At 42.7% G+C, this 121,895-nt stretch overlaps 14 protein-coding genes and 3 long non-coding RNA genes across 21 annotated transcripts; 8 read left to right on the forward strand and 9 right to left on the reverse strand.

Moving 5' to 3' along the window:
* Window positions 1-5,192: 5,192 nt before the first annotated feature.
* On the reverse strand, window positions 5,193-10,828 carry LOC129584447 (plasma membrane calcium-transporting ATPase 2-like). Its single transcript, XM_055476609.1, has 16 exons — window positions 10,438-10,828; window positions 10,063-10,254; window positions 9,658-9,888; window positions 9,418-9,489; window positions 9,041-9,094; window positions 8,569-8,868; window positions 8,302-8,504; window positions 8,091-8,226; window positions 7,610-7,952; window positions 7,073-7,529; window positions 6,868-6,990; window positions 6,767-6,800; window positions 6,664-6,701; window positions 6,280-6,471; window positions 6,013-6,226; window positions 5,193-5,823 (listed from the first exon to the last, which is right to left on the reverse strand). The coding sequence occupies exons 1-16, from the start codon at window positions 10,685-10,687 to the stop codon at window positions 5,444-5,446; spliced, it is 3,219 nt and encodes a 1,072-aa protein (XP_055332584.1). The 5' UTR covers window positions 10,688-10,828; the 3' UTR covers window positions 5,193-5,443.
* Window positions 10,829-14,260: 3,432 nt separating this feature from the next.
* On the forward strand, window positions 14,261-17,172 carry LOC129584283 (uncharacterized). 3 transcript variants are annotated; one of them, XM_055476417.1, is made up of 6 exons: window positions 14,261-15,716; window positions 15,940-15,995; window positions 16,063-16,272; window positions 16,349-16,602; window positions 16,719-16,764; window positions 16,847-17,172. In XM_055476417.1, exons 1-6 carry the CDS (start codon window positions 14,537-14,539, stop codon window positions 17,069-17,071), a joined length of 1,971 nt encoding a protein of 656 aa, XP_055332392.1. In that variant the 5' UTR covers window positions 14,261-14,536; the 3' UTR covers window positions 17,072-17,172. The 3 variants fall into 3 exon arrangements, 2 of the variants coding, with proteins under 2 accessions (XP_055332392.1, XP_055332393.1); XM_055476418.1 differs by having other exon boundaries at window positions 16,349-16,501; window positions 16,847-17,047; XR_008689866.1 differs by lacking the exons at window positions 16,719-16,764; window positions 16,847-17,172 and having other exon boundaries at window positions 14,261-15,739; window positions 16,349-16,488.
* A 1,733-nt stretch (window positions 17,173-18,905) lies between these two features.
* LOC129584318 (uncharacterized) lies at window positions 18,906-20,845 on the reverse strand. The gene is made up of 2 exons (XM_055476465.1): window positions 20,720-20,845; window positions 18,906-20,454 (listed from the first exon to the last, which is right to left on the reverse strand). Exon 2 carries the CDS (start codon window positions 20,434-20,436, stop codon window positions 19,216-19,218), a length of 1,221 nt encoding a protein of 406 aa, XP_055332440.1. The 5' UTR covers window positions 20,437-20,454; window positions 20,720-20,845; the 3' UTR covers window positions 18,906-19,215.
* Window positions 20,846-21,100: 255 nt separating this feature from the next.
* Window positions 21,101-23,008, forward strand: LOC129584375 (methionine adenosyltransferase 2 subunit beta-like). Its single transcript, XM_055476533.1, has 6 exons — window positions 21,101-21,458; window positions 21,593-21,707; window positions 21,782-21,934; window positions 22,154-22,347; window positions 22,469-22,622; window positions 22,801-23,008. The coding sequence occupies exons 1-6, from the start codon at window positions 21,273-21,275 to the stop codon at window positions 22,932-22,934; spliced, it is 936 nt and encodes a 311-aa protein (XP_055332508.1). The 5' UTR covers window positions 21,101-21,272; the 3' UTR covers window positions 22,935-23,008.
* A 9,211-nt stretch (window positions 23,009-32,219) lies between these two features.
* On the reverse strand, window positions 32,220-32,733 carry LOC129584223 (histamine H3 receptor-like). The gene is made up of 2 exons (XM_055476342.1): window positions 32,356-32,733; window positions 32,220-32,243 (listed from the first exon to the last, which is right to left on the reverse strand). Exons 1-2 carry the CDS (start codon window positions 32,731-32,733, stop codon window positions 32,220-32,222), a joined length of 402 nt encoding a protein of 133 aa, XP_055332317.1.
* A 12,036-nt stretch (window positions 32,734-44,769) lies between these two features.
* Window positions 44,770-46,290, forward strand: LOC129584224 (serpin B10-like). Its single transcript, XM_055476343.1, has 4 exons — window positions 44,770-45,126; window positions 45,195-45,335; window positions 45,560-46,040; window positions 46,133-46,290. Exons 1-4 carry the CDS (start codon window positions 44,770-44,772, stop codon window positions 46,288-46,290), a joined length of 1,137 nt encoding a protein of 378 aa, XP_055332318.1.
* A 767-nt stretch (window positions 46,291-47,057) lies between these two features.
* On the reverse strand, window positions 47,058-50,197 carry LOC129584260 (heat shock protein 70 B2-like). The gene is made up of 2 exons (XM_055476380.1): window positions 49,676-50,197; window positions 47,058-48,622 (listed from the first exon to the last, which is right to left on the reverse strand). Exons 1-2 carry the CDS (start codon window positions 49,982-49,984, stop codon window positions 47,375-47,377), a joined length of 1,557 nt encoding a protein of 518 aa, XP_055332355.1. The 5' UTR covers window positions 49,985-50,197; the 3' UTR covers window positions 47,058-47,374.
* A 276-nt stretch (window positions 50,198-50,473) lies between these two features.
* On the forward strand, window positions 50,474-53,523 carry LOC129584267 (uncharacterized). The gene is made up of 3 exons (XM_055476392.1): window positions 50,474-50,744; window positions 50,836-52,502; window positions 52,945-53,523. Exons 2-3 carry the CDS (start codon window positions 50,840-50,842, stop codon window positions 53,301-53,303), a joined length of 2,022 nt encoding a protein of 673 aa, XP_055332367.1. The 5' UTR covers window positions 50,474-50,744; window positions 50,836-50,839; the 3' UTR covers window positions 53,304-53,523.
* A 6,142-nt stretch (window positions 53,524-59,665) lies between these two features.
* Window positions 59,666-60,662, reverse strand: LOC129584426 (uncharacterized). Its single transcript, XR_008689890.1, has 3 exons — window positions 60,522-60,662; window positions 60,242-60,338; window positions 59,666-60,158 (listed from the first exon to the last, which is right to left on the reverse strand). It is a non-coding gene; the product is annotated as an uncharacterized LOC129584426 (long non-coding RNA).
* A 637-nt stretch (window positions 60,663-61,299) lies between these two features.
* LOC129584427 (uncharacterized) lies at window positions 61,300-64,410 on the forward strand. Its single transcript, XM_055476586.1, has 10 exons — window positions 61,300-61,430; window positions 61,753-61,932; window positions 62,165-62,215; window positions 62,276-62,503; window positions 62,572-62,953; window positions 63,023-63,103; window positions 63,168-63,372; window positions 63,431-63,547; window positions 63,666-63,869; window positions 64,033-64,410. Exons 2-10 carry the CDS (start codon window positions 61,837-61,839, stop codon window positions 64,367-64,369), a joined length of 1,701 nt encoding a protein of 566 aa, XP_055332561.1. The 5' UTR covers window positions 61,300-61,430; window positions 61,753-61,836; the 3' UTR covers window positions 64,370-64,410.
* Window positions 64,411-65,435: 1,025 nt separating this feature from the next.
* LOC129584257 (serpin B10-like) lies at window positions 65,436-67,453 on the forward strand. The gene is made up of 3 exons (XM_055476377.1): window positions 65,436-66,221; window positions 66,431-66,911; window positions 67,008-67,453. Exons 1-3 carry the CDS (start codon window positions 65,652-65,654, stop codon window positions 67,163-67,165), a joined length of 1,209 nt encoding a protein of 402 aa, XP_055332352.1. The 5' UTR covers window positions 65,436-65,651; the 3' UTR covers window positions 67,166-67,453.
* Window positions 67,454-70,524: 3,071 nt separating this feature from the next.
* LOC129584315 (serine/threonine-protein kinase Nek6-like) lies at window positions 70,525-73,158 on the forward strand. Its single transcript, XM_055476459.1, has 2 exons — window positions 70,525-71,038; window positions 71,329-73,158. Exons 1-2 carry the CDS (start codon window positions 70,750-70,752, stop codon window positions 72,267-72,269), a joined length of 1,230 nt encoding a protein of 409 aa, XP_055332434.1. The 5' UTR covers window positions 70,525-70,749; the 3' UTR covers window positions 72,270-73,158.
* A 543-nt stretch (window positions 73,159-73,701) lies between these two features.
* On the reverse strand, window positions 73,702-74,619 carry LOC129584425 (uncharacterized). Its single transcript, XR_008689889.1, has 3 exons — window positions 74,460-74,619; window positions 74,180-74,276; window positions 73,702-74,096 (listed from the first exon to the last, which is right to left on the reverse strand). It is a non-coding gene; the product is annotated as an uncharacterized LOC129584425 (long non-coding RNA).
* A 1,031-nt stretch (window positions 74,620-75,650) lies between these two features.
* Window positions 75,651-77,206, reverse strand: LOC129584392 (uncharacterized). The gene is made up of 2 exons (XM_055476552.1): window positions 76,988-77,206; window positions 75,651-76,714 (listed from the first exon to the last, which is right to left on the reverse strand). The coding sequence occupies exons 1-2, from the start codon at window positions 77,045-77,047 to the stop codon at window positions 76,100-76,102; spliced, it is 675 nt and encodes a 224-aa protein (XP_055332527.1). The 5' UTR covers window positions 77,048-77,206; the 3' UTR covers window positions 75,651-76,099.
* An 809-nt stretch (window positions 77,207-78,015) lies between these two features.
* LOC129584322 (uncharacterized) lies at window positions 78,016-80,281 on the reverse strand. Its single transcript, XM_055476469.1, has 6 exons — window positions 80,152-80,281; window positions 80,035-80,079; window positions 79,693-79,873; window positions 79,350-79,600; window positions 79,082-79,277; window positions 78,016-78,924 (listed from the first exon to the last, which is right to left on the reverse strand). The coding sequence occupies exons 1-6, from the start codon at window positions 80,234-80,236 to the stop codon at window positions 78,255-78,257; spliced, it is 1,428 nt and encodes a 475-aa protein (XP_055332444.1). The 5' UTR covers window positions 80,237-80,281; the 3' UTR covers window positions 78,016-78,254.
* A 413-nt stretch (window positions 80,282-80,694) lies between these two features.
* Window positions 80,695-85,277, forward strand: LOC129584269 (uncharacterized). The gene is made up of 3 exons (XR_008689861.1): window positions 80,695-81,603; window positions 81,863-82,167; window positions 84,474-85,277. It is a non-coding gene; the product is annotated as an uncharacterized LOC129584269 (long non-coding RNA).
* Window positions 85,278-110,976: 25,699 nt separating this feature from the next.
* LOC129584275 (voltage-dependent calcium channel subunit alpha-2/delta-2-like) lies at window positions 110,977-119,019 on the reverse strand. 3 transcript variants are annotated; one of them, XR_008689863.1, is made up of 22 exons: window positions 118,352-119,019; window positions 118,103-118,190; window positions 117,877-118,002; window positions 117,472-117,567; window positions 117,219-117,363; window positions 116,798-116,929; window positions 116,655-116,730; window positions 116,536-116,586; window positions 116,155-116,380; window positions 115,859-116,092; window positions 115,629-115,757; window positions 115,466-115,549; window positions 115,160-115,210; window positions 114,873-115,100; window positions 114,423-114,804; window positions 114,274-114,354; window positions 114,005-114,209; window positions 113,829-113,945; window positions 113,509-113,712; window positions 113,110-113,338; window positions 111,739-111,872; window positions 110,977-111,346 (listed from the first exon to the last, which is right to left on the reverse strand). XR_008689863.1 is itself a non-coding variant. In XM_055476400.1 (21 exons), the coding sequence occupies exons 1-21, from the start codon at window positions 118,414-118,416 to the stop codon at window positions 113,002-113,004; spliced, it is 3,000 nt and encodes a 999-aa protein (XP_055332375.1). In that variant the 5' UTR covers window positions 118,417-119,019; the 3' UTR covers window positions 112,888-113,001. The 3 variants fall into 3 exon arrangements, 2 of the variants coding, with proteins under 2 accessions (XP_055332375.1, XP_055332374.1); XM_055476400.1 differs by lacking the exons at window positions 110,977-111,346; window positions 111,739-111,872 and having other exon boundaries at window positions 112,888-113,338; window positions 116,155-116,223; window positions 116,281-116,380; XM_055476399.1 differs by lacking the exons at window positions 110,977-111,346; window positions 111,739-111,872 and having other exon boundaries at window positions 112,888-113,338.
* Window positions 119,020-121,895: the final 2,876 nt, after the last annotated feature.

A 121,895-nucleotide genomic window follows, 5' to 3' on the forward strand; every position in this document is an offset into this window, starting at 1 on the left:
TCTGGCCTCTGCTTGTTAGAAATCTCAGGATAGTATACCTGTGCACTGTGTATTATGTACTGTAGGTATGTTCTGTGTATTATGTGTGTTGAATTAGTGTATCTGAAGTGTATATGAATTAGTATATCAAGTCAGTAACTTTTCCCCTACGTTCTTTAATGAAACAATCATCTGTTACTTCTTCTGTCATAAGCAAAAAAGAAATTTTAACTGGTGGGTACAAGGAGAGTGTAACCTAAAAAAAGAGAAAACTGTTTATACTTCCACTCTATTCCGGAACAGTCGACTGTTCTCCATCGCCGATACGCAAGATTTGATTACACAGCAACTAGGCAAACCCAAAGCTTACAAACTACACACTGGAGAGAAATCACATCCGAGCATGAAATAAAAATTAAAAAATGCATAAAAGCTGTACGAAATTAGGATGCACAATTGAATGCGTTTCCGGCATGAAGGCAGCAAACCCCAAAATGAGCCAGTGACACACGATCGTGTTTTGCATTGCTAAAACCTGATTGAAACCCGTCTTCCATTCACAATGTTGATCTGCATTTTGACTGCACTCGAGGCGTGGCATAGATTTAGGGAATCACGCTAAGATACACTTCTTGCATTATCCACTCTTGAAAAAGGTCATCAGTCCTGAACCAGCACTGATAACTGCCGGCATGGTTTGCTTTGACCTTATGGATAGTCAAAGTCGAATTACAGTTGCAAAATCCATCAGCTGCCGTCCACACAGACACCCCCGAGTTATCCTTCATTGATAAACCGAGCCTATACTCAGTTATTCCTGGAGCGTATATCACATGATCTTTATTTCTCCAGATAAAACGACTGGCTAAGCGGCCCACAACTACTCGCAGTTGAACGACACAGACCAGTTTCACAACGGCACCTACTCTTGCTGTTACGTTGAGCATCGGCGGTCTAAAAACCTGCGACGGAATTATTTGCGGACTGACTAGGAACGTCTGGGTCACTACAAACTGGCTGCCGTTATACTGGACACATTCATACTGTCCGGCATGCATATGGGTCAACTCGACTAATTCGACCGTCAAGGATCCCCTATGCGGATTTGTGTCGCTCAGCACGATTTCACGCGAAACGGTGGAATCAGTAACAGTGCCATGACAGCTGCATCGGTTGACTTCGCTTCCGAATGGCCGAGGTACATTAGCGTACGTGAAATTGCGTGGTGTGCCGTTCAGCCATAACTGTGATGGAGGATTTTCACCGTTCCTGAAAGCCGACGTGTTGCTGCCGTTGCAGTGAAGCTGCACTGTTTCGCCTTCTACCGCTCTTATAATGTTTTCTCATGGCAGAGTTTTCGTTAAATTGTTCACTGTTGCTGAGGGTCCTTGTAAATGAAGCGGGATTATGCCGTTTTGACTCTTCCGGATGCCTTCGTCCAACTGCTGTATAACTAAGTGAAAAGATTATCCTGGAAACATTTCCCACGGTTGAAAATATTTTATAGTGCAAGTTTATTAAAGAACAGCGGAATGGTGTAGTGTGATAATAATTCTCTGCAATGCGCTCTTAGGGGCGCAATATGTAAAAGAATCTTGACTGCCTTTATTTCTGTCTGTTAGGGAGTGGTCCTTGACTCCTTGGTCAGCGAAAAACATTCGCGCGCCAAGACTGGTCCAAAATGAAATTCCACTTTTTATTGGTCAAATCAAAATCGCGATGCATAAGCAAGAAAAGGAACACATTAGACTATAACAGAAAAATTTCGTTTAGTTTATCTAGCCCTTCCATCGTGCCCAGCACTGAAGCCGCATTTCCCCGCTGAATTTCGATGGACAAACGCTGTCGCAGAAATTCGTGCGAGCGTGCTTCCCCGGTGTGCTGCTGCAGTCTTTTTTCCCAGCTCTTTGATGATGGCGATCGCCGAAGGTCCCCACGGGCCTAGTGTTTCGAAAGCGATCGGGACGAATAGGTAGCGGCCGGTCAGATAGAAATATAGCCCTGCTTTCTTTCCTTCTGCCTGGGCAGCGGCCGCTCCCGCTGTGGTGGAAGTGGCTTTAAGATGCGATAGCGCAACCGTGTCTACACATGTCACGTCCCATGCAAGACACAATCCGCGCTTCCAGGCGAATGTCGTGCAGCCATCCGGGCGGCGTTCGTTTGTGTGAGATGTGCCGCGCGGCTCTAGTTTTGCAGGCACACCAGCGGATACAAAGGCCCTACAAATGATGCTGTTTAACCCGCCGTGGCGCGGATGCCGTCCGGCGGAGAAAACACACGATAACCCGTGGTGCCCGTAACCACCAACGGGTTTGTGGCATTTGACGCAGTCGTGCGGTTCACAGATCGTGGCGCCGAGTCGGAGGCCGATGCTGATCTTCAGTTCGTCGTCCCCCAGTAGATTGCCGATGTGAGCGGACGGCAAGGCGTTCAACCAAATTCCGGCTTCTGGTCTAGACTGGGCAAGCAGGCGCGCAGTGTTGATTTCGTCTCCTTGAAATACCTCCAGGAGGGCCGCAAGAGACACGTTGCATAACGGCAAGTCCCAGGCCTTTTGGGACTTTCGAAAAAGAGTTTCCGGGAGTTGGGGTTGACGGGCTTTCAATTTCCAAGACTCCGAGGCACCAGTAGCGTCAACAGCGGCGTGGTTAGGCAGAAGTGTAGCAAGTAAGCCGGATACGGAATGAATCGAAGCCAAGAAGGCTGGAAGGGATAATTCTTCCGACCGGCGGATGCCAATTCCACCTCTGCTAACCGGTAGTGTTGCTTGACGCCAAGGCGGGTAGTCGTTGTGATTGGTCCGTACATTCGACAGATTTTGGAAGCAGGAGCGCATCGCTTCATCCAGCTGGTATAGTAATGCGGGATATTTCCATGCATTACAGCACCGCAACATATAGATAATTTTCGGCGCTCCGAGACAGTTTTTAAGGAGGAACAACGCTTGATGACTAGGTAGTAACTGAAGTCGTTCACACATCAACTTCAAGGTACTAGCCTTCTCGTTGAGAAGAGGCCCGATCGCGTCATCCAGTACGGGAGCTCCGAGCAGAGACATGGTGGATTCCGTCAAAATGCGTAGTCGTGGGTAACGTTCGAGGAATTCCTCAGTGACGACACGCCGCGAATCAGGTGTTCCCCCAAACACCAGCAGTTCGCACTTAGCCTCGTTAACTTGCAAGCCGATGGCGAGTGCGCCTTCAATAATGCGACGGAAACAATCAGCTACCACCGTTGGCGCTCCGCCCAGGGTTCCGTCGTCTAAGAACCAGGCATTGAGTTCCGCGTTCAGCAGGGCCACCAATGGGTGCAGCGCAAGACTGAACAGCAATGGACCGAGCGGATCACCCTGTTGAACGCCTGACTCCGAAGACAGCGACACGTCATCCACATATAGCGTAGAATGATGGCCGTATGCACAGAAGAGAAAATCGCTGTACTCCGGAAAATGCTTCATCACAGCGGCTAGGACGGCTTCACGGGACAAAGTGTTGAAAGCGTTTCTGAAATCCACCTTCAGAACAACCTTGGTAGTGTCTCCAGGCGATTCAATAAACGTCCTGGTCGCGTGTACTATTGCCTCTGCGCCACCGCAAACATTCACTCCTAACTGCTGTGGAGATAAAATGGCTGCTGAACGGTCTTTCAAACGGGCGCATATTATCTTGGCTAACAATCGGCGTAGTGTCATCCCGACTGCTATGGGACGGAGACCGCCATCTTTCTTCCTTAGCGCGATGAGTTTTCCGCCAAAAAACACTGGGCGCACATCAGTGGGAACCTTTCCGTCGACTGCGATGTTCAGCACTGCCACCAGTGCGTCACATAAGGGGGCGGAGTGGTCGTCCAACTTGGGACCGACCATATCTGCAAGATGCTGGGGCCTTAAGCCGTCCGGTCCCGCGGCCGATCCTTTGGGGAAGCTCTGGATGGCTGCGAAGACCTCCTCACGTGTTATTCGAGCAGGTACTGGTGGAGGCGGGTCGAGGCGAACTACCCCAGGAGGGGCGCTCTGGGGGTGCTTTTCGCGCAATTCCGCTAAAACCTCCGGGGTTGGTCGAAGAACGGCATCTGTCGACAGGACAACCCGCATTGCTCCCGAAATCGACCCGTCGTCGATTTTCTGGCCGACCCTGCGGACAAGATCGTCCTGGTCCGTACGTGTTTTCCTAGAGGGTGGCGGGGATGTGGGGGCAGTCGCAGTGCCGCTGTCAAAAGTCCCGATGTTCTGCTTGACCGTGGATGCTAGGGACCCAGAGTGTGGGGACTTGCTTTTGACAGGTAGGCGAAGGGCCGTGGGCGCAAACGACAACAACTTCCACCACGAGTTGTTGTCGTTATTAGTGGCGACCTGTTGGAGAGCTTTCACCAAGGAAGCCCTTGCGGCGGGTCTTGCTCCGTGGGGGATGCGGCGCATGATACGCACTTTTGATGGACGGAAAGTCACCGCTGGTGGAGGCGTAGGTGCGGGTGCGGCGGAATTATCGCTTGTGGCTGGGGTTAGTGGGATAGGCTCCAGGGTCGAGGACAGCGTTTTTGGGCACGCGTTCCTGTGGTTCCCCCATGCCCGTAGCTGCTTGCCACATCCGGAGCAGGAAAACGGTTGGAGTGGCATGAAAAGCTAGAAATTGAGGCAGAGAGGCAGAAAACGAGCTCTACGAGACTTAAGAACGCGACGCGTCATGATGGAAACGACGTACCCACATTACTTGGGGTTCATGTAAATTTCCCCCCAAGTAACTTCGTTGAAGACCCAAGCAGTTTCACATGGCGGCGCGATGAATCCAGCACAAGTTTTGAATCCAGCACAATCAAATTGGGATTCCAAATACGAATTCAAAAATCAAAATTGTATTCCAAATCAAAATTGTATTGCGGTATTATTCGTGTTCCACTGGAAATTATTCTCAAAATCTGTTCCTTTCTGGAGCCTCAGGACATTAACACGGAATGTTGCGCCATAGTTAGTTGCATTGGTTGCAGCGCCATAGTTGGTTGCACTAACAGACAACCGCAAAGGTTGCACCGCGCAATCATCGTGCAGCCAATAATTAAGGGAAAAACGGGAATTGTTTCAGGTACGAGTATGTATGTCTTAACAACCGTGCCGATGGCTGTTCTTTTGCTACACAAGCAACGAAGGCTTGAACTGAGCTAATAACTTGCTAGGATGCCTCGCTATCGCCGTTCCGCATAAACGAATTGAATGCTTGTTTTATTTAGCAAACGCATCAGTTTACTCTAAAAGCAATAAATTTTCAAAAAAAGCGCGGGCATGTGTCTAGTACATTTTGTGATGAAGACGTACTATAGGCTGTTCGAGTACTATTAATGCATGAATTCTGTTAAGAAATTAGGTTAATCTGGGAAAGCTTGTAGACCATATCGGTGGTATGGTTTGCATTATTTCATACTGCGTAACTGCCGCATTAATTGCAGGTCACTTAATTTTGTCTATTATATCTCAAAACAATCGGCTGTTCTTTGTCTGCTTCCATTGAACCGGGACAAAACGCAGCAGCTGATAACAAAGCAGCGAGCCGAATCCAAAGAATAAACAGATCATCCAGGCATCGGCTTCCAGTGGTTGTGTAGCGAATGCGTAGCCGCCAAACTGTACCACGATTGCCTGCGTCGCCACCATCACGGCCCACAATATAACAAAGTACAGATTCCGATGGATCCCGGCAAAAACGTTGACTTCATTATGGATCCAACGCGCGTTAATTAAGTTGAACGACGTCATCATGACTAAGGTATTGAAGATCATCGTGTAGATGAAGCTCGGCTCTCCAACAACGTGACCGATTTCCCGGTCTTCGTAGATCTCGAAGTAACGAGGCCCTGCAAAACGTATTAAAGAAATACACATCATGTGTTGAACTAGATGGGAACAGAGGTAAGTTATGTAAAATTATTAAGAAGTATTTTGTCACAATGTTTTGAATTCCAGTAGGTGTTTTGAAAACAGGATTTGGCAAACGCGCTAAATTGCGGCTGTTCCTTATGTAACAAAAAAAGTTTCAGATGTACCATAGAACAAAATGAGAAGCAAAACGCCGGCTTGGTACAATCCTTGACCGAGGATATTGCGTGCCATCATCCTGGATATGATACGCTTTTTTCTGCCGTACGGTTTCCGTTGTAAAAGTGCCTCGCCAGGCGGTTCTGTGGCTAGCGCCAGTGACCCCAGCGTATCTTGGATCATATTTATCCATAGCATAGGAACGGCTTTTAAGGGAGTATCCTGTAAAATAAATTTACTGCAGAAGAAATCGCAAGTCAGTAAGAGCGGTGTACCCCAATAACACAAGCCGCTACGATGGCGACACTGAGGGCAGCAACATTAACCGTCAGCTGGAACTGCAGGAATTTCGCCACGTTGTCATAGATATTCCGTCCCCACATGCACGCTTTGACAATACTGATAAAGTTGTCATCGGTGATGATAATGTCCGACGCTTCTTTGGCCACATCTGTACCAGCGATCCCCTGCAAAGCATTCATGATGACTTTGTCGGTACTTCGGTAGCTGGATCATTGATCCCATTAAATTTGGCAGACAATTATCAGTAAAGCTTGAAAAAAAACGTAGAAGTGCTGCAAGCGTGTCCATCCAAAAGCACGAATTTCAAAAGGTCACGTCGAATTTAATTAAGGCTAGACCCTGATTCGCCATCTTACCATTGCAAAGCCCACATCAGCTTTTCGCAGAGCAGGAGCTGCAAACAACAAAGTAAACCGAGGAGCTTTCTCACGCTTGTCACTGTGGGACATGTACACTCACCATCATTGGTCCCGTCACCCGTGACCGCCACAACCTACGAAATTCAAATAGAAATACCAGATGCTGCTTAAAAATATCAATCGGTTTCTATCTAAACTTACTTCGCGGTGTTTGGAAATTTTGCTGTTTATTATTCCATCCACTAGCGTAAACTTGTCTTCGGGTGTCGAGCGGGCTAAAACGCGCAGTTGTGGCCATACATTATTGAATCGCACCGAATCCACCTAGGTTATTTGAATGTGCCGTAAAAAACGGTCAAAATCACCACATATCCCGTGTTTCGAATTTTTGTAAGGACAAGCATACCTGGCCGTTAGAATCACGAATCATCTGATTAAACTCTTTCCCTTCCAAAACCAGACTCCCATCGCCGGGTCGAATAATTCCGCACTTCAGAGCAATAGATCGCGCTGTCTGCACATTATCCCCGCTGACCATTCGCACGGTAACCCCGGCGCGTTGGCAGCGCCGAATGGCCCGCGGCACTTCAGGTCGCACTGGGTCCTCGATACCCACAATGCACAAGCAGGTGAGATCGGAGACGATGGCGTTCTCGTCATTGAAATCCGGTCGAGATCGGCATGCCTGCGCATTGGAAGGAATACTATTTTGGGCACTGTCGAGAAGGTAATCCTTGTACGCTATACAGATGCTGCGGAGGGCGTTACTGGCCATGGGAGAGATCACGGTGTCGGCGATGCTTTGAGAGGTTTCGGGTGAAAGAGGCACTGGAGATCCGGATTGAGTCAAAATAAAGCTACATCTGTAATTGGGAAAACTTCGTAAAATTTATTATCCTATTTCAGTTTACTCCTACAACAATCACTGCATGGTTTGGCTTACTTGGAAAGCACTATCTCAGCAGCGCCCTTGACGTACACGCGCCAGCCACCGGGAATTTCCACAACGGTTGACATTGACTTCCGTGTGGAGTTGAATGTGAATACCTTGAGAAAGGACGCTTCTGGATGGGCTTGCCTTATCTGGTGACAGTCCACTCCCAGCGAAGAAGCGAAACTGAGTAGAGCACACTCGGTCTTGTTACCGCGCTGCTCCGGTGGTCCGCCTTCCTTGTTGGCAACAACCTCGGATGTGTAGTTGGAGTTGATAGCGACGGCACTGCTGATGAGTTCCAGGATCTTCTGACTTACAGACGACGGACTGGGTATTGGATGGTGGATTTGACCTTTATACGAGTAATAAAACCATTATGGCGCCAGGCGTATATACATACATACGTACTATCTGTACGTATACATTAAGTATGGGCTTTTGAAAATTCTAAAATTAATATAAATTAAAAAATTTCTTCGTAACTACCCACCTCCAATCCATGACTCGGTAACCGTCATCCGGTTTGTAGTCAATGTCCCGGTTTTATCGGAGCAGATGGTTGTGGCGCATCCCATTGTTTCACAGGCGTACAAGTGTCGCACGAGATTATTATCCTGCATCATTTTCTGTAATAACGGAATGTTGAAACGTGTGCGATCGGTGTTTGCTAACAGATACAATGCATCAGTTTGAAGACTGACTTTTGCTGAAAATGCCAACGTTAAAGTCACGGCCAACGGGAGACCTTCTGGGATGGCTGCCACCAGAATAGTAATACCGACAATAATACTGTCCAAAATGGTAGTGGCATCGTGCGTTTTCCAGCCGTTTTTTTGCACTGCATAGTTCTCCACACAGAAACGGATTATTATCACAATGGAGGTGCCGGCAGAAAATACCAAACCTGCAAAAATAACACCTTGCGATGCGCAAAAACGTATGTCTTATGGCGCTTAGGCAAATGTTACCCAGAATTCCAATTTTATACGCCAGAATGTTTAGTTTAGACTGGAAGACGGAATGATTGGTCTGTTTCCGTTGTTCATCAACCGATTTTTTTGCGCTACTGGATTCACCAGGTGTGCCATCGAGGCTTCCGTCGGTCGAATTGGATTCGCTATCTGGCACGGTAATACCGCTGGGGGCTTGCTTTTTGGATTTAGATTTCTCCTGAACGGCGCCGAGCAGTTTGTAAATGGAACCGCTTTGAGAATTCACGCCGACCGCTAAAATCAGAATACGCCCGGAGCCTTCGATCACGTGGGTGCCTGTAATGAAAGGCTCTGTAGATCGCAGGGCGTATAGAAATAGTTAGTGACAGTGGAAAATTATTTTGCCGCTTTTGATAAATATTGAAACAGTAAAGCGTTTGGCTCAGTACGTACCGAAACTTCCAATGAAGAGCATAATAAAAAAAGCAGATGGCTTTAATTCACCTACCTGACAAAACCTGACAGTCGGTGTCGGAATCTTTTTTCACAGGATCGGATTCGCCTGCAAAAAATCATTTAAATGTTCTGCGTGCCACGTGCTTGCCAGGCATCATGCTAAGATGATCCTCGCCACCTTGAAAAGTCTAGCACGTGTACCTATCAACTAATTACCATCGGGGCACGATTGCTGGAAGGCGTTTATGCAGCCACTGCTACTTTTCGCGGTGACTGACATGCAGACGTTTTGATACACTACCCGAGTAGTACTGCAGTACGAGTACAGCGAGAAATTATACATGAAACTCATATAAATTATTACTGCTTGTAATATGAAAAAGACCGCTTCGATTGCGCTAAATTATGAAATCCTTTTTGACGCTTAACCTGTTTGAGAGCTTTCATCTAGTCTCAATTCCTGACCCTGTAGGACCACACCATCAGCGGGAATTAAATCACCTGAAAATAATAAAACGTAATATCCGAACCAAAAACGTAAATTGCTAATGAGTTGTTGCAACTGCGGCAAGATAACCCAAAAAAGTTCCCGTTAGATCGGCTTATGCTCTTTTATGAATGTATCGAATGATTGACAAAAAGTGATGGGCACTCATTAGTCATTATTACCGTATTTCACTTGACAGATATCCCCCACCAGAAGTTCTTGTACCGGAATGAGAATAATCTGGCCTTTGCGAATGACGGTGACTTTGTGCTCCTCCCGCACCTTAGCTTGTAAAACACGGAACTGCTGCTCCTTCCCGTAATCGTTAGTGGCACTGACCAGCACTATGACCATCACACCCACCACAATAGCCACGCCTTCAATCCACTCGTACGACTGCGCATCTTTCTCCGCTGCAAGGCGTTACAAAACTAGAGTAGACTTCTAGTCTTCAAACCATGAAATAAATATTACCGAAGCTAAATTGGCAAGCGGCACTTATTCCCTTTGTATATCGAAAATTTAATTGGGTAACTGGAAGACCGCCTTTCGGGTATATACGACAAAGGCCTCGGTGCTTTGCTTACCATCCGGACGGACGATGTTCCACACAGCCAGTGCCAACGACACAACCGCCGCCACCTCCAGAATAATCAGTGTCGGCTCTTTTAGCGTATGCAGCATCAAGTGCAAGAATGATTTCGGTTCTTTCATTGGGATAACATTTTTGCCAAATTTCTGCTGCCGTTTGTCCAAGTCATGTGGCGATTCGTCCAGACCTGGTTTTCATTATTGATGAAACGATTTCAATAATCTTATTTGCAAATCTAAGAACCCGGACCTAGAGCAGTAATTGTTAGCGGGCTTTTTTATATACTTTATGCATTATGTGCAGGCTCTAATCGTTGATGTATTTACTCGGCGGAAAATATAAAAACGATAGATGTTATGAATTTGATTACCTTTGGTGGGTGATGTTAGCATCTGCATTGCCAGTCCCTCTAAATCCCCATACTGATCGTTAATGTGTTGCCGCACACTGATTCCCCGCAACTGCATCAGTCGGCACAGTTCGTCCACGGACACACCGAATTCCTGTGCCTTTCGTATGATGACAGCTTCATCTTTACTGAAGAGGCTGTCCCTGCGGGAATATTTTTGCATACGGAAAGCATCTTCCACCGCATCCCGGCGCGGTTCAAAAGGGCACATTGTCAAAATTAACCGGCAATGGATACCAAGTAATTACAGTACATGCTACGCTATACGATGCTCACATACCGGCAACCCGTAGACTATAAAAATCGTTTAACACATGCAGGTTTAACGTTAAGTTACTGTAATAGAAAGCAGCTGGTTATGACTGGTCATGCAGAAATGTAGCAGCACGCTTCCGACAACACTTGCTGTTTTGTTCCACTGCCTGCGGGCAGAAATATGGAAAATCATGGTGCACTGCGGAAAAATGACGGGTAGTGCGTGAACAGAACGATACTTACGACCGCTGGAGGGTGAAAATGCATGTGGAGCGTCTTGAGATTTCGAGAAATTTATTTTGCTGTCTCATGCTATAAATATTTTAACTATTATCAGTAAGTGTATGGCATTTGGGCGAATTCCATAATTTGCCTTGAGTTTCAACGACCAACATACGTAAATAACATCGATTGTCATGATTATATTAGCGTCCAAATTTGATTACAAATTATAGTAGATTTCTACTGGAGTACAAGTACGAATATTTTTCTGCCGCGTTTCTATAATTCATTAAAAATTTAAAACGATATGTACGACTAGTAGTCGTGCTATTAGTAAACAAGCACCTACTGTATAGTATTCTGTACACTGACAATGAAACCGAGCATCGTCTAACCGAAAAAGGATGGCAGCCTGGCATCAGCAGATGGCATCAGGCTATCAGGTAACAGGTTGCACAAACATAATCACCTGCATCGTATTTTTATCGCGGTATTAAATTTTCCGGTGTTGTTATCGCATGTTGCACTCATTGGCCGATAAATGTATTACACCGTTATTTTTTTGACACCATGCAGTTAGTGCCTGTATCCCGCACAGTTATAGAGTCAGACGTATCCCAGCTGTTTCCTCATTAACTCTGGGCTGCATGGTTTTGACTTTCGTTCAGCGAGGCCAGCCCTTTGCCGTTCGTGCACCCTATTCTTAGCTCTTCCCGATTCGTCAATTCGTGGATAACAATCAGATATGTGAGGAAAATTCCGAATACCTTTTTTTGAATAAAAACAACAGTAAATTGAGGAGTAGACATTGTATACTGTCCACAATAATACCGTCAATAGGAATTTTGTGTCGATATTGGCCAGTCCACACGCTATGAAACACACCGGATAATCTCGCAGCCGCTCATTGACCGATTTTGTGATTTTTGTAACTTCGCTCCGACGATCATGCTTCGCAACTTCACATGCTTCGTAGTACAGACGGCCAATGCTGTGAGCCTGCAAGTACCAATAGACAGGTATACCGAGATGGTTTGGAGTTTGGACAACCTCCTTTCGATTAAATCTTACCATATGCATGTAGCTGCATAAAAAAATTCGTTACTTCTATGCTGCCTTGACTTCCAAATAAACGGTTTTATATGCACGGCACTGTTATTATGGATCTTCCCCACAATTACGCCAATCGGAAGAGGTAATCTCACGCAAAACACAAGAACTATGAAGAAAACTCTGAACCAGGACCAGTGATCGATGTTGTGAACCGTATTGTCAAAGTGGTCTTTAAGGCACAACTGAAGCACACTCGTATGATACTTGTGTTATGGGCTCTGGCGCTATATAAACCGGAAAACTCCTAACATGTACCTGGCATTTTACATAGGCGGCAGCGATAGTCCAATGAAGAAGCAGTAATAAATTCCACAGGCCACTGCCAATCACGTACCCGACATTATTTAAGCCGGTTATCACAGATACACCCAGCGGGACTCGCGGTCGTCCACCCATAGCCAGTCCCACAACAACTGCTTTCCTCCAGCATCCATTACCGCCTCGACAAGCAGAATGGGACCGAAAACATTGTCCAGCTTCTCGGTAATTTTTGACAATGTCCAGTGATTTTCTCACGACTTTGACAGTACCATCACCTCATCATTTTTCTTTCCCATACCGTTCAACATCGCTTTGACTGAGTCGCTGTTCTGTTTAAACAAATCCTAGCACAAAGCTGTCGTATGCCAACGTAAAAGCAAACGCTGTTTGTGTCATGCTGCTGCAGAATAACGGAACCAGTTGAAACACCGCAATGAAGACCTTAGGGTGCAAGCTGAGACCAAGAAAAACAACATTCTCATAGGTCGGAAAATCGTCCCCCTCGCGTGCATAGCAAATGATAGCAGCAAGTATGAGCATCGCTATTGCGTAGGTCCCAATGAAAAGGTGCACGTTTTTCCGGCGAGCAGCCGAAAGTTCGCATTTCTGCAGAAACGTCTCTAGGTCTTTAATGGCTTCAGTCAACGCCTTTGCAGTAATGGGAAATACCGGTATACGAAACAGTGCGCTGGCATAATACAACGACGTCCAGACAGATATCATGACAATTGATGTTTTATTTTCCTCGGACATTAAATTTATTGATTGGAAAATGACGCTACATAGCGCTGCGATGCCGGTAAATTGCGTTAGGCTCAGGCAAGGGCCATAGATCACCAGGAGACCCGAACAGCACTGGTCGGCTCCGTTCGTTATCCACGGAAATAATCCGTGGACGCGATGAAGTGGAACATAAACCCTCCAAGGCTCCACCAGTCTCTCCAGAACCAAGTAGTTCTGACCGCGGCTTCTCGTTCCATAACCTCGTTTTCCACGATTACTACAAAATGTGCGTTTTTCTACACTGCAGAAATACACCCCTTTTTCTGAAGCAAATGCAACACAACGAGCTACCAAAAGAAAGGAATTACGTACGTACGTTTTTTAGCTGTAGTGCTCACATGTAAGTGACTGAACACACGGGTTACGTCGAGTCAAACACAAGCGACATGTCGGGTAGGTTAATACGCAGTGCTATCATAATTTGCGCTCGCCAACACCTGTATGCTGCCTTTTCAGAAACGACATTTAATCGGTTTGCTAAGCTGCACTAAATTGTAGATTAAATTGCATTGTGCCTCTGTATCTTGTATTTTGTTGTAGGAATGGTGGTACAAGGTGGGTAGAATTCTTTCACTAACCGAAGGAGCAGGTTAAGAACTTAACACTACTGTATATCCCATCTCCGGGGAATTTGGGTAAAGGGCACTGTAATAATTCTGACGGAAATGTTTCTACCGGAATTCATAAATTATTTAATAGTCGTTGCCACCATTGTTAGAAGATGCGATTATTCTGCGGAAGTGCAGAGCTTAGAGCAAAAGCCTTGAAATGCAGCAGACCATCAGGGCAAGGCTTTATTCCGCGTTATTCTGCCTAGCTGTTTGCTAACGTGAAACCGGTGTGTTACGCATCTGTCGGTGCGCAGTCCTTTTAGTTTTGTTTACAGTCGTACATAGAGTTTGTATCGTAGCTTACTAATGATTTTATTTTGTTTTGATGCCGGGATTTTGATGTTGAGTGGCTACTGTCTTAGTCATCGCGAAGCGGTTATAATGTTATCGCGCTCGCTTTTCTGAGAACCAAGTACATGTAGTAGCTATGTTCATAAGTGTGTTGATAAATTTGTTTAGCTTATCACTATGTGCACTATCGGATGCCAGACGAGGCAGTGACTACTGCGGACTTTGAAATAAACAGCCGAATAGCCATGTCAAACATTTCTGCTTGGTTATGGAGCGCGTGTTGATTGAGTCTGTGCCGGTGACATACGTAAAGGTTTTTGTGCATGTACTAGGTATTGTGCCTGGTAAAAGTGTGCAACTTGACATGAAAACTTCAGAATTTACTAGTAGGGCCCTTGTTTTAGAGCGTTTCTAAGTTCTCACACAGCCGGTTGCACCAGACATTTGCCGTATTAGGAAACTGGTTCGCGTTACTCTTTGGCAGTTATTACGTGTTCTCCGAAAACTTCAGTTATCTGTTCATAATGGATGCCTTGCGAGCAATGGGTATTGCAGTCAGTGTAGGACCCAGAATCCATCAAACCCTTACAGATTTATCGGAAATTCTGGAAGGGAGAAATGCTTTCGGACGGGTTCGGGTCAGGAATACCGATGCCATCCGGATGTCACATGAAACAGCCATGGCTGATATGGAACGGAGACTCGAAGCCAGCTCAGCCCGCAATCGACGGGAGCACGAAATGGAAATGAATGGACTACGTCATTCTGCATCAGCTGATCGGGAGCGCCTAGAACGGAAATTTCAGCGCGACCAGGAAGTAATGCAGCGGAAATGGGCGGCTGAGCGACAGCGTTACGACGAACGTGTCAACAATCTGATAAAAAATATACAGCAGGCTGAGCAACGAGCGCAAACAATAGCCGCGCAAATCGAGAGGCCCGCGCGGGATCGTGCACGAAAAGTGGCTTTCGTTAACGGGCTGAACTTGTGTATTCGGCAAACGGACTCGCTTTTGCTGGTGGGAGCCAAAGGAACCGGAAAGAGCACGTTCTTGTGGTTGCTTAATAAAGGCGACCAACCAAAACGGACAACAAGTGACGGCACCGGCGAGATTATTCATTTAGAAGGATATGTTGATTCCATTGGGCTGCGTGGTTGGACGCCGGAAGAACTGTGGAAACTGTTTGTTCTTCTGATTTATCACGGGATGCCGAAAGATATCATTGTCTTCAGCAACGACCGCGTTGATTTGCCGGTCACCACCCTCGGTCTGCTGGGCATCACCAATCCCATGTTTGTCATCATGTCCAGTGATTTTTGGAGAAATCACCAGTCACCCGTGGGTGGGCGCCCAAGAATCGAATTAGTCGAAGACTGCCGCGGTGTGCGCCGAGTCTTTCCTGAGTCCGATCTGGAACACGTTTACAATTTGCCGGTCTACCGTGACATCGAAGAGTATCATCTAGGGACTCCGATTACACACCATACTGATATCGAGGAGCTGGTTCGGAAGCGGGCGGATATTGGAGTTCAGCCGTTCCGATTCCTAATGGACAAACTGGGAAGTCGCTTTCACTTGGATAATGAGAATGATCACCACTTGGAAGCCATATTTCGCTTCATCTGGATATACGAGAAACAGTACCAACGAGATGCGCTCGGCTTCATGAATAATGCATCGCTTCAAGATTTCGCCGATGAAGGTGTGATCTGCGTACGAATAATTGTATGTATACGTATCAAAGCTAGATTTTCAGAATGGTTATAAATTAAAAAAAATTAATTTTGAGCTCAAGAAATAACTTTACATGCTTCACAGTTCTGTAGTTACTGTAGCTGATTTGGTATATCCTAGTGAGTGTGCTTCGCTCGGAAGTGCTGCTTTCAAAATGTTCGGGTTACATCCAATTATTGCCAAATTTTTAGCTGACTTCGACGCACCCTCCAGCGAAACCCACATCACTCACGAGAGAATCGCGTCAGTAAGTCTTTTTTCATTTTCTTGGTAATTTTTTCGCATCGGTAAAGAAGGTCTCGCACCTTCTGCAGGTCCGTCACAGCAACGCAGACATCTCAACGCACGGACAAAATGTCACAGTTCATCGGCAAGTTACCTGCGATGTCTGTCGAAGCACCCCGATTACCGGTATCCGTTTCAAATGTCTGACGTGTCCTGACTATGATTTGTGTGAGACGTGCCTAGCTAGAAACCATCGCCAACATGACTTCTTTGCTATTCGTAAACCCCGAGCCGCACTGGTAAGAGAGAACTGCTAGATGTTTTTTTTTGCATTCCGCACTGCTGATTCGTAGCCAATAACAGGCGTTTTTGCAGTCCGCCAAATGCCGGATGGTGTACGCAAAATTCCGTGCTAACGGATCAGTGGGACTGTTGGAGCCGGTACGGATGGAGATGACCAGTCATCCGTCCGTTCGCTGCGACGTCTGCGACGAAAATCCCATTGTGGGCATGCGTTTCAAATGCCTTGTATGCCACAACTACGATTTATGCGCAACTTGTTTTACCAATCACCAGCATCCTGAACACGACTTTTTGGTCATCCAGTCACCACACCGAGAGAGGAAACTGTTAAGATAATATTTTATTAATAACATTTTATGGAGTTGTAAAACTGTCGGATGCCGGAGTTTTTCTCTTGAAAACGCAATCGTAAAGCTCACTGACGCATGTCTTTTTATGACAGATCAACCTCTGGAGGAAGGTGTACGCATTCGAGATTTCAGAACCAGGCACGGCCAATGCATTATGATTTTTCGATAGCACGGACCATAATTTATAATCTTCCGTGTCCAATAATTGTTTTAACTCCAGGCTCGCGTGACGAAAACGGCACGGACACTAGTGATGACGATGACACTGACTAAGGCGAAGGGATTATCAGCATTTTGTCGCTCGCGCAACTACGTCTGCTGTAACACTTTTCGCAATAAACGTAAAGGAAAAGGATTTACCGTAAATGCACAGCAGCAACATTCCAGCGATTTTTTTGGAAGTTATGCATCTGAGTTCTGGTTTGATCAAGAAAATTATCTGTAGTGTACAGTTAGTGTCACTCGAAAATGGTAAGATGTATGTACCCCATGTCTGTTTCCCTGTCTTAGCTAAAAGAAGGCGCTGCCTCGTAGCGAAGGACAATAAACCAGTTATTAGTATTATTATTAAGATAAAAATAAATATGGTCCCGATCAGATCGCAGTATTGTGTTGGCTTCCGGTGCGTATATGTATTGCAGAAATCAAGCTGGCTTACGTATGATAGAGCATATTTATCGCACTGGAGACCAGGCAGGCTTGTTTCATAAAAATGCAGTTTAAAAACCGTAGCTCGTAAGCGAGCGAACATGTAGAAAGATTGTTGAAAGTGATTAGATCCGTGCCTTAAATGCCAGATTTACAGCGAAGGGAAACCAGTCAATTGTTGTGATACATAGTGTTACTCATCATTTGCTGACTGTTTGCTACAGTAAAGCAAAATAAAACGATATACTAGCAGAGTAGCTTTTCGCAAGCAGACGTACTGTACACAATAAATATGCGATAGTTGTAAAATTTCAGATACCGCAGTGCGGTTAATAAAGTCTTGGTATAAAAGTCATATAGTTCGAAGCTTGAATTATTAAACAATCATCAACCATAATGGGCGGAAATTCGGAAGGACTGCAGAAACTACGGTGTGCCTCCATTATCGAAAGTGGCTTTGGAGTAGTACTGCTCACCGTGCTCTGCCTACAGTAGTACCGTAAGTGTTCCGGAACTGTTCACAATAGCAAAATCAACGAACTTTGTGTACTGGTTTCGGAACTGCTAACTAAGCGGTATCAAAACAGCCCAAAGTATCAACAAACAATTTTAAGGTATCGGAAATTTTTAGATTAATGCGTGCGCACGGTCAGTAAAACGTATCCGTACAATTACAGAGTATGTGCACCGCATATTGTATAAGGGAAGTTATCGAACCATGTTTTCGGTAAAAAAAAGGTCTACTTTCTTCAGAAAACCCTTCGGGCGAAGAATGTTTACGCAACCTTCCCCTATTATTTGGAGGACCACTGCTGTTCGTTACGGGTTTATATGGACTGCAAGTCAGTGACAAAGGGGAAAAACAGACAGCGTCCATTCGAATGTTCTACACGTTATTTGCGCTGAACATCATAGTCTGCATTCTTTCTTACTTGGCGGCACTGGGAGGCATGGTATTTGCAGTGTTCTTGTTCATCCTGGACACAACAATCGAGGGCGTGATTTCCCTAATTGCATCTGCCATTGCGATTCTTCTGGCTTCGACAGCTGTCATGGCTACACAAATCTGTAAGCGGAACGTCCACATAATGTTGTCGGACAAGCCGGTTGTGTCTGCACACGACGAGAAGGTTTCTTATCTCAACATAATTGTCCTGGCAGACTGACCGAACAGTGGGAATGTAGCGGCGCAGTTTCGGAAAAACGCAGCGCAGTTCCTTTGTGGGCTGTACATCTGGCGTGTATACATTGCTTACGATAGTTATTAGATACGTAATACCAGGTATTTGTTTGCTCAATAATTAAATTACGGGTTTTCGTTGCCATGCTGTCATTTCCTTACAAGCGTTTCTATGGCTCTGGCACTCCCTTCTTTTTTTATGTATTCAGAATAGAAACATCGACGAAAATCGTGGAAAGCAATCGAAAATAAATGTTAAGGCTCTGTAATACGTAAACCTTCAGTAGAATTTAAAAATTACCACTGCATTCAGTATTTTATTAGTAACTGTAAGTACTTGCAGTTACTACGAATAGTAATTGCCTCTTAATCATTTAAAGACTAGAATCGACTGTACGCCCGAGAAACAATGGTATACCTATTTTCAAGCGCGAAGAAGATGTTTGTTTGTTTTTATTTCCTCAACTCATGCGATTACATACACAGCCTATGACACTTATACATGGCACACATGTCGAACATTTTGCCATGCAGAAAGGTAATTTAAGGACGAAATAACATTGAAAGACAATAAACTTTAACGAATGTTCCAGCACAAATAATATTATTTATCAATATATACAACAATGAAATCTTCGATTATTAAGCAATGTACTACAGGTTAAATTCACAGAATTTTTGTGGCCGAGTGCTCCTGAATTCTTGATAAAATAATTATATTTGGCACACGAATCAGCGCAACAAAACGTTACCCTATAACCTTATCCGAAATTGCTATTTACGCGTCGGACCAGCTGGCGTGATTTTTCGGTTATCTCGATGCTGTTAGAACCAACTGACGTCAGTACTTTCCTCTGGATCTTTATCGGTTCCACATCCCGCTCAATGACATGTACACAGGTATCCGGCACATCGATCCTCGTGGCGAAGACGCCATTCTGGTGAATGCCCAGATGTTTCAATTTCTTGGATAAAAATCCTAAACCACGATCAACCAGCGGATCCTCTACATAATGATGAGGCAACACCACCACCGCTCGTCCAATTAGGTCGCTCTGCTGCTGGTTTCCAACCTGCTCAACCACGCCAATGCCTTCGTGACCGAGAACTGTTCCTCGGTTAAACCCGCAGCAGGCTTTGGTCCCGCTTAATACGCGGCGATCGGTCTGGCAGATACAGGCACGCAGTATCCGTACGCGAACCATTCCGCTCGAGAGGTCTCCCAAAACCAGTTCTCGAACCGTTGCTTTGCTAAGGTCATCGTTGGGGAACACCGCCAAATTTTTTTCTTGCTTTGGAACACGGAACACAAACTTCAGGTGCTTTTCGTAAACTTCCGGTGTATTTAGCATACTTTCGATAACGTACTGGTTGTTCTTCTTGGAGTCGAGAGCATCGACAATTCCGGTCTGCACACGTGAATAAAGATGTGGATATTTCAAGAGAGCCTGTACCGAATTTTCGATATCAGATTCGTGGTATCCGGACGATCCAACAAGCCGAATCGCTCTGTCGGTTACTCTCACTTCCTCATTCCGATGTACAGCTTCCAGGTCAATACCTTCCAGCAGCGGTAATTCTTCTTTCGTTTTATGATTAATCCCGGAGAACAGGACAACGAACCCAGCGTCTGAAGCCTTAATTACAGCGTCCACGCTGGCTTGTGGCGCACTCGTCGCCACAACAGTCAGATCACCTTGGAGATTTTCGGGACGGAATGATAAGACAGCAATTTCCGGGAATATTCGGCGCAGAAGTTGACGTCGCTGTTTGTTGGGCTCGATAACGTAACGTTGGGCCTTCGGGAAGCGACGACCAATCTCGATGAGGTGCAAGGCGCCGATAGGTCCACCACCGTATACAATGGCGGTTTGGAGGTGGATGTATGATGGGAATTTGGTGTACGCGTGCATAACACAGGCTAAAGGTTCCGCGAGGACCAAAAGGTCAAGCTCCGTTTCGGTAAACGATTCCAACAGCATTTTATGTTTTTAAACGAACTACAAAAACAAATAAAATTACTATTTATTAATTATTCGAAATAAATTGTACGAATTCTTTACAACGAAAAAAACGGAATGGTAGACGGAAAAACGCAGCACGATATATAAAACTTAGCACACGTTACTCAGTGCTCTGTCAATCAATGTTCAGTAAGTAGGCCTTCTAGTATAAAAGGCAACACAACTTCACGGTATAGTTAGAATCAGTATCCTCGGTATCATAATTACTAAGATGCTTGGATGCAAACGCATTATATATTACTTTGTTGCTAAAATAGGTGCCCTTCCTTAATCTTAATCCATTCCGGCATCTTCATCTGATGAGTATGTTATTTTCCGTTGAGGGTTGTAACGATAAGATACATTTACGCGCATTCACAATATCAAGCGGATCTGTTGCAAGCATTTTACATACAGTCTCGTAGATTACGATGAAGTGTAGCAAACGCTTCCGACTGTATTCCGCTACTGCCGTATACGATACCGGCAAAACATGTTTGCGTTAGTGCTGCGCGCCGCTTGCGCGCTTCCATGCGCCTGCTGAGTCAGTAGTTGTGATGCGATCGATGTAATCTGGTTTGTTATGGTCTTCGAGTGTACCTGTGTACAATACTGTACCAGCAATAGTATGTGTAATGTACAATGTACTCTATCTGTTCGTGCTGTACTCGAATACTTACGTTAGTAGTCGTATTAAAGCAGTAGCTGGCAGCGTAATTTCAAGTTGGAAAGTGTTTGCAGAATATAAAAATAAACTTTTGGATCAGTGCTGTGCAAACTCGAAGGCCAAAACTTTTTATTACTGTAATTGAAACATGGATAAAGTCGCTCTTATAACGGGAGCTTCGGGTCTTCTTGGTCGAGCTATTTTGCGGATTTTTGAGGAGGCAGGATGGCAGGCTTTTGGTTTGGCTTTTTCAAGAGCCTCGAAGAATCCTAAGCTAATCAGAGTGGACTTGCGAGATTTCGCGGCTGTAAATGACGTCGTTAGTGATAAAAAGGTATGCACGTAAACAAGTACTGCTACCTTTGCTGCGCGCGATATCCAGCTTGATAAAAAATAATAACCTAACACGTTTGTGTTACCTTTATTTTAAAAACTGATTTTTTAAAATTAATTTTCATGACGTTGCAGCCTTCTGTCATCGTGCACTGTGCGGCGGAAAAAAATCCGGATGCTGCGGAAGAACAGCAGCTCGCAACCGACGAGATTAACGTGAAAGCCACGGAGAACTTAGCCAAAGTTGCAGGTACGTTGCAGCTCAACCAACTCAATTATACGTAATGTTAGTCTGGTTATAATCAAATTAGTTTCTTTCTGCAGCTGCCAACAAAGCGCTCCTTATTTACATCAGCACAGACTCGGTATTTGATGGTTCTCACCCTCCTTATGAAGAGAATTCCCCAGATACCAATCCTGTAAATTACTATGGAAAGACGAAGTTGGCTGGAGAACATGTGACGCTTTCCCATAACGGTAATCTACCAAACCAGCAGTCACGCATTCGTCCTATCCGAGCTAAGCTTTGAGAAAACTCAGTTGATAATTTTTTTTACACTTTGGATGGCTTGTGTGAGTGTTGTAACGTACATAGTGTTGTTCATGTGTAAGATATAATGAGTATAATGTACTGCACTGTAATGTAGGAAATATAATATTACGGCTAGATCTTCAGTAATGCAATGCTGTATTTAGGTATTGTTTTGCGGATACCTTTTTTGTACGGACCCGTGGACGAGGTTGCAGAGAGTTCAATGTTAACCTTATTCCGTCAGCTGGAAGAGTCCCATACACCTGCCGTCTTATCGGATTACGACCTCCGTTATCCCACGCATGTCGACGATGTAGCACGCGCAGCCTTAACACTTGCCGAATCATTCCTACTGAACGTACGTTCATCAGCATGACCACACGAAAATTCGAATAGTCTTGAGATATTTTTGACAACGGTGTAATGAATTGTTCTTTGTTATGGTTTGTGCGTTAATGAGCATTTGCTTTTTTATGCAGAATGCCTCGGTTAAGGGTGCATACCATTATGCCGGACAAGAAGGATACACAAAGTACCAAATGGCGGTGTTTCTATCAATGCTATTCCAATTACAACACGGCCATCTCACAGCGGATCCCCATCCGCCGAGTTCTGGAGCAAATCGCCCCCGAGGTAGATAACAACACCGGTACTCGTCCACGTTGCCTTTTGTAACCGTCCCAAACGTTCGGACGTGTTGAACGGTTAAAGACGTTAAATATGTTTCGTAGTTTCCCTGTTTTCTCCCTGTTTTCTAAACCGAATGCATGGCGATTTGTTGCTATGTTTATTGGTTTTATCGTCCATTTAGATCCTCGGCTTCTCTGCAGCCGATTAGCCAGCCTGGGGACTACAGAGCCGCGGCCCTTCGCCGAGGGTGTGAGGCAGGTTATTCAGGAGTTCAGCCAGAAAACGGACACCGGAATAAATACTGATTTGAAATAACAGCGGACGTACTAAGTTTCTGAATAGCGCTCTTGAGTTTTCCGATGTTAGATTCGAGTCATTTGATTCTGTTGTTCGATCAGTTTCCACTTCGTGCTATTGTCAACGGTCCGGTATGCGATATGGTTTGACACTATAGGAAACTGCTTATCGTCGGTAATCAGAGTGTTTGCAGCGGAAACGGTATACAATATGGTCGAATTTTCTTCTCAAAAAGGAATATGCACAGCTTTGCTCAACATTACTCTTTTATGTGTAATAGATCACCTGTGGAACGTTTCGTACCAAAGAAAAAAAGTGAGCCGTTTTTTCTCTCCTTGTAGTTACAGTAGACTTCTGTACACATGCTGCAGACACCCAGTAGACCTATCGGTAGTCACCTGGTTTCTTAGGATGCATACAGCGTGTCTACAACGGTGTCTACAGGTTGTCTACGGATGTCTACCGTTGTATACAGGCAGCCCTTCTTAGGTTCAGCTCGATATTCTGCCTGTATACACCGGTAGTCATCTATAGACAGCCCGTAGACACCACTGTAGACATAATGTGGTCACCTGGTTTCTTAGGCTTTTTGGATTTTTACAGGGTGTCTACAGGTGTATACAGGCAGGCCTTCTTAGGTTCAGCTGGATGTTCTGCTGTATATATTTGTAGGCGCACTGTAGACAGCCCGTAAACACCCTGTAGACATACTGTAGTTACCTGGTTTCTTAGGTTTCTTAGGTTTTCTTAGGATGTGTACAGGTTGTCTACAGGGTGTCTGCAGGCTGTCTACAGATGACTACAGTGACTACAAGAAGGTAAAAAAGTTCCAGTTTTTTCTTTGGTACGAAACGTTCCATATATACAAACGTTGGCTAAACGAAGCTGTGAATCGTCCTGTAAGCACTTTTGCTCGCCTGCTGCGCTCGTCTGGAAAATTATAAAAAACTTTGCACAACTGCGTCGTTCTTGCAGTACTTTCCACCGGTGAATAAATAAATAACCACAACTTCGAAAAAATTTTAAGTTTGTTTTGTTTGGCAGCTGCAAAGGTCCTGATTAGCGCATCCGGTCTGAGCGGCAAGGGCAACTATTACAGAAGTCTATGGTAAAGAAATGCCGAATTCTAATACTAAGAGAAATGTGCAGTACAGCTTTGTTACAAAAAGATGTCAATATGCGCTGCGCCTGTAACTAATTTGAGTCGGATAATAAATATTGCTGCTGACCGGTAAGCGGTAACGAAATGAACTTCGGCGTTTTCTTTCCGGGAAGCAGTTTCATGAACACTTTTTCTATCTTTCTCTAAGCAAACAGCGATGTACAGTATGTTCGGCGCTGCCGAAGTACACAGATAACCACTAAAATTAAAGTCCAACGGATTTTTGAGATAAACAACGGTAACCGTATTCAGTGGGAATATTACGAATGAAAGCTATGCAACTATACGTATGAACGGCTCAGGGGAAGATTTTCAGCTAAATAAAATGGGAAGTATTGCTTCGAGAAAGACCAGCTCAGTCGAACAAATTGGTAGTAATGTTAAATACCGTTATTCAAATGCAGATTTTATTGGAAAAAGGACATTTGGTGTTGTTTACGAAGCGTGGTGATTTTCGGGGAAAAGACACTCTAGCTGTGAAAGTTATGCACATCAGTCGTAATTCCAAAGATATCTCGGAACAAGAAGGTTGGATTACTACCATGGACAGATTTAGAAAACTCGTTGAATTAAGGCACGCAAATCTGGTAATTTATTAGAAAGTTTCCATCAGAAGGCCTCCGGCGGAGTGACATTGGATTAGCAATGGAGCACTATAATAGTAAGAACCATTGCCAATTTATATGGGCCGTTTCGTACCAAAGAAAAAAACTGGAACGTGTTTTTTGTCACAGTAGTGTTTTTTGTCACAGTATCAGTAGCCAACGTGTAGACACTGTCACAATTTTTTTCCCCGACCGGCAGCACCACTGTTGACACTAGACACCTTTAGACATACGTAGACACACGGTAATCACTGCCGAGACATTCTATAGGTCCTGTCGGCACCGGGAGTATACCATGCCTACATAGCGTCACATCGATACCCAGTAATCACGGGTTGTCAACAAGTACCTACCGCTATATGCGCAAAGCATTTAGCCTGTATAGCGGTGGACATCTTTAGACAACATGTAGTCTGTAGACCCCATGTATACTTACATTCTAAGAAAACATAAGAAATTAGGGGACCAGTAGGACTACTGGGTGTTTACTGAGAACATCGTGTGCTCTGCATGCAGATGTCTACCGAGAGTGCTGGAGAAACATCAGACCCAGTTTTTTCCTTTGGTACGAAATGTGCCACAGGTGTATATGTTTTCTAGGTGATCTTGCTTCTATTTTGAAGGAATTCAGAAAGAGCGGACAAATGTTGAACAGGTGTTACAGTGTTACCAGATTTACAAAGGATGTTTGCCGGGGACTACATTTCCTGCACGACAATGGCATAATACATGGAGATTTGAAGCCGGAAAACATTAGTGGCGTTCAGTTTAGACCTGCACATTGCGATATTCCTGCACATCGTGCATATTGTGCTCAAGTTGACTAAACCCGAGATAAGATAATGGGTCATAACTGGTCCATATTGCGATGATGAATTTTATGTGCGTTGATGATCACGCCCCAATAGATGCATGAATGTCGCTCAAGAAAAAGCTACTCGAGAGTAGCTTTTTCCAGCGCCAAAGTCGCCAATTGTGGATATTTTTCGTATAAGCTCATTTAAGCGCCGCGCTTTACAGTGCAGAAAGTACGATGTTGTACATTTAGACTAAGCACAATTACAACAATAATTAATGATAACAGTAGCCAACGATGTTACTAATTAGTACAGTAATTATAGTGTTTTACTAAATACTCCTATATTAATTAACAATTCTTGTATTAATAGTAGTTAACAATGATATTAGTTTATGATTAGATGTTTACCTTGCGTACGTCCAAGCAAACTGATTAACAAGTAAGGTAATTACTATAATTAATAATTACTCATTAAGAAAATTGTTGCAGCGTTTTGCAGCAGTTATGTGTGCGCCCAGTTTCTGACCTAACGAGTTTTAGTTTTTACTACTAAATGTAAAAATAAATTACTAATGAAATAATTAATTAGTACCAACATTGGCTAATTAGCTGGCGAACGGTGTATTTAATAACTTGAAGCAAGCTACGAGCTTAGTAAATACTCGCATGATAGATCGAACCGCGACCGATAACTTTTCACGGTAATATTATTTCAAATTAATCTGAAGATGAACCGACTGCGTGTTAAACGGTAAATGGCAGTGGGCTTTGGCGCTTTCAGAATAGCCCGCTCGATGCAAATATGTGAGCCATCAATGGCGAGCTCCTATTTGATATCTCTCGAAGTTTAAAGTTCAGATTTTTTCTGCATGCGTCACAGATATATGGGCCTCATTTTTACACGTTTCAACAATGAGCCGAACTATTCTCATAAATAATTGGCACACCCTGGATAAGTTTGCAATCGCGGATCTGGACGATTTTGTCCAAATGACAGAGAGTGCCACTACTTCTGCAGACTTCACAGAATTACGCGGTACTAGTCGCTATATGTCACCTGAAATGTTGATGAAATTCGCTCAAACAGGCAACGAAGCACCTGGACGGAAGACGGACATTTGGAGTATGGGTTGTGTAATTCTAGAGATGGCCGAGTGTTGCAAAGGTCTTTTAAGAAAACGACTGATAAAAGGCGATGCAATTAGAGAAGTTGAAGATGACATGCAGAATTACCAGTTTGCTAGACTGATTATAAGCGGTCATGTACCGTTTGTCAGTGGTGATATTCCGGAATATTTAGCGTCGTAATCCGGAAGTGTTTAGCTTGAGACACCACACAGAGAAACTTTGCTGTAGCAATACTGGACGAAATAGATTATCCAGCTATTGCTTTTGTTCTGTGTGGAGAGCACCCTGTCCTCGTTTCAAAATTGCTCATTTATGATACCTTATCTGAAACTATAAATATTCGTCCGCTCAAGCACGCAGCAGGCCTTCAGACTAATGGTTATGTCGCATCGACAGAAACACATATTATTTTCACAGAAGATAAAGGAACCGGAAATCAGCGGCGAACAAGTTGTCATTTCTGGAATGTCCTGGATGGAAAACTAAGTCGTTCATTAACCCTTTCCTCGACAGTGTTTTTTGCATCGCCCATTGTTCTGAATTCCATTCTTTATAATACTGTTTACTTCTTCGATGCAGACAGTTCCTTTAACGCGATGAACATCTCTACTGGTAATATTGTGCGCCTTGGTGACCTTCCTTTGGAAACTAGGTTGGCAAGACATCTGCTACAACTTTGCCTCTTTTTTTCAAATACTCAGCTCATTAAAGTTCTTTTAATGCAGGATTTGCGATCACGTTCCCGTAATGGCGAAATACGGGTACAAGATATTTTGCGCTACAGATTATGATCTAAATTGCTACGACGCATATACCGATGCCTGGATACCCTTGCCAAATTTGCCAAAAATTCGCCTCAAATTTGCCATGGTTGTGGTCAGTGGTTGTGTGTACATTTTGGGAGGAAGGGTAAAAGACAGCACTGATTTTGGTGTAACCGGAGACTGCGTTCGTCTGAATATAAAAACCGGCACTTGGGAAGAAATACAGCCGCTTCGGCAGTCACGACAGGGCCATGCTGCCTGCGTTATTAAGGATCGAATATACGTCTGCGGCGGGCGAGATTCTCTAGGAGAGCATGCCCTTGCGATAGAAATATATGATACAAAACGTGATAGTGGATGGTCAACCGTTGTCCTGTCCGCAAAGGATCAACAGCTGCTATTGGATTTTGCGCGAGAATTCAAGTATTCTTGGGGTGGAATAACTGCGGCGTGTGTTAATGTGGACAGCCACGCTTATGGCTACTAAAGTTTGAAAGAGTATATTTTGTGAGTCTTCCATTCTCTTACTAAAGTCTGACCGAGTATGTACATGTTTTGTTGGTCTTTCAATCTTTTACGCTTAAACCAACAATAAAAGTCGAAAAGTTCACGAAGCTAGGAAAATGTCATTAAGGTTAACAGTCCATTAAGAACATCTCACGACATTCCGTATAGCCTTCTTCAAGTCCGGCAAGGTGGAGTGGTAAATAAAAGGGTTAAGCACACAGCTGGCATACTGTAGTACAACCACTACAACGTAGATATCTTCATTCCAATAACCGGTGAAATCCGCGATGAGATAGTAGACCACTCCTGGGATCCAGCATACGAAAATACACAACGCCAGCAAAGCGAATAACCTGAAGAGCTTTTTCTCCGAGGAGCGGTGGGCAATGACTTTGACGCCCTTGCCATCCGTACCGTGTGCGCTGGAAGCGGCACGAGAACGCTGATCCGCTTGGATATTTACGGATTCGCTGACAGCGTGTGTGGATAGTCCTGCTGTGGTAGTTTCTACCAAGAAAAAACTATGATTTTTCGTGTGAAATATTGTTCTCGCAACCGGGTGAAATATTGTACTTTCACAAAATACTCTGTTAAATAAATACGAATTTTGACATTACATTAATGTTATCGCTGAATATGCGCTGCTTTTAACTGGTCCGTCGAAAATTAATTTGGTGTTTACAGCGATACCGCAAATTTTATTCAGTTCAAATTAGTCGCTATATATAGAGAAGATGCGCTGCTTACTGTAAGAGCAGCAAGTAATTGATTTAGCGTTATACGGGAAGCGCTACATTTTGCCCAATGGTTGGTCGATTTGTGTATCCTACCTTTTCTCATTAGCGCTTTAACACGATTCCGTCCGGTCAACTTTACGAAAATCAATAAATAGATCCCAATAATCATCACTGGAGGTAAATCGTACGCCACAAACTCAATAACCAGGGCGTATGCATGCTGAGCTGTTACGTTTGGATTGCATGTTGTGAGGTCATTATAGTACGTTACATCCAGCAGCACATACGGCCATAGCAAACACATTACGTAAACCCACACCAGCAAGCACAATCCAATGGTCAACTTCTTCGAGCGGAGATTGCGATATCCCAGAGGAAAAAAGAGCGACCACAACCGATCCAGGCTGATCAAGAGAATTGTGTAGCATGCGTTGATATTGAAAACGCCGCTGATTAGCATAAAAAACGGGCAAGCTTTTGTTCCCGTGTTGGACGACGGCCGAACGGTATAGCCGATAAAGCTGGTCATACTGAATGACGCGAATCCCAAATCGCACAGGGAGACATTGAGAAGGTAGTAGGAAAACGGTGTACGGACTTGCGAATCTTTGATAAATGCCAGGATGATCAGGATATTGTAGCAGATCGTTAAGACGCATATAATAGCCACCAGCGCCACCATAATATAGTGCGCGGTTGGAATTGCGTTAGTTACAGGAAAAAGTGAGCTATTGTTCGACATCGTGGCGCCTAGCTTGAGACCAACTGCCGACAATTATAAATGGAGAGACACATCGCGGCTTTCTTTGCTGCATCTTACATCGCCTGGATTCTCAAAGGAGAACACCAACCGATCGTTGCGGCACCGCGGACAGCAACTGACAATAGGTGGCTCCGTGGGGAATTGTCATGTATAGCAAACAGCATATTTGCCTTAATTATCTGTGACGTGGAATCGCTGGCATTTGTGTCAACAGTCAGCAGATGCCTCGACCATAAGCTTGCCGGTAAACGAGCTTGGCGTGATCTCCCATTAATTAAAGATGGGACTTTAAGGGAAAACAGGATACAAGACAAGAATGTGTTGCCATTTGGCTAATTTAACACGCTATGAGTCCACTGTAAAGACAATGCATAAATTATGGTTTATAGCTTCTGCTGTTGCTTATTGCGCGCTGCGCTGCTGTTGCTTGTTGTTAATTATTAAGTAAGCACTGAATCGCCGATCTTGTTGGCGAGGACAGTCACCAAAATTAATAACATACCCGCAAAGATGTAAGTGCTGTGGTTCCATCACCTTTACGTTAATTTAACGCAAGTCTTTCGCAACGATGTGGCAGCCTTCGTATTACGTATGTTGATGATTTAGATGTAAAGCAAATACTTGTGCACGTATGGCGGTTAACAAATATCATTACGTACACTTAATCGTAAATAACAGACAACTGCTGCTGCTTCCAGTAGCGTGCAACCTAAAGCGGTAGGCTTACTATCTGTACGTGCTAATTTTGACTTGGTTAAAATATAGTAAACTGCCACAAATGCGGTATTACTGTCCTCGTAGCAGCGCATATTATAAGAATCTAGCCGAGAACAAACTTGTTCGAGTTTGTTCTCGGCTAGATAGCGAAGGCGTTCCGACTACTCTGTACCAGTTGGGTCTTATATTACGATCACCTTGATTCTCATAATACGACTTGTCGTTAAGAGAATGGTTCCTACCACCCGCATTCTAAAGAAGAAAAACTTTCTTGCCGGTATTACAGCAATTAACAATAAAATAGAATTTATCACTTTTCCCCAAGGCACAAAGTGCACTTCTTTGCAGCATCAAGCTATCTGTACAGGGGAAACCGATGCCCCAAATAAAGACACCGGAGCTCCAGATCACACGCTAGTTTAATCCAGATTTTGTCAATTTTTAATCCATAACAAGGATGTAGTTCTGCGGGCAGGTCACATTTCGAGGGATCATATTACCAACTATATCACAAATATCTGTTACGGGTATGACCTGCTGCACTATCAAGGGATAAAGCAAATGTACGTACTATTAACCAGTGCAGATGTGTCGGTACGTACACGGTACATAGTACATATAAGCTACCACATTAATTTCAGGATCATAGTTATGCAACCTCATTGATTTAAAAACCCGAAGAATTGGAAATCAATAAAAAGCGATCCACACAAAAGTCCAGTCAACGCCTTGTAATTAGTTGGCTACGTCTAGCGAGAACGGTTTCCATTGCCATAGAAATATACCAGAGCAGCTTGACATATTATCCTTTGTGGACACTTACTTCGTTAAGCGAACTGATAGCGGAAACTGAATATAAATAAATAAAGCGACAATAAACGAATAAAACGGGCATGTTGAGCGAAGGCTTCTAAGTAAAATACTGTTGGTTTTTGTGGAGAGTTACGATGTCGCAAGGAATTTGATAATCATTATGCATGCAAATTTCAAATTTCACCATAATCCTACGTACTTCTGTATACTGTATACTGTATAAGCACACGTGCTTTTTATTGTATCGAAAAACGGCCTGAAAACTTGTAGCGTGAAGTAGAAACTATTGTTCCATCGCTTTTAATTATTCCCACTTAATTGCTCGCATTACGAACTGTCTGCCGCAGATTGGGAATGTACTCGTAACAACAGAAGCGGTACTCTGAGCATAAGCATATTAGTCTGAACAGCTTGTCAATCAAGCCATTTTTATGCCGTTTGCAGATTAGCATAATTGTGTCCATGAAAGTACCGCTCAACATGTCTCAACAAGCATGTTTTTTGAAGATTAACATTGCATTAGCTGCGTCTGCTCTTTCTATGTACAAATTACACATATAAGTGACAGTACATCACAAGCAGACATACTCGGTCGATAATAATTCCATATCAAACATCTCTGTTCAAATTTCAGTTAGACCCTTAGTCAAATAAATGCTTCTGAGAATAGAGAACTGCACAGGGCATTTTTGATGCAGCCATCTCCAAAACTGCAGACGGCTTTAGCGGCAAAATATAACGTTTTTAACCGCTTTCTGTAAAGTGGGGAGGCTGGAATGATAAATGACCGGGTTGAATATGCAACTTAAATATTGCAAGCAAGCCACAACAGCGTAGACGTCATCGTTCCAATACGGCACGAAATCTACCAACAGGAAATAAATATTTCCTGGAACAAAGCAGACTAAAATGCACAGCGCCAGCAGTGCGAAGAGACGAAAAAATTTCTTCTCATCACGATCTTTGGGTTTCTTTTTGGCTGTTGCATTGGGTTCTGTTCCGGTAACGACGATGGCATGTACATGCGTGACGTTGGTGTGGGCGTGACTGTGCATGACGGTACTCTTTTCCCCGTGTACTTTATTGGAGAAACCTGAACAAATAAGAAGCTCTAGAAATTGTGAGCAAATTAATTTGGGAGTTCTTTGATTTACATACCTTGCTGTTTGAACTTCGCTCGTCCATGTAACTTCCAGAAGACCAGTACATAGCTGAACAAAACGAACCATGGCGGAAAATCATACGCGAGAAACTCGACAACTAACGAATACGTATGCTGCATTTTGAAGTTGATGGAACACGGTAAGGTCATTTCGTTGTACCGTAGCGCATCTATCAGATTGTACGGCATCAATAAGCAGAGCAAATAAATCCACGTTCCAGCGCACATCATCACTGTGAACTTCACGGATCGCAAATTCCGGTAACGAATGGGAAAGTATACTGAAAACAGCCGGTCCAGACTGATGAGCATCACCGAATGTGCGGTACTGGTGGAGAAGAAGTTATCAAAGAAGTTGTAGTACGGGCAATAACTAGCGTTGGATGTGGGTGATAAGGTGAACCAGACGAAGCCGGTCATGCTGAACAGAGCCAAAGCCAGGTCGGTGATGGAGACATTCAGGATGTAGTACGAAAAAGGATTTCGCACGGCGGAATCGCGAATAAATGCGATGATGATGAGAATATTGTAGACGATGGTGCCGACGCATATCATTGTCACACTGATAACGAGCCCGTAGGTCCCGGGACTTAAGCCGGCTGGTACGGTGTCGTTGCCGCTTGTCGCGTTGGAATTGTTGAAACCCGTTTCGTTTGCCATCATAATGAAAAGCTGTATGTTAACTTGAGAACTACTGTAAGGAGCCGATTACAAACATTTTAAATAGTACTATTTTCCCGTTGCAGTATTGCGTAACATATCAGCAGCGTGCTCCCGAAAGAATGAAAATAGAAGGTCCTGGTGTCACGGTGATCCGGGATAGAGCTTATGGATGCTGGGATGCCACTTGCCAGTTACTCGAGAGGTAGCAGCTGATAGTCGCAGAACAGAATTACGTACACATCCTCTTACTGCTAGCTCACTTTTTGCCGTAATGCATTTAGATTATAGAGCGCTAATGAAGCGATCAGGTGGGAAAATGGCAAGCTCCAGGATGCGTAATCGTTAATATCGCTACACACCTGGTTGGGAGGGAGCCGTTATTAAACCGGGTTGGATAAGCGATGGCGTACAACCGGGTTGACTCAGAAATTATTCAGATGCAAGTGTGTTATAAACAATGCTATCGAAGTATTTGGCGGATTCCTCTTCCACGGCGTGCTTAATTAGTGTGGCTGTGCTTTGGCAATTGAAGCACACGCTCGTTTAACGCCTGCAAAAACAGAGGTCTTACCGGGAGCAAAGATTTATTAACTGTAGAAATTCATTCCATGAACCTTCATAAATTATCGAAATTTAATAAATCAATATTTACTTGGATATGGACTCAATATTGCTTGGACATGCAGAGAACAATACATTAGAAATTTAAAAGTCGATGAGTTTATCTTGCGTGGTACAGACACTATTGAGTCACAAAAAAGGCATGGTTTTTGCATCATCTGCATCTTCTGAATAGTACACACGGCATGCTTGATAAGCTGTTCACCGGATAGTAATGTCCGGAAGCACAGTATCAACTTTCCCTTAGTGTATATACTGTTTACACAAAGAACATGCACCGTTTTAGACGGCGTAGTTACCGTTGCACACGTACCTGCACTCCTTAATACGGGGTCTTTGGTATAATATATTCTGCAGACATACATTTTTTATTGACTGCATCTATAATAAAATGGGACATCACCATGACAAAGTCGCACGCGATCTCTGAAAATTGTCAAGGAACTTGAAAGGATGACAGCAGTGAAATTTTAATCAGTGCACGGACGGCAGCACCGTACGCACTACGCAGCAATTCATAGAAGTGCCGGCATCCCAAGAAGATGATGAGGTGATGATGTCACGGATGTCTGGTGTGAAACTTGAGAGGCTACTAACCTTCGCTGTTAACTTCCGACAAGTATATGTGCTAAGGTTTTCTTGTTTGTTGTGTTTTATTATCGCCGGACACCTTGAGTTTGTCTACTACGCAAGGATTTGTTAGCAGAATTAACAGGAGAACTTTAATAGCGAAGGTTACGAAAATAACATTATCCGTTATCCGGGAGGAGCCGGTCGCCATGTTTTTGTTATGAAACTATTGTGAAATAAAGAAAGAGTCGATTCTTGTCCTGTACAAAATGCCCTGGACACAAAATGCGTCAAGTCATGCTACTGGAGTACCCGTGTCACAAGCGCACGTTCGCCTACGCACGTGATGTCGAACTGTATGCGAGGAACAGTGCCGGTTTAATATATTTACTGTTGGTTTACTTTCGTATTGATAGTGCTCGTAAAATAACGGACGTCAAATTTCTTTTCTTTTCTTCTTAAGTTTCTAACCGTTTTAGTTTTAGTTTTTGGAGTAAACGAGCCGTCACCTGAGATATTTGACATCTGTCAAAAAGAGATTGGCTCAAATCATCCAGGAGATGCAACTGAAGTGAACCATTTCGGTTGGGATGAAACGAGATACGGCACCTCCAACGCATGTCATTGGTGTTAGTATCGGTTCAAATGAAGGTTAAACAAGATTTATTCTTTTATCGTAGAGTCTAAACAAGTGTTATACAAATATGTGCCTACGTTAATGTCTTAATGCAAACAGGTGGCACAAAGGGCGCTATGTTGTAAAAGTATATGCTGCATTGTGGGACCGATTGCATTTGTAAGTTTTTTGGCCTCATGCTTTATTCTTCTTCAGTCGAGTGCCTTTTCTGGGATTTTGGATCAATAAATACACATTTAAAAACGCCAAAAATGTAAATCAGCACGCAGCAAAAATCTGGAAATGAGTATCACTCTGACAGATTTACCGTGGCTATCGGTGCATCGATCGTACTCATACCAATACGTACTCATATCAGTATCTATGCTTACAAAAACGTTTCTAGTTAGACTCGTTATTTTTAGCCATAGACTTCAGCCTTTCAAGAAAGCATTTCATAGCACACTGGACAGTAGCAACTTGTCGCTGTGTGCTGCCTGTTCTTCCAGATGTGGTGCATTACGAAACCACGCACGCTTGGGTGAGAATCTGGTCATGTTCTGAGAAACGTCTAGTGCGTCGGACATAGCGCGGTATTGAGCCTGGTAACCGCTGGGGATCGCCGATGGATTATACAATCCACTGGCGTAGTACGCAGGATGCCCACTGTAACTCTGTATCACCGGAGGCGATATGACCTGTGGTATGCCGTATCTAGAAAACCTAACAACTGCACTGAAATCGTTTACGAGCTTGTTAAAGTAATAGTATTCTCATACCCTAAGCGACAACATTGAATCCAGTCAATGTTATACACCTGCGAAATGGCGTTGATCTTCTTGGCCATGCCGGTCATCACGTAACCTTGGATGCAGGCCACCTCGAAGTTGATGTTCGAGTCGTAGTATTCTCCGTACTGGTCGTGCGTTACAGCGTAATCTACGACAAAAAGAAAACAAATTTATTTAACTTATTACTATTTCATTTACGGAAGTGTAGTGTTACTCACAGCAGGAGGCGTAGTCAATATAGTACCCTTTCGGCGTCGTGCAGCATTTCATGCCACAGGTGTTGCATCGGCCACGGGACGCCACATATACCAATTGAGATCATCGTCGAACACCCCTGAACAATCAGCAACTGTACTTATATACATACCTCCGAAGCGCTTTTACTGTACTTTTACATATTTATTCGACTTACCGGTATTAAAACTGTTCTTGGTCAAACTGGAGTTTTTAGCATCATAGCAGAAAAATACAAAAGTATAGTTCCGCAAAAAGCAACTGAAAGGTCAAGCATTTTGTTTAGTAATTTGTAAACCTTTATATTCTTTAACGGTTTAGAAATCCATTGTTTGATGCAGCCTACTTTGAGTAGTATGGATATAGGCCGTTTGATGGTGGTTTATAAGGGAACATGAACTTGCACCATAGCACCTGCAATCTCTTGACACCAGCAGCAGCACAACATAAAAATTGCGTCAAAACACTGCATCATGTCACATACGGCATGGCCTGTCTTACCTCAAAATCATCTATGAAGTCTCTGCAAAAGCGAGTAAATACAACAATACATCCGAGAAAAAAGGATGTCTTTCCACTTACTGGACTCCTGCAATGTGAAATCAATCTATAATATTTCCTTAAAGGTCACTCGCAAGAATTGTTACTGCTTTTAGTTTACAGTGTATTTTTTACAACAATATGCTTTTTGTTATAATTTTCTCACCCACTGCGGCTTCTCCGTCAAGGCACTCGACCAACCATTTCCGTTGCGGATATCGTGGCCCTCCATGCTGATGGAACGTGTACACTATTGTATCGCCCTATAAACACGCGGAATATCTGTTTCAGCACTAAATGGTACAGTAAATAAGGGAAAAATCGTGTTAATATTCCCAACGTTGCCATAATTTCAGTGTATAATAAGAATGATACGAATCAGTATAGCAAACAAAAACCCAAATGAATAACAAAAAATTGCGCACAGCAACTAAAAGATAGCCCCATGATCATTTGTTGCAGGAAGCCGATAATATCAGGCACCGTCTTACATACCGTTCCATAGGTTATATAACTTCCCTGATACCGGTACGTTGCTGAAACCGAATGAATTGCTAACTGTATTATGCCGATCGTTAGCGTAACGAGACATGAAATATAACTTTTCTGCATATCTGCGTTATGAATTATGAAACAAGCAGTTATGAATCTAAATTAATGAAAGCGTTCTTGGAATCTACGTGCGTATGTGGCAGTTTCATAACGTTAACAAGCAATCAGTCGATATTCAGGTAGGCTGAGGCATTGCATGCGGTATGACCACACGGCAGTGAGTCAACAGTTTTATTTCTTTTGTGAAGAAATATTTTGATGGCTCATCTTCACGCTATGCAGTGCCGCGTTGACCAGTGGAAAGTTATGCACTGTCATAAGCAGTTCCATTCAAAAGCGCTAAGCAACGGTGTGAAACGTTTTCCATTCAACAGAGGCAGCGTGAAACGAGCGGATTAATACGCTAATTGTAATTTTTAACCGCCTACATACGTATAGTGTATCCCGTAAAAGTCTTTGCCATCTGTCTTACACAAGAAACGGCAATGTGGATCCTTTTGTTTCACGCCGCGTAAGAAACCATCATGACTGGCAAATATTACCGGTCCATTGATTCACTTTTTTAGTTTTTAAGTAAAATTTCGCAGGTACGAGGTTCGTACATATATCTTTCAGGAAGTTATTAATTTATCAATGCGAATACGTTTGTTCGATACACTATGCACGATTTTATACAATGGCGTTTGAGTCTCACCATGTTATTGTATACGCTATACGGCCATAAGTATACTGTGTAGTATCCCATAGGAAAAGTGCGGATACATCATATCTATATAAGAATGATAACAAGGACTATAATACGAATGATAATAAAGTTTGCTGCTACAGCCAAACGTGCATATTATAGCCATCCACATAACAGTCATACTGCATCAGTACGAGACTACAAACAGTATAAAAAACATACTTCTATTTATATATTATATTGTTCTCTGTATCGGCGAGGCGCAGACTGTGTATTTTATCCTAGCATCTGATAAAGGGAAGTGGCCCGGTACATGGTACCAAATTCGTGTACATGCACGAAATCTTTCACTTTCGCGCACTCCCAAACCCTTTTTTCTCGCGCGACAGTCGACTTATCTGATAACAGAGTGGTTGTTTAGACCTTAAATATCGATGCTTTCATCGGAAATTAAAAAAGTCCAGCTAAACAGTTTTCGACATAGTTTAAGCTATATCTGATTATTAAATAATTTACGCTGTATTTTTTTCGGCTGTTTCCCCACTAACAATTAGCTTAGCCAGTTAACGGTACAGTCTTACAATGTAATACAGTACGTGCCCGGCAAAATATATGTCTGAAATCGGTGACCTTTGTATCCTGCAATATTATTCTAAGGAGAGCTACATACACAAATAGTTCTGCTGCGGAAATAAAGCTCGGGTTTTGCTATTCACAGTTTTCTATGTATTTTAGTGCACATCATCGGAAATGGGTTAAACGAAGACCTTGCATCTACCGTCATTGTATCCCTGGAGGTCCTGCTTCTGTTTGTGGCTGCTGGTCATGGACTGTACACCCGTGACCGACCAATTCGTCGCATAAAATCTCGTCGCGGGACACTTCGTCGGCGACAATTGGTCGCGAAGACATTTAGTTTCTGGACAAGTCGTTGCCAGTCAATTTGGTCGGGAGACATTTGGTCGCGAGACATCCGGTAACACGGACACATCGGGGCCAGACATTTCGTCGGTGGACAATTGGATAGCCAATTATTTTAAAAGAAAAACTTTATTTTCAGTTTAAAAAGGCCGTCGTCTGACTTCGAATCAATTTTATTGAGACCGGCATATAAGATTACACATTTCCGTATATTTTTAAATTTTTGAAATCGTAGTTTTACATTTTAAATAAATTATACACAAATTTAAGTTGCTGATCTGTACGTAGTGCCTTTCTTGTAAAACACTTATGACCTAATAATTATGATACACTATAGTGACCATACTAATCTATTTGCTACTCATTACGTGGTACAGAGGGTGATTTCGCAATATGCTTCCAGCAAGGGAAAAAATTCCCAAAAATTTCCCTTACTATTCTTTTTATTTGTTTGCTAAACAGTCTTGTGGGACAAAGTGTGCCTAATTGTTCAGAATGATTTGTGGAGTTCGAGCGATCAACATGGCATGAAAAACCGATTGAAGAACAGGGTGCCGTGTGCTGGCGTTATTAACAATTTGTAAAAGCCACAGGAAAATCACCGAGCGTTTGATGAGCAAAGGGATCGTTATTTCTCATACTAGGATGAATAAGCTTTTGGAAATATATGGGCCCGAGAGCGAAGGGTGTGGTTCGCCTGTAAAACGCCTAGGAAATCAGTGCCCACCCAAAATTCCCACAAAGTCCCTCATCGCCGACGTCAAGAGGGCTATCTTAATACCGAATCCACCGTATCAGAGACAGTTGGCAAGGAAATTTAGGACATCCCAGTACACGATATCGAAGATTATTCATCGTAATCTTGAAGCGAAAGTACGTAAAAAAGGCAAAGTACATGCACTGTCAAATAAGCAGGCAGAACAGCGTGCTTCTCGTGGTCCCCGATTTGCCAAATTTCCGAACCAGCGAAATTTTCCCTACATCATTTTAATTGACGCAGCATTAGTCTATCTTTATTATACGGGCTAGCGAAGAAAGATCTGCTACGAGTTTAAAGAATCCGAAAATTCCGAAAATTGGATGAAATTTTGGAAAGTTAAAAAACCACAAGGTGTTACGTATATCGCCAAAATTTTTTATCGTGGCCCAACAGTGATCCGGTTCATTTCTCCCACTGCTAAAATAACCGCCGATTTCTACATTCAAAACGTGTCCAAGCCATTAATCCGAGAAGACTTCCAACGTCTTTGTCCAGGTGAAGAAAGGAAGGTAGTACTGCATCAGGACCCCGTTCCCGCACATACTGCCAAAAAAACCTGCCAGATGCTAGCTTCTCGTGGCATCCGATACATTCCGAAGGGCATGTGGCCGAGCAACTCCCCGGACTTTGCATCCATGGATTTTGGAACGAACGGGATTTTTAAAAGAATTTTGTATCACAAGCATGCAACGTCGATTCGCAGTTTGTTAACAGTCGCGCGCCCATCTTTGTCTAGAATTTCAATTACCCTAAGCCACAAGATAGTTCGTTCCTGGCGTTATCGTGTGGAGTTGATGGCAGAGAAGAAGGGCTTTCAGACAGAGCAAATATTAAAATAAAGTATATGCGGCGGAGATTATAATTAATTTATGAATAAAGTGGAAGCATATTGCGAAATCACCCTCTGTATTAAATAACAAATATTACACTAATAAATCAACCTATTTTTTGCACTTTCACTGGCAAAAATAAAGCAGAGATAACAACCAAGCGAGAACTATTTTGGTTATTTATCCCGGTTGTCTATCTCCGGCTTCTAACAGACTCTCTATTTGGAACTCATTCACAGAGAAATCACAGCACGGGCAATCGTCTCACTTTCCTTTACCCGAACAATGATGTAGTTCCAGTTCCCATCACACGCTTTGATTAGGTGATATAGGGCCTGGACCGAACTAGTCTCCGTTTCCCCACATTGACACATATAAGATACAAAAGCATTAGGATCAAGTCGTTTACTGCTGAACAGCAATAAAATTTAACAATGACTTTCTCTTTCTGCGCAGTTGCTCTTTCTCTCTTACGATCGTAAAAGCCAGGCAAGTCTGGTTTAATGTCTTTAAAAGTCGACGTCGACGCTGAATCGCGCCAAGATCACACTTCAAAAAACTTACGACAACGGTGCTTCCAAGATAATTACACTATTTTGCTAGTTTTTTTAACTAAAGCGCAAACTTCAACACATTTGACCTTTTGATTCATTTCGTTCAGTTTTTAAATTATCATGGTTGAATACAGTTTTTCTTCGACCATTCGCGGGGGGAAGCTATTAATCCATGATTATTTTATGTATACGCTGGAACGAAAGGTCAATACTGCTCAATTTTGGCGATGTAAAGATCGTTCGTGCAATGGTCGCGTGCGCCTGCTTGACAACGCACTCACTGTTACCAAAGTTCACAGCCATACAGGTGACCGTGCTGCCATCATCGTACACACTTCACACATGGATTTGCGTCAGAAAGCGGCAGGTGACCTTGGACAAACACGCCAAATTGTGCAAGCAATCAACAGTACCGTGGCGATTTATCCATGCGACGAAATGTACCAGTTAAGCAACGAGTAGAGTTGCTACCAACTGTCACGACAACGAAGTATCCCACAACGAATTGTCCTTGTAACGAAACATCCTAACACCAGTTGTCCCCCGACCAAAAGTCCTTTAGACGAAGTGTCCCCGACGAAATGTCCCGCGACGAACTGTCCCGCGACGACTTGTCACGTAGCCTGTACACCATAAGCCAAGCAAAGGATCATACAGCATCAACAGGGATGTTTGTCAGCTTGTGGACACTTAATGCTACACTGAGCACTCTTTACAGCATCGAATTTACAATAATTCTGGGATTCGGAATTTTGGCACCGTTATTAACTCACACCCCCATAAGTGGCTTGGCTGTAGCGCTTGTTGTCTTCGTTGCTTTGAAACTTGGAACAAGCTTCGCGGCAGCTCGCCTTTCCCAGCGATGCGGCGATATCATCAAAAAGAATAAATCAGTTTTGCCAAATGTATAAAGCTGGTACCATAAATGCATTGCACTACAATATTGCGAGTCTAGTACAGAAAGCGATACTGCGCATACTTGATACTGAGAGGATATTGTTTGTAAATAGAGTGGTTATTTATTTCTTTTACTAATTATTGTATCGTGACCGCTGACTTTCGACAGCCATAAATGCTGTTGCAATGATTTTGTTTGCTGCTTAATGCATGTCGGTTCAGGTTCTGATTGTCAGAATAAAGTACGAGTAGTTTCCACAAACTCCATGCACTAAGTAGGTGGCAGAGGCAGCTCCGGCTTCAAACTAATTAAAACATTCATGATGAAATTGACTAAAATCCATGAAAAAGCAAGTCTGATCTGCGATCCTGACACGACAAAATCGTTACCATTTGTGTCATGAATCATGGTATCTTTTCTGTTCGTATAAAACTAGTGAGACAGTTATGATTATAGCTGTTAATATTCATTTCATTATTTTGTAAAAACAGATATTTCAGCTAGCCGTAAGAATGCCAAAAGAAATGTTAAAACAAGATTTTCGAAACACTTCATGTTTGACATTTCAAATTAATACGTAGAAAAGGCAGTTTCTGTTTGACACCACCACCATCTAGATCGAACAAGTAAATCGTGTATTATCCAAGTGCGGTCAAAATTATAGTGCATGTGTAAACGACCAGAAGGTACACAAATAACATATGAAAGAATATCACAATTTCTTACTGGTCTTTGGCATGGTTTTAACCAAAGTTTTGACGACGTGCGCAATTTACGTTAAATCCAGATCCAATAACGCAACGCGCCCGATAAAATCAGAGATACTCTCACAAAGATGATTAGTAATAAATCTACTGATACTTGCCGCCATAGCTGTCACTGTTATTACGATATCTGATCGGTACCCCTCAGCGGTAGACAACATGTGCATATTGGCATGATATTGCTTTATCAGATGCCGCAATAAGAAGAAAGCTGCACAAGTGAAGTCAATGAAATTGTTTCTAATAATGTGACTACGTCTCTCATTAGTGGCAGGGTGTAAAAGGTGGCAATGGCACCTGCCACTGGCAGTTGCCACCGGCAGTGGCATGTGGCATTTCGCCACTGGCAAGCGGTAAAACATGGCAGTTTTTAAAAGTGCAGCAAAATTAGAAATCAGTCTGCCTTCGACAAAAGTAATCTATAAACGGAATCGATTTCAATAAATTCTACACCTACAGATACTTGTCTGCGGCTAATCAACTACCTGTACCGCGCTTACCACCGGAATGAACGCTGCAACGCTGCAAAGTAAATTTATGTATCACGAAAGTTTCTTTAAAATTATTTTGTCTTAAATGTTCGCAATTTTTTAAAATTCTTTAATTCAAAAATAGATAAATTTCCTTATTTTTCAGCTTATGAGTTGTTTTCTTTATGAGCATGTTATGGCTTTTCCGGGGCCTCATCCTGATTTGCCTCGCAAAATTTTTTTAACGACGTACTACTGACAAAAACAATCTGCAGTACGAGAGAATGCTAACCGGCAATTCACTTTTCTTCGATTTTGTTGAGCGACGTGTTGCAGAAACAGTTTTGCTGAAAGGCAGGGCTTGCTTGCCGGTGCTAGAAAACCAGGTAAAAAATTAAGAAGCTCTAAGAAGCCATACCGATAAAGGGTCGCAAAGCCAGAAAAACCCAAAAACGCAAAAAATAGGAAAACTTATTACAATATAAAGAATTTATGAAATTTTTGTGCTACATAAGTCTATTTTGCGGCGTTAGAGCGCTCACTGCATTGGTAGGGGTGGTACAGGTCATAGGCTGGCAGCTGAATGTCCTTAGATCTTATTGACCCGCGCACTAACTGCGACCAGAAGTTGAAAGTAAGAACGTTCTTCCACTGGTCCTTTAGGACTTCAAATTAGGATTCCTGGTTCGTGTTCCTGATCAGATTCTGTCGGTTGTTTACTGTAATAGTTGAGATAAAGGTTTGCTCTATCAATTAGGTAGTGGCAGGAAGTGGTTAACCTCGTACGCTAACCCGTCGAAGGTGTTTTTTACACGTTAATTTCGTTTCACAATTCACTGATCTGGATGGCTGACTGATTTCTGATTATTTCTACATTTTTGAAAATTGCCATGTTTTACCGCTTGCCAGTCGCAAAATGGCACATGCCATTGCCGGTGGCAAATGCCAGTGGCAGGTGCCACTGCCACCTTTTACACCCTGCCAGCTGGTTAAAATACATATAAAAGCGCTTACTTTCTCGTTAGCATAAGCATCGAGTTGTTACACATTTTAACATAACGCTACTTTAATTATAAAATTGTGTATCAGCTTCAGTACGAGCTTCTACAAAATTTTCTGCTATATTTGCACTCGTTTATAAATCTCCACAAGCAGGACGCGCGGCGCTTACGCGCCGCGCTGACGCGGCCCACGGTTACAAACGGCTCAAAAAGTGTGGGTCTAAAGGCCATCGGTGACCAAAGGTTTTTAAAAGGCCTTCACTGACCAATGGGTTAAAAGGCCTTCGGTGACCAAAGGCCTAAGAGGCCTTCAGTGACCATAGGCTTAAAAAGCCTTCGGTGAACAAAAGCTTAAGTTAAGCAGGTACCGCACGCGTGGCCTTCGGTGACCGTAATAAGATGGGTACCGCACGCGTGGCATTCGGTGACAAAAAGCTCAAAAGGCCTTCAGTTACTAAAGGTTTAAAAGGGCGGGTACCGCACGCCTGGCCTTCGGTGACCAAAGGCAAAAAGTGGCGCGTATTACACGCGTAGCGTTTCGTGACCAAAGGCCCAATAAGGCGGGTACCGCACGCGTGGCCTTCGGTGGCCAAAGGCTCAAAGGGGTACCGCACGCGGGGCCATCGGTGACCAAAAGCTCAAAACGGCGGGTACCCCACGCGGGGCCTTCGGTGACCAAAAGCTCAAGAAGGCGGGTACCGCACGCGTTGCCCCCGTGACCAAAGGCTTCAAAGGGCAGGTACCGCACGCGGGACTTTCGGTTACTAAAGGCTTAAAAGGTGGTACCGCATGTTTACTAACTTCTTAAAATGTGGTACCGGTAAGTTAATTAAAGTTATCAGGTTCTTAAAGAACAAAGATTTTGAAGCTTAGTAAGGAGCAAACTTGAAGCTGGGATCCGATTTATCGGGCGAAGGTTATCACAGGTGAAGGTACCAAGTTTCGGAAACTTGGCAAGGACAAACGCGTAAAAGCACAGGTTTAAGGGGCTGCAATAGCTTAAAAGCCGCTAGGCGGATTCTGGCCAATCAGAACGTTCTGTCTACCATCTTTTCAATCCCGACCGCACAATCTCCAGCTCGATCAAGCTGAGACCTGAACGGAACTGCCATTGAAAACAGTTTCTTGCCTGACTACAACGCTACCAGAACCAAACTCCTTCGTGAATAACACGAAAACAGATTTATGCTGCAGCATATTCCACCTGATTTTATACCGGCAGCGCTATGGACACCAGCTTCGACAGCTTCATCAGCACGTTGACCTCGGTCAATGCCAGTTATGCAGACCCTCCAACCTTCAGTAACCTGATCAACAGCAACACACTGACCCTGTACAATGCCGCCACAGCTACCGCGGCGCCGGGAAATCTCATGATTTCCCCGTTTTCTATCTTGTACGCCACCATGCTCATGTACATCGGCAGCAGCGGCAACACCAAATCCAGTCTAGACACATCCCTGCAGTTTTCTAAAATCTGCAACGGCGACAAGAGCGCCGCATTGGATGACTTTTCCCGCGCCCTCTCCACCGTGAAATCCGTTCGCAACCCCAAAGACGCGTCCAAATATATGATTGTGTCGGTCAATAACGGTGTTTTTGTGGATAAGACCATGAAACTAAAGCCAGATTACGTTGAGAATGTCAAAAGTTGAAGTCCCTGGCTGAGCAGAAAGATTTTTGGGGAAATTCCAATCAAGCACGGACGGAAATCAACGACCGGGTGTCCAACAGTACCGGCGGATTGATTAAGAATTTATTATCTCCGGACAGCATCGATGCCATGACGAGAGTGAGTCATAAAAAATCGTAGAATCGCAAAATATGATGCCGGTAAAACACTGCATCTAAATTTCTAAACTGATGTAATTTGTACCATATGCTGATTTTTGGTAACCGTCGTGTAAATTAGTTATGTACTTCGGTTTTCACAATTAAATAAATTAACGTTTTCTTGGATTAAAGCATTTACAGGGCTCAGTTTCAACATCGGTCTAGTTGCTGTGTTTTGCATAGGTTGTTCTAGTTAACACGGTGTACTACAACGCCACCTGGGCTAGCAAATTTGATAAAGAAGATACCGAAAAACGCCCCTTCACCAATGTAGACGAAACGGAAGCGCAAGTGGATATGATGATCAAAACGGACGCTTTCCTCTTTTCCCGTGAACGCGATTTAAAGTTTAGCTACGCCGAACTGGATTACTACAACAGCGAGACGTCCATGTTGATCGTGCTGCCGGATAGTTCGCAGCGATTGCAAGATGTGGAGAAGAAGCTGACGGCGGAAGGACTGATGAAGCTGAAAGGCCAGGGTCGCAAGCGCAAAATGCGCATGGTCCTGCCTAAATTCAAAACCGAGTCGCAGTTCGATCTGGTGCAGCTCCTGCGGAAGGCGGGTGTGGATGATGCTCTTAATGGAGGTAAAGCCAACTTCGCCGATATGACGAGCGAGCGCGGTCTGTATTTCGGATCCGGTATCCACAAGACATTCATCAGTAAGCATGTTAGAACGGTGTACCAAAATAACGGCAGGGGTTTTAAGGTTTGTTGCTAACTTAATTATTCACTGTTCTGTCTGATCTTTAAGATGTGGTCGAACAAGGAACGGTGGCTACGGCTGCATCGGTATTATCCGGAGCGCGCTCGGGACCCATGGAGTTTGCTGCCGATCGTCCTTTCTTGTACGCGATTCGCCATAATCCCAGTAACTGTCTGTTGTTTATTGGTAAAGTTGAAAAATTCTAAGCGAAACAACTGACTGCAGTTTTCAGTCTCTAGTTGGGCACGAAATAATCGCTTGCTTCAGGGCGTGGTCCATAGCTTTTCGCCGTAAGTTTGATGCATGAACAATAAGTTTGCGATTTCCAGTGTAACTACAACACTGCGGTCGCGCATGCCGTAAAAATGACAGCAATATTGATAACGCTTTGTCTAATGTTAACAACAAGATAGATGCTATATTATCATACTACTATTTAGTCTTCGCTCTGCGGCTGTGTTTTGTGTACTGCGCAAAACCATCTGACTGTAGCAAAATCATTGAGATGTCACCACACTATGTGTTGAACAGAACTACAGCCACCCTAAATTTTAATTCGAAGTTATAACACAAATAAACAAAGAAGTCAACTGGCTTTATTTCCGAATCCCACTTACTCGGTAGATGAAAAGTTCAACACATTTTTGCGCCGAAAAAAGCTGACTGGAAATGCTTGTCCCGTTGTTATCCAAATGTTTTACATGTGTTCTCCAACAGCTTTAAGTGGTCTATGTATTTGTGCAAGCACGGAAGTGTTTCGACATTTAGACTTACGAAAGCAGAATTTTTCATGCTTATTCCGTTTCCCTCTTCGATTCCTTTTGCCGAGAATTATCCACGGATTTGTCAACAGACGTAATGCTGTTGTTAGTTTGTGGTGTAAACTATATCTGCTTGGTGAACCTTGCTGAATCAATGGTGATAATTAAAGATCGTTATTATGTAGCGACAGCCACAGAGACGATAGCATTTTGTTACATCTAAATCTCAAACCAAGAGGGTTACTCATCCGTATTCCCTACTATAGCTAGACAAGCTCACCGTTTCCGGTAATTTCTTCTTCGCTGCAAACGTTCAAACGGTATAAACTACGTAATTTTACATTTTTAAACATTTTACATTACCAAAGTAGCAATAGACTCATTGTGAAGCCCATCAAAAGCGACTGCAGGAAGCATCAACGCACAGTAACGCACATACAGTATGCGCTCTGTGGATGATTAAATGATGTGCAGACTAATGCAAGAAACACACCACTTGAAAATCTAATATCCAGCTAGGTTAAAAATACTAGACTACGTTATCCAATCGAATGTCAATGTTCTTCTTGTAGCTGGAAATATCACCCTTGCCTTGTGCCGCAGCATGAAGAATGTTACTCCGATCAATGTTGTAGGTGACGTCGAATTTGCATTCTCCGGCCCTTCGTGGTGGCAACTCAGCGATGTTAAACTGACCAATCCTGAATTTGTCTAGACTGAATCCGCGTTTGCTCTGATACACATTAAAAGAAGCGACAGTCTGGTTATCATCAGCTGTAACAAAGATATCGGTCTGACTGCATGGATATGGTTTGCCTCTGGGAATCAGTTCTGCTATGCGTGTATTCCCCGGTTGCGAACGGTCGCGAATCTCGATTCCGTAGTGATAAGCTGTGATTTCTTGAACATTACTGGACTGGCTGTTGTTGAAGCGATATGACTGCATAGCCGCGCCTCGCGCGATGGCCTCATCTGGGTTAGCATCACCGCACACCACATTCGGACCAAAAAATCCTTCGAGTGTCTCTTTGACAGCCGGTAGTTTACTGCTGCCACCAACCAGGATGACCTTATCGATATCGCTTGCTAGCAAGTCAGCCGCTTCTAAAGCGTTTTTAACCGGAACCAAAATACTCTGCAATAGACCGCGAAACATACCGTTGAAGGTTTTCTTGGTGAGTACGGCTTCGTATTTGAAATCATCGTGGAGTGTGTAGACGGTCTCCTTGTATTTATGTGTATGTGGACTGGACAGTGCGATTTTTGCATCCTCTGCAATCAGTTTAAGTACTGCCTTAGCTTTAGCGTCCGCGGCCAGGTTGACGCGATGCTTGCTTCGAATATCATCCAAAAAATACTGAACGATTTCGTTATCAAAATTTTCTCCGCCCAGATACATGTCGCCGTCGGTGCTGAGAACGCGGTATTCATTGCGACCCTCCACCTTCATGATGCTGATGTCCAGCGTTCCGCCGCCAAAATCAAAGACCAGAATGGTGCATTGCTCATCCATGACGCCTCCGTAGGCAATCGCCGCGGCTGTGGGTTCATTCAGAAGGGTCACTTCCGTCAAGCCGGCCAAGCGGGCTGCGCTCAGCGTCGCCGCGCGTTGGGTTTCCATGAAATTGGCCGGAATCGTCACCACGGCTTTGATAACCTTTCTGCCCAAGAAACCTTCTGCCATTTCTTTTAGGGACGACAGCATGACGGCGCTGACTTCCTCAGGGCGTAGCGTCCTTTTCCATATGACGTCCCCTGCTTCACTGCATTGATCTACCTGTAACAGACCAACATATTTAACAAAATTTAAATTATTTGATAGAAGTCTATAGGAGAGGGTAAAATTCTGCGTTCTTTACGTAACACAGAGTATGTATTAATTTTCGGTTTTGTGTGCAATACTATGTTTATCCATCATCTAAGTTAGATAGTATTATGCTTTAAATACGTGCCCGTAGTAACTGCGTACGCAGGTAAATATCGGTGTGTAAATCTTAACTGCGACAAATCTTAACAAATTTGATCGATGCACTTTCTCTTGTTCGAACTCTGTTATAACGTTTTCTGAAAAACTCCTACACAGAAAGCATTTTCGTATTACCCTGGTTAAAAATCTTACTTGCTTAACCAACACCCAAATTTTGCACTGAAACCACTACCATCATCGACTTCAACAAGTTGGAAGGAGCCACTTGCCGGTTGGGCTGCCTGTTGATTGTGAGCACGTGAATAGAAGACAAATGCAATGTATGCGCCTATGCGGTATTTCTCAGAGAAAGCAAAGTCCAGCTGATGTCAGTTTACGTACTATAGAGTATGTCCAGTTATTTACAAATACAGTAGGCCGGGTAACCGTTAACGTGATAAGTTAGCATTTCCAACGTGATAAGTTGGCCTTTCCAAGTTGGCATAACATCGTGCACTTCACACTCGGCAGTCGGCACATAATTAATTTCTCGCAAATTCTTGTTATTTTATTTATTTGTTTCTTTACTCGTACATTTTTCAAAATATATTACGAGTATTATCATTTGCTACGTGTCGCAACAAACCTCTTTTGCGATAGCAGCAGAGCAGAGTGACCCATTTTTTCTTCAGCTTTCGCCTTTCAGTGTTTATTTCCAAAAGCATTAGCACTTTACTTATTTGATCGTTAAAGCTGCGTGAAAACTGACATGATTAATAGAAAACTCACCGTTTACGACATAGTGATATACCTGAAATGTAACGAACTCCTGCCAGCACACGGCTCGTCATTGTGCAAATTATTAATTATCGTTAGCCAGTGCCAGTGGCTATGATGCCTATGAATACAAAGTTACAAACAAACCTCTATAGCCGGGGATCCTTTGTTGTTAACAATTTTAAAGGGCATCAGTCGGCGCTCACTTTCTACAGCGGGATCCTGAAAACTGCGTCCAATCAGCCGCTTAGCATTACGAATGGTGTTTCTGCTGTTTTCCGGGCTTTGTCGTTTAGCATGTTTGCCGACATCCAGACCATCTTGCTCATAACGTACCCACGAAGGAGTGGTGTTGTCTCCGGCTTTATTTTTGATTACCTGCGGACTGCGACCATGTTTATACACAAACAGACAGCAGTGCGTAGTACCCAAATCGATGCCAACTCCGTCAGCCATATTGCAAACGTTTTCACATAAACAACTGAATTGCACCAGGAATCTTAAAACCAATGGAAAGCGTAAATTCAGCAAGGTGGTAAAATTGCTACAACAGCACGAAGTCAGCGGGTCTTGTAACTATACGGCCATAATTATCAAAGCCTTGTGTTGTGCACGCGCCGTTCAGTGAAATGCCTGTCTGGTACAAGTTGTAGTTCATACAGCCCGTGGTGCGATATACCATGTTAATTGTGTATGTTAGTATGCTTTTACTAACCTACAGCTGTGTACGGATTACTTGCATATTGCGATGTACGTGCTAATGATGACTCATTTTGTCCATGTACAATAAGCGATGATATAAAACCCAGTCCCATTCTCCACCTTACTTTTCGACAGTGCGCAAATAGTGATATCAGACGACAACATTTTATTACTGTATCAGAGTTGCAAGAACTTTCGTCAGCCAACAACAATCGTGCTCGACGATCTACCCTAAAAGGATTAGATAAAGTAATCGTGCCAGCTTACCCAGTTCTGAGTTTTCTGACTGCGTCTAAACTTTGTGTAGGCTGTAAACTAAGTGTGAGTTTTCAAACAAGGAGTAGTTATCATACTGTTGCATGTCTCCGTGTGCGGTGCCTTATAAGGCGATGTAATTGCGCATTGCACAGCACATGTGTACCTGCTATACTTGAAGCTCGTCCGAATTTTAGTATATGCTATATGAGACGTATTCTCAACCGTATGTAAAAAATCTGCAAATCGAATAATTCAGGTACTTGTACAGATTACAATTAACGGGCCAGTATATTTTTCACCTCATCCAAGCGGCAAGCGTTAATTTTCCGCTGCATTTTTTGTCTTAGAAAAATGGCTGCTGTGGCCCAGGAAAACATGACCGCTACTTCGGCACCGGACAAGAAGAAAGAGTTAAGAATAGGAGTGGATATCGGATTCAAGAAGATCTCGGTTTCTGTTTATGAAGATGGAGTGCCTCGGATCCTGGCCACGTTTCCGTCCATAACAGCCTACACTACAGACCAGACTGAATGGCATTTCGGCACGACAGCACGCAGCTATTTAAATGAAGAAAACTACATCTACATTGTTTCTGTTAAGAAAATGCTGCTTGCGTACGTTTCCGGTCAAAAGGACGCCATTTTTCCGTTGCTGTTAGAACGATTATTTAAACATGTCAAGTTGATCGCGGAGACGGAACAAGGTGACAGCTTGCAAAGTGTAGCAGTCGTACTGCCCCATGGGTTCTATCACTATCCAGAAATCCGCTATCTGATATTCACCGCTTGGCAAAAAAACGGTGTAAGTGACCTTATATGCATTTCGGATACGTCGGCCATCTTATTAACCTACATCGCGCAGACGCTGGACCGACAGGCGCTCATTAAGAACACAGCCGAACACTACAATTTGATCGTGTGCATTGCAAATTATCAGCATTTTCAGGTGGACGTCTTTGAAATCATCCACAACAATTACGTCGTCAAGTATCAAAGTAATACATGTGTTGTATGGCACAGTCTGGGTAACATGCGTAGGCGCATGCTGGATATGGTTTACAAACAACTACAAAGCGTCGGAATGCGTCCGTTGGATAGTCGGTCGCTGGCTGAGTTCGAGGAAGAGTTAATGACGAAGGTGGCTCTTTTCAACGAATCTCGGACCGACAAGATTATGGTTCGCGCACCCTTCCAGAACGTTTCGGTGGCCGTAACACGGGATGCTTATGATACGATTACGGTCCCTGCTATCGATGAAATCAGGAAACACATAGTGTCGGAGCTCACACGTTTCGGGATAATGGATCCAGGAACACAGAAAATCTTCGGCAAAGTGGAAGTGCTATTGGTTGGTGAAAATTCTCGCCTCTCGCAGCTCCGTGACGCTTTAACGAGCTTATTAAACACACAGCTGAATGAAGGAGTGGTCAGCTACGTTGACGACGCGGAGGCTTTCGGTGCCGCTACAGCCATCTATTTGGCAGGAGTCAGTCAGCATATCGATAAACAGCATCTCCTCTTTCGACTGCAAGAAGGCCTTGTGCTGAACATGGGGAAAATTCTCAATACGTTTCTCCCATTAGATGAGACCAGGGCTGTGGTACAACCAGCGCGAGATGTGTTTGTCACTGATCTTCCCGCCATTCGGATACCTGGACAGCTGGTCATGGGGAACCCGAAAGATCTAGTTGAAATTTCTGATTTTTACATCGTGCTGTCCACTCAGGCCACCAGCACTCTCAAACTGCATTATGTCGAACTCGAAGGCAATATACAAGGTCAGACGGTGACCTTTATGCGCGCTCTATTAGGCACGGATATTCTTATTAAGCTGAGAAAAACAAGTGGCCAGTCGTCTAAAGAATACCTGCATTTATACGCTATAATTAAACATCCTGACACTCCTGGTTGGAATAACCTATGGGTTTTTGCGCACGACACTACAGGATACGACCGGTTCATGGCAGAATACGACGTCAGGCTACGGGAAATGATGAAGGCGTTCCCATCTTTAAGTAATGAGCAATTTGAATGCTCTGCAAACAATAACTTTAGAGAGCAAAACAACTGCTTACTTTAGCGGATCGATCATTTGTACTACAAAGCCTGTGTACAGAGGAAAGGCACTTCCAGCGTGTGTACCGCTCGTATACAATACAAGACCTGTGCACATTCCGTGCACCCAGTGACAGACTGCAAGTGGTTTTCTTCCCGTTTTGCACACAGACTCTGCGATACAACTTGATCAACCGCTACAGAATAGCGTAACACCGGTTGAGAGTTTCTGTGTATGTACTTATAAAATGTACAGTACGTACATTATTACATGTATGCACATAGTACCATGTAACAATAGTAAGAATAGCGCTAGTTGCATGAAAGCTAGAAAACATACTATAGTTTTTCGTATTCGAGTATTGATATGCACACCAAAGCTAATCACATTTCATCTAATAGTGGATACAAGAGAACCAAGCGAGGTGGGTCCATCTTTCCATACGTATGTGGCCCTCGTTTCGGATCAACTGGACAGCAAGCATTCATATAACGCTCCTACAAATAAGTATCACGCCAGTATGGTTGCCGTCAACACCAAATCTCCGCGTGGTGCTGCTATCATAATAAAACAGTGCCAAGAAGTGACTGAGAAGCTCCAGGTGGTGGATAACACCTTTATTGTTGAACCTCCTTATGGAATCCGGAAATCGTCCGGTGAAAGCGACACGGTCATTATTGAGTTCGCTTCACAAGTTTGTATGCGGATACGTTTCCCAACTGAAGCATCGCGTAAAGCATTCCTTAATGCAAAGCCATAAATTTTTGCCATCGCAATAAGCGGAGTTTCAATGAAATTACCAGGGCACCTCTAGGTTATTTTTATACAAATCTGTCATTTCAAAGATACGTTAGCTGTCTTGTTATTTGTTTTATTTAAGCACATTTATTACATAATTTTTACTGCAGTGGTTGTAATAGGTTGTTTCCAAATTTTCCAGTGTTGTTTATATCTCTGATAATGAATTTTAATTGACGTTACGGATTCACTTTGACCTTCTAATTAAGAGAATTGTGCCGGTACATGATACGTCCGAATTCAGGTACTCTGTACACGAGAGTATGCTAAACCTGATAGACCTCCGTACTTTAAACTGTTGGAATTTTTTTCATCAGTAACTCCCCTACATTTCATTAATAACGCCTTTCCTCCCCTCTCAACTCTTCAGCATTTCATATTTCATTAATAACGCCAATCACTATTGTATACAAATCCTTTGACTATGGAACATCATAAAGCAATGCACAAAAGTGTTTGAGAGTGCGCGAAAGACAAAAGTTTTAGCACGTACCCGAATTAACAGCGTTGTGAAAAGTGCGGGACGCAATATATAGCTCCTTGTATCTCCGCCCAAAACAACCCATGAAGAAAAATGTATCTTGTATATTATCGCGATTAATGAGCCACCTAGCGGATTATTGGGTATAGTGGGTACTTTGAGTTGTACAGAGTACGCTGTACTAGCACCGATAAGTTAAGCTATAATATTATGAAATCTACAAGGGCGTCATAATAAAATCAATTCAATGCCTACAGAGTAATTCAACATTGATAACAGAACGTGTGCTAGGACGCAACGCAAGAACTACGGGATATTAAATGCCAAACTTGAATTGCATATCAGTGTACAAACGAGAACTTCCAATTCAAACTATAATATAATGTACTCGTATTATTTTGTGATTTTATTGCACATTTTCACCTTTAACATTTTATGCACTTCTTGCAATGCGGAAGGGTTTCGTTATTTTTGCAATCTATGTTTGCAGTGTACAAATGCTCATGAACCTGTTATTTGCTGTGAAAACCGCTCCAGTGTGCCATTATTACCATTCACATTGTTGCGCATGCCATAGATTCAAGAGATGTTGTGACCAGTACACCGGAAATAAAACTGATAAAATATATTGGTTCTGGAGGCTTTGGGAAAGTTTATAAATCTGAAGTTAAACGGATGCAGAACGATCATCCTAATGGCATCTACGCTGTTAAAGCAGTCGAGTTGGATGATAGCTCACAAAGACAAGCCGTTCATGTGCGTCTTCGTCAGTTAACCACTATATCTGTATATCACTCCAATCTAACCCGCTATTTTTGTCATTGGTTTCTTGAAGCGACCAACCTGGTCCTAGGCACATTTCAAATCGTAATGGAGTTCTGCCCCGGTAAATTGTCTTGGTTTTTGTTCCGCCAAACGGACACTACGCATACTTCTGTGCTTATTGCCTATGATTTTCTACTTAGCGTGTGTTTAAGGCGGAAGTGCTTTCTGTACAGATAGGCATATGCGATATGTATAAGCTAAGCTTCTAAAAGTTAGGCCATTAATGATCGATTGCCGAAACAGAACTGGCGTCCAAAATCGGAATTTACGCTTTGAACATTGAATTTTAGTTTTATAGTTTTTAATCGTACAAGTTTATTGTTTCGGAACTGCGTTTTCTATAGCCCGATATTTTAACTCGCTTCTATAGCCTATTCTTAAATACTTTTTTATAGTATGTATTAGTTTTTACTACATGCTGTACATTTCGATAGGTGGAAATTTAAAGAGGCATCTGGAGCAGAGCGATGTATGCTACATGCAAATGCTGCAGTACACTAATCAGTTGTGCCATGCCGTGAACTGTCTGCACAAACAACAGAACATTTTTCATACCGATATCAAGCCTGAGAATATCTTTCTCGCTGATAAACACGTATCGGGACTGCACCGTACGGTGAAACTAGGCGATTTAGATGATCCGGTTTTTAAGAAAAAGGATGTAACGTCTGCCAGTGATGTGAGATTTCATAGAGGTACACAGCCCTACTGGTCGCCTGAGATGGCACTAAAGGCATTCGACACACAGACCATCGTCGGCCACGCCACAGACTGGTGGAGTCTGCGGTGTGTTTTGTACGAAATGGCATTTGGATTTGAGTCGTTTCTATATAAAAATATATTAACGAATGAAGAACTGTGCCTAAAAAAGGAAGGAGTTGTGGCGCCGCTGAAATTTGTAAAGTTTATAACCGATGGCGGCCGACTGGACATTCCGAGCTGTTGTAATCACACAAAACGGGCGTTAGACCGGTGTTTTTTGACAGACCCTAAGGCACGATCAGATGCAGTCGATGGCAAGCTCCTCTTTGAAGGTGTTAAAGACCTTCAAGATGTTCTTTTTATAGCTGCTACGCCGGCGTTGAACGGATGCACGAAACATGTAGCTTTGCTGGACGACTACGAAGACCTGTATGAACGCGGTAACAAAAGGAAACTTCTTAATATAAAACTTTTTGCTGCCGACATTCCCCTTGACAGTACTTCTAAGCATGGAGAAACTGCAGCGAACTATGAAGAGGATCAGTGTAACGATTGGAATCAGAAAGTAGTGGAAACTGCAAAATTTACACCAATGCTCAGCCGATTGTCAGTACCGAAATTTTGCCAAATATTGACAACCGATTAAATGCCTTCGTCAAACACCTGAAATGCAGGCACGTCTACGATAGTGTACCGGTTGAAATCGAGTGCAACTGCAACGTTGATCAAGTACCGCGCCAACACACTCCGGATTCACTACGCTTTCTCGGTGCAATAGCAGATGTGATTATGCATGTAGAGATCTCCGGGCCCCACGGATGCTCCCTGTTACAACTACAAAATGTCTTTCTACCGAATTTAATCTGTCTTAATATTGTTGATACACCGAGCGTTGCCGTTGAAGCAGATTCCCTACAAAAGTTTCCGAAACTGAAGATATTCACGTTTACCGATTGCGCTTTTAATGGGCTTTATAACAATTTTCTAACTAAAATGAAATGGCTGGAATTTTTTGGACTTAGCAGTTCCGGGTCCAAGTGCAGACAGTGGGAGAGTGATCGCACTGGTCGCGATCACCATTACGATTGGTTGGAACAATTTCTTTGCGATTACAGTGACTTATTGGATCCAAGGTTTGTCTATACGCATGTGGAGAATAGTTTCTACAGACGAACGGACTGTTCCGGTTTTCCATGGGATAACTACGGTATTGATGACGTTTTGCACGCACTAAAATGTAAGACGTGCGCCGCGGAAATCGGTACGCCTGCGCAACAGGCAAGGAGACGGCAGCGTATGCAATCCGATTTAAGGAAGCGGCCACTATTGCGGCTCGCCATCTCCGCTGATATGCGAACAAACTGATTATCAGAACATCCGTAGCTTTGGAAAACAATTTTTGTGTGCGTTTATCCAGCACGGTCAATTCGCTTGATAAAGATTGTAATGGCCGAAGTTATATCTTTCGGAATCTGGCTTTTCTAAATTGTGACAATAAAACGGTTCCGATTTTCAGAAATACGGCAAAGTTCTTGTCTAAGCGTTTTCTGAGAAATTTTTGATACTCATAGAATATTAAAAAGTTCTCCAAAGACAAAATAAATAAATGCAGGTTTACATAAGTTGAAAGTCTTTTTCGGCTCATTATTTGCCTGCAGCAATAAGTAGACAAGTCAGAGCCTGAATAGGCCAAAACATAACATTTTATTATTTGATCTGAGTCATCTGAGACGAAGCTGAGAAATAAAGTTTTTCGATAACAGGCGCAAATTGCACCTGTTACCAAAAACTTTGTATCCCTTACTTTGTGCACCCCCGGTTCGACAGCAGGCACTTTTGTAACGTGTGCCGGCCACTGTCGACACGTGGCTGAGCGTTGCTCAAAATCTCTTCATCGTGCATTGTTAACGTCCTGTGCGCGTACAGTTTTAGTAGAGTTATCGTCGCTTTCCCGACGGGCCAGACGAGGCCTAGACTCCAACTCTGACTCTGACTCTGATTCTGACCACTCAAACTCTGACTCTGACTACTCAAAGTCTGACTCTCACCGCTCAAAGTCTGACTCTGACTCTGAAGGTTTCTTAGGTTTCTTAGGTTTTTTAGGTTTCTTAGGTTTCTTAGGTTTCTTAGGTTTCTTAGGTTTCTTGTTTCTTAGGTTTCTTAGGTTTCTTAGGTTTCTTAGGGTTCTTAGGTTTCTTAGTTTTCTTAGGTTTCTTAGGTTAGGTTTCTTAAGTTATTCTTAGGTTATTCAGTCAGAGTCAGAGTGTGGAGAGTCAGAGTCAGACTTTGAGTAGTCAGAGTCAGAGTTTGAGCGGTCAGAGTCTGAGTCAGAGTCAGAGCTTGAGCGCGGGCCTACAGACGACGTCTCGAAAGTGTGCCGCTGAATGTGGTTGTAGGGTGGCGAGGTGGTTTAAAATCTGTGTTCATCCCATTGGGATCGTTTGTGCAAGCTATAGTAAAGGTACCGTAAAGACGTGACGACTGCGTTGAAAATGCATGTTCCGCCCGTGTTACCGTGTTTATCGTACCGAAGCGTGCCAGTTCTGGTTTTATTATGAAATTCAAATATTGTAACACAGCTCTCACCATCGAAGACAGACAAATTTTAAATTTCAGCTGACTTGAAACAACAACAACGAAAAGTCAGAGTCAAAAGTTTTATATCATACTGCGTTTTACGTAATATAAAAATACGAAACAAATTATTTAAGTACGGGCATATCCAAATACGACTCCAAGTGCATCGGGTAAGTCCAGACAATATTGTCAATTCCGCTTTGGTCGAAGTTCTAAAAACATTGTAAACGAAAAACTCAATTTACAGATGGCATTTCCAACTCGAAAGGCATTATTGTTTTGTTTCGTACTAACTCTATGACAATAAGACTTCATAGTTTCACAATTTAATAGCGTGTTAGAACTTACACGAGTCACGACGGCGAACAGCCTGTTTCTTCATCCACGGCGACGAGTTCGTCATTATCGAATTCTTTGCGAGGGGTGTTACTTCTGCGCTGCTTTTCTTTTGTAGCCGACATTAGTCTGAAAAAGATTTAATAAAAAACTATTTTTTGAGTAAGAAACAGTTTAATAATAATAAAAATTCAAAACAAATAACTCATTGCATCTGGAAATAAGTCAAAAATAAATGGCGTTATTGCCTAATAGTCTGTTCGTTACATACATAGTTAACAACCAGCCTACAGAACCTTTGGCGAAATCGCCGCATTTAGCCTTACCTTTTGAATGGCAACTCGACATGCAGCAATTTCTTCTCACTTCTGAGCGTCCTTTGCCATCCTTAGATTTTGACGATTATCGTCCTACTTGGCCTTGATAATAAACTGTTCTGCGAGGGACGGATGCTGATAAGCGTCTGGAATAGCGATAAACGCTGGCAAGGGGCTAGGCTGGGGCTGGATTCTTCTATTCTGCCAGGCAGTAGTGTGGACTCTGGATAGCGTCAGCACTGTGTACGGTAAAGCCCGAACAAGTTTCACTCGACAGATCATGCTTCTTCCTCCCTCTTCCTACTGCCATTTCACTGCGATATCGCAAAGCCCCCAGAAAAGATAACTTTATTAAAATAGAATGCAGTTTGTTAGGGATAACAAAAGAAAATAAGAAAATCAGAACGTTAAGTTTCAAAATGTGAATTGCTGCACACTGCACAGGTGGAAAGAACGATACGCGTTTATCGTGGCTCAGCTGAACGGCCAGCTCAGTCTGACGCACCGCCCCCCGCGTAAACAACCGGAAAGGCGCTGAGTGGAAATATTCGCAGTAATATAATTAATAAAATTACGAGTATTACTCGAAGTAACATTTACGTCGTAAAAAAATTGTTACGTGTTACTCTCCATTACTCCGCTTAAATTTTTAAAATCCCAAAATATCAGCAGACGATATCGTCAATAGCTCGCAACAATTTTCCCCGGAAAGTTCTTGTTAAAAACCGGAATTAATTCATTCAAAATCAATTTAATTTAGGTTTTGTCAGTCAAGTGCTCCGTGCAGAATTTGTGTTCAGCGCGTGTTCATAACGTACTTCGCAAAGCACTAAAACAGCCCGTGCTGTAAACGGCGGCATGACAGACCGAGCACCTCGTGTTCCGTGGCCGTGACGGGCTGTTTTTTGCAGAAACAAACCGGGACCGAGAAATCGGCTAGCCACAAACTATTGTTTTTTGCCATGCGCAAGAAGTAATTGCAAAACGGTAAAATTAATTCTTGACACGGACGTTGTCGACACTGCTGACATTTGTTATCAATATGCGTGTGACGGTGTGTCGGGTCTGCAAAATAATACGACCAAACACCCACAACTAAAATCTAACATGCCTTTAAAAATTAATGAATCTGGCAACCTTTGCATACGTGCTAACTTGTAATGCAGTACAACACGCGATTGCAAGCCATTTTATTGCAAAACAGTGACCTTTCCATTTAAACAAGTAGTTCGAAGCTTTTCGTGTAATACGTAGTACAACTTGTGGTAATAATAATTTATTACAAATTACTCATGTCTGCAGATACTATCGGATTAAATATTACAGGATTCGCCGCAGTATATAGTTAAGCGAAGCGAATGCCACTTCCATAGCAATTAGTAGAATGTTAAGATCTAGACACAGCGGCGGCAAGTGCACGTTCCACGGTAACATGCTGAACCACATTTGCACCGCCACGCACCCGGCCATCTAGTGCAGAAGTAGTCACCGGTAATGCTGTTGCAGGTCCAGCGTTTCATGCGAGGGTGATCGCCGTTATCAGTCATCGCGCTTTCATAAGCGGCGTGCCCGTCTTCCCCTGTAAAACAATAGCTATCTGTATACCGGTACGCTTTTTAACAATCAACACAGTCCGTCGCAGAAATCATTTAAAACGATTACCGTCATAGTCGGTCATGGATGTCGCTCCCAATATGACAGCCAGAATTACGACGAGTACAATGGAGGTTTTCAGTGTTGGATGCATGTTGGCGGAAAACTTCAAACAACAAAAGAAACAACTGACATCGCTTTTGGATACACAAGTTACACTGAACATCCGTAAAATTATCGGCATTTTTATCAAAGGAAAATTGCGTAAACAAAAAATATAAACACTGTGTTACTGTATCGAGGACTATGCGTTACTGTGCCATAAAGTAGTTGACCGCAGGCCACCTACCTTACCCAGCGCTGATAAAACGGAGCGCGTACTTTCTCCTTCCAGAAACAAACTAGGAACACATAAAAACACGCACGCTAATCTAAAATTACTGTATTTTCACACAATTAGATTAAGCTCTGTATGCAAATTGTAAGTACATCTGCATCTGTATACCTGCAAATGTCTGTGCAGATTTATATATGTTTAGGTCTCAGTCGTTTCTTGTTTTATTACCAGTGCTGTGTCGTAATAAGTTTTCCTTTTAGGAGCGAAACAGCGTGACAGGGACCTGTAGCCTTTCACAAGTTTGTCGCTGGAAAACTACTTTACGATTTGTGTTTGCAAATAGCCCATTTTGTGTTTTATTACGACTCTGCGGAACGGCGGAATGCGGACGCGAATAGAGGGAAAGCGATTAAAATGCTTTTGATACAGTATGTTGTTGTTTACCATGATTTTATTACCAGCCGCCAGCAGGGAAAGGTGCATTTTTGTTAGGCATTTCCCTTACCGGATGTAAACAAGCGCACAATAGTAGGACAGCGACCAATATGACTGTTAGCGCAGAGGTGTGTTAAACTTTAGTGACGCAAAAATAAAATGACTACCTCAACAAAGTTTGTTCCCCTGCTGTACAATCAAATGATACGCTCTTACATTCTTGATTTTCGAATAAGCAAAAGCTCACAGTATGGTATTTCATTCCGTGCGGTTTACAGTTAGCTTTATTTCCAATATGAACAAATAACAGTTGTTTTTTTTCAAAATACATTTGCAACAACAATAATAAATGGAATGGACGGGAGAGTACTGTACCCAAATCTTAAGGCAAATTCCCATTCACATCAGCAGTACAACCAGTTACGGCAGGTTTCTCTGCATGACCTTTGAAAGCACATGCGATGGTTTTCCTGGCCCAACTAGCATGTTAAGTCTGGTTTTGAGTAGTGTATTCATTATCCCAATTTTTTACATGCACAGCTTGGAGCGCTTCAGTCGTTTGCGTACTTATGCGACTAATGCGAGCATGGTTTTAACGTACTACTGGGATTTCAAAGTTCATACTGCTATCCTGTTTTCGCTTTAATGCCTCTCCGTTGCCCCAAAAGCCAACCAATAATGGAAAGAAGCCATCGGCTGAGATGTATCAGTTAGATTCTGCAAGGCAACGGCTGATATTTGAAATTTATTCTTTTAGCTCTGGTACCCGGCTGCGTGCAGGTGTTCACATAACAATTATCTGTACCAGGTGACCACCAATTGTATAAACGCCAGAGTCGGGAAGTGTCATCTGCGTTTCAAGAAACAGACATCGTCGAAACAATATGGGGAAATGTTTTGCCAGCGCTCCAAATATCCATTGTATGCGCCTTTGAACTGGACTCGCTCGTATCCGTATTATATCAGCAATATTTATGAGGATTGCCTGGTAAGTACGTTTTTATCCATTTGCCATATTCTGTAGACTGTATTCATTCAACAGTAAATATTTTTGTTGTTCGTAATTTTCGTACTGGATTCTTATTAACGACGAGCTTTAGCAGCCTGTTTCGCTCGGAAAGTAACTACTACGCATGGACAAAAATGGGATCATTTTTTATCTTAAAATACAGTAAGCGCCGAAATCAGTGTAGAGATTGTTAAATGTGCAATTATTTTAGGGCACAGGAGCCGTTGTTTCGCTGTTCATGGCTGTTCACGACTACGATACGGTAAATGAATATCAAAATGCAACCACTAGAACAAACAAGACTTCAAACAACCGTTTACAGATTTCCAGTGAAATCTTCATGGGTGTGGCCGGCGTGGACATTCAGATGGAAGAAATTTCTGAGCTTCTTGCTAACAAATCCAATGTTTTAAGAACCATCCTCATTAACAAATCGGGTTATGTGCTTCACCATTCGCATTTGGATCGGGTCAACCGTACAATGTGGAATAATTTCTCCGTTGTTGTGGATTGGACTACACTAGAGCCTCGTTTGCCGGAACTAGCAAAGGTTCCATTTAAAGATCAAATTACTGTAGCCGGCAGCCAAATTCTGAACTTCGTTTAAATGTGCGTTAGATCAAGCGTAAGGTTTATCGTTGGCAATCCGGCCACATCCATACGGTTTTCTGGGAACGCTCCAACGATCCCCGACGGCTGCGTCCAGTACCAGTGACTTATGTTTTTGAACCAGTTGTCGATGATAAGCGAATGCTGATATACGTACATACGGGGAAATATGGTCAGCCATGCACCGTAAAAGCAATGGGACGTGCGGAAAAATGCGAAACGTATTGCGCCAGTTTGAACGACCTTATTCGGAACTCCGTTACGGACTATAAGCGTCCATGGCTGGTCTGTTGTGGAACGGTATACTGGTTTCAGAGGTTGCATAATTTTACCGTGAATGATGTCCTGTACAATGCTCTTTATCGGCCGGATGAAATCCAGTTTCAGCCAAGTACAAATTTTGAGAAAATTACGATAAGCCATACATATTGTACACGTCGGCACAGTTATTTCTTTGCAGTACCGGCCCAAATGTACAACGAGATTGCGGGATACGATATGCTTATGTACCGTTTGCTCCTTCGGCATCCTTATCCCGCTGGTACGTAGTACTTGAACATAATTTCGTTCGCGGCGAATTCGCATTGGCTGTTTTATCAATCTAGTCATCGGCACATTCACCGACAAGAGTACGATACTCTCCGCCATGGAATTAGACCATGAAAGACGCCCCACTCTGATAATGGATGATTCGGGGACAATATACGCTGACTACCGCAACGGGTCTAACACCACCGAATCGTTCACTCATGTATCCGAATCACACGATCACCTTTGGGATCATTTCCTGGAAAAGGGAATTCTGGAAAGGTAACGAATTGAATAATGCTGCAGAAAGGATAGCCATATTTTGCTTGTGATCTTTCAGTGAGATGTTTGTGGTTCCGGCTTTTAACTGTTCGATTACTTCTGGAGCCAGCAAATCAGTGCCTTTGCTAAAAGTTGGCCTTCATTCCGATGTGGCATATGTTATAGAGTGTTTAAGGTATGGTGCATCTGGAAGACTGTTGTATGAGTTAGGACGTAAATATCATTAAAAATTTCGGTCCTTATTGACCACAGATACATCGAATACATTAATTACTGAAACCGTTTTGATGCAGGTTATTCTGGACTATTTTCGGTCAGTTCAGTGCCTTACTTGGTTTAACGATTCTGTGGATTCTTCCAGTGACAGTATTCGCGTTAAAAGCCGACGAACATCGAAAGCTCACAAGTAATTTATGCACCAAGGAGGAAATGCTTTCGTACTGGAGGAAAGGGGAGGTTGCGTCATACGGGAGCGTCAAATGCAGCAGTTCAATACGGTATTTATCAAATCAATATTCGTTGCCAAAACTAGCGCAGTAATTGTACTGCATTACAAATTCACTTGTGGAAATATAATTGTTAAAAAAGCTCCTTACTCTTGGTACACTTCCTCACCCATTCTAGTATGTAGTACAACATCGCCATTTGATACATTTGCAGTGAATTCGGGCTAAATAAAATTTCGGGAACAAATTTGCTCATGCTGACTGCAGCGCAGTACGACAATCCAGACGACAACTGCCGGAAAGATCCAATACGAATTGCTCCGACTGCCGACAAGTGCCCAAATCAGGACAGTATTAAACGTACATGGAAACCGATGGCTTCGGAATTTTTTCCTTCGAGTGTGTTCGACTACATGTCGACGGAAGATTGTGCCTATGCCAAGGTGGTATTTGCTTCGAGTACAGCTGCGCTGTATACCGGCTCGTATCCGCTTGCCATCGTGATCTTTAGTGTGGTGATTGCTGCTGTGGCTTTCTACGTGATAGTGTAATGTGGAAAAGATATTGATTTTGAAGTTCTTTGGGAAACTTTCTTTGGGAAACCCCAAATCTGCAAAATTTTAACTTGTTTGGTGATGAAAGAATTACAATACTTTGCTCGAATAAGGGAAGTGACCCTATACATTGTAAATTTGTACCAGATTTTTGCACATCCACGAAAACAGTCGCTTTCGTAGTTGCGCACACTTCCAAACCTTTTTTGCTTTGTTTTATGACATTCTACTGCCAGATAATTTGTACATGTCAGCATCAGAACCGCTTGTGAGCGTAACAACCGGTTTGGGAGTTATATGGCTGCAAGGAGCCTGAAAAAAGTTTAAAAGCATTCAGAGGTTCCAAAAGTCTCATTATGGACCGAAATTTTTCCGGCATGCACACGAAGTAGGGAACATGTACTGCGTAACTTTCCTTAAGGGCATCAGTGGTATGCGCTCATTTGGAATCTTTCAGCGGATGTGTGACATTCTGCTATCCTGAAAGAAACAGCTATTAACGGAATTACGGATAGGAGAACCTATTCAAACAACCACTGAGAACATGTCTCAGCGCGTCTGTTGTTAAAGATAAAAATACAGTATAAACAGGTGTCGAAAGCGATATTCTTGCCCACAAAGGCAGTTACTTGTGTTTTGTAGCTGACAGTTTAAAAAACAAATGAGTAATACAACGGCGCACCTGAATTTCCGTGTTAAATTTGTTGCATTTTTACGCGCAAAAATATAATAGTTTTGCTGTGTTGACTAGTGCTTTGAATGAGAGTAGTCTGATGACCCAACCTGATTCGTCTTCTTATCATGGTAAACCATTCGTGCGTACAATACATACATGTGTACATGCACATGCTGTACATGTGTAAATAATGCATGTGCTGGCTGTTTAAACATCACTGAGGAATAATAAACTAGATATGTGAAGGCGGAACCCGGAAACCAGATATGCCGCGGCCGGTCTCCCATGACCAAAAAATAAACTTATATTGGTATAATCTACAGAGTATATGAAGTTAAAGCGGTACACTATAGCGTAGCTACAGTCGAGCCGACGGTGATTAAAGTTCTTGAAATCAGCTGAATCTGAAACACACTATCTACCATCTTTTCTATTAAGACCGCACAATCTGTGGCTCGATCAAGTAAAGACCTGAACGGAATTGCCGTTGAAAACAGTTCCCTGCCTGACTTACGCCACTATCAACACCAGCTCCGTCGTGCATAAGGCGAAAACAGATTTGCGCAGCATCGTGTTGTACCTGATTTATATACCAGCAGCGCTATGGACACCAGCTTCGAGAGCTTCATCAACACTTTGACCTCGGTCAATGCCAGTTATGCAGCCCCACCAACCTTCAGTAACCTCATCAACAGCAACACATTGAACCTGTACAATGCCGCCACAGCCACCGCGGCGCCGGGAAATCTCATGATTTCCCCGTTTTCCATCTTGTACGCCACCATGCTGATGTACATCGGCAGCAGCGGCAACACTAAATCAAACCTGGACTCCGCGCTTCAGTTTACCCAGATATACAACGGCGACAAGAGCGCCGCCTTAACGGACTTTTCCCACGCCCTTTCCACCGTGAAATCCGTCAGTGATCCACAAGATGCGTCCAAATATATGATTGTGTCCGTCAACAACGGCGTTTTTGTCGATCGGACCATGAAGCTAAAGCCCGATTACGTTGAGAATGCTAAAAGCAAGCTGAAGTCTCTTGCTGAGCAGAAAGATTTCCGGGGAAATTCCAGTCAAGCACGAACGGAAATCAACAATTGGGTGTCCAACAATACCGGGGGATTAATTAAAAATTTGTTATCTCCGGACAGTGTCAATGCAATGACAAGAGTAAGTAATACAAAATCATGGATATCGCACGCATGAGTGCACGGTGCCGTAAAATACTGAATAATTTATTTTCAGTAGTTGCCGCATACAGAGTACAGTTAGGGTGTGCCTCGGTTTTTCAGATTAAATTAATTAATTTTAAAGGCAATTAAAGCATTTCTGTGTGAGCTTGAACTGCTCTTGTTAGCTGTTGCTCTTTTTTTCTATAGGTTGTTCTAGTCAACACGGTTTACTACAACGCCACCTGGGCTAGCGAATTTGACAAGGAGGACACTGAGAAACGCCCCTTCACTAATGTGGATGGAACGGAAGTACAAGTGGATATGATGATCAAAACGGACGGATTCCTTTTTTCCCGTGAGCGAGATTTGAAGTTCACCTACGCGGAACTCGACTATTACAACGGCGAGACGTCCATGCTGATTGTGCTTCCCGATAGTTCTCAAAGCCTGCGAGATGTAGAGAAGAAGCTGACGGCGGATGGGCTGATGAAGCTTAAAAGTGAAGGTCGCAAACGAAGAATGCGTCTGGTCCTGCCTAAATTCAAAACGGAGTCGAAGTTCGATTTGGTGCAGCTCCTGCGCCAGACCGGTGTGGATGATGCTTTCAACGGAGGCAAAGCCAACTTCGCCGATATGACAAGCGAGCGCGGTCTGTATTTCGGATCCGGCGTGCACAAGACATTCATCAGTAAGCACATGCAAGAGGCTGCTAGCAAAAGAACAGCAAAATTCCTTTGCGCTTTACGGCTCACTTAATTATCCTTTGTTTTTGATAAATTTAAAGGTGTGGATGAGCAAGGAACGGTGGCTGCGGCTGCATCTGTGCTATCCGCAGGTCGTTCGTGGCCAATGGAGTTCGCTGCCAATCGTCCGTTTCTCTACGCGATTCGCCATAATCCAACTAACTGTCTGTTGTTCATTGGCAAAGTGGAGAAATTTTAAACATAATAGGTTACTGGCTGCATTTTGCAGTTTCGGTCCGGTATGAATTACTGTATTACCCTGCTTTAAGATTAGACTGCCTTTTCCTCCTGAAATTCGAAAGATCAACATAGCGTGCCAGTTAATGCACATGTACCGGCAGGTGCCACTTTTCTTTTACAGTCTTGTCATTTTACCACCTACTTTTGCTTGAAAGCGTTTTCCAAGAATTCTGTGCCAAGCATTGCTATAGAAGAGTACGAAATAAACTCTTGCTGTACTGCACACAATTAAATTCAATAACTATAATATCTGTCAACTGACCAAACTATGCACAGATTAAAAATGAACCATCCAGTTCATGCTGCTTCTCAACAATTACAAAAACACAGGCAGCATTACCACGCTGAATTTCTACACGAAAACGTCGTATAAGAAAATGCTTTGCGCTGCTCTCAGATACGCCTGGCCAGCTTATTAAAAAAATCCATATTCAGAGGACCGCTGCTTCCCATTGTTTCTAATGAGACGGGTTGGACACTGTAGCGATCAGCAGAGTCAGCCTACTTGTCACATTTCCGGCGTTCAGCGGCTTCTGCTGCAGCTCCAGCATGATCGGATGTCTGACCAATTTATATCTGTGCTAACGGATCGGCAACTGTAACGTCCCACACCAACTCTTTGCCGTTCTTCCACGGATAATGAGTCAATCCGTCCGGTCGCATACTGTTCTTTGGATCTAGGCTCGCGGATAGATGATATTTTTCGCTGATCCGATCGCTCTTTGTGGGATATCGTTTAAATGCTCGTGACGAGGGATTCTTCCTTTGCTTCATTTACAGGACAGACCGTGCCGGCCAAATTCCACCGTATCTCCACAAATGTATATATATTCGCTACAGATGATTGCAACGAGTGCTTTCGTAGCACAACACGACGATAAGTGGGCAGGCAAGGAGATCTCCTCTGCTTTCGGAAGTCCTATTCCTCCCATCCGGTCGGGAAAGGAAGCCTGTTTCCACACTAACTCCAACATTTCGACGTTAGTGATCTCGTGCGCTTTCTTTTTTTATGGCTTCGTTAAATTCGTGCAGGCACGAACGGGCACCTTCAACAAGGCGAACACCCAAGGGTAAACAATAACCTGGCAAGCGATAGCAGGTACGTATTTAAAACATTAACTTATTAGAAAATTAGCGAAAAACTGTGCCGTGCCATTAGCTGGTGTGCCTTTCTTCACGTGCTATATGCACTCCCAGAACGACAGCCAGTATTACGATAACCAGAAGGAAATTGTCAGTGTTCGATGCATGATGACAGAGAACATCTGCTCACAGAAGAAACAACTGAAAGAAACAGCTCGTCTGGATGATAAATATAATTATTTCAAATGTTTGCAAAATCATTTAACTTCTCTAGAGCCTCTGCAGGAAAACTGTACAATAAGAAAATAACGTAAGAATATCGACTACAATGGACACCATAAATGTGGTTACACTTAAACCGCGCGCAACCAGATACTTATCTGTACTCAGACAGAAAATTCCGTGCTGGCCATCGGCCTGCTGATGTTTACACTTGCACCTTGCACACTTCCCAACGAAAACTATCAAACGATATCTCAAAAGAATGAGAAAAAAATTCTAAGAATTTTGATACCATACAAATTCGTTTTTGTTTCGTCTAAGAGAAAATCGAGGTTCCTGAAGTTTCCCGTAGACAAAGCATATGCGTGAAAACAAACCAAACCGTGGATTCAAATCCTATGCTATGTCTACGGGAAACTTTAGGAGCCTCGATTTTCTCTTAGATGTAATAAAAACCAATTTTTTTGGTATCAAAATTCTTAGAATTTTTTTCTTATTCTTTTGAGATATTGCTTGATGATTTTCGTTGAGAAATGTGCAAGTTCCAAGTGCCTGAGTTTAGCATACGAGTCTACGCGCAATGGACATGACCGACTTATTTTGGTCTGCTGTTGGTCCTGCCGTTAAAATATCGGTCCTCGGACCGATTGTCTAGTGTAACCACATTTATGGTGTCCACTGTATGATCGTGCACCTCACGGAGTACTGCTGAATGCTACATGTCAGTCTCTCCTTCAGGTAGAAACAGGAATTGAATTGGCAGCACGAAAATGAAGGCAGAATTCGGAAACATTAGTTTTGCTGGTGACTGGATCGGCGACTTCCTTTGCGCTAGCTGGCCCGGTGCGTGGCGCTGCAGGTGCGGTGCAGCATGCTACAGAGGAACGTGCACCTGCAAACGCTGTATTTAACTAATCTGACTGTTCCCGAAACAAATTACACAGACGATGGGTATATATTGTTGTTATGTGGAAGATGTAACAGCCATTCTGGTTATCACACAAAAAAATGAGAGAAAATAATGCAATAAGTCAAATACAGTAATGTAATAAGTCAGACGTAATAATGTAATAAGTCAGTAAAATAATGCATAAGTCAGACGTCAGTCAGATGAAAATAATGTAATAAGTCAGACGTTTACAGTTATTCACGGGCCTTACGTGCCTATGTGGTTTTTGTCTTCTTGACTAGAGTAGGGAATAACGGCACCGGCAGCATACGGTATTCCCCACAGATAGACCTGTGTTGGTTAATCCATCTGCTTTGCATATCATGGTTTTCCAAAGGCTCTTAACATTGTCTTTCCTCCAGAATCTATGGAGATATAAGAGAAATTCGGTAGCGCACTATACACCTTCCTTGTGATGTTCCAGTCGTCAGTATGAATCAGTTTCCATGTCCTGGCTGAACATGCTTTGGGTGGCGGGGCGCGGCGGGTTATGAAAGATGGTGTCATCCATAAATTATTTAGGACATTCTTATTTGCGAATGCTTAATATGTAATCGGGCTAGGGCAAATCGTACATGTACCTACATCAGTGTGCCGGTATAAATATAGCGCTTTAAAACTGCTTAAACATGATGACGAGGGATATCCACTCAGGATCGGGATAACTGTAGCAGTAAAAGTGAGGTGTACACTGCGCTAACGAATACCCTCTTTGTATATTCTGCAGCTGTTGTCTTGGAAGTTTATTAGCCCATTAGTAAATTCAGGAAACGATCGCAAACCGTAGTGCCAAAATTCGCATAGCTCCAACAGAAAACCATAACAACAACGAGATAAATCGACATAAGGTAAAATAAAACTCTGGGTGGTTTGAACTTTGAACCGTGTGTTGTATATGCGACAATGGCGCCGATATGCAACTTTTTTGATATGCAACGATATGAACGAAGAAATATGCAACTTTATTTATCGCCACATAAACGATAACGAAGGTGAGCATGAATAACAAAGAAGCTGACACTACTAACGGCTGTATGATATACTTAGCGTACTGCTGCCAGGTACAACCATCCAAGCAAGTGCAAATCCATAATCCATGCTGCATACAATATAATTTGGAGCACGTTTTTACCGTAAATCTTATTATCTATAGATTTCCGCGTTGTTCTTGCAATCCAAGTTCTTAAATATTGATGAAGCTCCCCTTTCGTGGTGAATGAATAATCATCCTTGTGTGGTATTTTCGCTTTTTTCGCTCTGGCGATTGAAATACTCGTGCAGCAGATGGAATGACCAGTAAACCTGAATTAAACCTGAAAAAATATATAGGATCTGGGGCGTATGGAAAGGTCTACGAAGCCGAAGTAAAGTGGGAACAAAACGACCATGCAGAAGGCACATACGCAGTAAAGGAAATAGAGCTGGATGATGGCTCACAGAAAAAAGACATTCATACCGGGATTTCTATATTACTCATTTTGCAACATCCCAATCTGATCCGTTATCATTGTCACTGCTTTCTTGAAGCGACCGAACTGCACAAAGAAAAATTTCGACTTGTGATGGAATTTTGTCCCGGTAAATCGCGAAAGTCTTTGCACGTTACTACGCGGTCCCTTAATGAGTAATTGTTGCGCTGTAAATGTATGTAATACCTGCAACTTTCTTGCTGAAAGAAATTTACCAAAGCCGAAACTTTTTATACTACATAAGTATATGTGAAGCTATCCATTCTAGACTGGTTTCCTAAAAGTTAGGCTTATGACATACCGTACATTACTTGGAAAAGTGAATATTGCATTTGATCCTAGTGTTCCATTTGTACATACTACGTATTGGCTCTCAACGACTGTTATTTATTTCGACAGGTGAAAATTTAAGGAATTATCTCGAGCGGAACGATGCGTGTTACATGCTAATGCTGCAGTACACTAATCAACTCTGTCATGCCGTGAATTATCTACATACACAACGGATTATTCATACTGATATCAAGTCCGAGAATATTTTTCTCACTGATATACATGTATCGGGACTGTTCCGAACTGTGAAGCTTGGTGATTTAGATGACCCTGTTTACAAGAAAGAGGATGAAACATCTGTCAATGATATGAGGTCTCACAGAGGCACACATTGGTACTGGTCGCCTGAGATGGCGCGGAAGGCATTCGATCCAAAAATCAAAGTCGGCTCCGCCACGGATTGGTGGAGCGTGGGGTGCGTGTTGTACGAAATGGCATTTGGATTCGAATCCTTCCTCTATAAAAATACATCGATGAATGAAGAACTATGTCGGAAAAAGGAAATTGCGACGGTGCCAAGGTTTGTAAATTTTATCAATAATGGTGGTCGATTGGACATTCCCAGCTGCTGTAATCACATCAAACGAGCTCTAGACCGGTGTTTTCTGGAGGATCCAACGGCACACTCCGCTGCAGTCGAGGGTAAATTACTTTTCGGAGGTGCCAAAGACCTTCAAGATATTCTCTTCACTGCTGCGACGCCAGCGTTGAACGGATGCACGAAACACCAAGCATTTCTGGAAGGCTACAAAAAACTACTCGAGCATGTTGAAGTCGATAATAAAAGGAAATTACTAAGTGTAAAGCACTTTGCTGCCGACATTCCCATAAACAGTCCTCCTAAGGAAGGAGAAGTAACAGACCAAGGAGTTTCGGTAGTGAAGTTTAAAGACGCTTTATCTACTGTAATGGTCTGGAGCGGAAAGTTGTGGAAATTGTCAAAGTTTATGCCAACGCACAGCCAATTGTCAGTACCGAAATTTTGCCAAATATTGACAACCGATTAAATGCCTTCGTCAAACACCTGAAATGCAGGCACGTCTACGATACTGTACCGGTTGAAATCGAGTGCAACTGCAACGTCGATCATGTACCGCGCCAACACACTCCGGATTCACTACGCTTTCTAGGTGCAATAGCGGATGTGATTATGCATGTGGAGATCTCCGGGCCTCACGGATGCTCCCTGTTACAACTGCAACATGTCTTTCTGCCGAATTTAATCTGCCTTAATATTGTTGATACACCGAGCGTTGCCGTTGAAGCAGATTCCCTACAAAAGTTTCCGAAACTGAAGATATTCACGTTTACCGATTGCGCTTTTAATGGGCTTTATAACAATTTTCTAACTAAAATGAAATGGCTGGAATTTTTTGGACTTAGCTGTTCCGGGTCCAAGTGCAGACAGTGGGAGAGTGATCGCACTGGTCGCGATCACCATTACGATTGGTTGGAACAATTTCTTTGCGATTACAGTGACTTATTGGATCCAAGGTTTGTCTATACGCATGTGGAGAATAGTTTCTACAGACGAACGGACTGTTCCGGTTTTCCATGGGATAACCACGGTATTGATGACGTTTTGCACGCACTAAAATGTAAGACGTGCGCCGCGGAAATCGGTACGCCTGCGCAACAGGCAAGGAGACGGCAGCGTATGCAATCCGATTTAAGGAAGCGGCCACTATTGCGGCTCGCCATCTCCGCTGATATGCGAACAAACTGATTATCAGAACATCCGTAGCTTTGGAAAACAATTTTTGTGTGCGTTTATCCAGCACGGTCAATTCGCTTGATAAAGATTGTAATGGCCGAAGTTATATCTTTCGGAATCTGGCTTTTCTAAATTGTGACAATAAAACGGTTCCGATTTTCAGAAATACGGCAAAGTTCTTGTCTAAGCGTTTTCTGAGAAATTTTTTGATACTCATAGAATATTAAAAAGTTCTCCAAAGACAAAATAAATAAATGCAGGTTTACATAAGTTGAAAGTCTTTTTCGGCTCATTATTTGCATGCAGCAATAAGTAGACAAGTCAGAGCCTGAATAGGCCAAAACATAACATTTTATTATTTGATCTGAGTCATCTGAGACGAAGCTGAGAAATAAAGTTTTTCGATAACAGGCGCAAATTGCACCTGTTACCAAAAACTTTGTATCCCTTACTTTGTGCACCGAGAAATCGGCTAGCCACAAACTATTGTTTTTTGCCATGCGCAAGAAGTAATTGCAAAACGATAAAATTAATTCTTGACACGGACGTTGTCGACACTGCTGTCATTTGTTATCAATATGCGTGTGACGGTGTGTCGGGTGTGCAAAATAATACGACCAAACACCCACAACTAAAATCTAACATGCCTTTAAAAATTAATGAATCTGGCAACCTTTGCCAAATACGTGCTAACATGTAATGCAGTACAACACGCTATTGCAAGCCATTTTATTGCAAAACAGTGACCTTTCCATTTAAACAAGTAGTTCGAAGCTTTTCGTGTAATACGTAGTACAACTTGTGGTAATAATAATTTATTACAAATTACTCATGTCTGCAGATACTATCGGATTAAATATTACAGGATTCGCCGCAGTATACATAGTTAAGCGAAGCGAATGCCACTTCCATAGCAATTAGTAGAATGTTAAGATCTAGACACAGCGGCGGCAAGTGCACGTTCCACGGTAACATGCTGAACCACATTTGCACCGCCACGCACCCGGCCATCTAGTGCAGAAGTAGTCACCGGTAATGCTGTTGCAGGTCCAGCGTTTCATGCGAGGGTGATCGCCGTTATCAGTCATCGCGCTTTCATAAGCGGCGTGCCCGTCTTCCCCTGTAAAACAATAGCTATCTGTATACCGGTACGCTTTTTAACAATCAACACAGTCCGTCGCAGAAATCATTTAAAACGATTACCGTCATAGTCGGTCATGGATGTCGCTCCCAATATGACAGCCAGAATTACGACGAGTACAATGGAGGTTTTCAGTGTTGGATGCATGTTGGCGGAAAACTTCAAACAACAAAGGAAACAACTGACATCGTTTTTGGATACACAAGTTACACTGAACATCCGTAAAATTATCGGCATTTTTATCAAAGGAAAATTGCGTAAACAAAAAATATAAACACTATGTTACTGTATCGAGGACTATGCGTTACTATGCCATAAAGTAGTTGACCGCAGGCCACCTACCTTACCCAGCGCTGATAAAACGGAGCGCGTACTTTCTCCTTCCAGAAACAAACTAGGAACACATAAAAACACGCACGCTAATCTAAAATTACTGTATTTTCACACAATTAGATTAAGCTCTGTATGCAAATTGTAAGTATATCTGCATCTGTATACCTGCAAATGTCTGTGCAGCTTTATACGTATATGTTGAGGTCTCAGTCGTTTCTTGTTTTATTACCAGTGCTGTGTCGTAATAATTTTTCCTTTTAGGAGCGAAACAGCGTGACAGGGACCTGTAGCCTTTCACAAGTTTGTCGCTGGATAACTACTTTACGATTTGTGTTTGCAAATAGCCCAAATTTTATGTTTTATTACGACTCTGCGGAACGGCGGAATGCGGACGCGAATAGTGGGAAAGCGATTAAAATGCTTTTGATACAGTATGTTGTTGTTTACCTTGATTTTATTACCAGCCGCCAGCAGGGAAAGGTGCATTTTTGTTAGGCATTTCCCTTACCGGATGTAAACAAGCGCACAATAGTAGGACAGCGACCAATATGACTGTTAGCGCAGAGGTGTGTTAAACTTTAGTGACGCAAAAATAAAATGACTACCTCAACAAAGTTTGTTCCCCTGCTGTACAATCAAATGATACGCTCTTACATTCTTGATTTTCGAATAAGCAAAAGCTCACAGTATGGTATTTCATTCCGTGCGGTTTACAGTTAGCTTTATTTCCAATATGAACAAATAACAGTTGTTTTTTTTCAAAAATACATTTGCAACAACAATAATAAATGGAATGGACGGGAGAGTACTGTACCCAAATCTTAAGGCAAATTCCCATTCACATCAGCAGTACAACCAGTTACGGCAGGTTTCTCTGCATGACCTTTGAAAGCACATGCGATGGTTTTCCTGGCCCAACTAGCATGTTAAGTCTGGTTTTGAGTAGTGTATTCATTATCCCAATTTTTTACATGCACAGCTTGGAGCGCTTCAGTCGTTTGCGTACTTATGCGACTAATGCGAGCATGGTTTTAACGTATTACTGGGATTTCAAAGTTCAGAATGCTATTCTGTTTTCACTTTAATGCCTCTGCGCTGCTCCAAAAGCCGACCAATAATGGGAAGAAACCATTGGTTGAGATATATCAGTTGAATTCTGCGAGGCAACGGCTGATATTCGAAATTTATTCTTTAGTTCTGGTACCCGGCTGCGTGCAGGTGTTCACATAACAACTATCTATACAAGGTGACCACCAACTGCGTAAACGCCAGAGTCGGGAAGTGCCATAATATTATGTGTTTCAAGAAACAGACATCGTCGAAACAATAAGTAATTAAATACGTGCCTAGCATTGTTGCACATGTAGTATAATAACTACTTTGTGGCATTCGTCTTAGAACGCACACTACTCGCCAGTACTCTGTACATGTAAGCATTATTTTACGTGACTTTCCTTATGCTCCCGCAACAGCTCAGCGAAACTCGTATAACACGTACTGACGAGTGACAAGTATAGAAATTCGAGTGAGAAGAACGAAAATAATTTGCAAAAACAATGCTTCGCATCTTAACCCGATAGCAGCAAAAAATAGTTTAAATTAACCCTAATAATATATTAAAATATTTTAATTTAGCTGTCGAGGGTAATTTAACGCTTATAGTTTCCAGGAGAAGTCGCAATCGGTCGACGCCGATTCCCCCAATTCCGTCCGTTTCCGTTCCATCGATTACCACCATTCCACCCGCAACATCGATTGTAACCCCAGTTATTATTGTTTCCCACAAACAGTACCGGCACATCGTAGCCAAGAATGCCGGTATTGAAGCCGGTGCTGTACGGATATGTATTGTACGTGTATGGATAATTATACGAATATGTTGAATATGTCGGATACGTCACTACCGGCGTGGATACTGGGCTGACATACGTGGCATAATTCACCACGGGGCTGGACACCGGGCTGGCGTATGTGGCGTAACTGGGACTGGCAATGGCGCTGCCGCAATTAGCGGTAACGGTAACGGACGCTTGAGTGGAACCATATTGGTTGCGCGCGATAACGTTGAAACTGGTTGTGGCGGCGATGGTGGCGCTCAGGGATAGTGCACCGGACGGACTGACACTGATGACGAACGAGTTGTCGGTGGAGTAGGATGGGTTTCCGCTGGCCGATACCTGACCGATGTACGTACCCGCGCTGCAACTGCCGATCGTGAAACCGTAAGAGCTTTGAGAAAACAGCGGAAAAGATTGCGCTGAAACCTACATGCAATAAGCGTCTTGAGAACTCAATGTTTCCTGACTTATATCCAAAAACTGCTTTAGAAACTGGACTTCATTCATGATAGCCGAAAAGAATAACCAAAATCCAAGTTTCGAGAACTCCAAAGGGTAAATAAATACAGTAAATGAAACTAAACTGAAAGTTTGTGCTAGCTCATAAGTCATAACCTAAATGCTGCAATACATAAGTAGACAAGTCACATGCACCTTCAATACGCCAAAACATAACATTTAAGTTTTATTTATTCTTACGCTGATTGAGTCCAGCAGGATTCTACACAGAATTAGCAGTAGCGACGGTGAGGGCATCATTTTGCAGGGTTTGTACTTCCGGTAATGCTAAGCACTGACCTAATGTCGCCGGTGAAACAGATAACAACTGAGTTTCCCACAGTTATGTACTGTACATATTAATTACTACTTAGAGCTTTATTGCAATAAATGCTCTACTTAATCGCTCCTACAGGTGTTTTTACAGGTGTACTTCAAATTTCTTAAAGCGCTTTCGTCATTCCTTCCTGCTTATGAAGTAAGGATAATAATTGAAGTACCAAGTAGGCTGAAGTATCATTTGTTATTGTTGTGTCTAACTGGATCCTCCCAGAGAGTTTCTGTAAATGAATGATATCATTTCTGCAGAAGTGGGGGGGAAAGTACTGGGACGCTGAATGTCCTAAATCTATACGAACAAACGCTTTGTCATAGCCAGAGAAAGAAAAACAATCATTGTCGGAAGAAATTGCTACAATGCATCGTGATCTGGCCGAGCATGATTCAGTAAAATCAACACACTTGTGATTCCCCACAAAAGCAAACAATAACACTCTTGCAGTAGTCTATGAGACAGCAAGGTTAACGTCTTCTACGCGCGTACAGTATTATTATTGTTGCTCCAGTTCCGGCTGCCCGTAATATGTCAGCGTCAGGTACCTAAGTGTCGACATGATACATTCTAATGATATAGTTGAAACACCCAGCTGCAACAAACTTGGTCGACGTTTGTACTGCACGGGTTTCCTTGATATTGTTAAATTTATCAACAGGTTTGGCTGTCGCGAATATGATTTTCTGACTGACCAAATACTATCCTAACTGCCACAAAGCCACATAAACACACTGTCAATACACTGACCACTCTGTTTTGACTGGCCTGTGCTAAAAAATCTCTAGATAACAAAAATGCAAAATAATATGTAATCGGCAGACATAATTAGTCATATTGCCGTATTACAGACACATACAAGATAAAAAAACGACTCCCCATTACTCTTGCATGCTTTATTGGCAATTGCAATTCATCGATTGTGTAAGTACATACAGATACATGTATGTGTACAGTATGCGCTACATCAAAGTACGGTTATACTTCAACCGAAGAAACAACACTATCATTTACTGTCCAAGATTTTTACCGTGCCTTTAAATTGTTATCCGTGCATTGTATTCCCTGTACATCAGCAGTATATCGCAACACATAAATGAAACCTTAAAACTGTTTTTACCGCGTACAATGGCTACCCTATGATTTAGCATCAGATTCGTTCTTGTGATCTGGCATGTGGTGCACGGGGTGTGCACCACTGACCACTTCCGCATATGTAGGTGGAGCGTCTAGCGGCTGTGCAGCGGGATAAGGCAACGGTTGGCCAGCCCCAGCAGGATAACTCGGGAGATCTGTTGACGGATGCGGCAGTGACGATCCCGCTGGGTACGGCGATGTCCCAGTTGAGCTGTGATCCGGCGCCGTCGGTTCGCGAGCGGAGCGAATGACCACCGGAGTGGGCGCGTTACGCCGGGCTTCGTACGCTACCGAAACAGTCAGATCCTCTGCAGCTCTGGCTCTGGCAGCACGGTAACGGCTGTGCCGACACGCAGCCCCACAAATCCCCACGAGTGCGGTAATAACGACGGAGACAACAATCGCTACGAGTTCGCCCGTACTGGTCGTATCGGGTCGCCTGGTAGTATAATGCCAATTCCAGGACCACGTGGTGGTACGCCACCAGGGTATGGCGGTTGTGGTGAATCCAAACGGCCTCCATGTTGTAGTAGGTCGCGCCCTTGTAGTGGTTCTGGTGGTAGTGCGCGTTGTTGAGCGCTGTGTTGTTGTTGTGACCGCCATCCACCAGGGGGTGGAGATACCCGAGGGCCAGGTAATTGGTACGAAGGGTTGCCATGTGGTTGTTGGTCTATGAAATAGAATGAGTGAAGCTTCTTTTAAAGCAAATCAGCTGGCCGACATTGTCTCACTTACATGGATCCGCTAAAAAGCGTTTCGATAAATTCGTTTACATGCTGCCAGCACCAAATGCTACTCAGTAGTAACCCTCATCCTCAAAATCCTACCTCCTAGTGGTTGTCGTTGGTCGAGCGGTAGCAGGCGTATCGCACTGAGCACTACTTGTGGGGTTTTCGCCTAGCGAGGGTACATAGATACTGGGACAGTTGATGCGGCTATTCGTAGTGATCGGTGGGCAATATAGCTCGTTGTGGATGTAACCATTCAGTGCACGACAGTAGGTACTGTTGCTGATAACTGAACCTTTACAAAATCAAAACAATGAATACGCATAAACTAATTAACTGGGTATCGGTATGGGTCGGAAGCACTTGCCTTGGATGATAGTGCTTTGAAGGAGAGTGTAGTCAATGACGATAACGTATCCGGAAAGTGTTACGGAGGTTCCGGTCGATCTATCGTACACCAAATGGACACGAGGTTGCTGGCTGTAGCGTGTCAGATATTGTGCAATGGAACGCCACGCCACTAAACTGAACTGATTTGTGAGTTGCTTGCCCACAGTTCGGTCGTTCGCAAAGGTTTCCTCGATTTTGAAAACATGACCGGTAAGCGTGCTGATCTGCCTGTAAAACCAACATGTATTATTGTATTCACCCTTCGGAGTCGGCAATGCAAAAAACACGACTGAGATTAATGACAGCTGCAATTTTAATACCGTATGTTAAGATACAGAGCGAAACTCCCGCGAACAGTGTTTGTACAGTTTTCCTGCAATTCTACCGTGACTTCACATGTCCGTGTTGGTAAAGTGGCAAACCGAAGGGTACCAGCTCGGCCCTCTGTTATCGTTGGACAAGGAATAGTGATTACCTCCCCGCACCGATTTTCGATATTCACTAAAAAAATTACATTTCGTTTTTATGAAATACTTTAGCCTATGCCAGATATATGACAAAAGTGTAATTTTCGCATTTACGTAAATTTAGAAATGATATTACATAAGACAACTTGACACGCATGTTAGTTGTTTTGCACGAAGAGTTTAAGAGGTGTTTACCTAATGGATATGTGACGTTGACCGGAATTTCCCGAGATTCTGACGCTGAAAAACGAGGAAAATTCTGTAATACCAATAATTATTCCGAAAATTGTGTTAAAACAACGCGGCACGTACAAACTGCATCCTTTGCTCCGGAAACTGCCGCACAAAAGACAAGAAGCCTGGAAAGCACCAGAAGGTAAAATACGTAATTATACATTTTGAATGATAGAAATATTTATCATGACTCCAAAATCATTGTAAACTATTGCATGGTTATAAATTTCAGTATACAAAGCGCGCGCACATTTGCAATCAACTGTTCTGATTAGATAAGCAAATAAGAGAATTCTCTTTTGACAAAATTAATGTCTTGTCTTGCTACGAGTAGTGAAACAATTTTATCACTGTGCTACTGGACATAATTGAACATGATACCGGGAGACAATTGTCCACTACCAATGAGTACGTACGTACAATACGTCTGTCTGAAGTTCATCAAAATGGTAAATTTTGTTTTTCTATCGAGTACAAAACAAAGCAAAGGGTGCTCAACCATTCCGAGCATTTCATCACATCGAGTCTGAAACATCACTGTGTCAGAGCGGCATCCGCTCTCTATAGGATCGTTCGATAGAATATTTCATTAGATTTGTATGCTTTGCCGATAGCCTAGTGGTGCCTCTCTCGGCCTTAGAGTATGGAGGTTGTGGGTTCGATTCCCTCAATCGGCAGATTTGTCAGGAGATCGGCGCCACCGCCCAGGAGTGTGGGTTGAGTGGGTGTCGCACCGACTCCGATTTCGTGTTCTGTGTGATGCGTTTACGGCCAGAGATTGGCAATGCATGCACATGGCCGACACGTTTGGATTTCATTCTGTTAGATTTTGGCTCGACAGCATGGAGACGTCCATGCTGTACGAGATGGCCTTCGATATTTCCGCATGCTAGAGTGACCCTTCGGGGCTGTTTCGATGTTGTGGGTTTCATCCCTTTATTAACATCTTTCGATATTAATAAAGCTATCGTTTGTGGCGTCGTTGTTTTCCGTTGCATTCCTATGCAGCGCAGGCATAGCGCTTACATGGTGGAGATGCGATTTCGATCCCTGATCCCCCTATCGACGTTCTGTTTCTCTACGCCGAATTTGGATGCGGTGTTTGGTACTGCATGGTATTTTCCCCGATCCCCTACCGACGCAACTTCCTAATCCGATTTTGGATGCGGGGTTTTTTTTCCTGCATCGAGCTGACAGTGCGTGTAATCAACCGCGCGCACCAGTCGAATTTCCCTGTACGGCCTACCGGATTCCACGCTCATGTAACAGCGCAGTGTGGAGTCACGCCGTATCGCGAACCCGGAAACATCAGCATCGTAACCCGACGCATCGCGGAGGACCGGAACTGATTTCTTCTCATCACCAGCCGATAGCTGCCTTCCCCACATATCGGAGGAACTACCAGACCCTGGGCATTCTTCAGTGGAGGAGCAGAAAGGCGGAATCGAGATCCTGCATCCAAAACGACAGTCGGGAAGCAGCACACCGAACGCACCGCACCGTACATTCGTCACGTCGAGTCAGTGGCAGGTAAGCCAATCTGCTGTAGCAGAAAAGCCGAAAATTTCTGAATTAACTTTCAGAATAATTAGCCGAATAATTTTCGAAAGCAATATTGCTTTTATTCTCCGATAAATTGGCCGAATACAGTAGCTTTCACGAGTTGCTGTGTTCTGGTAATGTCGTACGATAATGCCGTATTTGTATCGACTTCATAGTCGATTCCATCGCCGAAATTCTATTCTGCAACAGCAGAAAATATTGCCGTATTTCTCAAATATTTTGATAGGATAAACCCACTGAAATTTATCCATGATAACCGGAATTTTGCCGTGCACGAGAACCATCGAGGTTGTCGTGCATTATCGACCTTGCGTTGTCGATTTGCACTCTGTTATCGAGTGTGCGCCGAAAATTCGAAACCATAATTCATGAGAATTACGGAATTATTCTGCCGATTTGTCCGCAATTATCGCCGACTGTAATCATCGGAAATTTTATTACGGAAATTGTGGAAAACTGCGGAATATTGCCATCAATACAACTGCGTGTTGTAGCCGATATTTCTGCCCATTAGCCGATTTGATTAAACAAGTTAGTATCGGTAAATTACTGTAATTTATCAGAATTACAGCCGATTATTTCCTGATATTTTGCCGATACAATCACAGTAAAAATACCGAGATTAACATGCCGTAAATATTTGAACTTTGCAAGGTCGAATACAGGGTCGACTGCAGAATATCGCAGTAGATTTTGCCGATCGTTATCAAACACGGAAGTTGCTGCTACCGTGCCTTATCATAGCCGTCTAGTCTCGTTCATTGACATTGCAGTCAATTGCAATACGAGTCGTGAACTTCTAGTAACGTAATTAACAATTGTATTCCGATACCGCCGACATGCAGCGTACACCGTTAAGTAGGGTGAAACAATTCGCCGCTAATGCGATGAAAAGTGCCGAACGGATTGTTCGCACTCAGCCGATTGATTCTGATAACTTCAGAAATGTTAACCGAGCCGATAGTGCGTCTTGTTCTTTATCCAGTGACATTATTGCCGACCTGGAACGAAGAATATCAGACCGAGATGAACTGATTCGCGAATTGCAGTGTGAAATAGCACAACTGCGTACAAAACTTCGTGAAAAGCCGGAAAATGTAGAAAATTCTACAGGCCGATCTGCGCAAAATGCGACTAGTAATGTCGTTTATATTCCGAAAAGCCGAAAGCACACAAAATGTGAAGCTAAAAAGCCGAATACCGAGTCGAGTGATGATAACGAAAATCAGCAACCGGCAGTTATTAGCAATAATAATACTGCTAATAATACCGATATTAAGCATTCGTTTATTAAGCCGATTGTTAACAATTACCGTAAGCCGAGTCGTGCTCAACAGTGGGCAAATAACATCGGTAAAATATCCGAAATTACCGATCTCACACCGTGTCTGAAAAAGACGATGCGAAACAATAGAGTTGCTAGATATTGTCAACATTGTGACATTTCTGGACATTATTATGCCGACTGCTCTTACAAAGAAGTGCCGCGATCGAATAATCCTGTCTATTTAGCTTATCATGATCCAGTTACTGGAAGCCGCCGCTATGCACGAGATTTCTACCGAAACCGAATAAATTCCGCCGAACAGCTGCATTCCAGTCTTAATCCCCCGCGATCCCCGCGGCAACCAGTTATTCACAGTACTGCAGCGTCACCGCTGTTACAGGAGCCGTCTTGTTGTAACCAATAAAAATATATGCCGATAGTTAATATTTTCCCGATACCCGTGGCATCCGCCACGTGCTATCTTAACTGTACCGTTCACCGCCTACTATTACGTTTTAAATGCTTTGGAAGATTGCCGGTAATTCGAATGATGTCGACCGACGTGATTATTCGCCATTTGATGCTTAAGTCATTTGGATTAGATTCAAACCGACATGATCGTGCAACTAAATCGAATCTCTAATTAAGCGAATTAAATGCTAGACATTCGAAACCCGTGCGAAAATGTCCGAAAATTCTAGATAAATGATTTATAACAGCAATTGTCAAGTATCTACCGATCGATAATTTGTCGGATTATAAGTAAGAAAGCCGTTGCAGTTAAAGCTGATCCTGTTCAGTGGTGAACCGCACAATTCTAATTTACTATCGGAAAGATTTTTGCTAATATCGGTATAATCGAAAGTAGGTAAAACGCTAAAATGTTCCTGTAGCTTGCAGTGAAGCCAGTTACTTGTATGCTATTTTAAATTGCTGTAATTTCTGGAATTACGTCTGTTTTTTCGACTGACAGGCGTTGTCAAGAGATCTCGTACCTTTGCCGCAGTAACATAGCAAGCCGATAATTACCGATAATTTAATAAACAGCTAAATCATTACAGCCGGCGCGATATGGCAATTTTTAATTGAGTGGTCCATACCTCTCGTATTAATAAAATCCCCACTAATGTGGTGGTCCGTACCTGCTAATAATACCGAATTAGTACCGACAAAACCGACAAATACCGATAAAAACCCTTACTATTTTTGAGGTTCGTAGCTCTGGCCGGTAAACCCCCACCGTCGTTGTGGTCCGTACTCTTGCCGATTACCGTAATAATCCCCACTAAAAATTGTGGTCCGGCATTCTCGCATTAATTGTGAGAATCTTAAGCCGAATTAATCGTCGAATAATTACAAAATATTAGCCGCTTACTATAAAGTACCACAGTAAGATACCGTATTATGTAGCCGAAAACTTCCCCTTGAAATTGTGGTCTGAACCTTTGGATTAATTTGACCATTAAAATGCCGATAAATTGTCGATAATAATTTAGAATTATTATCTTGCCGACTTATAGCCGAATAAATCTTTAATTTATTGAAATCAATAAGTGTAATTTAATTGTAGACCGAATGAAGCCGATGCCGATCATTGTTATCCTTGCGATAACAATACGAACCGCCGGGCAATATGCCAGATGATTTGTTTATCGAATTGCCGACCCTGCCATATGGCGATCGATGATGCCGAATTTTTCACAAGATTGTGGAAGAAGCCGACACGATCTGTGTTTTCCGAACTTATCAGTGAAACGCTGTGTTATCGCTGCCGCCGTTTCAGCCGACTATCCTGCTACTGCTGACACTGACGTTGACATGGTGCCGGATGCGAGTGCTGAATAATCGGATGCCGAGCTTTGGAGGACAAGAGATTCTCCAGAATGGAACGCACCAGTGCAATACTTTCATTAGCGTTTGTTTTATTAATACTATAGAATATGCCGCCATGTTGGGCCGCATTTTCATTTTGTTTATTGCTGTGCTGTAGCCTCGAGGGACCTCGGCGTCCCGCCCCGTGGCATGTCAGGAGATCGGCGCCACCGCCCAGGAGTGTGGGTTGAGTGGGTGTCGCACCGACTCCGATTTCGTGTTCTGTGTGATGCGTTTACGGCCAGAGATTGGCAATGCATGCACATGGCCGACACGTTTGGATTTCATTCTGTTAGATTTTGGCTCGACAGCATGGAGACGTCCATGCTGTACGAGATGGCCTTCGATATTTCCGCATGCTAGAGTGACCCTTCGGGGCTGTTTCGATGTTGTGGGTTTCATCCCTTTATTAACATCTTTCGATATTAATAAAGCTATCGTTTGTGGCGTCGTTGTTTTCCGTTGCATTCCTATGCAGCGCAGGCATAGCGCTTACAACTGCAAAAAAATTTCATTTTACAATTTTCTTTCGGCATTGCAGCAAGTTTTTGAATAAATTCAGGAGGCTCGTTGCCCAGGCCAATGGAAACACCGCACTGTTATATAAATCATTCTCTTTCCAGTGACTAAGTAAGCGGAGTATGGTAAGAAGTAAGAAGCGGGGTAAGGTTGATGGCTTTCGAATTCGCTTCGAAAGTTTCGTTGTTTGTAACTGCTGCTGCTGCAGATCGTTTCTCAAGTACGACTGTTCCAATGTACAAATCTACGCATACGGCGTCCCACACCAATTGTTTTCTTCCCGGAATGGTGGAGATTAAGTCGTTTTCCCCCCACTGCATATCGGTTTCCTTACACAACAAAATTCCTGCCGCAAAATTATCTCATTCGCAAACACAGTAAACTTTCACATCCTAACTACAACTGTTTTATTTTACAAACACGTTTTACTATAGAGATCAAGCAACGCTCCATTAAAAATCCGCCCTCCCCAATATAAAAGAGTATACCACGTGGGATCGTAAAGCAGAAGTCAATGGCGAATCTTGCTTGGTTGTCGTTCAGCAGAGCTTGTCCTCCAGCATTAGAATTCATAGATTTTTCCAGTGCTTGGTAAGAGGAACCGACGCTATAATGGATTATGTTATGATGCAACTTAGTCTCACGATAGAAGCACGTCATTTTGTAAACCACTGAACCAAACCACGTCAAATTAACAACGCGCTCTATTGAAAAAAAAGAAAACTGATTCGAAATTACGGTACTCTGCAACCTTATGCAACGCTAAGATTAAAGCTAACAATTATGTTTGCGCATTTTGCAAATCCATTCTGATATGGAGGGCTGGGATAACCGGTGACTCACCCTTTCTAACAAAACTAGTTGCTCTGCCTCCAAGAATTCAGCATTTTGCACACAAATGTCAGCAGCGGTGGCAGTTGTTACGGTTTTCAGCATGGTAATTGCCGTCGCGCACACTAAGATTGTCGTCGTGTATCCATGAAATAAAGAGAGGAACATAAAAACAATACCTGCTGTTGGAGCTGTGCCTGCGCTACGCAGAAACGTGGCGGAAAGCACACACCAAAACGAATAAAATTGGCACAATTTTAAAATAATCGCACATGACAACACAAAATCTATCGGAATGACAATGACAAAGGAAAAAGGAACAAAACAGCGAACAAATCTCTATCCATCGTTGACGAGGATTATTCCGAAACAATCGAGATGCGCACACGACCACCGCTCGACGAAGACTGACTGTACGGCTCTGCCAAAGGCAGACACGATCGACGATTCAGCGAAGCTGAATCCACGAAACCACACCCACATCCCTGACGCACACACTCGCGGCTCTAACATGCCACGGGACGGGAATCCGAGGTCTCTCGAGGATCCATCCAAGTTACCAGAAAATGAAACAAAGTAATGTCGAAGTATTAGAGAAAAACATGTGCCATTTAGTGCCATTTTTTATCGAAAAATAAAGTTAATAAAAATCCAAAAATCACATCGAAATGCAATCAAATTCTATCGGAATGAGCAATTAAAAAAACTTTGGTTAATTAAAAGATCCAATTCCGGAGATCCACTCCAATCCAACATACGCATTGCTGCGTCGGTTCACATCCAACATACGCATAGCTGCGTCGATCCGTCGTTACTTCGATCCATCATCATTTGCCACTTCCAACGCTTCCTTGACGGACAACGTTTAAGTTTCCATTTCTACGTTCGGGTGTACAACTGTAAAATCAGACAACTGCCCCACGTTTCCATTACGGTACATCACCACATCAGGTCGACTTTGAGTTGTCAAGTCGTGCAGCGTTCCATCCGGATTAAACACGCGAATATATCCGTCGTAAAACTTGCAGTAATGCAATTCCTTCTTTTGTGCCAAGGTTTCGACTTCAGGTAAGTCTTCGCCGTTTCGCAAACGTCGCAACACATCCTGTGCCATATCGTCAGACACTTCCATTTCTTCCAACAATCTCGCTTCTCGTTCGGTCGGCATAATATGATCGCCATTCGAGTCACCAACTAGCTGCTCATGTGACTGAACATCCATCGACGCTGCATTCAGTACGGTCGAATCCACACTCGTACTGTTCGGCGGAATTTCCACAATTCCCACTGGATCAAGTCCAGAATTCTGTTTCGGCTGTGTCTGCGATTTATCAGCAGACACACCTCCCGCAGGAGTTTTTTCGATCACCGGTAAAACAGTGTTCGCTCGCTTCGTTCGTGACGTACTAGCGTTCGAAGAATCGGCCAAGGTTTTGCGTTTGCTAGCCAATCCTTTATCGTATTCCTCCTGTCGAGTCTTCAACCGCTTAATATTATCGTAAACACCATCGAAGTGTCCATTATATTCAGGTTCGATACTCGTATTCGATTCTTCAGACAAGGAAATAATTCGAGACAAATACTTCGCTTCCATAAATTCGAACTGTTGTTTACCCATCTCCTTAATTACATCGGTGAGCAATGGGTAATCGGCAATATTTCGATACAGAGTATTATGGGCTGAATAACAACCCAATCGAGCTGCAATCATCATGACTACAGCTTTCTTATATCCGGTATTCGGTCGAATATCTTCCCATTTAATCGGCTTCGAATTAATTCGCTTATACACGCCACTACAGACCTTGCATAAAAACCAGAATTTAGCAGGATCGGCGTCCGGCAGGGCAAACTGAAGTAAGAAGTACTCGGCGTTGGCATTCCCAACAATTCGAAATTGCGAAATTAATTCGTAATTCACAGTCAAAATCGGTTCGAGTAATCGGGTCGGATCTAGCACTGAAGGTAAGTTGTTTCGACGCTGCGTATCGTAACGGCGACGTTCCAATATTCGATAAAAATTCACTGGGCCATAATTCAAGTTTCGAATACGTTCAGGTAAGTCAATCATTCGAAAAATTTCGATAAACTCATGGATCATAATTTTAATGGAATTACGATCAGGTTGTGTCGAGGCTCCAGTGACTTCCACAACTTTGTCGACGTAATTCTCAATATTGCGCAGAATGATCGTTACGTCTTTTCGAACGTTCTTAAAGTCAACTTCGTTGCGTCGAATAACTGAAGAATCTGTACGAATATTCGTATTCTGCCACGTTCGATTGCTGGCATGCAGCTGATTCTGCAAATTATCAGAATTACCACACGAATCGTTCACGTTATTCGAATTATTATTAAAATTAGCCACAACATGTGTACGAGACTGATTTTCTACATCGTACGTCGTTCGATTACGCTGTTTATTATTTCCGCTCGAATTTGACTCGGTAAGCAATAATTCACTCACCCGATCGGTCATATCATTATTAATCGACGCATCCATCATTCTTTGAAGGCGATGTTTGCTATCTTTCGGCCAAGGGCATGGCATCACCATCTTCGACACTGGATCGTACTTGAAACATCCAGCCGGCAGACTGTTGGTGATATTTTGCATTTCATCTTGCGATAGGGTTCCGGGTGGCACAGACAACGCGGTTCCAGTTGTGAAACGCTGTCCCGTCTGCGCTGGCGTCGGTGACTGTCGATAATAAAACTGATTCGGCACGTTCGGTTGTTGCATCGGCAACACAGGAAAAATTGGCTGCTGCGCTGGTGGCAACATTCGCTGCAGCATGGTAGGGTTCACCACGCTGTTCGATGGATTAATAAATCCATAATTCTGCTTATTTGGCGCATTAGGTACGATCGGCTGAGGAATCTGTGGAATCGGCTGATTAGCCACATCGATAAAATCAGGGTCGATAACCGTAGCCCATTCGTCTCGAGCACCGGCTTCGGCGATGAATTTTCGAACTGCCATCTTCATTCCGGCCAACTGATTCGGTACGTTCTGCAATAATTTGGTAAGCATCGACGTTCCTGTACAGCACTTCGCCATACAATCTCGGAGTGACGGTCGACGGATGCATAAGTCGGAAATTCTTCCCAAGGAGACATTCGACACATTTTCGTTCGTTGGTGTTCAATGCGCGTCGCATACAATCGGAAACCGGTTCGGGGTTGCGCATATTCGAATACATATCTGGAATCGAAAAATAATAATATTAAATTTATACGAGTCATTCGGAAATGCGGTGTAATTGCATCGTAACGATATTTATAAGTATTATTATTAACTATTTAATCGAAATTCTATAAATTTATTACTCGATAATACGCTATGATTTTCAATTTAGTTTTGCCAAATTTTCCAACATGCTCCACGATGAGGATTATCGATTACTACAATTCGAGGGTCATCATACATTCGGGCGATCGCTAAGGTAATATTAAGTTCGGTTACGTCAGCAAAGTCGCTGCGCACAACTACTGTATAATTAATAATCTGGTCTGGCGTGCTGCCATCCGGATCATCGATTGCACGAACAATATGTAGTACGACACAATTCCAATCTTCCAGAGTGTTAGGTCTGAAATAAACTCTGAATGTTCGAAGAAAAGAACGATAAGTAGTCGCGGGATAAAAAGCTGGTCGCTGACGTCGATTATAAATGCGCACTAATCGACGTTCTTCATACGATCGTTGAATTACAGGATATATCGCATGAACAGGATATCGCCTATTTAATCGATCGCTTATACGTTCGGCAGTGGGTTCCAGACCACTCTCCTCAAGCTGTTTAATTTCGTACGAGATTTCTTCTACTGTAGGTTCTGGGCGGGAAACACGGACTTCCGGTGTCACCTGTCTAATCAAAGCATTAATTCGAGAACGATTAGTTTCAGCAATTGCATATCGATCATTCTCACACGGTACGACTTCACCATCGGTAACTAGCGTTCGTATTGCAGTTACTATGTTCGTATGTACTCCAACAGGATCGATAATTTCCAAGGTAAAAACATTCTTAATATAGCGTACGATTTCTTTGATTGTCGATCCACGCATATCGTGAATTACACGAATCGCTAAAACAACTGCACGCTGAAAAGTGTTCGCATCGTAGAGACGGATATGTTCGTAACGCCTACGATGAATACGCGCTTCAACGTATGAAATTTTCTTTGTCCAACCGATATAAATTTCGAGAAATATTCCACGAGTAACTCCAGTTTGAATTGCATCGTAATACTCGGTCCATTTAATCGTTTTACTTCGCATTATCGTTCGATACCGCTGAAATAAATGCGCAAAAGCCGCCGCTTTATGCACATCATTCGACTCATCTAAAATCTGTACGGTCATATTAATCATTTTATCTTTATCGGTTAAATTCGATTTATTCGATTTGTCATCTTCACTCGGAGTCGTACTTGTAACCGCGTTTTTTCTCGGTGAACTTTTTTCGTCATTTTCGATACCATATGATGCTGTTATCCTATCTAAATTTTCTTGCGATATGCCATAACGCTCACGCAATATTCGATTTACTGTGTCGATACGGGTTTCTTCTTGAGTCTTATTCTGTTCGACTAAATTATCCTGCGGAGAGGTACGTGATCCCGATGATTGCGGGGAGTTTTTGGGAACACTACGACTACGATCGGTAATATCTAAATCCTGTTCGGTGGCGCCATAGCGCTCTCGCAATATCTGATTCGTTCGATTACGGGCGGCTATAAGCCGTGCATTATTATCAGTATTCGACGATCCAGGCACTGGCTGCGGCGCCGGTGCCGGGGTCATTGGCCTAGCGATCGACTGCCAAGTTTGGGGATTTACCATTCGAAATCGATTCGGCTGACGACGCTATCCAGAAGTTGGAAATAGTCGACAAGTTAACGCTCTATTCGATAAACGTCCACCATGTTGAGACTGATTTGGTAAGCGACCACCATGTTGGAATGTGCTCGGTAAAGAATCACCACCATGTTGGCCTTCTTTCGTTAAACAACCACCACCATGCTGGGACTGGTCGGATGAACGGTCACCACCATGTTGGAGCTGTCTCTGTTGTGATTGTTCGACTCGATTCTGACTCGACGATGGTTCGACTATCGGTTCGTGATTATGCGTTTCATTATCGATAATCGTTACAGGTTCAGTCTGAGCATACTTAGATACTCGAATCGGTTCATTTAAATCAATTTCAACTAAAGACTGTTCGACATTACTGTTCGGCGTCGGCAGGCTAAACGATTGATTACCTTGTCCGACCGATCGATAAGGAGGCTGGTTTCGAATATTTCGATCCATATCTGCAAAGTGCAAAAATGAATACTTCGGCGTTTTTGCTTATCGATTAAATTCGGAGTATCGACACCTAAATTATTTAGAAAATGTGACGGTATAACGGTATCGACACCTATAAATAATTAGACATGCGGGGTATGCATCGAATACTATTATGTTACAATACACGTGTAGTACGAACATGCACCTATCCACCTAATGTGCGACGTACTTTTAACTTTTTAATTTTAGGTTTATTTACTTTACACGGTTCGATATCCACATTTTCCCACTGATCGGCACTCGACGGTTCAACAGGCGCAATATCGCTAATAATTTCAGCATTAGTTACTTCGTTATTATCGATTACTTCCGCGCTATTTGGTACAGTATCGACATTATCGCCATTAATTACTTCAACTTCCGATCGATCATTGCTGGATTCAGTCTGTTCGGTTTCGATACTATTTTTATCCGCATTAGTTACCGGATTTTTCGACAGTGTTGCAGTTGTTTTACGATCGACTTCGCTAGTTTTATACGATTTTAAGCGATCACAATTAATAACTTGTACTGTACGAGACTTATCCTGTTTTTTGATCTCTACCGCGTTCGTGTACGGAAAGCCAATAACCTTCCAGGTACCGTCATACTTTTTCTTAAACGACTCGGTTTCGCTTTTCTTTTTCTCGCGCTTAACGAGTACTAAATCGCCAATATTAAAATTCTCTTCTGTTCGATGCGAATTAAATCGCTTAGCTTTCTTTTCGAATTCTTCTGTAATATAAATATCGGCAATTTCTTGCGCTCGACTAAGATTGTGACGAAATTCATCCATGTACTCTTTAATCGACGCATGATCAGGCGGTAAGTTCGTTTTCGTTACTGTATCGGCGGGAATAACCTGTTCCCTACCGTACATCATAAAAAACGGCGACATATGCGTGGTTCGATTTTCTACTCGATTTCTTCCAGCGATAACGAATGGCAAGACTTTATCCCAGTTCTTCTCTTTTCCTTCGATTGCATACATTGCCAACGAATCGGCAATTGTTTGCATTTGCCGTTTGACGAGTCCACGGCCTATCGGGTGATAAGCCGAACCAAAATGGTGTTCGATTTTTAATCGTTTATTTATTGCTTCGAGTAAATTATTATGAAAATGTTTACCACGATTAGTGTTTAGAATATGCGGTGCACCGTATGGTAAAATTACATCGAAAATTAAGAAATTTGCTACGGCTTCCGCCGTTGCGTTCGGTATCGCTTTTGCAATCACGTATCGAGTCAGTTCATCGATCGCTACTGCAATGTACGTGTTACCACTTTTCGTAATCGGCAGTGGTCCTTTCAGATCCACTTGTACTCGAAACCACGGCGCACCGACTTTTATCTGTTGGAGTTTACCGGGCGGTGCCTTTCGATCACTTTTCCGATGCTGACATAAAAAACAGTTATCGACGTAGTGAATGATTTGTGCAATCATGCCCTCCCAGTAGTACCGGAGAGATATCGCTTCGATTGTTTTCTTCCTACCAAGATGACCACTCGCTGGGGCATCATGCATCGCATGCATGATGTCGACACGCATTTGTTTAGGTACGACATAACGACGGCATAATCTACCATCCTTTTCCGAAATTCGATATAAAACACCATTCCACAATTCGTAGTTCGGATCACGTTTTACTAAATGTACGCTTTCGGCACTCCCTTCTAGTGCGTGTATCTGTTTTTCGATATTCGGATCTTTTTCCTGTTCGATACGTTAGAATTTAAAATTATCGGTTTCTTCTTCGTGTTCGGCTGGATCGGTTAAAGTAACTACTCGAATGGTCGGATGGCTAAACTTATTATCTTTATATTCGTCCCAATTATCATCGTCATCGGTCGGCTCGCCAACAGGATGGCGAATCAGTGCATCTGCGTTATTGCACTGCTTACCAGGTCGATATAAAATCGTCATTTTATGACTGCTTAGCTGTAAAGCCCAGCGAGTCAATCGACCGTTAAGTTCCTCTTTACGAGAAACAGAACGCAACAGGTTCGTCAGCGCTTGAGGGTCGGTTTGAACGGAAAAATGCGAGTACTCGATAAAGTGGCGAAATTTTCGATATGCAAAAACAACAGCCATACATTCGAGTTCGGTGATCGGGTATTTCCGTTCGGCACTACGCAAGAGTTTACTACCGTACGCTATCGGATGACCATCTTGATGGAGTACGGCGCCAATACCGATTGTACTGGCGTCGCATTCGATTACTGTAGGTTTCTCGGGATCGAATTTCTTAAGTACGGGTGCATTAATTAGTGCATTTTTAAGATCGTTAAATTCTGCATGGCATTCGATATTCCAGTTACGTTTAACATCGATTTCTCCCTTAAGAAGATTATACATATTTCGCGTACGAGATGCATAACCGACGACAAATTTTCTATAATAATTACATAAACCGAGAAATGATCGAAGATCTTTCTCTGTCTGTGGTTTCGGGGATTTTTCGATCGCTGAAATCTTTTCGGATCCGTTCGAATACTTTGCTCGGACACGTTGTGCCCAAGGAAGTGGAGTTTCGTTTCACCGATATGGCATTTCGAAGGTTTCAAAGTGAAACCGGCTTTAACTAAACATTCGCACATTAATCGAATTTTGCGAAGGAGATCATCGAAATCCTTCGCCGCAATAATTATGTCATCGAGGTAAGCAAATATATTTTCGTTTCGAACAGGTTCGAGAGTTTTATTCATCGCTTCCTGAAATGTCGCGGGTCCGTTACAGACTCCGAACGGCATTCGAAGAAACTCGAATAAACCATCCTGCGTTATAAACGCAGTTTTTTCGATAGATTCTTCCGACATTTGGATCTGCCAGAATCCCGCGTTGCAATCGACGCCCACATAAAATTCGTTATCGGCGACGGACTGTAACAGTTCGTCCGGGTTTGGCAACGGGTAATTATTTTTCTTAGTTACATCGTTTAATTTAATGTACATTACGCAAAATCGAGCGCCGGTCGATCCATCAGGGTTTTTTTTCGACGCAAGGACAACAGGAAAACTCCAAGCTGAATTAGATCGACGAATAATTCCTTTATCGAGCATTTCTTGTATGTGCTCTTGAATTATTTCTCGACCTTTCCAACTCGTTCGATGCGGTTTACATTTTATTGGCGCTGTGTCGCCAGTATCGATAGTATGTTTGGTAATTGTCACATTACCAAACGGTCGACTTTTAGTAGCAAACAATTCGGGAAAATCGAGAAATACTTTTTTAATTTTATCGATCTGTTCGGGTGTTAGAGTTCGATTAATTTTAAGCGTATCGACTGCACTACAAACTTCTTCCTGTTCTTCCGGTGTACGACGTGATAATGATGCCAAGTTTATTTGTAGATCTTCGATTTCTTCGTATGGTTCGAGATACCCGATAAACTGCCCTTTTTTAATTACCTGCCGATTAGGTTGAAAATTAAAAAGGACGAGATCGAATTTATTATTTTTAGGTTGTACTATGCCTTCGACGGGTCGTACGTGCTGACCGGTATACACGTGCGGACTTGGTAAAAACATAAATTTATCGGTTTCGAATTTTTCATTCGGATCGAACCGAGCACCGACGGTTGCCCAATTCATACCAGCATTTAAATTTATTCGATCGGAAGCAAACACTTTGATCGACTCAATGCGTTCACCACGATACACGGATGTTAGTTTAGGGGACTCGGAAAATTCCCAAGTCGATTCATTATTATTCGATTTATTTTCGGTAGGAATACTAGGGGTGGAATCGGCTGTACACACCGGTTCCACATTTGCTATAATTAAATTTTTAGGGGCTGGTATTTCATCCAAATTACTCGATTCGAAAGTTATTTCATTACAATTTATTTCATCGGCAACTAATTTATCAGCTGCTAATTTATTTTTATCGGGTTTCATCGTATCAACCGGAAATTCGCTAATATACTTGATGACACGTGCAGTCGGGAGGAATTTCACTGTTCGACCATGACTAACTAGCGGTTTGTACACGATAACTTCAGCGTTTTCACTAATCGGACGACATTCTTTAAAATCAAACGGTAATAGATAGGCGCTCGATGATTTCTTTTTAATAATGTCTCCGATCGGCTGGCGCAGTGCCACTGGTAAGTAAAATCGACAATAGCTAAAAATTTCCGCTAACTGTTTCTGTTTCTGCTCGAGTACTTCTAATTCAATCTGAAAATTATCGGTCATTTCTTTAAATATTCTATCAGCTTCAGCAGGTTCGATTTCGGTTGGCACTGAATCATCGAGTAATATCCATTCATTATCGGCAATCTTTTCTTTCATTTTAATTATTTCTCGTAATTCTTGTACGAATACTCGATACTCATTCCATAGTCGTTGAAATCGACGTTTAATTTTATCGCCAGGTTTAGGAATTTTATAAATCGATTTCTTCTGCGGCTTAACGGTACTCTTGTTTACCGTAAGCTTTTCCGATGCCACAGGTATCGATAAAACCTCACCGTCTGCTGTACTATTCTTTTCGATTATTTGTATATTCGTACTCGATAAATCCGAGGCGATTTCCGATGCCACGGGTATCGGGAAAATCGATGCCTCGGGTGTAAAGGTAGCTAAACTGATATGCGTGACATCGTCACGTTCGACAATTTTTATGGGTGAATTATCAGAAATATCGGTCGTGAAGAAAGTTACCCTTCCTTTGGAACTAAAAAACTTCGCTTTCGATAAGAAATCTTGGCCTAATAGGACCTTAATTTCATCGGTAGTCGGTTTAATAAAAAACGAATGATTTATTACAGTACCACGAATTCGAAAATTAACTACACTATAATGCGATACCGCGAATCCATTCACACCGCCGATACCGCGGATAAAGAACGGCTTAATTAACGGTATCTTCGATAAATTCAATTCGTCGACAAATTCATTCGATATTAACGATGTTTCGGATCCAGTATCTAATAGTGCGTTTACAGTTCGATCGTTTATGGTAATACTACACATTAATGGCGGATTACGTTTCGGTTCATTAGCAGGCTCGGTTGTGCAGCAAATAGACTGCACACTTTCGATATCGATATCGAGAAATAATTCATTATTTAATTCGCATACTTGTAAACCGTTCGACAAAATTATGTCCAGCGGTTTCGGCGGAACCGGGACAGTAAAGCCGGTGTTCTCGTTTTCCGTCTCCGATTCACAACCCGACGAATACTGATTTCCGTTCGGCGGTGTTGGACTACGCACTGTGCGCGGCCCTACACCCGATCGACCTGCCGCAGCAGATGACCGACCACTATTCGGCGAATTTGGTTCGCTACCAGACTGCCTTCCACGACGCTGGAAGAAATCTGTAGCATATCGACGACGACCACTTGCGGGATCATGGTACGATAAATATATGGGATTTTCCCTACGCGGTTTATTTTTCCATTCGCAATCGATATAGTAATGCCCGCACACATCACAGTGTTAGCAATATCGAAGAACATTTCCGTTACGCAAAGGCTTTTCCATTCGAGGAGTTTTATCGGTTGTCTCAGCAACTTGAAAGTTCGAGTTTGCCCACTGCCGAGCACGTGACGGTATACCAGAACTGCTGTTATTATCGTTTCGATTATCGACGTTTCGATTATTGTTATTATTATTATTCTGATTTACCGGTCGAGGGTTAATCTGCTTATTATTCGGCTTAAAGCGCGGCGGGCTAGCTGCCGCGGCTGCGTACGATTTCTTTGGCTGTACTTCAACTAGTCGAACATTCGCGCAATCGTTATCCTGCTTCTTACGTATACCGGTAACAGGAATGACGTATTTATCGGGATTACCAGAGGTAAAGTACCGAACATACTCGAGGAATTTTTCTGGCGTATCGGGTTTCATTACTTCGATCTTATCTTGTAATTTTTCATGTGTACGAATTCCCTTAATTAAGAAGGAAACGAACTGCTCATCGGATCCAAAAGCTGCTCGATCTCGTAAAGTCATCATCGATTGAAAATAATTTTCAATCGTTTCTTGACCGGGCTTATACGTACGATTAGTCAATTCTGCTAATGCGTTAACAGATCGTTTCGAATCGCCAAATCGAGAAATTATTAATTCTTTCCATCGCTGAAAATTATGCGGTTTATTCGGTGATACGAGTAAACTGTTATACCAGACTACTGCTTCGTGTTTTAAACAGTACGCAAGTTCAGTAATTTTTCGATCATCGGAATTCCATTTATTTGCAATCGCTGCCTGATCGAACTTGATAAGAAAACTGTCGATGTCATCTCTGCTTCCGTTATAGCTAGGTCGAGGCACCGGCTGGCGCATTACATCGATTAAATCTGATTTCCGCACGGGGCTAACGTCCCTGCTTACCGGCTTACCAGAACGACGAAGTTCCTTTCGAATAAAATCTCGAATTTTCGATTCTTCATTGTCCCTGTTCGATAATTCATGAATATATTGCGACTCGGTATTTCCAGTGTTTGTACTCGATTATCTGGCCTATGGAAATATCCCGTAGATCGTTTGATATGCTCGTTCGGCTCAGTGTTATCGACTTCATGTTGCAGGGTTTTATATGCCGCAGCAACGGTATCGTAGGTTTGCTTTAAAGTATTAAAGTCCGACTGTAATTTCGTGTTCGATGATTTTAACGACGAAAACTCATTTTTTACTCGATTTAAATTACTTTCCAGCTGTGTGATTTGTTGTGTTTTCGAGAGATTGTCCGTAGCAAGGTTATCGACCGACTCCTGTAATTGTTTATTTATATTTCTCGCTGCTTTTGCTTGCGACTGAAATTCGACTGCTGCATCATAAAATTTCTTCGATTCAGCAGATTTATTCTGGTATAAGTTCTGCAACTCATCCACATCCGATTTTAGTTAATCGATTTTTTTATCCCGTTCAACGATAACTGCCTCACGTACGACAACCAAATTTTTTGCTTTTCTCAATCGATCATTTAATTCGACAATTTCTTTCACAAACTTCGAATTCAACTCTGACGCTTTTCGCATTTCTTCCAAATCGCTATTCACGTTATTCGATGTCGAAGACTCATTCACTGCATCTAACACACCTTCAACAGGTTGCGACTGACGCGGATTAGGGATCACCGTTACCGGTTCTTCCTCCATTGCCAGGGATTTATTTACATCGAAATCTATCTGATCGACTGCATTAAACTCTACTCTTGTTTTTTCCACATTATCCGACTTCATTTCCAATAAAGTCTTATTTAAATCGAAAACGTTTGATTCATCTTCCGCTTGGGTCAGCTCGGGTTCAGTAAGCTGTTCTTCACTGTTCGATAGTAAATCGGCGTTCGTTCTTTCCTTCTTTTTACGCGTTCGATCAGCGAGTACCTGATGTTCGATTACATTTCCTGCAGCACTCTGGGTTTTTCGCTAACTGTCGAGTTACCTTTTCAGGGACTGCTGCAGGAGCAGGTGCCTTATTTCGATTAATAAATTTTTCAGCTGTTCTTAACGCTCCAGTCGCAAAATCACGAATTTTACTAACAGGCGTTCGATCCATAATTAGGTCAAAAACATCAAAATACGATCGATAATAATTGTAGTTAAATTAACGATTAATTTTCGAAAAATCTCAGATATAAAAATCCACAATTTTACGAAAGTTCATCTAGGCACGATAGCAGCATTTGCAAGACTAGCTACAAGAATGCGGATGTTTACGACTAACAATAGAAACTGCTATTCAATCACGTTCGAGAGATAACTGATCAGTCCCTAGATGAAGAAGATCGAATCGATAAGATTTGCAAAATTTTACCTGTATGCAGAATCCGACGTAGACGGGTAAGTCCGCTCGACAGGTCGATGCACTGTAGAATCCGCTTGTACTGGCTTCGCCCCAGTAAAGCCGCAATCCACGAGTTCTTCGAGAATCCACGAATCCTAGGATTCTTCGGTCGTTGTAGCACTCTTTAATCCGATAAAGGTAAGGGAATAGTTGCTCTGTGTGACGAAAGTTGATCGGGAACTCCGGAGAAGCTCCGTTCGATGTTCACACGAGAACTGGTTGGTTAAATGCGGCGCAAGTCGTAACTACGCTGCAAAACTCGATAGACAAGTTAGTACAGATACAGGGATACGGGGAACTTATCGCATCTCCAACATGTTGGAGCTGTGCCTGCGCTACGCAGAAACGTGGCGGAAAACACACACCAAAACGAATAAAATTGGCACAATTTTAATAATAATCGCACATGACAACACAAAATCTATCGGAATGACAATGACAAAGGAAAAAGGGACAAAACAGCGAACAAATCTCTATCCATCGTTGACGAGGATTATTCCGAGGCAATCGAGATGCGCACACGATCACCGCTCGACGAAGACTGACTGTACGGCTCTGCCAAAGGCAGACACGATCGACGATTCAGCGAAGCTGAATCCACGAAACCACACCCACATCCCTGACGCACACACTCGCGGCTCTAACACTGCCACCACTATTACTGCAAGCGTTATCATATACAAAATGCAGAGTATAATACTGAGGATGAATAGACCGTAGAACATCCTGGACGATGTTGCCTGCCTAGTTGCACAATTGATATTGTGCACTCCATAAATGGCGCTTGCAAATAAAAGCCCAGCCTCAAATGCTCCAGTCCCAAGGATGCTTAGTGGAGTTACTGCAGTGATGTTATACTTGGCCAAATCCTCCCCTAAAGATCATGTCGGACAAACATTAGTACAGTAAGTACTCCAGTTGTCTTCATGTAGCGAAACCGACAACTTACAACTTAACGCCTTACAATTTCTTGCAATCGTTACTGAACATAAGAGTTATCACTTCAGCTTTTTTGTAACTATTAAAGTAGTGTCAAGAGATAATATGATGCTAGATCCTAATCTGTAATGTCAACAAATAATGGTGTTTCGGACTTACGGTATTCATATAAGCTGACAAATACCTCGAAAACAGTAAGCAGCCCAAATGCAATCTCAAAAATGCACATCCTTCGCAATTTTGGTAATTTGAGATATCCATTCATCTTTTCTTGGATGATACAATAATCGTGGAAACAACATTCGCTAGACAACTGCAAAAAACTCAAAAACAAAATGTACTTGTATGCATTAAGATTAGGCCTTCCCGTCCAAACTGTAGTATGAAGAAATGCGCTAAACTTAATTTTTTACTGACTTCCGACCAACTCCAGATGCACGCGTGCCGGCAGAATGAAATCAAGGTCTTCGGTCTTCTTATCGGCTCCGGTATCAGATAAGACGGAGTTCAGCGCATGGCAAAGTTGCATTTTAAAAGCAAGACTACAGTAATGCTTTGTTTATCTGCTGCCATTATTGTTTCCGGTGCAACACCACAACTGAAAAAGGGGGCTTATTTATTTCTCACTGAACACAACCGCAAGGGGAATATAACCTCTAGACAAAGAAAAGAAGAACAAAAATCAGAATGCGTAAACTACTGAGCGCCAAATGCGCTGACCACTCCCATAAGTAATTGCTTATATACGGTCGACTGCCCGATGGGCATCTTAGTTACATCATGTACGAATCAGGTCGTACTGCTACCAGAGAGAGAGCGAGAGCTTCTAACCGCTAGATACAACACAGTCTCGGAGAAGCACCTACGCTGCTCAGGAAAACGAACAACAAAACGACATCTCCTCAAAGAAACATCTTTATTTCGCAGAAATTAACCATCAAATATCATCAAAGCACAAATCTAATGAAAGGGCACGAAATCATCAGAATGCTAAAGGAATTGACGTTGTCGATTCCGATGCTGGCACTCGACTGACTGGAGCTCACGGTTGATCCGTGTGAAGACTGGCCAATGGTGAAGCGATGGTGAGGCGAATGTGCCGAATTGAGCCATCGCTCAATATCCTGTGCTTTATGCACGGCACTCAGACAACAGCATTGCAACAGACATGCAAAAAACAAGACACAGTGCAATATCCGTCAGCACCTGGGCACAATAATACTAAGATTATTACCATAACCTATCCCGTTTATTTATCTTCTGCCGTTGTACTGCTACACGCATGAAACGGAAAAATTCATAGAGTTATGCATACGTCCTCATAAAATTAGCGTATCGAAATCTGTACGTCAAATTCAGTCTTTTTACAATCTTGGATAACCTATAGTAATTGACCTTTCCAGCTATGTAAGCACTAAACCTGGGTTTTGGCGGTTACACTGCCATGGATGTTTAAGGGACTGTGTGGAAGTTCATGCTTTCTTACCAACTACTTTCAAACGGGCTGTATCCATACTATAAAAGGTCAATTCAGGTTTGCTCTTCAACTGAAATGCTGCATGAAAACGATCTTTTTGTAAAAGCATTGGATCTGATCGGAATGACCCGAAACCGGAAGTGCTTTTGGCGACGGAAACGCGAAGTCGTTTGGGAGCTATTCGTTTACTGACCTGTAATATGAATCGAAGCGTGGCACTTTATAACGGATACTAGCGTACCTCAATAACTTATGACAAACAGAAACAGAAGTACATTACAGGAGCAAGAACGATTAACGCTCAGTGCCAGGTTTTCCTGCAGACCACTATCCCACGCACCAGCACGACCATCGGAGCTGAGAAAAATTATGAACGTCGTATCGCAGTTGTACAGTATCGACTGGATTTATCGACTGGTTTAGCTGACACATTGCCGATAATAATGTCGTTTGCTTTGGCCTTTTGGGTGACATCTTAGGTCAACCGAAAGCTATGAAATATTTATTTCGCCTCCGGTGATTCCCGACTATAGTGAACACCTGGCTTCGTTTACGCTAATCAGCAGGGCGCAATCCGAGGGAAACCGAGAAACGGCTGAAAAAGGCGCCGATGGGGGAATCGAACCCCGGCTACGTCGTTAGATCCGCGTAGGCAGTACCACTGCACCACGGCGCAATACGTTGAAATCATCTGAAGGATTTTGTCGCTGTACGTGATCCGCTTCTCTCTCACGCTGGAACGAGGGCAGAAAGGAGTGGATTCCGAGGGACAAGGAATCCGGGTATTACGACACACGACACGCCCCCATTTTAGTGGTCTCTCTGTTGTAGTTATCAGTGTGTGTGAAATGGTATAAATTATGGAGATGTTCAACGCTAACTTGTGTCACTTGTTGAGTAAAAATTTTTCTGTTTTGTTCCTCTTTGTGATGGTTTGGGGCCGTTTCCGGCCACGTTCGGCATATCTGCCCAAAGGAAGTAAATTCCGATCCACTCCTTTCTCGCGTGACGTGTAGGAGTAATGTGATGATTTCGTGAAACACTCTGCTCTTAAATCACACAAAGTAACAACAGTTTTATCAAGGCAATTTTGCAAAGGCAATATTGCAGTACAGTGGCGATATTTGATGTAATGAGCGCAGCCTGAAGCATACTTAAGAATATGAGTTACTTCTACTCTAGAGACGCAGTTACTGTCTACACGGCGGCGCAGTGTACCGGAAAAGTCTTTCGAGCGTTACAAGACTTCCTTGATTTTTGCTAGTGACAGACGTGAAACTGTTGTGAAAACAGCATGGACAATGTACGAGTACTGTATTAGGCAATTCGACTTAGGTAATTCTTTCAAATTTTCAACCATCTTTATTATAATAACTGATGCACGAAATCTAAATTTAGTTTCATTCAAACAAGGACATGCAGATAAAAATACGGGCAACTGAAATTCTGTACTAGTTTATCTGTTAAGCATCTACAGCAATGCAAGCATTTGACCACCCATTCGACCAGGTATTGGGCCAACAAAGCTAGACCGTATTAAAATATTTGTTCAGCTTACGTTGTCTCCGAGTCCGAGGCGACCGAAAGAAGGGTCTCCGATCTTCTTATCAGTGCCCGACACCAGATGACACAGGGATGTAAGCAGTCAGTGTTGTATGGTAAATAATTTAATCTCCGGTACCGAAAATATCCAAATGAACGTGGTCGCTGAGAAGGTAAATAAAACACTAAAGTTTTGTTTATTATAACTTCATGTTCAGTTTATTTAACGCTTGCGCTATGCGTTGACTTTCCTTACCCCGTTCTAAAGGCGAAAGAACATTCACTGTTTTTTTGCTCATATTAATAATAATAATGGTGAATTTATTGTCTTGGCGTCTGCGAAATGTCGGCCAGACGAGTTGTTCTTTTACACTTGAATTATACTTGTACTCGTAAGGTTATCAATAATAGCAAGACGCGCTGCAAAACAAATTTTTGGGAGTCATGTGTACAAAATGCGGCCTCCTGTGACGTGGGTGGTTTACGAGCTCATTGACAGATCAGACGATTCGGTCACTTAGATCCGTTAATTAATCACCGTTACTATACCGCCCATACATCAACCGTAAAGTATACAAAAAAACAAGGTATTCGTTTTCCGGTCATTGTTTTTGTATGAAACAAAACGGATGGCACTTCGCAGCACGTCCATCAATTTTCCTGGTAAAATAAAGTTTACCGGTATTGCAGAGGTGAACTGCGAACATGTCCACGCGTACAGGAGAAAGGTCACAACGCGGTATACAAGTCAATTGGTTGCACGTACCGTCAATACTTGGTTTAGTGTTTTGACAAAAAGAGCCAAGTGACTGCTTTGTAGTGCTATTAGCCGTTTACATTGTATTGTAGTGAACAATAGTGATAAGAGTGTTCTGTGGTAAAAACGTAGTGCCATTAATAAAATTAAAGTTCATTGACCAATCATTTTTTGACTTCTCCCACAGATCTGTACTTACGGACAATTTGGAAGTGACTGCATCGGGAAACATTGTGACTGCCTAGCTTAATTTTTTCAGCTTACCAGCAACAAAAAAGACAAAAGCTTACAAGATTTAATTTGATACCGGACAAAGTCAAAACCATAAAATTAATGATAACACAACGCTCTATTATGAAAACAGGAAACAATGACAATTTACTAACAATTCAACGACTGTGACGTTAAGTAACGCAGAGCTAAATAGGTATGTGCACTTTGTACACCCGTTCTAATACGGTCTGATTGGTCAGGCGTTATCGAGCCTCTGTAGCGAAATCGATTGACCGGCTGTCAATATCTCACCATTTTGACTGCACATGTGGGCAGCCATGGCAGTTGTTGTGACTTTCGTCGCAGTGAATGTCGCAGCGGAAAAGAATAGACTTGCACCATATGCATTAGAAAAAGATGTGCATATGAAAATAACAGCAGCCATCATTTTGGTAATAAGCGAAACGGTATACAAAACACAGAGTATAGCATTGAGAATGTATAGGCCGTAAAACATCCTAGAAGTTGCACTTTGTTTTCGCGCACAGTCAATATTGTGCATTGGTGCAATCCATAAACAGCGCTTGCAGTTAGTAAAACAGCTTCAAGTGCTCCAAGACCAACAACAGCTATAGTGATGCCATCCCGCTGGGCCAAACGATCCCCTATAAAAATCAGGTTGTACAGAGGCTGCTCATGCCAATTACAGTTTTCCGGTTAGTTTATAATACAGTACAGTAATACAAGAAGTTATAACTTTAGCTGCTTTTATGTGTATTACAATACTGGAGTAAGTCATGACCCTTCGAAATATCCCTGTTTTGATTATTTACCAAGTTTGGTTACACATCGAACTGGCGCTGTAGCGATACCGGTTCCAAAGCGCAACCAGTTAAACCTCAAAAAAGCTTTGACTCTTTGACTACTTACTCTAGCCGCCAGCACAAGCTGCACCACAGATTCAGGTGTAGGAATATCTGCACTCACACTGCTCGCTGTTCATCGCAACGTGTGCTATGCCCAACAGGGAGAAAGCAACCGCCGGATCAGTCAGTTGTGCAACTTGTGCGGGCGACTATTTGAATTTACAATTAATAAATTTAATTGTTTTCGTAATCATTTATATTCCAATAATTATATTCGATTAATTCCACCCAGAGTATTGCCGGTTTACAGAGTATTGTCGGACTAACCGTCTCCAAATATTGTGTAGCCAAACAGAGCAAAAATGTCAAGCAACCCAAGTCCGAATTCGACAATGCACATCAGCCGTAGTTCTGACAGTCGTTTCAATTCAGGTATTTCCATAATGCAATGGAGGTCAAAGATTGGTATTCAGGAACACAAATTCCAAAAACACGCGGTACAAAAGCAAACTGCGTTTTAGTTATGTTGCATAAAACTACCCAACCTAAATGCTGTTAGGGAGGGCCCAACCCATGCGATTTCAACAAACTAAATGCGATTTCAACAAACTGGTGTTGGATAGAAGTGCTGAACTGTTTTGCTTATTGAATACCCGTTTTTACTGAAATGGGTCGTTAAGTGAATAATGTGCTCGTGCCGGTAAAATACGAGGAAAACAAAGTTCTTCGATCTTCATATTTGTGCCCGCTGCTAGATAAAATAAAGTTCCGTTGCCTACCAAATAAGCCCTCGCTGCTTTATTTACCTTCTCACCGAATCCCTTAGGAAACTTACTATCGAGTATTGTTGGTTTTCAGTATCATTGAATAAATATTTCCATCCTGTTTTAGTTAGCGCTGGCTGTATGATTTAAGGGTGATTTGTAACATTTTACGTTGTCTACCTAGGTCACTCGTAAATTGTGCGATAGCGCAACTAAGCGTACCGCAAAATAAATCGATAACATTACAGCACTTAGTGGCACGGCATACAGTCTTCTGTGACGTAAGATTTATGAGCTCATTCATAAACACGCTATTTCTGTAAGATCTTTGTGATGATCAATCACTTAAAATTTAAAGTTCATTAGAATGACCTCAGACGATGGCTCGAGCTCCTTAAATTTGAATGAAATATATGTTGCAACCGGGTGTGCAAATAAAGTTCGATCTTGATAAAAAGGACGTCGGTAAGATCAAGCTAAAGGATATGTGGTCGAATTGTTCACTGTATTTTATCCACCTGGTTGCGACGTATTCTGCATAAACGGAAAACATTTTAAGCGGTTACCAGAACATCAAAACTTCGTTCAGCTTTTTTGCTGCTTCCATTGTCTCAGAACAGACACCGCATTTCCCCGCTGAATATCTAAATGACAATCGTTCCTTGTCGAAGAAATTCATGGTAGCGGGATTCGCCAGTGTGCGGCTTCAGCCGCTTGCTTATTTATGTGTTGTTTGCTGTTTAAGCAAGTACATGTATATTAGAGGGAAAACCCTTTTATTGAAAACGGTTCCTTGCACTGCTGCCGTCGTCATCCGGCTGGTGTTTTACGTTGTGGCTAATCATGGCATTTATGTACCGCGCCGGATTTAACCGATGTACTAGCCGGGTAACGGCAGCAGTGAAACGAAATGGTTCCACTAAAATAGTTTTCCCCTTGTGTCCATAGTTCTATCTATTAACATATTATCTGATTCCTCTGTCTGCGCGAGTAGGCGTTCCATCTTTTGAAAATTAAGTTTATGAGCAGCTTTGTGTAACAAATATTAACGACCTCTCAAAAATAAAAACACCCGGAAAGAATAAAAATTGGCACTTGTATTTCGTTAAAAAATACAACTTTGCCTTTATTCGCTAAGGTCGGCGCACCCCCTGCAAATAAGGAAATAGTTTCTTAAAGGCATGGTATTTAATGATTATAGTGCATAACTTACCCGAGACATGCATGCTGAATACATGTAATAATCGATCATTTGACGCTGACAGTCATAACCGGCAATTTCACACAAAGGCTCAAAGTCTCTGAATGGGATGCATGTGACGCCCGGATGTCGGCTGTGCAAAAAATACGTTTGATCTACCTTAGAAACAATTAACAAACGCTGTTAGAAACCAACAAAAGATCTCAAAACTGGTTTGATACATAGTCACAGCAGCTGTTTTTTTGAGATAAAGATTTGTTTTAATTATTTAAAGATTTGTTTTAATTATTTAATCTCAAAGCTACCTCCACTAGAGGTTTTCTTGGCTTTGCAGGGTACCTGCTGCTAGTTTCTTTTATGAATTATAATTTCTCGAATTCTTGCGAAAAATATGTATTACGGATACAAGGTTAAGGTTGTGCTAGTTCTAATTGTTGCAGTGTGTGGCGGCTTCTTTCTGTCTGTTTCGGCTACCCATCGGTATTCGATACCAGGGAAGTTATATAACGTATGGATCGGTACGCAGTACAAACAACATCCGGCACGGTTCAGAGTGCGATTCACGAACAATAGTGCGCGATGGCTTCGAAATTAGAATGGCACATTGTATTTTTCGCCATTCAGTTTACGCAAGTGACCGGTCGATTCACTAAACGGTGGAACATGGGCGATTCACGAACCTTTCCCGTATACCATTATTTTATAAACTTTTTTCACTTACTACAGTAATCATTCATTTATCAACATTAGCATCTCCACTGAGAATAAAGTTGTTCTGTAACTTCCGAGCCAGGTGTCACGGTAGTCAGTTCCTGACTTCTGGTCACTCCCGAACATATTATTCCAACCGCGGGCTCGATTCTAGCTGCTATCCCTTTACCATAACTTCGGGAAATGTTTCTTTCAAAGCATTAATTATCGCCCTTTCGTAATCCGCCATCACATACAGCCACTGCTCAGCAGGAGAAAAATCGGGGACTAAGAAAAACAAACGCTTACGCAGACAGCGAAACACTAGTGAATAATGGTCTTCTTCCTTCGACATATCGTATATATCCCTTTATATAGCGTATACGAAAGGGGTAGAAATTATACACAGTTAATTTTTATGTATAACACAGCTGATTTGCGGTTAAAATTAAAAGTTTCGTGATCGTCCCTACGGGTTAGTGAATCGCCCGGTGAATAACAATGGGCACGGATCCAACGTTGCACAACCCGGATCCAGCAATGGATCCGGGTTAGTGAATCGCCCATGATACCATCCGGCACATGTGCCGGTCAAACAGTCTGTCCAATTAACGGAGCATACCCGTAGTGATTTAAGCGGTCAATTTAGGGTGACACAATTACGTATTTACACATTCCACCATCACGGTAGCCCGCTGAGTTCACACCGGTGATGGCTCGTAGGATCTCTTGTCGGAGAAGGCGCAGTTGGCAAGTTGTTAGCTGGAAAACAAATTTTGCATACCATAACCTTCCATAACACATTTATAACTGAACGTTCCACTTTTACCAGAAATTTATTTGCCGTTAATACTGCACGTCGTAAGATAAGAATGTAAAGTGTAGTTCCGCACGATTCTTCTCTTACCACGTGCAGATTCCAGCATGACCATGAACAGTTATATTACCGGTAAGCTCGATTACAAATTTCCTTAGAAAGGTCAACAGCCTCGGCCGCCTGGTTCTGATAGCAAATTACCTGCAGGTGTTTTTGACGACGAGAACATGTGGTTTACGGCGTACGCGGCGCCCGGTAGCGGATGACTCGTGCGCTGCGCTATGAAGTCTTGCACGGTACCCAGCGGATACTACATCGACTACGTATCTTGCTGTAATGCAAAAACGCTACATAAGTGAAAGAAGACAAAGACGAATGCAAATTTGTCTGCAGATCACTTCCCTCCGTATCGAGCGATTATCCATCGAGCATTTATCGATGCTCGATGCAGATATGGCACACCGCAAGCTATGCCGCCCCGGTGATTCAGGGCCGCATTAGACATCCGACTTTTATGCAAGCTTACAGTATATGCCATTGCATATTGCCACCCGCGGTTACCAGTCGGCAGTCACAGTACAGACGTTCGCCCATGACAAATACGTCGTCGAAAAATAGTTCAAAATTCTCCCCCACTAAATGTGTGTGGTTTCGTAACCATCCAGAACTGGACGGCACGGCGGACGCACTTGTCGTGAAGAAGAAAGAAAGGGGTTGTATAATCTCTATCTCATACACATACCGACCACGACGCAATCGGTAAAGAGCGACTATTATCTCAAACTGTTGGGAAAATGGGATGGCAATTAGAAGAAGAAGATCAGGAACAAGTCAGGAACTGCTGGAACTCAGCAATCCCTGCTGCAAACACGAGAAATACACAATGATACGAGTATACTTAGCTGACCTCACGCTAGATGTTAGCAGAAGCGGTAAAAGCAATATCCATCAACCAGGCGATACTGGGAATGAAGATCGAAGGGACCGAAAGGTCACTGACCGAAAGGTCAAGGGATGCAAGTGGGAGCTAGTGGGTAACTTTTACTTGTTCTAGCTATTCGATATTTGAGTTTAAGTGTAAATGGCATTTGCTTGTACAAGTTTAAAATAAAGGAATAACTTATCACGTTACCAGAATATCTGAAGATGATAATGCACGTCAACGAAGTAGAAGGAAAACCCCTGACATGGGCGAAAGGTCACCTAGAGGTCAGTTAGCAGATTCCTCACTTGGAAAGTGTAAACCAGAACAAAAGCCTGAAGTTAACCAGATCGAGAACAAGTCTCTACTTTTAATGGACTGATAACTCGTGACATTTGTGTGGGCGACGAGCGCCTTATGTAGTCTTGGGCACACGCAGGTGCGACTCTTCGTACGCGCAGGTACGGTTCTGAGAACAATAGGGATTTAGAATCTAGCCAATACTCTACGATCACATACACGTGGACTAATCATAGGTCGCATCAACACTCATGAACTAATCAGAGAAAAGGGCCAGCTAGTACAAGAGAACAAAAGGTTAAGCTACGTCATTGACGCGCGGTCACGTCGAAATGGCAAGTCGCGGTCAAAGTTCTCTGCTGGAGATTTCCTAGAAGCATCGACTCGGAGTCGGGGTCATGACTCGAGTAGTCGTTGTAGTAAATCCTAAGCCTAAGCTTCGGGGTAGAAATAGTAAAGTAGTAGTCCAATGTGTACGTAGGTACGCCCGTACACGTCACACTGTCGTAGTCAAAAACTGCGAATTAGGTGTTATGTTACTGTTACTGAAGTGCCTGCCCAGCTTTCTCTCAAAGTTCGTTTTTTGCTTAAGACAGTAACAAGTCTTCAGTCGTGTGCTGTTTGCAAAGTTATTATTATAGGCTAGCTGCGAAACATAAACAGACGGATTCGTCATTCTTTTATTAAAGTTAACTTTAATAAAACGCTATTTCAATCGTTTTAAAGGTACAACGACATTTTTACTATATTTTTATCCTCTGACGTATTGTCACACTTCGAAAGAATTTTATCAGGTGCAGGTTGACAAGTACGGAAACACTTTTCTTATCCAATACGGATAGCGATAGCAGGTAAACGTAACAAATTAAAGGGATCGTAACCAAAGCCTAAAGGCTACCGCCACTTTGCCGGTTCAAGAGAGTTCTTAGCGCACCACTGTGCAGAAGCCATTTTATTTCAATGTCATATACAATTATCACAAAGGCAGAAATCAATAAATACATTAAGCAAGAATCCATGAAATGAAGAACAACGGACTGGAAATTAGGGGATAGCATGGATTATTTCGAGTAAAATTGTTTTAACTTAGCAACTCTTCTGGCAGTGTATACAGTAGGTAATGATGTTCTGCTTACAATCTGCCGCTTTGCTTCACTATTGCCTTTTTCAAAGCGGTACATCACAAGAATATTAAGCAAGCAGTATCTTGTTTGGCGAAGCTTTTTCGTTTCCCTTAAGGATACTTATATACAGCTGACACTGGAGAGCAGCCGTCAGCGTTATTCCAATTTTCGATCCAACGCTAGACACTGCGACCAATAACAGCACGCCCATTATTGCATCGGAAGTCAGGATCCAGAGGTCAAGATAATATCCTACACAAGCTGTCAGTGCGGCACTGTATAACAAGCACAAGAAATGATTAAGGCCGAGCAAGCCGAAGAACATTCCAACAGTTGCTGTCTGGTTGTTGGCTCGATGCCTGGTGTACAGTCCATAAGCAGCTGTCGCAAATAGGAGAGCACTTTCGATTGATAGAATTATAACGGGAAGGTGAATGGTGCTTGGTTTGGGGCCAACATCGCCTTCGGGATTCCCTGAAATATGTTAAAGTTAATAAGGACAGTCCACCTATTATTTGTTATACGTAACAGCCCAATGTCATCTGAGCCCTCTCAAATGCAGCATTTGTTTCGTTGCTATATAAGGCGTGGTTAAATTGAAAGATAATAATTTTATCCGGAGAAAGTTTTAATTGCAATGCACTTTTTGAATTTTATTACTGCGTAATGTACTGGCGCAACAGCATTACGTTCAAGTTTGCAAGTGTGTAAAATAGTGAAATTGAGCTAACGAGCATTAATTAATTTCTGAATGTTCTGATTTTGAATATCCTGAATTCTTTTATGCAGTAATAAAATTCAAAAAGTGCATTGCAGTTAAAACGTAATCCGGCGAGATATCGATGTCCAAAGGTGGCCACACATACAGGGAGGTACTAGGAAGAAATACACGCATAGTCCCATAAGACACATGATGCCAAATCCGATTTCGAAAAGGCTCATGAGGAGAAGGCGCTTCAGTGCTTTCATGTGTCTTTCAGGTGTCGTGGCAACCATTATCCTATATATTAAAGCAGAACCGTAATTCCGGAACGCTCCTGCCCCTAGTGTGTTTTAGATTCAGCTGATTTAAGAACTTCACCCACCATCGGCTCGACTATAGGTGTGCTATGGTGTACCGCTTTCTGTATGTACCGGTACTCTGTAGATTATATCAATACCACTTATACCAGTGTATTTTTCGGTCATGGGAGAGCGGCAGCGACTTATCTAGTTTCCGCATTCCGGCTGCACATAACTAGTTTTATTATTCCTCAATCAACATTAAGCAGTTAGATGCATTATTCACACGTACATTTGTACACGTAAATATATGCATGTACAAGTACATGTACACATGTACGCGCGAATGGTTTACCATGGTCGGACGACAAATCAGGTTGGTCATCAGACTACTGTCATTCAAAGCAAGAGTAGTCGACACAGCAAAACTACTATGTTTTTGAGTTTAAAATTATGCGACAAGTTCTACATGAAAACATCAGGTACACCCTTGTAATACTCACTGCGTTTTCGAAGTTTTTTTTAAAGTTCAGCTACAAAACTGCAAGGGACTGCCTGTTTTGTGCAAGAATATCTCTTTCAGCACCTGTTTGTATTGCATGTTATCTTTAGCAACTGGCGTGCTGAGTCATGTGCTCACTGGTTGTTTTTATATGTTACATATCCGCAATTCCATCAATAAGTGTTCACCAGAGCAGAATGTAATACATCCACTGAAAGGTCAAAAAGGGTACCCTTAAGGGAAGTTACCCGGTCCATGGAACCTAATTCGTGTGTATGCCGGAAAAGTTTCGCGACCATAATGCTACTTTTTGCACGCATGCATCTTTGGAGATTCCTTACAGCCGCAACTCCCGAATCGGTTGTTGCGTGCATAAACGGTTTTTACACCAATACGTACAAATCTGGCTACGATACAGAATATCATAAAAAAGCGGAAAACTTTTAGGAGTACGCGGAAGCGAATGTGTTCGTGCATGTATAAAAGTCTGCTGCAATGTACCGAGTCACTTTCCTTAATCGAAGAAAGTATTGTTACTTTTCAAACAAATGCAAGTTCTGTAGATTTGGGGCCACACAAAGAAATCATTATCTATCACGAACTTTAAATCATTATGTTTACCACATTACACTATCACGATGAAAGCCACAGCAGCAATCACCACACTAAAAATCACGACGGCAAGCGGATACGAGCCGGTATACAGCGCAGCTGTACTCGAAGCAATTACCACCTTGGCATAGGCACAATCTTCCGTCGACATGTAGTCGAACACACTCGGGGGAAAATATTCTGAAGCCATCGGTTTCCATGTATGTTTAATACTGTCCTGATTCGGGCACTTGTCGGCAGTCGTAGCAATTCGTATTGGATCTTTCCGGAAGTTGTCGTCTGGGTTGTCGTATTGCGCAGCTGTTAGCATTAGCAAATTGGTTCCCGAGATTTTATTTAACCCGAATTCACTACAAAATTATCAAATAGCAATGCTATACCATAATAAGCAATATTAGAATGAGTAAGGAAGTATAAAAAGAGCAAGGAACCAGTCAATAACTATCTTTCCACAAGTGAATATTTAATATAGTACAACAACTGCGTTAGTTTTGGCAACGAATGTTGAATTGATAAATACCGTATTGAACTGCTGCATTTGACGCTCCCGTATGACGCAACCGCCCCTTTCCTCCAGTACGAAAGCATTTCCTTCTTGGTGCACAAGTTACTTGTGAGCTTTCGATATTCGTCGGCTTTTAACGCGAATACTGTCATTGGAAGAATCCATAGGATCATTAAACCAATTAAGGCACTGAACTGACCGAAAATAGTCCAAAACAACCTGCATCAAAACGGTTTCGGTAAATACTGTGCTGGTTACGATTATTCAATAAAGTCCAAAATTATTTATGCTATTTACGCACGTAACTCAATCAGCAGGCTCCAGATGTTTCTTACCTTAAATACTCGAAAACATATACCACATCGGAATGTAGGCGAACGTTTAAGAAAGGCACTGATCTGCTGACTCCAGAAGTAATCGAACAGTTAAAAGCCGGAACCGCAAACATTTCACTGAAAGGTTACGAGCAAAATATGGGCTATCCTTTCTGTAGTATTATTCGTTTTGATACCTTTCGAGAACTCCCTTCTCCACAAAATGATCCCATAGGTAATCGTGTGAATCGGATACATGAGAGAACGATTCCGTGGCGTTAGACCCATTGCGGTAGTCAGCGTATATTGTGCCCGAATCATCCATTATCAGAGTTGGGCGTCTTTCATGGTCTAGTTCCATTGCGGAGAGTATGGTACCCTTATCGGTGAATGTGCCGATCACTATATTGATAAAACAACCAATGCAAATTCGCGACAATTCAAATTATGTACCAGTACTACGTACCAGCGGGGTAAGGATGCTGAAGGAGCAAACGGTACATGAGCATATCGTATCCCACAATCTCGTTGTACATTTGGGTCGGAACTGCAAAGAAATACAGCAGTGCTGAAGAGTAGAGTAGGGCTTATCTTTAATTTTTCCAGAATTCGTACTTGGCTGAAACTGGATTTCATCCGGCCGATAAAGAGCAGTGTAATGTACATCTTCCACAGTAAAATTATGCAATCTTTGCAGCCAGTAAACAGTTCCACAACAGACTAGCCATGGACGCTTATATTCAGTAACGGATTTCTGAATAAGGACATTCAACTTGGCGCAATACGTTTCGCATTTTTCCGCACGTCCCATTGGTTTTGTAGCGCATGGCTGACCATATTTCTTCGCATGCACGTGTATCAGCATCAGCTTATCATCGACGACTAATTCAAAAACATAGGTCACCGGTACTGGACGCAGCCGTCGTGGGTCGTTGGAGCGTTCCCAGAAAACCGTATGGATATGACCGGATTGCCAACGATAAACCTGACGCTTGATCTAACGTACATTTAAATGAAGTTCAGAATTTGACTGCCGGCTACAGTAGTTTGATCTTTAAATGGAACCTTTTCTAGTTCAGGCAAGCGAGGCTCCAGTGTGGTCCAATCCACAACAACGGAGAAATTATTCCACATGGAACGGTTGACCCGATCCAAATGCGAATGGTAAAGCACATAACCTGATTTGTTAATGAGGATGGTTCTTAAAACTTTGGATTTGTTAGCAAGAAGCTCGGAAATTTCTTCCATCTGAATGTCCACGCCGGCCACCCCCATGAAGTTTTCTTTGGAAATCTATAAACGGTTGCCTGAAGCGTTGTTTGCTCTTGTGGTTGCATCTGACAATCATTTACCGTATCGTAGTCGTGAACCGCCATAAACAGCGAAACAACGGCTCCTGTACCCTAAAATAATTGCACGTTTAGTAATCACAACCCTGACTTCGGCGCTTACTGTATTTAAGATAAAAAAAAATCATCCCATTTTTTGGTAGTGCGTAGTAGTACTTTCAGATCGAAATAAGCTGTAATAGTTCGTCGTTAATAAAAATGCAATACACTGTACAAAAATTACGAACAACAAAAATACGTACTTGCTGTACTCGTAGTTAATGCATACAGTCTACAGCATGTGTCGAGATGCATAAAATTCGTACTTACCAAGCAATCTTCATAAACATTGCTGATATAATACGGATACGAGCGAGTCCAGTTCAGAGCCGCATACAACGGATATTTGGAGCGCTGGCAAAACATTTCCCCATAATTATAAATTCAATCCAGAGAATGTCGATTGACTAATGATTGTTTGAAAAATCAGTACCAGAATCTTCTGCGGTATGGTTTCCTTGAGTGATACGGTAAGAAACAATCCGTTATGCGAGCAGGCCATCTTCATCAAACCGCCCTTGGGATTGATATCCAGACCCACTTGAAAGCTGATGATCCTGACCTACATCCGATAACTCAACCATTACGTGATCAATTGGCCAAACCGCGTCCGGCTATTACCAGCAGACAAGCGGTAATCGGTGTCTAACGAGCTGCACTTACCGTGGCATTGGGATCCCGTTGATCCAGTACCTCCTTAGGAAACTCCGTCGATCCATCCGACAACATGACAATTACCTTGACCCGGGCGTCCTTCGCCGCATCCAGTCCAAATTGCCTTCGGGAGATGTTAATGAACCGGTCGTGTTCGGCAAAGGCATCAAAGGCAAACTTCAACGCCGCTTCGTAGGTCCCGACTTTCCCGTGTGTCACCATGTTAATTGCCTCTTTAAGTGCCTCTCATAAACACAACCAAGCTAATCACGTGTGCCCGCGGTACTGCGTTTAATTAGCCTTACAGATTTGGCCGGCATTGTTGCCAGTGTGAATCCGGTGGTGCACGGAATAAAGGTCACATTGCGGTTGAACTGCAGCAGCAAACGATTTTTCACAAGCGAGACACTCCACTGAATCTTGTCGCCAACCTCAACAATCCCGACGTAGTCATCATCATTCAGACTATCGACTAACGCTTGCGCCAAACTCTTGATCAGACGCAATGGTTGGCCATACACCGAGCCTGAACTGTCAAAGGCAATGTACATTCAGTGGTGGAGATTTGTTGATTTGCGGTGCTCTGACATAACGCACGAAGGGAAATAATAATCTCACAAAGGTTTTGCGCCGGATGTGGACAGAAAGGCTCGGCCGCACAATACAGCGAGTGTTTATTGACTTACACGTCTAACAGAATGAGGAGATCTTGCGGCGGAAGAAGCGCCCGGCCGTACCTAAACACACACACCCTCGCTCTGACAATTGACCTCATCGGCTTTTTGGGGGAAATCCATTGTCCTACCAGGGTCGATGACGTGCGTCAAAGCGCTTTGTACTGCAGGCTGAGTAATCTTCCTCGTCGGATGTCCAGGAAAAAGCTGTATATTATTTGTTATAGATGTCAGTTTAGAGTCAGCCAAAAGGTCGATTATGGGGAGAATTTACCCGGAAAAATTCGGAACATTCCACTCTCGGTGCCCAAATACTGCCACGAAATGCCAGGTGATTCTTTGCGGTTTTCCCGGAAAATGCGATCAAGAGGCTGTGTTACATCCAGATGTCGATTAAGACGAATCCCTGAAAAGTATAGCACGGCGTATTCACGCGCAATGCGACAGAAAGCGAAAGAAAATTTACAAGGAAAACTGTTGTAATCTTCTGGCGAATACAAGAATAATTACGAAGGACATAATTTATGGAGAATTTAGCTAACAGAAAAATCAAACTGGAGGATAGATTATTCTTATTGGATTATTATATAATATTGCTAATAACACGATAGCTTTGCATCGTAGCGGAAAGAGCTAACCATCCTGATAATTTCAGAGAAAGGAAATTCAACCAGCCCGGTGAATATGTGACCTACCTTTCTGTGGCACATAATCAGGAATCTGCACGCCGGACTGCACGAACGAAACCGTACGCCGGAAGAGCGCATTGTACCGGAACAACATCTCGCGATTGTAATCGGCATAATCCGTATCCAGTCGGACGGACTCACTCTCCATGCACTGTTTGCAACATGCAACCAACCGACAAATAGCATTAGCGGCTGCGCACCATTACCCCCAGGATCTCTCCCATATATATCACGCGTGAAAGTGAAGACGCTCATTTACACTGTACGGTACGGATACTCCGCTGTAGCAGTACTCGGTGTCCTGCAACTTCAACTGCGCACCGGCTGACAACCGTTCAGCCTCGTCCACGATCCGCTGTTGAGGAAAAAACACGCTTATTCGATTAGTCTCGCGGGACGTCGGCTGACACGCCGGGGACGATGTATAAACGCGCGGCACGATTAAATGGAATGTGTAATTAACAAATGGACGCTGAAGGAGTCCTTGGGAATACATTACAGTAAATAAAGTTACACTATATTGATCGGTGTAGTGACATGATTTATGGACAGTTACGCGCCAGCGCGGCCCTCACGTAATTGAGGATGATTGTCAGGGCCAAATGGATTATGTGCGAGTGCTTGGCGACTATTCAACAAGCATAAAACCGAGAGTTTTTACTACCTTTAGTGCCTTAACGCGATGCCTGAATAGGGCTTCGATCTGAACGCGGGTGGAGTGTAGTGTTGACTTCACTTCCTGACAGTGGGCCGGCTCAGCGGTGTACTCCAGCCGGGCATCTTTGATCCGCTGGAGAATGGAGATGGAGCATTCAGACAAATTAGGCAACGATAAAAATACACAGAAACCGGCGTATACAGGATGCGTAAGGGAAAACAGGAAATCCCACCTTACGGATGACGCTGTATGACGTCTTGGCTTCGAAGATTGAAGACAGCTGATTAGCCAAAACCTGCACACGGGGGGTACCGGCCGCTCTACAAAAAACATTTTATTTTTAAATTTTTAATAAGATACTCAACAAAAAAATTATACCAATTAAATATGGTACTCTTCGTTCCACAAGGGACCCGTTTTTATTAGGATTACTTTGAAATTAAAATTGAATTATGGACCGGTAAAACGTTTTGTTATGTACCTTATCGCGGTGACATCACAGCTAATGATCATAGTAATTCCCAGCGCTAAGAGATCCATTTTCATTTAGGATAATTGTGAAATATTATTGTGGATTTTCTGGCGTCCATCATCGCCACAAGCCGAATCAACATGGGCCGCCAGGCAGAACACACATATACACACGCGTATTGAACCAGTTGTGAATAGCCGACAAAAGCCGGTCCAGATTGACGAACTATCCGGTGTCGAAGACAAGCATGCTGGCCTGTATTGTACAGCAGGAAATTTACTTAGCCAAATGAAGTTGCTTGGATGACGCTGACAAGAGAGCGGACGAGAGAGCGCTCAGGATAAAAAGGATACATATTGGACCCACGGCCGAACAAAGAAACGGCGAATTGATTGGTCACGCAATTCGGGCGGCGGTGGATGGGGAGATGCGGGGCTAAGAGATGGGCACTTAAGCGTTTACTTGTTAAATACGTTATAATCCAATCGGCAGCTTCTTCCCCGTATCGATCTCATTATTAACGCCCGCCATAAATCATCGTTCCAACTCCGTTGGGGGATGGAGATCGAGCCCGGTCAGACAATGCCGTTTGATAACGAGGCTGCAGACAAAGTTTCTCCTTGACGAGTGTGGATCGTGCTAAACTGCCAGACCGTGTGTTGGCGATTTAATATGGAAATGTGGGACTGCACCCGAAAATAGCCGGTATCGATCGTTTAAATAAATCGCGTTGGATGGTTGTGTGTGTACGAGTATGGATTTTACCGGCGGCATATTATGCAAATATGCACTTGCCCACAAATCGACAATATAAACGCTGCTCGTTAGACGGGGATTAGCGACGGGATTGCAGGTGGGAAATATGATGAGGTGACGCCGGTGTCTGTGTGTGAGCGGGATGGATGACACGGGTATTGTACGTCGGTGAATGCCGGGATGGACTGGATTACAGAGTAACGAGAGCACTGATAACCCCGTGAACTTTGACACTGGGACGAGGAATGCGCGGGCTTGTCTTCTCAAAATACTGGGCAATATAAAAGTCTGACGATTAAGGAACGGAAACTTGCATTGTTCAAGAAAATTACATATGAGGCAAAACTGTAAGAATGACGAGAGAACATGTTTTATAAGTTCAACTTACAGCAATCTGCTCTGAATGTAACTGTACAGTACATACACAGTACTAAAAGCGCAGACCATCCATTGTATGTAGAAAATAACCGTCCAGTGAACTGTACTGCGACATTTCCAAACACCCACTGCTGTCGGTATTCTCAAGCGAAGTAATTTTTTATACATATCATTAATTTCGTACAACTTACAACGCATCATTTTGATAAGATTTACTGGTAACAGTAAACCACAAGAAATTTGATAAAATAACATGTAGGTACATACATGCACAAACTCGCACATAAATACAACAAATATCTATATGTATGTCGAATTAAAACAAAACTACCGTACAATTATTAGTTTTCACCGTATGTACTTCTACTAATCATATAATGTATTTTTAATCGTAAATAAAATTTGGAAATGTGTTTATTCGGATTAAAATAATCGCCAAAAATTGTTTAAACTGAACATTTATGTAAATTTCGAAACGCACAGTGCTGAATTCGTGCAGCCAAAGCACGGTATAGCGACGGATATGTACCCCTCAAAACGCCACTACTCTACGAGAATTCTTATCGTGAACTGCTGATTTCCTCCTAGAGCTTCCACGTTACAACATTTTATAATTATTTCGACATTTTGAGACTTCTAATAAGAGTATTAACTTCTCGAGGGAAGTATTTTTTGAACCTAGTCAATAAAAAGATTTAGCATCTTGTTTTCGTACATCGTAATGTCGGAACACACATCAAAATATGTGTGTACAGATACAGTGTACAGTACTTGTACATAGGTGCGAGACTGGTGCACGCAATTACTATACCGTAAAAATAACAAAAATAATAAATAAATCTAATATTATTGCCCCGATTATAATGCAATTAGATTTTTATACAAAGAAACAATGGGATAACTTTTGGCGCTTTTAAATCAACCATGGCCAGCCAAAATGATTCAGATCCAATCAGTTTGTCTAACAAAGTGATCTAATAACCACGCGAGAGGTGAGGACGCGTTGCTGGATCCAAAATTCACTGCGCTCTTTACTTGCGTATTTGTTTAGTTGTAAACTTGCCAGCTTGAGACATAATGTGTACATGGAGCGAATGAGGTTTTTTTTATAATATTATATTATCAGATTTAATTTCCGATTCACACTGGTTTTTAAAAAATATCTTTATTTGACGCTTTTTTCCAATAATTCGCAAAAAATAGCTTTTTCTAATAATAAGCCAATATTTATATATTCATCTGCGCTGGGTTGGTTTGATAATTACATTTACAGCTGCGGTTTTTTAATTGCTTTCAGCAAACGCAGGTATGGGTGATTTTGTTACAGTAAATCAGCGTAAATGCACTTACTTTTTCTGTTTTCTGTGTTCACGAGTATTTTGTTTAATTAATACTTGAGGACATGTGGACATTAAAGTTTTTGCTCATAGCGTAGCAACAGCACAGTTTGACAACAGCGGAAAAATCCCATTTTTTCTTTCACCTGAGATAATCAGTACATTTACATTACGAAAGCAACACTCACTAGAATAACTTTAATAACTGTGATACTACTAATAAATTTGTCTAAGGCGTATACTCGCATACTCATAACATGTCGAGCCAGGAGAAAGGTGACGAGGGCGTCCGCCAGCGCGAGTACCACGAAGAGGACCATCCCCGCGATGAACACGGTCATTTCGTAAACAAAGAGACCGGGGAGCACAAACACGACCACCGGCACGATTTCCGCGAGGAGGAGCATCCGCGCGACGAGCATGGACACTTTGTGGCCAAAAAGTAAAGAGAATGTTTTTGTTGGTTGTGTGGCATGTACCTAGCATGGGTTATGCCGTCATATTTGTATTAAGAATGTACTTCCTGGCAGTTTTTTTTGTAATTACTGCAATATGAAGCAACAATGTGAATATACTCTGTATATGGCGGATAGATTTTTGATAATTACTTGATGTGTAATAATAAAAATTATTTATGAATAAAGTTCATGTCCGGAACTCGACAAAATAAATACTTATCTGCCTTTTATTAAGATTGTTAGCGATTATGTGGATCTGACTGTGACACAAGTGTCTAGATATACTTTTCTTCTATTGGTCAAACATGACTTCAAATGTGTTCGATAATTTTAAAGATTCAATGATTTCAAGTTTTTTGTGGTAATATAACTGCAAGTTTTATTAATCAACCAAATAAAAACCATTTAAATTAAACTCAGTTGCCAACAAGAAAACAAAAGTAGAAAAAAATGAATTCACAGTTGTTGCGCCAAGTAAAAAGACAAAAAAATTAATAATAATAATGGAAGATACACCCGAAAAGTTGCAAACCGAAATTGATATACAAATAACTTCATTAGTTTTAATTGTGATAACTATGCTAAATAAAAAATTTTATAGAAAAATTTATGAATTACTGCTCA

The sequence above is a fragment of the Paramacrobiotus metropolitanus genome, unplaced genomic scaffold (assembly GCF_019649055.1).
Source record: "Paramacrobiotus metropolitanus isolate TYO unplaced genomic scaffold, Prichtersi_v1.0 Parri_scaffold0000013, whole genome shotgun sequence".
Classification (NCBI taxonomy): domain Eukaryota; kingdom Metazoa; phylum Tardigrada; class Eutardigrada; order Parachela; family Macrobiotidae; genus Paramacrobiotus; species Paramacrobiotus metropolitanus.

Excerpts from the sequence above, each read along its gene's own strand:
- LOC129584315 (XM_055476459.1), top strand. The coding sequence starts at position 70,750 with ATGACCAGTAAACCTGAATTAAACCTGAAAAAATATATAGGATCTGGG. Across the intron at positions 71,039-71,328 it reads TGTGATGGAATTTTGTCCCG|GTGAAAATTTAAGGAATTAT; the intron begins GTAAATCGCGAA and ends TTATTTCGACAG.
- LOC129584318 (XM_055476465.1), bottom strand. The coding sequence starts at position 20,436 with ATGCTGTTGGAATCGTTTACCGAAACGGAGCTTGACCTTTTGGTCCTC.
- LOC129584257 (XM_055476377.1), top strand. The coding sequence starts at position 65,652 with ATGGACACCAGCTTCGAGAGCTTCATCAACACTTTGACCTCGGTCAAT. Across the intron at positions 66,222-66,430 it reads GTGTCAATGCAATGACAAGA|GTTGTTCTAGTCAACACGGT; the intron begins GTAAGTAATACA and ends TTTTTTCTATAG. Across the intron at positions 66,912-67,007 it reads CGTGCACAAGACATTCATCA|GTGTGGATGAGCAAGGAACG; the intron begins GTAAGCACATGC and ends ATAAATTTAAAG.
- LOC129584375 (XM_055476533.1), top strand. The coding sequence starts at position 21,273 with ATGGATAAAGTCGCTCTTATAACGGGAGCTTCGGGTCTTCTTGGTCGA. Across the intron at positions 21,935-22,153 it reads TGTGACGCTTTCCCATAACG|GTATTGTTTTGCGGATACCT; the intron begins GTAATCTACCAA and ends TGCTGTATTTAG. Across the intron at positions 22,623-22,800 it reads TGGAGCAAATCGCCCCCGAG|ATCCTCGGCTTCTCTGCAGC; the intron begins GTAGATAACAAC and ends TCGTCCATTTAG.
- LOC129584392 (XM_055476552.1), bottom strand. The coding sequence starts at position 77,047 with ATGATGCCCTCACCGTCGCTACTGCTAATTCTGTGTAGAATCCTGCTG. Across the intron at positions 76,715-76,987 it reads TCCTGCTGGACTCAATCAGC|GTTTCAGCGCAATCTTTTCC; the intron begins GTAAGAATAAAT and ends TATTGCATGTAG.
- LOC129584427 (XM_055476586.1), top strand. The coding sequence starts at position 61,837 with ATGTTTTGCCAGCGCTCCAAATATCCATTGTATGCGCCTTTGAACTGG. Across the intron at positions 62,216-62,275 it reads CTGTTCACGACTACGATACG|ATTTCCAGTGAAATCTTCAT; the intron begins GTAAATGAATAT and ends AACCGTTTACAG. Across the intron at positions 63,870-64,032 it reads AAATGCAGCAGTTCAATACG|TGAATTCGGGCTAAATAAAA; the intron begins GTATTTATCAAA and ends ATACATTTGCAG.
- LOC129584283 (XM_055476417.1), top strand. The coding sequence starts at position 14,537 with ATGGATGCCTTGCGAGCAATGGGTATTGCAGTCAGTGTAGGACCCAGA. Across the intron at positions 15,717-15,939 it reads TCAAGATTTCGCCGATGAAG|CTGACTTCGACGCACCCTCC; the intron begins GTGTGATCTGCG and ends CCAAATTTTTAG. Across the intron at positions 15,996-16,062 it reads CTCACGAGAGAATCGCGTCA|GTCCGTCACAGCAACGCAGA; the intron begins GTAAGTCTTTTT and ends CACCTTCTGCAG.
- LOC129584223 (XM_055476342.1), bottom strand. The coding sequence starts at position 32,733 with ATGGCAAACGAAACGGGTTTCAACAATTCCAACGCGACAAGCGGCAAC. Across the intron at positions 32,244-32,355 it reads GTCTGGACCGGCTGTTTTCA|ATGCGCTACGGTACAACGAA; the intron begins GTATACTTTCCC and ends ACAATCTGATAG.
- LOC129584260 (XM_055476380.1), bottom strand. The coding sequence starts at position 49,984 with ATGGCTGACGGAGTTGGCATCGATTTGGGTACTACGCACTGCTGTCTG. Across the intron at positions 48,623-49,675 it reads AAGGATCCCCGGCTATAGAG|GTAGATCAATGCAGTGAAGC; the intron begins GTTTGTTTGTAA and ends GGTCTGTTACAG.
- LOC129584447 (XM_055476609.1), bottom strand. The coding sequence starts at position 10,687 with ATGTGCCCTTTTGAACCGCGCCGGGATGCGGTGGAAGATGCTTTCCGT. Across the intron at positions 7,530-7,609 it reads GCTGAGATAGTGCTTTCCAA|ATGTAGCTTTATTTTGACTC; the intron begins GTAAGCCAAACC and ends TCCCAATTACAG. Across the intron at positions 6,991-7,072 it reads TTCGTGATTCTAACGGCCAG|GTGGATTCGGTGCGATTCAA; the intron begins GTATGCTTGTCC and ends CAAATAACCTAG.
- LOC129584275 (XM_055476399.1), bottom strand. The coding sequence starts at position 118,416 with ATGAAAATGGATCTCTTAGCGCTGGGAATTACTATGATCATTAGCTGT. Across the intron at positions 118,191-118,351 it reads TGTGATGTCACCGCGATAAG|AGCGGCCGGTACCCCCCGTG; the intron begins GTACATAACAAA and ends TGTTTTTTGTAG. Across the intron at positions 115,550-115,628 it reads CCATACCGCAGAAGATTCTG|CGCTCCAAATATCCGTTGTA; the intron begins GTACTGATTTTT and ends ATGTTTTGCCAG.
- LOC129584267 (XM_055476392.1), top strand. The coding sequence starts at position 50,840 with ATGGCTGCTGTGGCCCAGGAAAACATGACCGCTACTTCGGCACCGGAC. Across the intron at positions 52,503-52,944 it reads GAAGGCGTTCCCATCTTTAA|TGGATACAAGAGAACCAAGC; the intron begins GTAATGAGCAAT and ends TTCATCTAATAG.
- LOC129584322 (XM_055476469.1), bottom strand. The coding sequence starts at position 80,236 with ATGTATAATTACGTATTTTACCTTCTGGTGCTTTCCAGGCTTCTTGTC. Across the intron at positions 80,080-80,151 it reads CGGAGCAAAGGATGCAGTTT|CGTCAGAATCTCGGGAAATT; the intron begins GTACGTGCCGCG and ends CTCGTTTTTCAG. Across the intron at positions 79,874-80,034 it reads CAACGTCACATATCCATTAG|TGAATATCGAAAATCGGTGC; the intron begins GTAAACACCTCT and ends TAATTTTTTTAG.
- LOC129584224 (XM_055476343.1), top strand. The coding sequence starts at position 44,770 with ATGGACACCAGCTTCGACAGCTTCATCAGCACGTTGACCTCGGTCAAT. Across the intron at positions 45,127-45,194 it reads CCAAATATATGATTGTGTCG|TTGAAGTCCCTGGCTGAGCA; the intron begins GTCAATAACGGT and ends GAATGTCAAAAG. Across the intron at positions 46,041-46,132 it reads TATCCACAAGACATTCATCA|ATGTGGTCGAACAAGGAACG; the intron begins GTAAGCATGTTA and ends CTGATCTTTAAG.